Raw genomic sequence first — 142,907 nt, 5'->3', positions numbered from 1 at the left:
AATATTTTTTCTGGTTTTCCTCCTCTAAAAGCCCTGGGTTTTTTTTAGGACCAGCTAAAAGTTTTGCAGCTTTTTTTTGCAAAGGGAACAGCCCTGTTTTTTAAAGGATCAGCTAAAAGTTTTGCAGCTTTTTTTGCAAAGGGAAAAGCCCTGTTTTTCTGAGGATCAACTAAAAGTTTTGCAGCTTTTTTTGCAAAGGGGGAAAAGCAAAGCTCCTTTTGCAAAGGGGGAAAAGCAAAGAGGAAAAGCCCCGTTTTAATGGGGTTCAACTCACATTTCTGCAGCTTCTAAAGCTAAACTGTAGCCTTTTCTACAGTTTCCAGACAGATAATCTAATCAGCCAGTCACATGTCGCTGGGGAAACAAATAACCTCCCTCTGCAGCACATTCAACAATGGAGGCCTGGGCAAGTGGGTGGGGCTGAAAGGGAGCCAGGACTCTTATCTCTCTCCTGATCTCTTGCTGATCAGTTGCCGAGCGGGGTCCTTTCAACACTCCCTTTTCTCTTTGTAAAAGAAAAAGCATGATTCTCTTTTGGCCCCTGGGCAATTAGGCTCCAGGGACCACCATTCGCTCCATAATACGCACAGATATTTCCCCTTACTTTTTAGGAGGGAAAAAGTGCGTCTCATGGAGCGAAAAATACGGTACTTTTGAAACACCTTGCAAATCCTATTTTGTGTTACTGAGTGGCCAATCGCGTACTTCATCTCTTAATCGTAGGACTCCCATAGCCGCAGGGCACGTCTTCCTCCCTCAGGGAGAGCAGGCCCACCAATGTTAGCTGCTAGCCAGGCAGTTGAATGGAACTTCCATGTTCCAGAGCAGTATACCACTGAATAGTAAAAGGACACGTGTGGTGCTGTGGTCTAAACCCCTGAGCCTCTTGGGCTTGCCGATCGGAAGGTCAGCGGTTCGAATCCCCGCGGCGGGGTGAGCTCCCGTTGCTCTGTCCCAGCTCCTGCCAACCGAGAAATTCGAAAGCACACCAGTGCAAGTAGATAAACAGGTATCACTGCGGCGGGAAGGTAAACGGCGTTTCCATGCGCTCTGGTTTCCGTCACGGTGTCCCGTTGTGCCAGAAGCGGTTTAGTCCTGCCGGCCACATGACCCAGAAAGCTGTCTGTGGACAAACGCCGGCTCCCTCGGCCTGAAAGCAAGATGAGCGCCGCAACCCCATAGTCGCCTTTGACTGAACTTAACTGCCCAGGGATCCTTTACCTTTTTTTTACCTTTTACTACTGAATGCAAGATATTGCTGGCAAACCAGCAAGAGAGGGCTGTTGTGTTAATGTCCTGCTTGTTGGAGGACGGTCTCGGCTGTAAAAAAAAGAGAGAAAAGGATGCTGGCACAAATTGGCATTTGGCTGCACCGTTGTTGAAAGTGACCATCTCGGGCAGCAGCTACTCGCGTGTAGACAGACAGGGCATGGCAGTTTGATGGCAGAGCTGTAGGTGCCATGCACTCTCGCCTTTTTCAGACAGAGGTTGCTTTCAAAGAGAGGACGGTCCAGTTCGGTTCTTCACACTAAGGCAGCAATTTGCAAAACCTCCATGAAAATTCATCAGCGTTTTCATGCGAATTTCTTCTAATAACTACATATTTGTACGCCACTAACACACACAGTAGTGTCCAGCAGTGGTGTATGGAAGTGAGAGCTGGACCATAAAGAAGGCTGATCACCGAAGAATTGATGCTTTTGAATTATGGTGCTGGAGGAGACTCTTGAGAGTCCCATGGACTGCAAGAAGATCAAACCTCTCCATCCTGAAAGAAATAAGCCCTGAGTGCTCACTAGAAGGACAGATCCTGAAGTTGAGGCTCCAAGACTTTGGCCACCTCATGAGAAGAGAAGACTCCCTAGAAAAGACCCTGATGTTGGGAAAGATGGAGGGCACAAGGAGAAGGGGACGACAGAGGATGAGATGGTGGGACAGTGTTCTCGAAGTGGCCAACATGAGTCTGACCAAACTGCGAGAGGCAGTGGAAGACAGGAGTGCCTGGCGTGCTCTGGTCCACGGGGTCACGAAGAGTCGGGCACGACTAAACAACAACTATTTCAGACATGTGGGATAGATCCTGAAGTTTAGGCTCCAAGACTTTGGCCACCTCATGAGAAGAGAAGACTCCCTGGAAAAGACCCTGATGTTGGGAAAGATGGAGGGCACAAGGAGAAGGGGACGACAGAGGATGAGATGGTTGGACAGTGTTCTCGAAGCTACTAACATGAGTTTGGCCAAACTGCGGGAGGCAGTGGAAGACAGGAGTGCCTGGTGCGCTCTGGTCCATGGGGTCACGAAGAGTCGGACATGACTGAACGACTAAACAACAACAACAACACATTTCTGCAAGTGGTTTTCCCTAATAGAATGCTTTTGCGTGTGCTATTTTCACACTGTGCACATTTGCACGGACACTCTCTGTATGCACGCTATGCTTGCATTCCTTGGCTGGAGAACTGACCATTGCAGAATTTGGAGAAGTGTGAATCTCAACAGCATGGCTGTGTTGCATTCCTCCTATTGTTCTGGGAAGTGTGAATTGGGGAGATTTGCCCTTAAACGCTAACTGGATCAGGATTTATTTCCCTGCTCCTTCCTTCAGTCACCCTGAGAACAAACGTAGAGCCCATTTAGCTGAGCACCCTGTTCTCGCGGTGACCAGCTATATGCCTCTGGGTGACCCAAACGCAGCACTTGAGCGGGACTTAAGTTACAAGAAAAGGAGATAGTAACAATCTAATGTTAGAATATTTACAATTAGCTAAGACAACTGGAAGAATAAGAGGACAAATGAATCAAACTGGCAGGAATGGAGGATGTTTAAAGAATATTTAATGAGTAATGGTGTAAACGGAATCCTAATGGCAGATACAGACTGAACCTATACGCAAACATGATGAGATGAGAAGAAGTAATCGAGTAACAAACAGAAATAGACAACTGTACATTATACTGATATAATGATATAAAATACAGTGAGAATAAGTGGAAGTTATTTTTTAACAATTTGAACCTTTCATTTATGTTCAGTTAGTTTTGTTTGTATCAGTTCCTATCACATGTTGTAAAATGTACGGTATGCGATATATATCATAGAATCCTAGAGTTGGAAGAGACCCCAAGGGCCATCCAGTCCAACCCCCTGCCAAGCAGGAAACACCATCACAGCATTCCTGACAGATGGCTGTCAAGCTTCCGCTTCAAGACCTCCAAAGAAGGAGACTCCACCACACTCCTTGGCAGCAAATTCCACTGTCAAACAGCTCTTCCTGTCAGGAAGTTCTTCCTAATGTTTAGGTGGAATCTTCTTTCTTGTAGTTTGAATCCATTGCCCCGTGTCCGCTTATCTGGAGCAGCAGAAAACAACCTTTCACCCTCCTCTATATGACATCCTTTGATATATTTGAACATGGCTATCATATCACCCCTTAACCTTCTCTTCTCCAGGCTAAACATACCCAGCTCCCTAAGCCGTTCCTCCTAAGGCATCGTTTCCAGGCCTTGGACCATTTTGGTTGCCCTCCTCTGGACACGTTCCAGCTTGTCCGTATCCTTCTTGAACTGTGGTGCCCAGAACTGGACACAGTATTCCAGGTGAGGTCTGACCAGAGCGGAGTACAGTGGTCCTATTACTTCCCTTGATCTAGATGCTATACTCCTATTGATGCAGCCCAGAATTGCATTGGCTTTTTTAGCTGCTGCATCACACTGTTGACTCATGTCAAGCTTATGGTCTACCAAGACTCCTTATTGAAAACTCATATATGTTTTCAATAATTTTTAATCAATAAAGAATTTATTACCAAAAAAGAAAGCTAAACATCAGGAAGAACTTTCTGACAGTAAGAGCTGTTTGACTGTGGAACGGTCTCCCTCCGGAAGTTGTGGACTCTCCTCCCTCGGAGGTTTTTAAGCAGAGGTTGGGTGGCTATCCTCTTTAGCGGAGATTCCTGCATCACAGGGGGGTTGGACTAGATGACCCTTGGGGGTCCCTTCCAGCTGTAAGATTCTAGTCGGGTCTCTTGGTTTGTACTCCAGGAGCTTTCGCGCCTCGTAGCAACAGCAGCGGTGATAAGACAAGGGTGGAAGGAAACACGGAAGCGTTTTTGGCAACGACACCCTCCTCCTTTTTGCGAGGGCCGCCAAGAACACTTCACCAATTATTGGCCGGCGGATTGAAGATAAATCCTCATTTCCTGATGGCTTCCATCCCCTCTGCTTTGCCAAGACAAACTTGGGAGTGGGGATCTTTCACTCTCTCCGAATCTCTCCTGCCCCCCCGGTCCCCAACTGGGTCACTTCGGAGATTCCTCCTCCCTACGTTTGTCCCCCAACCCAAGTTTGCTGACGGGGAGAAATGTCACCAAATGACCCGCCGAAAAAACAAGTGGCGCTTTTTCCATTGTCTTGTTTTTGAGAGCTGGATATGATTCAGAGCGCAGTACCGGGGGGCGGGGGGAGGGGGGAATACAGCCATAATAATCTCTGTGTCGGAACAAAGAGCAGCATGTGTTTTCTAAGCTGCACAAAGATGCGTGTGTCTCTTTTGACGGTGTACACAGTGGAAGTTGAGCCCAAGGCGTGTTGGGGCCGGGGACAGAAATTCTCGTCCTGTTAAGAGTCTCAGAATTGCTTCACTGGATCAAAGCAAAGTTTGTCCCATCATCCTGCCTCCGCCAGATGCCCCTAGGAAGTTTGCAAGTGTGGCCCACTCTTGTTTATAAGTCGTTGTTGATTCCCCAGCTTCTGGTATTGAGAGGCAGATTATTTTTAGACAGCGGAGGCTCAACAAGGCTGTCGTAGTTAAACTAGGCACGGGAGCGAAATCAAAGTGTGGTGTAGTGGTTAAGAGTGGTAGACTCGTAATCTGGTGAACCGTGTTCGCGTCTCCGCTCCTCCACCTGCAGCTGCTGGGTGACCTTGGGCTAGTCACGCTTCTTTGAAGTCTCTCAGCCCCACTCACCTCACAGAGTGTTTGTTGTGCGCAGGACTGGTGCTAGGGTTTCTTGCGCCCTAGGCGAACCACCTTCTGGCACCCCCCCCCCCGCCAAAGCCTGCTTTAGCGGGAGGTGGGGGGTGGTGGAGAGGCAAGCAGCAGTTTCTACGCTGTAGCAGAGAAGCTGCTGCTCGCCCGTCCTGCCCCCCACCCCCCACCAAAGCCTGCTTTAGCAGGAGCCGGGGGTGGTGTAGGGGGCAAGCAGCACCTCTCCGCTACAGCGGAGAAGCTGCTGCTTAGCCCGTCCCGCCCCAGCCTGGCCAGCGCCCCCTCCATTTTGGCGCCCTAGGCAATTGCCTGGTTCGCCTAAATGGACGTGCTGGCCCTGGTTGTGGGGGAGAAAGGGAAAGGAGAATGTTAGCCACTTTGAGACTCCTTAGGGTGGTGATAAAGCGGGATATCAAATCCAAACGCCGCCTCCTCCTTTTCTTTCTTTCTTTCTTTCTTTCTTTCTTTCTTTCTTTCTTTCTTTCTTTCTTTCTTCTTCCTGGCACAATTGATCTTCCTCCTCCTCCTCTTCCTCTTCCTCCTCCTCCTCCTCCTCCTCCTCCTCTTCTTCTTCTTCTTCTTCTTCTTCTTCTTCTTCTTCTTCTTCCAATTTGGTTTGCATTTCAAAGGAGAACTTACGTTTGTGCTTTCCAAAACACATCGCAAACTGAAACCCAACCCATTCTTCAAATTTCACACTTCCGCAGATTCCATGGGGAAGTTCTTCCCCAGGCAAGTATTATGTACCAAAAAGAGGGGTATATCAGTACAGATTGGTATGAAAACTGTCCGATTCACCCATCCCTAAGTTAAGTTTTTTAAAAGGTAAAGGACCCCAGACGGTTAAGTCCAGTCAAAGGCGACTCTGGGGTTGCGGCGCTCATCTTGCTTTCATGCCGAGGGAGCCGGCGTTTGTCCACAGACAGCTTTCGGAGTCATGTGGCCGGCATGACTAAACCGTTTCTGGCGCAACGGGACACAGTGATGGAAACCAGAGCACACGGAAACACCATTTACCTTCCCGCCGCAGCGGTACCTATTTATCTACTTGCACTGGCGTGCTTTCGAACTGCTTGGTTGGCAGGAGCTGGGACAGACAGCTTTCCAAGTCATGTGGCCAGCAGAACTATACCGCTTCAGGGGCAATGAGACACCGCTCCCTGGGAACCTTCTGGGGGCCGCATGCCGACGGCGGACGGGGCCAAATAAGCGGACGGGGCCAAACCAACACCTGCCCACCCTCGCTGGCTTCCAACGGTAGCGCAGGTTAGTCCCACCGGAGGCCCTCTGAGCATGAACAGAGGGCCTTCCTTTTCTCTGATCAGGGGGAAATTCCGTTGCTCCGAATTCTAGATCAGACACTGCGGCTCCCGCAAAGATCCTGAGAACCGTCACCGGGTTGGGGGGAGGGTAATGAAACCCCTCCAATAACAACTGTTTCCACTTACATGCTCATTCTGTGTGTATGTTGAAATTGAAAGAATAAGCTTGTTTTGCTTTCATGCAAGAGATTCTCTCTTCCCCCCCCCCCCCGAAAAAAAGCACGGCTTGTTTTTGCAAAGACTCCTTTAAGCCTCCTAATCCGGGCCTTCCCTAAACATCTTGACAATGTCTCTTTAACAGACAGCCCAGTCGGAGGGGGGTAAATTGCAAAAACAGACCCTCGTCTCCCTTCGCTCCTTCCGCCAGCCTCCAACGCCAAAGGCAGGCTGCTGTTTGGCTGGAATAGCCCTCCATAAAGTTTTATGGGTTTTAAATAAAAAAAAGTGTTGGGGGGGGGGAGAAGAGAGAGGGGCTAAGCGCGCGCACACACACACACACACACACACACACCCGCCGCCTTTGCCGTCTCCGTCTTGCTGCATCGTTGCACATGCAAGCGAACTGCGGAGCAACCCCATTGGGATTTGACATCTGCAGCACACGTGGGGCAAAAAGGGCAAGGATCCGGCAGCGGCAAGGTGCAGTTCTACTGCTGCACGGATTCCTTCAGCTCCTAGGCAGGATCCGCCTTCGCAGAGAGCAGCCCTTCCTTGCAAGGGCTGTCAGAGCACACATCTCTATCGGATAGGGCTGGGGTGGGGTGGGGTGAGGAATCTGATCCCCTGTGTTTTTCTGTTATAAAAATTAGGTTCAACCCCAGAAGGGAGTCCACGAACCCCAGGGGAGAGCCTTAGTAGGGCTCCCCTCCTCTCGGGAGCACTTATGAATAAATAGAGACGATAATGGTAAAACATTAGACATTACAAAATTTCCCAATTCAGGGTTGCCTCCAGATACCGAATTTTGCCCGTAGATCTCAGGGCAGTTCGCAACATAAAAATGCAAAGGTAAAGGGACCCCTGACCGTTAAGGTCTAGTCGCGGACGACTCTGGGGTTGCGGCGCTCATCTCGCTTTATTGGCTGAGGGAGCCAGCATACAGCTTCCGGGTCATGTGGCCAGCATGATTAAGCTGCTTCTGGTGAACCAGAGCAGCGCACGGAAATGCCGTTTACCTTCCCGCCGGAGCGGTACCTATTTATCTACTTGCACTTTGACGTGCTTTCGAACTGCTAGGTTGGCAGGAGCCGGGACCGAGCAACGGGAGCTCACCCCGTCATTGCGGGGATTCGAACCGCCGACCTTCTGATCGGCAAGCCCTAGGCTCTGTGGTTTAGACCACAGCGCCACCCGCGTCCCTACTGTATATATAAAAGAACACAAAACAGGCATATGTTAGTCTAAGTAACAGGGAAACGTTGGGGGAAATCGCTTTGAAAACCTGCGTACATTAGTCAGACCTTCAAACCAAAACAAAAAAAATTCAGTTTCTTCGTCAGCCAACAGGGGAAGTCCCCCACAGAGAGGATTGCAGCAGCCTAGTCAACTGAGGAGCTGCTGTAGATGTTTCAACAGCTGGTGCAGAAACGGCTCCTAGGCCTCTGAAGATGCTTGGGCCGTGGGGGACAAGGATGGATCTGGAAGTATTCCCAACCCATGCACTTGCTTTGTCAAAAAAGTAGAGTGTTCCCCGACACAGAAGAATTGGCTGGCCAGTTTCCCGGACCGGGAAAATGTTCCCCGCCCCCCAAGCCTCTGTCCTGCCATAAACTTCAGGGTCAAATCTGATTCAGATGTTTTTATTTTGTAAGATTCACACGCCACATGGTTGCAATAAAACTTCAAAGCGGTCCGCGAGAAAAGACTAAAACGATAACAAAACGATAACATTATCAGTAAAAAAAAAAAGTTAAAACCTTTTAACCCCAATTAAAATCTACTGTAATCTAAAGACCAAACACATGCCAACACCCGACATTCGAACACATATCTGGATAGACTTTCCTGAGCTATAATGTTTTTAGCAAGCGCCAAAAAGGATGCAGTGAAAGGGCCACCCTGCTGTCAATAGGCAGGGAGTTCCACACTTTCCACAAGTATTACGCAGCACCCGTTACTGGGTCGGTTCCACAGGCTGAAGCCGTCGCGTGGGCACGTATGGGTTAAGGTGATTTCGCAGGTAATCTGCTTTCAAACGGAGCAGCAGAAACCAAGCTTGCTCCGTGCTCCAACTCTTGAGATATCTGAAGATGGCTCTCATATCTCCTCTCAGTCTCCTCATTTCCAGGCTAAACATTGTTGTTGTTGTTTAGTCATTTAGTCGAGTCCGACTCTTTGTGACCCCATGGACCAGAGCACGCCAGGCACTCCTGTCTTCCACTGCCTCCCGCAGTTTGGTCAGACTCATGCTAGTTGCTTCGAGAACACTGTCCCACCATCTCTGTCGTCCCCTTCTCCTTGTGCCCTCCATCTTTCCCAACATCAGGGTCTTTTCTAGGGAATCTTCTCTTCTCATGAGGTGGCCAAAGTACTGGAGCCTCAGCTTCAGGATCTGTCCTTCCAGTGAGCACCCAGGGCTGATTTCCTTCAGCATGGAGAGGTTTGATCTTCTTGCAGTCCATGGGACTCTCAAGAGTCTCCTCCAGCACCATAATTCAAAAGCATCAATTCTTCGGCGATCAGCCTTCTTTATGGTCCAGCTCTCACTTCCGTACATCACTACTGGGAAAACCATAGCTTTAACTATACGGACCTTTGTCGGCAAGGTGATGTCTCTGCTTTTTAAGATGCTGTCTAGGTTTGTCATTGCTTTCCTCCCTAGAAGCAGGCGTCTTCTAACTTCGTGACTGCTGTCACCATCTGCAGTGATCATGGAACCCAAGAAAGTGAAATCTCTCACTGCCTCCATTTCTTCCCCTTCTGTTTGCCAGGGGGTGATGGGACCGGTGGCCATGACCTTAGTTTTTTTGATGTTGAGCTTCAGACCATATTTTGCGCTCTCCTCTTTCACCCTCATTAAGAAGTTCTTAAATTCCTCCTCGCTTTCTGCCATCAAGGTTTTGTCATCACAATATACCCAGCTCTAATCCTCTTTTCAAATCCCATCTAACCGCTGGCCATCATTGCCTCCTGGGGGGGAGCAAATTCCATCACTTAAATACGTGCTGCATTTTATCCACCCTGAATCTTCCAACCCTTTGCAGGATTAGCCTTTGCACACTCGACGCTGCCTTGACCAAATTGGGTAGCGCTTATCAGCCACAGAATCGCCTTGCGAAAAGTTGAAGGAGCCCATATTTGGCTGTTTCTCTCTGTCCCCAATTCCTGTCACCTCTCGGGAGATTTTGCACAATAACAATCTCAGCTTCGCTGTGTTTTGGCACTGACAGTTTGCTAAGCGGGCACTGTGTCTTGCCGCAGAGCTGGGAGAGTCACACAACGCCTAATATGTTGTAAAAGGCCATTAAAAAACAAAGGGGGAAAAAGGACTGGGTTTCCTAGAAGTGCCTGTTTCTGCCAGAAAATGCTTGATTCAGGCCCGCTCTCCTGTTCTGTCCGGTTCATTCCACCAAATTGCAAACAGATCCTGCAAAACAAAGTGCTGTGTTTAAAGCTCTGTTTGTGATAGGTTTCATTTAGGGATGAAAGGAGGCCCGCTGATTCCTTGGCGTTCGTCACAATCTGCGCTTCTTCCTTTCCACTGCGGTTCGGGTGCTGCTAAGACTTATTCTGTTTGTCTCGCTATCCGCTATTGCCGAAACAGACGCAATGAACTATGGTGCATTTCGCTGAAAGGGAAATGTCAAAAGCGTTGCAGAAAATAGTGTAATCCTTTACGTAATTTTTGTGGACAACAACAAATGCTGCTCGCGTTTTCTTGCCCAATTTCCGTTCCTGACACTGGGTGAGCAGGTGAATCGCAGCAAATTTCTGCTGCCAATTCCATTTCAAGAGGCATGGAGTCCATTTGTCACCACTACTCCCTTCCAGACTTCGCAGCCCTATCCTCATGGGACAAGGACAAAATTCGCGACTGGATTCTTGTTAGGGACGCTGCCCTTGATCAAGAACTATCTAATGCGGCCAGACTCTCCACGTGGTTCCCTCGCGTGAAGGCAGTTAGATCTCTGGCCCACTATCTGAGTGATCTGATGGATCCTACACTGAGAAGGGCCTTTACACTCATTCCCACAGCATTCCTACAGGGTGTATTTTCCAATACCCCTCTGGATCTTCGACTCTGCCCATGCAACAATGGAAAGATAGAGGACTTTATTCACTTCTTCCTCTACTGCCCACTATATGCCTCAATAAGATCCAGGCTTCTCCCTCTAATCCCGCCGACTATCCAGGGACGATGACCGCATGAAATATCTACTGGCGGATGCCAACCCCTTGGTTTCACGTGGAGTGGCCACCTACATATTACAGGCCCTGAAACTCAGGACCACCTTTTTGGCTAACTTCCCTTAGCCTTAGTCTCATGTATATTCCCAACGTGGACACTGTCGTCACGCCCGCTAGTGCTTTTTATTTTATTTGTTTTAACCTGTACGATTTTACTTCCAATTGTTTTAACTGTATCTGTTGTATTCTCTGCATAATTGTGTCAGGCTACTGCCTGGTCTTTTACTATGTGCTACGGCCATAGGGCTAATGCAATAAATAAATTGAATTGAATGAGTGATCTGGTATCCCTAAGTAGTACAGTGGTACCTCTGGTTGTGTTCTGCTCTTGTTACGGACTTTCAGCTTACGAACACGGCAAACCCGGAAGTGTTTGCTTCTGGGTTCGCCACACGCGCATGCACAGAAGCGATCTGCGCACTTCGCACATGTACAAAAGCGATCTGTGCACTTTGTGCATGCGCAGAAGCACTCAATCGTGCCACACACATGCGCAGAAGAGGTGCTATAGTTGCAGACTTTTCAGGGTGCGAATGGCACCCCAAAATGGATTAAGCCCGCAATGAGAGGTACCACTGTTCATCTGTTTTGCATGTCACAAGATTCCTGTGCTGATTCACCAGTGTGGTGTAGTGGTTAAGAGCGGTAGACTCGTAATCTGGGGAACCGGGTTCGCTTCCCCGCTCCTCCACATGCAGCTGCTGGGTGACCTTGGGCTAGTCACACTTCTCTGAAGTCTCTCAGCCCCACTCACCTCACAGAGTGTTTGTTGTGGGGAGAGGAAGGGAAAGGAGAATGTGAGCCGCTTTGAGACTCCTTCGGGTAGTGATAAAGCGGGATATCAAATCCAAACTCTTCTTCTTCTTCTTCTTCATACCTGCAACCGGTCTTCCACAGAGACGCTCCATTGTGAAGTTCCTAAGCAGGGCAGGAGGGGTGTCCGGGGATGGGAATTCATGCAATCCACAATTTTAATATAAACTGACTTAATTCGCATTTCCTGAACTCAAATGTGAGCCAAAATCCAGCTATCCTGCACATGATCATTCTCCAATCTGGAAATGGGGGGAAACGGAGTCGCATTTTGGAAGCGAGAACAAGGCATTCTGAACTCCAGAACTCAGGAGAGAGATTTAATAGAATCATAGAATTCTGAAGTTGGAAGGGACCCCAGAGGGTCATCTAGTCCAACCCCCTGCAATGCAGGAATTTCAGCTAAAGCACCCATGACAGATGGCCACCCAACCTCTGCTGGAAAACCTCCAAGGAAGGAGAGGCCGTGATCTGAGCACTCGATGGTTCAAAGGCAATGAATCATCGCACAACAGCCCTTGGATCTTTGGGCACCAATTCTGTTCCTCCCAACTGATGTCTCCATCCTTGCAAGCTGACGTCACAATTTCAACAGCCGGGAACGGATGATTTAGTCTGCGTCTAGACATGAAGAAGAAGGGTGCATCTCAAAGTTCACAAATATCCATCAGCGGTTGCTGTAAAAGAAATGTCTGCTTTGGATTCCGTGAGACAGTTTGGCAAAAGTTTTGTGGCCTGCGGGCAAGGCTTCCTTTTTGTCCTCCTCAAATCTATACGGAGAGCCCAGCAGGGACAGATTAAAATGGGTACATCTGATGGCAAAACAAAATAAAAAATAAAAAAATTCCCTTCAGTAGCACCTTAGAGACCAACGAAGTTTGTTCTTGGTATGAGCTTTCGTGTGCATGCACACTTCTTCAGATACACCGAAACAGAAGTCACCAGACCCTTAAATATAGTGAGCGAGTGGGGAGGGGTATTACTCAGAGGGTGGTGGGAATGGGTGATCAGCTGATAGGTGTGGAAAACCTGTTGACGACTGTTAACGACTGCAATTGGTCTTACAGGAAAAGGCAAGGGGTGAGATGGCTAAAGATAGCTTTGTCATGTATAATGAGATAAGAATCCAATGTCTCTATTCAGACCAGGTATCTGAAGAAGTGTGCATGCAGACGAAAGCTCATACCAAGAACAAACTCAGTTGGTCTCTAAGGTGCTACTGGAAAGAATTTTCTATTTTGTTTCGTCTATTCAGACTAGGTCTCTCCGTGGTTTTAAGTTTGGTAATGAGTTGCAATTCAGCCACTTCTCTTTCCAGTCTATTTCTGAAATTCCTTTGTATTAAGACAGCTTACTTTGAGATCTTGTATAGAACGTCCTGGGAGACTGAAGTGTTCTCCTACTGGTTTCTCTGTCTTGTGATTCCTGATATCAGATTTATGTCCATTTATCCTTTGGCATAGGGTTTGGCCTGTTTGCCCAATATAGAGAGCTGAAGGGCACTGTTGGCATTTGATTGCATACACAATGTTAGAAGATGAGCAATTAAATAGTCTCGAGATGGTATGTTTGATGTTGTTGGGGCCAGTAATGGTGTTGTCCGGGTTTATGTGGCAGCAAAGTTGGCATCTGGGTTTATTGCAGGCTCTGGTACCAGTGTCCATGTTGGGTCCTGTTGTCGTATTATTGTGGGTGAGGAGTGGGTGAGCATCTGATGGCCTGCATCTTGTTTGCTTCCCCCTTGCCCAACAAACGGTGTTCAAAGATAAACCTGTTTAAAAAAATAATAATAATACAGACTTTTATCATAAGATAAACCATTCTTGGAGCCATTGAGAGACCTTGTCTCATTCTCTTCCTCCTTTCTCCACACTTGAGGGGAAGTGTGTAGAACAGGTCTCGGTGTTTCAGTTTCTGGGAATGGAGCTGAGAGATTACCTAACCTGGGGAGAAAACTGCTGAGACCTGATGAAGAGAGCACAGCAGAGGTTATATTTTCTGTGAATCCTCCGGAAAAATAATCTCTCAAAGGACCTGTTGATAACATTTTACCGTTGTACTGTTGAGAGCGTATTAACTTATAGTCTCTGTGTGTGGTTTGGGAGTTCCACGGTCAGGGAAAGAACAATGCTGTCCAGGGTTGTAAAGACTGCGGAGAGAAAAATTGGGTGCCCTCTTCCCACCTTGGATCAAATCTATGCCTCCAGGTGCCAGAAGAAAGCTGCAGGGATAGTGTGGGATAGTGTGCACCCCGGAAATGATCTCTTTCAGCTTCTGCCTTCTGGAAGAAGGTTGTTGTTGTTGTTGTTGTTCAGTCGTTCAGTCGTGTCCGACTCTTCGTGACCCCATGGACCAGAGCACGCCAGGCACCCCTATCCTCCACTGCCTCTTGCAGTTTGGCCAAACTCATGTTAGTAGCTTCGAGAACACTGTCCAACCATCTCATCCTCGGTCGCCCCCTTCTCCTTGTGCCCTCCATCTTTCCCAACATCAGGGTCTTTTCCAGGGAGTCTTCTCTTCTCATGAGGTGGCCAAAGTACTGGAGCCTCAACTTCAGGATCTGTCCCTCTAGTGAGCACTCAGAGCTGATTTCTTTAAGGATGGATAGGTTTGATCTTCTTGCAGTCCATGGGACTCTCAAGAGTCTCCTCCAGCAACAGAATTCAAAAGCATCAATTCTTCTGCGACCAGCCTTCTTTATGGTCCAGCTCTCACTTCCGTACATTACTACTGGGAAAACCATAGCTTTAATTATACGGACCTTTGTCGGCAAGGTGATGTCTTTGCTTTTTAAGATGCTGTCTAGGTTTGTCATTGCTTTTCTCCCAAGAAGCAGGCGTCTTCTAATGTTGTGACTGCTGTCACCATCTGCTGTGATCATGGAACCCAAGAAAGTGAACTCTCTCACTGCTAGCCGCCTGAGAAACAGTTTCTATCCAAAAGCGATTTTGGTTTTAAACGCAGTGTAAGGCAGTCTCTAAGGGAGTATCTGTATAGTCATACCCTGGGCTGCGCACGCCCCGTGTTGCGTACGTTCAGGTTGCGTACTCCGCTAACCCGGAAGTGCAGCACGGAGCGCTGACGCTTCTGCGCACATCCGTGCGGTCCGCACATGCACATAAGCGTTCCGTTACAGGTAGGTAGCCGTGTTGGTCTGCCACAGTCAAAAGAAAATAAAATAAAAAATTCCTTAGCACCTTAGAGACCAACTAAGCTTGTTCTTGGTATGAGCTTTCGTGTGCGTGCACACTTCTTCAGTTCATGCATGTGCATAAGCATTCTGTGCAGATCCTGCATGCGCAGAGGCGCGATATCGCCCGGGTTGCGTACTGCTCGGGGTGCGAACGGCACCCTGGAACGAATTGAGTGCGCAACCCGAGGTACCACTATATTTAGTTTGTGGGGCACCAGAGTTTTTAGGGGGCTAATCAGGTGTAGATTTTTCAATTTTGTTTTTCTGTATTGGACAATGACGATGAAGATTATCGTATCGTATCGTATCGTATCGTATCGTATCGTATCGTATCGTATTTCCAGGCATTTTCCCCAGACAGGGACTCAAGGCACATTAGAGCTACAATTTTCATTCATTCCCTTTATCTGTCGAAGGTTTTCTACAAGATCCCTTCGCTCACACTTTCTTTTCTTTACAATGATCCTGCAAGGTCGGTGAGGCAGAGAGGTTTCAATTGGCTCAAGGGGACCAATGTCAATGTGAATAGACATCTATGGGGGGAGATGAAACGCAGGAGAAGCTTCCTGATGGAGAATAGGATGTCCCTATTTTCACAGGTTGGGAAAGATGGAGGGCACAAGGAGAAGGGGACGACAGAGGATGAGATGGTTGGACAGTGTTCTCGAAGCGACTGGCATGAGTTTGGACAAACTGCGGGAGGCAGTGGAAGACAGGAGTGCCTGGTGTGCTCTGGTCCATGGGGTCACAAAGAGTCGGACACGACTGAACAACTGAACAACAACAACAACATTTTCACAGGAGAAACATTGGAGAGGATGGAATAGGACGTCCCTATTTTCATCGGAGAAATGTTGGAGGGGATGGAATAGGGTGTCCCTATTTTTACTGGAGAAATGTTGGAGGGGATGGAATAGGACGTCCCTATTTTCATCGGAGAAATGTTGGGGGGCGTGGAATAGGACGTCCCAATTTTCCTCTGAGTAATGCTGCTGGGTATGTAGAAAAATTAAGAAACAGATTCACCTGTAGCTACTCAAGGCTTTGAGATGGCTCCACCAATTTTCCAGGTTGCTGCTGGAGAACTCCTTGCACCCCCCCCCCACCAAATCTGGGGAGCCCTGGAAGGAGCAGAAACAGAGTGGCCTTCTCCAGCAAGTCAGCACAAGGGCTGGGTGCTGATTTAATTTGGAGAGGAGTCACGAGATCCTGCCATAGGGCGCAAGCTGGGCGTGCCGCGCCGAACGGGCTCACCATGGGGTGGGGGGGAAATGACGTCACTTGGGGAGTGGTGTGTGTGTGTGTCAGAGGCACGAGAAACACTGGCTCTTTTCTCCTTTCAGTTCCCAAATGCTTTCGCATCTTTCATTTCATCCCCCCACCCCCCTCTTGGGCAATAATTAAGTTGGCACACGGAGATCTTCGCCCGCCTTGTCTTTGGGGCATATTTTAATCATCAGAATAATTGCTGCTTATCATTTGATGGGAGAGATTGACGGGCCTCGGGCAAATGGCGTGTGTGCATGCGCGCGTGTGTGCAATGTTTGGTTGGCAACAGGAAGTGCCTCAACTGCATCAACACCGTCGGCAACAAGAACATTAATTTCTGGCAAGGATATCTCCCCAGCAGAGAAAGCAGCTTCCCTGTCTCTGCTTTTGCCAGTCGCTCCGTAAACTTCTGGTTGTTTTGCTCAAGATCATTTACCTTTAGACCGCGTGAAAGGAGGCAATAAGCACTGCCCGTTTCCACGTCTCCGTGGGGACCTGTGACCCGCCAGGTGTTGGTGAAATTCAGCTCCCATCAATCTCAGCCAGCCTGTTGTCAGGGCGGGACAGCAATAACTCACAAGGTGCCAGTGAAGTTAACTATTCACCAAAACGAAAACAGAGCAGGGCCTAGCGAGCATGCCAACTCTTCCCAGTGGGTCTTGCCCCAGTGAGGCAGTTGCAAGGACTGGAGGCCTTCCCACGGCTCCCTGAGTCTCCTCCTCTGCCGTGTCCCTCCCAAGCAATCTGAGACTCCGACGCCTCGTCTGTCTCTGCGCCGCCCTCTTCGTACCACTGCAGGAGACCAGGGCAGAGACAGCAGGCTGCAGCAGGACGGTGAGATTCCCTGATCATCTCTGTTGTTGTTCAGTCGTTTAGTCGTGTCCGACTCTTCGTGACCCCATGGACCAGAGCACGCCAGGCACGCCTATCTTTCACTGCCTCCCGCAGTTTGGCCAAACTCATGCTAGCCGCTTCAAGAACACTGTCCAACCATCTCGTCCTCTGTCGTCCCCTTCTCCTTGCGCCCTCCATCTTTCCCAACATCAGGGTCTTTTCCAGGGAGTCTTCTCTTCTCATGAGGTGGCCACAGTCTTGGAGCCTCAGCTTCAGGATCTGCCCTTCCAGTGAGCACTCAGGGCTGGTTTCTTTAAGGATAGATAAGTTTGATCTTCTTGCAGTCCATGGGACTCTCAAGAGTCTCCTCCAGCACCATCATTCAAAAGCATCCATTCTTCGGCGATCAGCCTTCTTTATGGTCCAGCTCTCACTTCCATACATTACTCCTGGGAAAACCGTAGCTTTAACTATACAGACCTTTGTCTGCAAGGTGATGTCTCTGCTTTTTAAGACTTGTCTCTAGACAGCTGCAAATAAGACATTTTAAGTGTGTTGTAAAGCGCAATATACAAATGCGACACTAGATGGCGGCAGTGCGCTATGCAGAATTCAGCGTCTTTTTCAAAACGGTTTTTTTTTTAAAGCATTTTCACAGCATTTATTATATGTGTGTAGATTCCGCCTCTGTCTCTTGGTCTCCATTCTCTCCAGCCTCTGCTTCTGCTTCTGCCTCTCAACCTGCACTGCTCTCTGGCACAGAATCTCCCTGATCACTAAACCCTGTTGCCTCTTCAGCTTCCGACACCTCCTCTTCCCGTTGTGTTCCCTCTCCTCCCTCTGACCACTCATTGCCATCCCACCACCAGTCCCCCTGCCCCTGCCCCTTCTTCCCTTGGGGGGGTCCCCCAGCTGGTACCGCCCACCACTTCATATATATATATTTAAATTTTCTGCTTTACAATTTAAAATACTCATTTAAACATCCTTAAATGCGCTGCCTGCAACGGTGCAGGAAGATAGTCCAACCAGAGCCTATGCAGCCACTCACTTGCTGTAATCAATAAATTTGTGGCCTAAATTCTGCCAAAAACCAAACCAAAATTTGAGTCTTGCCTGAATTTATTTAAGGGGGAGGTTAAAGGTCTAAACATGCAATTTTGTAAATATAATCTGGCTGGAGAAACACATTGCAAAATCCCCCCCCCCCAATATATTTCATTAAAGTCACAGGTGGGTAGCCGTGTTGGTCTGCCATAGTCAAAACAAAATCGAAAATTCTTTCTAGTAGCACCTTAGAGACCAACTGAGTTTGTTCCTGGTATGAGCTTTCGTGTGCATGCACACTTCTTCAGATGGACACTGGTACCAGAGCCTGCAATAAACCCAGATGCCAACTTTGCTGCCACATAAACCCGGACAACACCATTACTGGCCCCAACAACATCAAACATACCATCTCAGGACTATTTAATTGCTCATCTTCCAACATTGTGTATGCAATCAAATGCCAACAGTGCCCTTCAGCTCTCTATATTGGACAAACAGGCCAAACCCTACGCCAAAGGATAAATGGACATAAATCTGATATCAGGAATCACAAGACAGAGAAACCAGTAGGAGAACACTTCAATCTCCCAGGACATTCTATAAAAGATCTCAAAGTAGCTGTCTTAATACAAAGAAATTTCAGAAATAGACTGGAAAGAGAAGTGGCTGAATTACAACTAATCACCAAACTTAAAACCACGGAGAAACCTGGTCTGAACAAAGACATTGGATTCTTATCTCATTATACATAACAAAGCTATCTTTAGCCATCTCACCACTTGCCTTTCCCTGCAAGACTAATTACAGCCGTTAAGAGTCGTCAACAGGTTTTCCACACCTATCAGCTGATCACCCATTCCCACCACCCTTCTGAGCAATACCCCTCCCCACTCCCTCACTATATTTAAGGATCTGGTGACTTCTGTTTCAGTGTATCTGAAGAAGTGTGCATGCACACGAAAGCTCATACCAGGAACAAACTCAGTTGGTCTCTAAGGTGCTACTAGAAAGAATTTTCGATATTTCATTAAAGTTTGAAATAAAGGTTTATATTAAATATCCAATATTTTTTATTGGAGTTGATAGAAACTAATCTAAATGAAAACACAAACCCAAAGGAGGGGAGAAAAGAAAAGGAAGGGAAGGGATTAAGAGAGAGAGAGAGAGAGAGAACTTCTGACTCATCATCTGCCAGCTATATAGAGATGCCCCCCCCCAAAAAAATATCCACTCCAAGATAACACCCAACAATTCCACTTTCTAGAAACCACACTGGAAAATTCGAAGAAGTTCGGATTTTCATGGATGGCTGAATTTGGATCCAGGAAGCGAGAATTTAGGTGGAAACACCTTTAAATGAGAACTGGAAATAATTTCTTCCCCTTCCCTGGTAGGGTGATAACTAACTTAAGATTTGGTGGGAAGCAAAGTCTGCTCGCCAATACGAACCATTTTTGTAACTTTCGGTCCCAGAGTCTCTGCTTAACATCAGGAGTTGCTTTTCGAGCCCAAGCAAATGCAATGAGGGATCTGCTGTGTTGACATTTTTATTAGCGAATTTTAACCGAGAGCAAGCACGGTTATGAGTTACCGATCTGGAACCTGGCAGCGAGCCTAAGGCAGTGAATCATACAGAGAAACAACGGTCAGCGTTCTCCGCTCACACAAGATGCATTCGTTGTTTTTAACTGACTGGTTTCTTGCGGGACAGTTTTGCAATGTGCTTTACACATCTCATCCCCATTCCTTTTTGTGTGTGTGTGCGGCAACCCTGGGCGGCGGTTTGTCACACAACCCATTATACAGATGAGGGAGACTGAGGTCGAGAGCCTCAACAAGAGCCCCGAGAAATTCTATGCCTGAGAAAAAAAAATCTGTAAAGCAGAATCTCAGGATGAGCGAAACCTGATCTGAGGAAGTGAAGCTTACATCATCCCAAGTGTTTTTGGACTGTTCAGGTCTGCAGGACTTTGGGTTGCTTTTTGCCACAACAGACTAACACCTGCCCACTCTGGGGAGGAACTTCCTGTCGACTCTTCGGTGTTTACTTACTAGCTGGTGAAATGGAGAGCTAGCTGGGGATTGAGATCACACACTCCCTACTTGCGGTTTTGGGAAGCATCTATTACATTTTGTTGATTTTATGAGTTTTTCTTACCTTGTTTGCCAGCAGATGAGACTCCCAGAGTTGCTTATGTAAGATCAATAAGAAACAAAAGAAATATTAAAAAAAAAAAAACGCAGCGTCCTTTCTGTTGGGGATAATCAGACTGAAATTCCCAGGTGTCCTCCCCCCAAAAAGGGGTTATTTATGTATGCCACTACTGCGGCCCGTGTTTTGTTAGCCTACTTGCACTTCGTGCTTTCGAATTGCTAGTTGGGCAGGAGCAGGGACCGAGCAACAGGAGCTCAGCCCGTCATTGCGGGGATTCGAACCGCCGACCTTCTGATCGGCAAGCCCTAGGCTCTGTGGTTTAACCCACCACGCCACCCACATCCCTTCCAAGCAGCATATCCCGGTGTAAAACTCTCTCCCGAACAGAGATACTAAACTCAAGGCTAAATCGACTAATCACACATGCACGCAAAAAATTATGTAATTGCATCTGCAAATCCCTGCTTAGAAAACTGTATATGGCAGCATGAGATTTCCTGTGACAGCATACAATTAAATCCAGAAAGTTTGCTTAGAAAGTTTGTCTGAGTTTTGCTTTGTTTCAGTCTGTTCTGTTATGGTTTTAAGGTAAAGGTAAAGGGACCGCTGACCATTAGGTCCAGTCGTGTCCAACTCTGGGGTTGCGGCGCTCATCTCACTTTATTGGCTGAGGGAGCCGGCATACAGCTTCCGGGTCATATGGCCAGCATGACTAAGCCGCTTCTGGCAAACCAGAGCAGTGCATGGAAATGTCGTTTACCTTCCCGCCAGAGTGGTACCTATTTATCTACTTGCACTTTGACGTGCTTTTGAACTGCAAGGTTGGCAGGAGCAGGGACCGAGCAACGGGAGCTCACCCCGTCCTTGCGGGGATTCGAACCGCCGACCTTCCGATCGGCAAGCCCTAGGCCCAGTGGTTTAGACCACAGCGCCACCCGCGTCCCTTATGAATTTGTCTAACCCTCATTTAAAACCATCCAAGTCAGTGGCCATCACTTGTGGGCTAGAGAGAGTTCCAGAGTTTGGCTTATGGGCCCACCTGGGTGGGGAAGGTGGAAGAAGTGCAGGGAATGACCCTTTCTAGTTTATCCTTGAATGGCCAAATGTCCCGGTCTCCAGGCTCCCTGATTGGTTGTAACCACCCTGGATCAATGGGATTGGGAGGGGAGGCACATTTTTCGGCGGAGGAGAAGCACACACACACACACACACACACACACCGCCATGTGCGCCTCTTTCGAATGCTATTTCAGGGGGTCTTGTTGGGGCAGGGATACCAGGACCCCGGGGCCGGTGTAATAAAGACTGTCGTTTTTGCCTGTTTTGCAGAGTTTCAATGTTCTGACTTGGTCTAAGATGAAGGTATGGAAGCTTGCAGCTATAGCCTCGATGCTCTTCAGTTCCATGTTGTCCGTTTTGGTTTGTAGAGACTTGTTCACCAGGAGCCGGGAGCACACCCTCTTCTCCTCGTCGCTGTTTTCCAGATCCTCGCCGTCGTCGTCCTCGCTCGCCGAAGGCCACAGGAGGCACCCAAGGGCTCTGGGACGCCGCGGATCGCTGATCTCCCAGTGTAAGCTTGTGTGCTCAGCCCTTCCTTCCCCCAATGGAAAATGAGTTGGCTTGTTTGGGAGGGGGCACTAGTGCTTGTGAGATAGAGCCGGGTGTGAACCTAAAGTGGTAAAGGTACGCCTGACCGTTAGGTCCAGTCGTGGACGATTCTGGGGATGCGGCGCTCATCTCGCTCTATAGGCCGAGGGAGCCGGAGTTTGTCTGCAGACAGCTTCTGGGTCACGCTGTTTACCTTCCCGCTGGAGCGGTTCCTATTTATCTACTTGCACTTTGACATGCTTTTGAACTGCTAGGTGGGCAGGAGCAGGGACCGAGCAACGGGAGCTCACCCCGTCATTGCAGGGATTCGAACTGCCGACCTTCTGTTCGGCAAGCCCTAGGCTCAGTGGTTTAGACCACAGCGCCACCTGCGTCCCTTCCAAGCAGCATATCCTGGTGTAAAACTCTCTCCCGAACAGAGATACTAAACTCAAGGCTAAATCGACTAATCACACATGCACGCAAAAATTTATGTAATTACACACATGCACACAAAATTTATGTAATTGCGTCTGCAAATCCCTGCTTAGAAAACTGTATATGGTAGCACGAGATTTCCTGTGACAGCATACAATTAAATCCAGACCCGTCCTACCAAGCTGGGATGGGATGGGGAGATTAGGTGAATTTGGGGGCTGTTTGACTGGGAAATGGTTGCTTCTGAGATTGGTTACATTTGGCTCCCCACCCCCCCACCCCCCACCTACTTAAAAAATGGATTTAATTGCAGGTTTCTCTATGGATTAGAATTCTTTCAAAGGCAGCTGATTGGGGTGGATTTGTGTATATGATTAGATCAGGCTTTTTGCGGTTATCGGAGGCCTCCAAATTCCAGTTGCTGGGGAGCAAAGGAATGGGGGCGACTTTGATGGGGGGGGTACCAGGCTGATCTCCGTCGGAAGCACGATACTAAGGCGAGACGGAGTGCTGGCAGCCCAGTTCTGGGTGCCTCCTTTTAAGAAGGGCATGGGCATGCGGGAGGAAGAAACCAAATTTCAGGCATTAGGAAGAACTTCCTGACAGTTAAGAGCTGTCGGACAGTGGGATTTGCTGCCAAGGAGTGTGGTGGAGTCTCCTTCTTTGGAGGTCTTTAAGCGGAGGAATCTGTCAGGAATGCTTGGATGGTGTTTCCTGCTTGGCATGGGGTTGGACTGGATGGCCCTTGGGGTCTCTTCCAACTCTAGGATTCTATGATTCTGTGCCCCACTTGGCAAAAACCTTCTATCATTATTACCTAATTTTCTGTCGTTTCTTCTTAAAATTCCAGACAGCACATTGTTCGAGAGCTACACGGAGGGAGAAATCCGCCACCTCATCTCCACGCTGATCGAGAGGTACAGCCAGTCCATGAACTCGGGGGGCCACGAACTGCCGCTCTTCGCCAAAGCCGGCAACCGGATGAAGCGCGCCAAGGCCCGCCACAAGCCCTGCTCCCTCAAGGAGCTTGAGGTGACTGTCAGCGAGCTGGGCCTCGGCTACAAGTCGGACGAGACGGTCCTCTTCCGCTACTGCAGCGGCACGTGCGACTCGGCCGTGCGCAACTACGACCTGTCCCTGAAGAACGTGAGGAGCATGCGGAAGATCAAGAAGGAGAAGGTGAGAGCCCGCCCGTGCTGCCGCCCCCTGTCGTACGACGACGACGTCTCCTTCTTGGACGCGGGGAACCGCTACTACACGGTGAACGAGGTGTCGGCCAAAGAGTGCGGCTGCGTGTGATGGAGCAAAGGAAGGAGGGAGAGGAGCCCGGCTGCGCACCCAGAGGTGCCCAGAGGCTGCCGGCGTGTGGGTGGTTGTCCGAAGGTGGAAGAGGATGTGAGGAGAAGACCGACAGGGCATCCCCACCTGGAGCAGCCAAGGAGACAACTGGATTTTAAGTCTACCCAAGAGGCCAAGGGAAACCAGCGTCTCGTTGAGGGCCTCCTCAACTGGTGGTGGAGCCAGGGAGCCCCTGCGGCCTCGGCCTCTTGATGCCGGCAGCGCAAGGAATCCTGTCAAAGGCCTCACCGGAACAGCCCGTTGTGCTGTCATGATGGAGAAGCTGATACACTCTCGACGCAGCCGGCTGGAGGAACGGTGTCCCAAGCTTGCAGCGCGTCGGAAACAAGAGAGATCTCTTGCTTTGTGGTCTTCTGGAGGGGCCACAGTGCCTAGGAGCAGCCCCGTGGGCGATGCCCGCTTCGCCCGAGCTGGAGATCTTTACGGGAATGGTTCCACACGGGGGCCGTGTGCCAGGGGCCGTTCCTGCCCATGAATCCTGTGGCCGAAGAAGGGTCGAGAGATTGAGGAGTGCTCCTCCTGTACTGCAGGAGTGCCATCTTGCCGCCATCTTAAAAGTACACACACAGTTATAACAGTGCTGTGTGAAATGTATGTTTGTATATATACATGTAGACATAGGTTTAACGTATCAACAAATGTGTACAGAAAAGGCTGCCATTCATTTCCAGGCATTGCATCAAATTCTTAACGGAGTCGATCGGAATCGGCGCTGTCCGGGGATTCAGAAACCGAAGAGCTCAAATCTTCCACATTAAACATTGAAGGGACATTGGAGAAGGCTACAGTTTGGCGGGTTTCAATTCCTGGCACTTCCAGTTATGTCTGAAATCACGGAGAGCATCTTCCAGCAGGTTGGGCCAACGTGGAGCTCTGTGGACCTGACTCAGTTTAAGGCGCTTGCGCTGTTGTTCCAATCTGCTGAGAACCATGAGGACTAGGTGCTTCAATTAATTTAATGGGAAAGTGGCATAGTTGCATGAAGGCGGTCGAAAGTTCAATCTCTGGCACCTCGAGGTAGTTTGGGGAAGGGCGCCCCTGCCTGTGGAGAACTGTTGGTGGTTTACTGTAGAGAGAATTATAGAATGGTCGAGTTGGAAGGGACCCCGGGGGTCATCTAGTCCAACCCCCTGCAATGCAGGAACCTCAACACGCAGTCGTCGTCCCCATCCCGTTTGAAAGCACACCAGACCCTGCTCGTGTGCTAGCTGTTTTATTAGGACACGATCCTCAGATCACCCACTCCTGAGAAATGGACCAGGTTGGGTCTCCAGCTGTTTTTTGGACTACAACTCCCATCATCCCTAGCTAGCAGGACCAGTGGTCAGGGATGATGGGAATTGTAGTCCAAAAACAGCTGGAAAGAGACCCAAGTTTGGGAAATCCTGGACGAGGCAATGTGCGATCTCCTAAAGCTCTGGCCAAGGCAGCTTCCTAATTGTCTCCGGACTGGTATACACTTTGTGAGGGACCATAATTTTGGAAGCAGGACGTCCTGAGTTCAAATCTCTGGAACTGCCTGCTTTCCAGAGGTATCAGGTTCCAGGTTCCATTTTCGCCTGAGAACTGCGGGAGCCGCAGCCAATCAGAGGAGAGCAGCCTTCCCCCAAACATGTGCCCTCCAGACACCGCAGAACTAGAACTCCAATCTGTCCCCGCCAGCTTAGCCAAGGGTCAGGGATGATGGGCGCTGCAGTCCTATAATAATAATAATAATAATAATAATAATAATAATAATAATAATAATAATAATATTTATTATTTATACCCCACCCATCTGGCTGGATTTCCCCAGCCACTCTGGGCAGCTTCCAACAAAAATCAGATACAAAAATATCACACATTAAAAACTTCCCTGAAAAGGGCTGCCTTCAGATATTTTCTGAATGTCAGGTAGTTGTTTATTCCCTTGACATCTGATGGGAGGCCGTTCCACAAGGCGGGCGCCACCACCGAGAAGGCCCTGTGCCTGGTTCCCTGTAGCTTTGCTTCTCGCAGTGAGGGAACCGCCAGAAGGCCCTCGGCGCTGGATCTCAGTGTCCGGGCTGAATGATGGGGGTGGAGACGCTCCTTCAGGTATACAGGACCGAGGCCTATAACATCTGGACAAGGTTACAGTACACAATAATCCACTAAATGAATCAATTAACTGGCTTGCCGTTTAGGCAACTCTCTCTGTTCTGTCAAATACAGCGGTACCTCGACTTACGAATTACTCGACATACGAATTTTTCAACTTACGAATGGACACCCGTTGGCGGTTTTAGATGGGTTTTACTCGACTTAACGAATTTTAGATGGGGTTTACTCGACTTACGGATTTTTCGTTTCCAACGCATTCCTATGGGGAAATCGCTTTTTTCGACTTAGAAATTTTTTCGACCTACGGATGTGCATTCGGAACAGATTAAATTTGTAAGTTGAGGTACCACTGTAATGGAAATCGTGACAGTCAAAACAAGTTTTAATTTGCAGTGTCGCTGTGCTTTCCAAAGCGAGGCTGATGGCTTCTCTATGGAAGAAGGAACTAGATATTCAGCCGCAAGAGGCGTTTGCTTCTGACCGGTGAGGAGGGGGAGATAAATTTGATTCAGTTACCATTTAATAGCAAATTAACAACAACAACAACAACAACAACAACAACAACAACAACAACAGTTTATTATTTACACCCAGCCACGCTTGGAGGCTCCCAACAGAATATTAAAAACACGATAAAACATCAAACATTGAAAACCTCCCTAAACAGGGCTGCCTTCAGACGTCTTCTAAAAGTCCGATAGTTGCTTATTTCCTTGACATCTGGCAGGAGGGCATTCCACAGGGCAGGCGCCACCACCGAGAAGGCCCCGTGCCTGGTTCCCTGTCACCTCACTTCTCGCAGGGAGGGAACCGACAGAAGGCCCTCGGAGCTGGACCTCAGTGTCCGGGCTGAACGATGGGAGTGGAGACGCTCCTTCAGGTATACTGGATTCACACATCCCCGAAACGATGTGGGAGCCAAAACAGCCATCCTTTGACATTTGAACTTCTCCGAATTTTGCAATGAAATTCTCCAGCCAAGTAAATTGCAAATGAATATACATATTCTAGGGTTAAATGTGCATACAAATGCATATGATGTACAAAAAATCCATTGCATGAGGTGCATATATTTTTTTGGGGGGGGGTATCAAATTCGTAATCAAATGCTCACGAATTTTCATGAGGACATTTCCCCCAAGGAAAATTGCAAAGTAATGCAATGCGGAAATGTGATGGAACCGAAGTTAAGATTGGGGAAATGATAATCAGAAACCGGGAGATAGATGTCCAAACATACTTCTGGCATGGCGGGAACCAAATTGGCAGATGGGAGGGGCTTAGCCCTCCTGCCACGCAAAACCTTTTCCTGAACGTGCTTGGCATGCTTTCTCTGGCTATATTCCCCTCCAGTCTTGACTCAGAGACCAGATCCAAACTCAATAAGGGGGGAGTGGCTGCAGGGAGAAGAGGGTTTAGGGGGCTGAGAGGCAGGAAAACAACTCCTCGAATCTGCGACACCTGCCAAATATCCCCTCCACCAACAACTTAAAAAGGCAAAGGGTAAAGGGACCCTTGACAATTAGGTCCAGTCGTTGAAATATCCAGGCATAGGCAAGCTCGGCCCTCCAGATGTTTTGGGACTACAACTCCCATCATCGCTAGCCAACAGGACCAGTGGTCAGGGATGATGGGAGCTGCAGTCCAGAAACATCTGGAGCGCCGAGTCTGCCTATGCCTGCACTTGGCTGACTGTCTCGCAAAAGCTCATACAAACTTAGTTGGTCTCTAAGGTGCTACTGGAAGGATTTTTTATTTTATTTTTCTGTTTTGTTTTGAAAATGCAACGTGGTTCTTTTAAAATAAGATTCGGAAGTCATGCAAAACACAAGTGGGTGAGAAGATTAAAGACTGTGGGGGCAGGGCATAGTCATCCTGGCTAGTAACCATGGATTGTCCTCTCCTCCAGGAATTTGTCTAGGTAAAGGTAAAGGGTAAAGCGACCCCTGACCATTAGGTGCAGTCGCGGATGACTCTGGGGTTGCGGTGCTCATCTTGCTTTACCGGCCGAGGGAGCCGGTGTACAGCTTCTGGGTCATGTGCCCAGCAGGACTAAGCCGCTTCTGGCGAACCAGAGCAGCGCACGGAAACGCCATTTACCTTCCCGCCGGAGTGGTACCTATTTATCTACTTGCGCTTTGACATGCTTTCGAACTGCTAGGTTGGCAGGAGCTGGGACCGAGCAACGGGAGCTCACCCCGTCATTGCGGGGATTCGAACCGCCGACCTTCTGATTGGCAAGCCCTAGGCTGTGTGGTTTAACCCACGGCGCCACCCGCGTCCCAGCCCACCAACAACTTGGATGGCTTTAAGATTAAGCAAATTCACAGGGGAGATGACTCTCACTGGCTACTAAACTGCATCTGCAGTTGGAGGGAGCCATGCTTCAAAACACGGACATTACGTAGGGGAAACGATCAGATCCCAAACATGCCAAGCCACTCACGGAGGGTGGTGTGAGAAGCAGCAGCCATGCACACCTAGATCCCAGCCTCGCCTTTGCTGGCAAGGCTGGGATTCAGCCAGTTCCAGCAGCCCTAGACCAGGGGTCAGCAACCTTTTTCAGCCGGGGGCCGGTCCACCGTCCCTCAGACCTTGCGGGGGGCCAGACTATATTTGGCAAAAAAAAAAAAAATGAACGAATTCCTCTGCCCCACAAATAACCCAGAGATGCATTGTAAATAAAAGCACGCATTCTACTCATGTAAAAACACGCTGATTCCTGGACCGGATTAAGAAGGCGATTGGGCCGGATCCGGCCCCCGGGCTTTAGGTCGCCTAGCCCTGCCCTAGACACTCGGGCCAGATTCATATGCAAGTCAGTGAGGAATTGTTGCTTGTGTGCAAGGCAATGCCTCTCTCGTCATAAATAGGAACCTTTGTTCTGTTTCGTGGCGTGTGTTTTGTCCTAGTTGGACAAGCGGGCAGCTCCCCTGATCCGTAGGGCTTGCTTGCATTCCACGTTCTTTGCTCATGCCTGCGAAGGGCAGCAGAACTATATGGTTAGTCCTTCTGCTTAGCATTTCCTTGGCCCGGGAAGGCGGCCAAGAAAGAGTGGAGGGGGGGGGAGAGAGAGAGAGAGAGAGAGAGAGAGAGAGAGAGAGAGAGAGAGAGAGAGAAATGCTCTTTCGGGAGACAAATGAAGTTGGCTTGGCCAAGGCAGAAGTCCGAGGGCTCATTTATATCCTTCCAGAGTAAACAACGGTGACATTGCTGCTATTGCAGAGCTCTTTGTCCATGCTGCTCTGAAAACCAGTTTGGAAATAAGAGAGTCCTTGCTCAAAGCTATAAGGGCCGTCAATTGCAGCCGAATCTCATGGCATTTGTGGATGCGGTGGCCGGGTGATGGAAACTTCCTCAGTCTGGGGTTAGGGGGGCAGGGGAGAGATTCGATTAGGTCTGCATTTTAAAGGCAGCCTTTAGCCCACACGGGTTGCGGGTGGTGCTGTGGTCTAAACCACAGAGCCTAGGGCTTGCCGATCAGAAGGTCGGCGGTTCGAATCCCCGCAATGACGGGGTGAGCTCCCGTTGCTCGGTCCCTGCTCCTGCCAACCTAGCAGTTCGAAAGCACGTCAAAGTGCAAGTAGATAAATAGGTACCGCTCCGGCGGGAAGGTAAACGGCGTTTCCATGCGCTCCTCTGGTTCGCCAGAAGCGGCTTAGTCCTGCTGGCCTCATGACCCGGAAGCTGTACGCCGGCTCCCTCGGCCAGTAAAGCGAGATGAGCGCCGCAACCCCAGAGTCCACGACTGGACCTAATGGTCAGGGGTCCCTTTACCTTTACCTGTACCAAACCAAATCACCGGTTCATCTAGCTCAGATTCTGTCCGTGTGTGTTTGGTCTTGAACCTGGGAGCTTTTGCAATTGCTCTCCCAGTGTGCTTCGACCCTTCCTGTAGCTGTTTTCCAGGCAACTTCTCCTCCTCCTCCATTCTTTCTGCACCAGTTTAGCTCAGGGGACCTCTCTTTCTCCCTCCCTCTCCCTGAGTTCCTCTCCATCCGCCTCTCCATTCATCCTGCCAGGAGGACATTTCCCGGCCGACAGCAGTTTTTTCTTAAAGATGCCCCTTTCTCACAATATCTTCCTTTCCCCAGGACCGTGCTTCTACGTGAAAACGGACCATTTCCGCCGTGTAAAATTTCCAAAGGTTTGGCGGGAGCGAGATCCGAGGCAGATAGAAAAAACATCTGTATGCGAAAACGCTCCCTTTTATTTATTCTTGCCATCTTTCCTCCGCCCGCCCCCCGTTCTATTCTGTTTTGTTTTGCTAATCGTCGTCCAGGAAAGGCCTTCATTCAATAAGAGCCCTGGCACTGATGTTTGGGGAGAGAGTAGCCGTGTTTTCCAGGTTCCCGTCTTTTCTTTGGCTTGGCTAGCCCCAGAGTCGTCCAGATGACATCAACTCACGGAGCGCTTCCATTGTTGGTCAACGAGAGGTCCAAACCACAGGCCAGGATTGCATCCACGAATGGGATGACTCTCCAGGAAAATGTTCTTGAGAAGGGCCAATTTGGAGAAAATATTCGGGGTCGGGGGTGTGTGTTTTGCCTCCCCACTTCCCCACCAGCTTCTTTCCCCACCCATCCCTTCCCCACCTGGTTCTGGAGATGGTATCAAAGATTCTTCTCCCCTCTGGATCCCCTTATCTTGGGGGTTCCGCCACTAGTTATCTCCCTGCCATGCGCTCTATGTGGGGCTACCTTTGAAGGTGACCTGGAAACTGCAACTGATCCAGAATGCGGCAGCTAGACTGGGAACTGGGAGCGGCCGCCGGGACCACATAACACCGGTCCTGAAAGACCTACATTGGCTCCCAGGTCGTTTCAGAGCAGAATTCAAAGTGTTGGTGTTGACCTTGAAAGCCTTAAACAGCTCAGTATACCTGAAGGAGCGTCTCCACTCCCCATCGTTCAGCCCGGACACTGAGGTCCAGCTCCGAGGGCCTTCTGGCGGTTCCCTCCCTGCGAGAAGTGAGGTTAGAGGGCCTTCTCGGTGGTGGCGCCTCCCGTCAGATGTCAAGGAAATAAACAACAACTATCTGACTTTTAGAAGACGTATTTTAGAAGGCAGCCCTGTTTAGGGAAGCTTTTGATGTTTGATGCCTTATTGTGGTTTTTAATATTCTGCTGGGAGCCGCCCAGAGTGGCTGATGGGCGGGTATAAATATATTATTATTATTATTATTATTATTATTATTATTATTATTATTATTTTGTCTTGCTGGCTGCCATAAAATATTTGAGCCCCTCACTTGATGGGCATTGCCATTCAAGTTTTATTAAATTCCCACAAAATTCACATAAAATTCAAATACATAACAATTTATTTTTCTTTGCTCTATCAACTTCCCTTCCTATTTCCCATGGTATTTTTTAAAAAGACAATATCATTGTATTCCCTCTTCTATATCTTTCGTTCAACTTGGCACCCCTGCTGGCGACATTCCAACTCCCGAAACATTCCCTTTCGGCCCCAGACCCGCAGCTGTCTCATAGCTAGCCGCCACCAGCCATGAAAAGCCATCGACGACTGCTTGTGCTCATTGAGAAACTTCTTAACGTGGAAAAGAAAGGGCTGCTGTTGCGACGTATTATTTCCCTGCGATCTAAAGATGCGCTGGGGGAAGGACTGTTGTTCAGTGTCAGAGCACGTGGTCTCCACTTAGTGTCGGGGAAAGCGAAACTCTGGAGAGCTGCTGCCGGCCAGTGTAGACAATATTGAGCTAGATGGACCTGGCGTAAGCCAAAGACCTGTGTTCCTAGGGAGCTTTGAGGGTCTCCCAAACCGGGTGTCAACACCGCCCATTGATTTATCTTGAGAAGTTGATGCAATTCCACTGTATAATATGCTGAGCTCTATTTATTCAAAGTAACTTATGATATTTATTTAGGTACCCTAAAAATATATCCTACCTATCGCATTGAAGGCACCTCCGTCTTATTACCCTCCCTCTACTAATTTATTGTGCAAAACGATGCCAAACTTTGCTTGCCTTTCAGGTATGTGTTTTCAATTGCCATTTATTTGTCGGCTGAAAGCATACGAGTCCTTGGAGGAAGAAGCGAACGCCTTAAAAACGGAACACGATGTTGGCATGGGGGGGGAAATATTAAAAAAGAGGAATAACAGAACAAAAGCAATTGGTGTGGTGTGTTGTTTCTGCATCAGGGCAAAGATACAATGGGTGGCATTCCATAAGGGTAGAGTCGTTGAAGTTCATAGAGAAGAACTGAGGTTCGTTAATTTCAGTGGGTCTACATTGAGTAAGGGACGCGGGTGGCGCTGTGGGTTAAACCACAGAGCCTAGGGCTTGCTGATCAGAAGGTCGGCGGTTTGAATCCCCGCGATGGGGTGAGCTCCCATTGCTCAGTTCCAGCTCCTGCCCACCTAGCAGTTCGAAAGCACGTCAAAGTGCAAGTAGATAAATAGGTCCCGCTCCGGAGCGAAGGTAAACGGCGTTTCCGTGCGCTGCTCTGGTTCGCCAGAAGCGGCTTAGTCATGCTGGCCACATGACCTGGAAGCTGGACGCCGGCTCCCCTGGCCAGTAAAGCAAGATGAGTGCCGCAACATCAGAGTCGTTCACGACTGGACCTAATGGTTAGGGGTCCCTTTGCCTTTTATCTATAACCGGCATATCATTTGCATGTGCATCCTTCTTAAATTGTGCTGCCCAGAACTGGGCACAGTATTCCAGGTGTGGCCTGACCAAGGCAGAAGAGAGCAGTACTCTTACTTCCCTTGATCTGGATTAAGTAGAAACGGTTCAAACTTCTGCCCCCAAACAAACTCAATTCGGTCAGTCCTGGGAATTACTTCCAGGCGTTAGTTCAGAGGGTTGTTTTTTTAAAAAACTAATTCGGGGAACTTTGTTCAGGCAAACCGCATGAACTGCAGGCAGCGTTCAGAACTGGCAACAGCTCAAGTCACACACACACACTGTGAGCTACAGAACCACAAAGATTTTCAAACCTTAAGGACTAGACGCTTGCCTTCCAATATTAATTGTGAATGTCATGGGGCCAGGGAAGTGGACCCCCTGGAAAAGGTGTCCTTCCTTCCTTCCTTCCTTCCTTCCTTCCTTCCTTCCTTCCTTCCTTCCTCCATCCTCCCCCTCTCCAGAAAACAAAGTGCCTTTAGACAGCCTTGAAGATTTATAGAGTTTAGGGGAATGGAAAAATGTTCCGTTTATGTTACCGCGCCTTGTGCCACCCAGATTTCTGACAGCGGCATGAGCAGAAGGGGAGCCAGGCCCTCTCTCCCACATCCAAAGCCACGCTCTGTAAATATTTTATTAAGCATCTTTGGAGTCTCATAAATCTCATTTCCTTAAAACAGGAAAGTGCTGCTAGCTCGGCCACAGCAATAACAAGAAGAGGGGCTTTTGGGTGGGCCGGGGGGGGGGGGGAGCTAGAGATTGGCAATGGCCATCTTGGAAGGCGATGTCTGGAGAGTCTGGCTCGTGGAAGACACTTTGGGGAGAAGAAGGGATGGAGGAGGTGGAAAAACTGCACAGGGCAGTGGGGCAGCCAACATGATCGATGGTTTGGCGCAGCTGCCCTACATGGAAGAGCCCAGGGGGGTTAGGAGAAATGTGACTTTGGGGAGAGGTTTATAAAATGATGCCTGGGGTGGATAAACAGGAGAGAGAGAGAGAGAGAGAGAGAGAGAGAGAGAGAGAGAGAGAGAGAGAGAGAGATTTTCTCCGACTTTCGTAAGACTAGAACTCGGGTCGCCTCCATGGAGCTGATGGGCAGGAGATTAGCTAATGGCACACAATTGAGAGCATGGAATCTACCCCTGTTAAGATCCCGGTTGTGGCCACAGACTTGTTTTTTTATCTTTTTTTTTTTTGACAAAGTAATAATCATAAATTATTACTTTGTCAAAAAAAAGTATGATTATTGCTTGACAAAGTAATAATCATAAATAAAGGGACGTGGGTGGCGCTGTGGGTTAAAGCACAGAGCCTAGGGCTTGCTGATCAGAAGGTCGGTGGTTCGAATCCCCGTGACGGGGTGAGCTCCCGTTGTTCGGTCCCTGCTCCTGCCAACCTAGCAGTTCAAAAGCACGTCAAAAGTGCAAGTAGATAAATAGGTACCGCTCCAGCGGGAAGGTAAATGGTGTTTCCGTGCACTGCTCTGGTTCGCCAGAAGCGGCTTTGTCATGCTGGCTACATGACCCGGAAGCTGTACGCCCGGCTCCCTCGGCCATTAAAGCGAGATGAGCGCCGCAACCCCAGAGTCGGACACAACTAGACCTAATGGTCAGGAGTCCCTTTACCTTTACCTAATAATCATAAATAAATAAGAATACAAATGTGCACCCCACACCCCCGAGACCGTTCCATTGTAACTTTCCAGCCTCCCCAAATTTCAACACCTCTTGCGATGGTTTGACGACCCCTTTCCGTTTCAACTGTACAAATTCAACAAACACCTTCCATTTCTTCCGCATATTCCCCGTCTTACCTTAAGAGCACATGTTAATTTATCATTAATAGCTTTATCACACACCCAGATTATTCCATTTCATATTCTGTTTGCCCATTCCCCTTCCTAGCTATAATAATTCGTGCAGCTGTCAATAAATTTGTGAGCAAGTCCTTCCTGTTGTTGTTGTTGTTCAGTCGTTCTTCATGACAGGGGCGTACCCAGGATCAAAACTGGGGGGGGGGGGGGTTAAGAAGATTATATATAATTATAGCAGTGCTTTATTACGGTAGTTATTACAATTATTTGCTTGAATTTTTTTAAAAAATTTTATTCTAGTTACATGTCTTATACTAATATCATTTTTCTTTGGTTTGAAGAAAACTTGTTCAAAACTTTCGTTTCAATCCAGTCCTGATTTTCCTCAGCCGCACAGAATAAATCTGCTCCCTTCGCAATGGCCTGCTCTCTCGCGCTGCTTTCTGCAAGAGGCTGTGCGTGCATGTGTGCTAATGAGCTGGCGAGAACAGCTTTTTTTTCCCCTTTTCTGAAAAGAATAATTAAGTTTTAATATAGTGCCAGATTCCACTGTGAATCTGGTTGTGCTTATGAGAGAAGGACAATATCTCTGAAACACATCCAGGAAACGTCACCCGAGCAGTCTTGAAATCATACGTGAATTTTTATACAATTGCATATGCCCTAACCAGGGACAGGCATGGAAATGGCCAAAATTCGCATTTTCATCAGGAATGGAGGACACACAAATGAATATGAGCAGTATTTGCTCTTTTTTTAAAAAAGTCCGCAAACATTATGTACATAACTACTTTGTTTTCCACCTTGTTTTTGAGGTTTTCCTTCCACTAAATCATAGAATTTGTTAGAGTTGGAAGGAATCCTGAGGATCGTCTCGTCCAGCTCCCTGCAGCGCAGGATTATTATTATTATTATTATTATTATTATTATTATTATTATTATTATTATTATTTGTATCCCACATTTTCCCCTAGCAGAGATTCAAGGTGGTTTACAGAGTATCATAGAATCATAGAATCCTAGAGTTGGAAGAGACCCCCAAGGGCCATCCAGTCCAACCCCCTGCCAAGCAGGAAACACCATCAAAGCATTCCTGACAGATGGCTGTCAAGCCTCCGCTGAAAGACCTCCAAAGAAGGAGACTCCACCACACTCCTTGGTAGCAAATCCCACTGCCGAACAGCTCTCACTGTCAGGAAGTTCTTCCTAATGTTTAGGTGGAATCTTCTTTCTTGTAGTTTGAATCCATTGCCCCGTGTCCGCTTCTCTGGAGCAGCAGAAAACAACCTTTCTCCCTCCTCTAGATGACATCCTTTTATATATTTGAACATGGCTATCATATCACCCCTTAACCTTCTCTTCTCCAGGCTAAACATACGCAGCTCCCTAAGCCGTTCCTCATAAGGCATCGTTTCCAGGCCTTGGACCATTTTGGTTGCCCTCCTCTGGACACGTTCCAGCTTGTCAGTATCCTTCTTGAACTGTGGTACCCAGAACTGGACACAGTATTCCAGGTGAGGTCTGACCAGAGCGGAATACAGTGGTACTATTACTTCCCTTGATCTAGACGCTATACTCCTATTGATGCAGCCTAGAATTGCATTGGCTTTTTTAGCTGCTGCATCACACGGTTGACTCATGTCAAGTTTGTGGTCTACCAAGGCTCCTAGATCCTTTTCACATGTACTGCTCTCAAGCCAGGTGTAAATCTGGATTGTTTTGAATGTTGAAAGTTTTGCATTAAATGCAACATACAGCTGTCCCATACAGGGATCGAACCTGCAACCTGGCTCTAACCAGCAGCTCCACAGTCTAACCACGTGAGCTACACTGAAGTTAATTACATAATCAATTGCATTCATTTTGGCCATAGCGAAGATGGACAATGTAGGCGTTTGCAGAAGCCGAACTGCAGCTGAACCGAAACAGCCCTGATTGCAACAAACCCAGGGCTGCACGGAAGTTTACATCCCTCTCTGCAATCTTGTTGCGAACATTTGAGAAGAAGGCTTTTTAAAGCTAGTGGGGGATTACTTCTGAGTAAATAGACTTCTTGTGTATGCTGGGGTTCTTTTTTGCCGTTCTGTTTCGCGCACACAAACAAACACGCTCTGCTTTTCCACTGCGGGAAAGGTACACAATTCGTTTCCATTCCTGAGTAAATGAACATATTCCAAAGTATTGTCAGTTTTTTTTAAAAAAAAAAAAAGAGACGAAAGAGAGAAACAATTTGTAGAGGAGCCAGACAAACTCGGCAACTGCTCGGAGTTTTTGCCATGCGTGAGAACGGTGTGTACATCCACTAAAACAGCCCTACTAGAAAAACTAACCAGTAACCTGAAACTGACACGGGGACAAACAGACGAAAACACCTTTACCCCAGTATGGTTCCCCTTCATCACACACACAGCCCAACAAGACAAACACAAAAATCTACCGGCAGCATACACATCAATATGGCTAACCTGATCCAAAACACCAGCCAACCCCACTCACACAAGAAACCAAAGATCACCACGTTGTTGTTGTTGTTCAGTTGTTCAGTCATGTCCGACTCTTCGTGACCCCATGGACCAGAGCACGCCAGGCACGCCTATCCTTCACTGCCTCTCGCAGTTTGGCCAAACTCATGTTGGTAGCTTCGAGAACACTGTCCAACCATCTCATCCTCTGTCGTCCCCTTCTCCTTGCGCCCTCCATCTTTCCCAACATCAGGGTCTTTTCCAGGTAGTCTTCTCTTCTCATGAGGTGGCCAAAGTACTGGAGCCTCAACTTCAGGATCTGTCCTTCTAGTGAGCACTCAGGGCTGATTTCTTTAAGAATGGATAGGTTTGATCTTCTTGCGGTCCATGGGACTCTCAAGAGTCTCCTCCAGAACCATAATTCAAAAGCATCAATTCTTCAGCGATCAGCCTTCTTTATGGTCCAGCTCTCACTTCCGTACATTACTACTGGATCACCACAGCCAACCACAAATGAACAATCACACCCCACGCCAACTCCGACCTCTCTCACCGCCAAAGGAGCACAAGCGAACAACAGAGAACCTACACAAACAACGCTGACACCAAACCCTACTCATATTAAGTAAAACAGAAACATTGTCACCCCACCCCACCTATCTCCCCATCCCACCCACCTCTCTCCCCCTTTTCTTCCTAACGTCTCAACAACAAAAACTGATTTGTAAAAATGTTACATGGAAAAAATACGAGAGAGACATTGCACACACCTTTGTAAATCAAGAAAATCTTTAATAAAAATCTTTAAAACAACACTCGATGAATCCCCTATAAGGCGGTAGAGAGGGACGTGGGAACAGGAATAAAATTTGTGAACAGATTTTCCTTCCAAGCTGGCTTGGGGTGATTCGCGAAACCTTGCTGACAGCTTCTGGAGAAAGATGGGTATGACTGGGTCATTAAGGTTGCACCGCAAAGGGGACGGGGCGTGGGTGCCCCGAGCCATTTTTACAAAGTGACGGAGGGGATTGTTTTAATTATCGCCCGGCAGTCTCCCATGAGGTCACCACTGCTACAGCTGATCCGCATTACCAGACCCACCATGTTCCCATGAGAGCTCTCCTGCCGCGAAGGTCGCTGTGGTTCTGGCAGGGTCGGTGCAAAATATCTCGGCACTGGGAATCCCTAGTGGGGTGCCAGTGGCCTTCAGGTGCCGTTGTGGGGCTCCAGAAAGCGTCAGACCCAGCCAGGTGAAGCGGGAGATAACCAGAGCGTGCGCCACTCTGGCGAGACAGTCTGCGGGCAGGGAGGGTCTCATCCTGCGTACCAGATGGAGCTGGTAGACAGCCGTCCTGGGCACAGAATTGACCTGCGCCTCCATGGAGAGCTGTGAGTCCAAAATGACTCCCAGGCTGCGCACCTGGTCCTTCAGGAGCACAGTTAGCCCATTCAGGACCAGGGAGTCCTCCACACCTGCCCGCCCTCCTGTCCTCCCAAAACAGTACTTCTGTCTTGTCAGGATTCAACCTCAATCTGTTGAGCTTCTTAGCTGCGATCAACAGGGTGTTTGTACATAACACAGCAGGAGACATCACCAGGAATTTTTTTCCAGCAGCACCTTAGAGACCAACTGAGTTTGTTCTTGGTATGAGCTTTCGTGTGCATGCACACTTCTTCAGATACACTGAAACAGAAGTCACCAGATCCTTAAATATAGTGAGGGAGTGGGGAGGGGTATTACTCAGAAGGGTGGTGGGAATGGGTGATCAGCTGATAGGTGTGGAAAACCTGTTGACGACTCTTAACGGCTGCAATTAGTCTTGCAGGGAAAGGCAAGGGGTGAGAAGGCTAAAGATAGCTTTGTCATGTATAATGAGATAAGAATCCAATGTCTTTGTTCAGACCAGGTTTCTCCATGGTTTTAAGTTTGGTGATAGTTGCAATTCAGCCACTTCTCTTTCCAGTCTATTGTCTTAATACAAAGAAATTTCAGATAATACCCCTCCCCACTCCCTCACTATATTTAAGGATCTGGTGACTTCTGTTTCAGTATACCTGAAGAAGTGTGCATGCACACGAAAGCTCACACCAAGAACAAACTCGGTTGGTCTCTAAGGTGCTACTGGAAAGAATTTTCTATTTTGTTTTGACTATGGCAGACCAACACGGCTACCCACCTGAAACATCACCAGGAATGTTTGCCATTGGCCTCTGCCTGAGATGCTGGGAAGCTGTTGCCAGATGGTGCCTAGAAAACTGACCTCGATGGGCTGCTGGGCAGCAATCCTCTCTTGCTGTGATTTGGGTCAGTTTCTCTCCGACCTGCTTAAGCTTAGAGCGGACTCTTAGAGCCAGTGTGGTGTAGTGGTTAAGAGCGGTAGACTCGTAATCTGGTGAACCGGGTTCGCGTCTCCTCTCTTCCACATGCAGCTGCTGGGTGACCTTGGGCTAGTCACACTTCTCTGAAGTCTCTCAGCCCCACTCACCTCACAGAGTGTTTGTTGTGGGAGGAGGAAGGGAAAGGAGAATGCTAGCCGCTTTGGGACTCCTTCGGGTAGTGATAAAGCCGGATATCAAATCCAAACTCCTCCTCCTCCTCCTCCTCTTCTTCAATACTTCTTTAAAAGCCAGGTTCTTGCTCCAACGAGCTCAGTATTTTCTACACCAGAGGCTCTCAATACCAGAGCCAGTCTGGTGTAGTGGTTAAGAGCGGTAGACTTGTAATCTGGGGAACCGGGTTCGCTTCCCCGCTCCTCCACATGCAGCTGCTGGGTGACCTTGGGCTAGTCACACTTCTCTGAAGTCTCTCAGCCCCACTCACCTCACAAGAGTGTTTGTTGTGGGGGTGGAAGGGAAAGGAGAATGTGAGCCGCTTTGAGACTCCTTCGGGTAGCGGAAAAGCGGGATATCAAATCCAAACTCTTCCTCTTCTTCTTCTTCTTTGCAAGCCCTGAGCCAACAGAGGAAGGAAACTTTCGATAGGGGAGATTGCAGAGACTTGTGCAACTGAGAAGCCGCTCCAAAAGACACATTAGATTTTGGCAGGCTGCGATGTTGTGTTCTGGAAAAGGTGTCCAAGGCAGGGCCGCCTCTGCTCTGCCAATATCCTCGGGGCAAGACTGTTCCGCTTGCTCCTCTTCCCCCGAGTGTGAAGAGACGACACTGCCATGGGTGACCTGTCTTTACCCCATTGTGCCATTGACGCCTGGGATGCGGGTGGCTCTGTGGTCCAAACCACAGAGCCTAGGGCTTGCCGATCAGAAAGTCGGTGGTTCGAATCCCCACGACGGGGTGAGCTCCCGTTGTTCGGTCCCTGCTCATGCCAACCTTACAGTTCGAAAGCACGAAGTGCAAGTAGATAAATAGGTACCACTCGGGCGGGAAGGTAAACGGCGTTTCTGTGCACTGCTCTGGTTCGCCAGAAGCGGCTTAGTCATGCTGGCCACATGACCTGGAAGCTGCACGCCGGCTCCCTCGGCCAGTAAAGCAAGATGAGAGCCGCAACCCCAGAGTCGGACACGACTAGACCTAACGGTCAGGCGTCCCTTTACCTTTTTCCATTGATGGCTACTAAGACAGATCCTGAAGCTGAGGCTCCGGTACTTTGGCCACCTCATGAGAAGAGAAGGCTCCCTGGAAAAGACCCTGATGTTGGGAAAGATGGAGGGCACAAGGAGAAGGGGACGACAGAGGATGAGATGGTGGACAGTGTTCTCGAAGCGACTGGCATGAGTTTGGCCAAACTGCGAGAGGCAGTGAAGGATAGGCGTGCCTGGCATGCTCTGGTCCATGGGGTCACGAAAAGTCGGACACGACTGAACGACTGAACAACAAGGCATATCACCAGTTTGCTCCTTTCTATATATAGGGTGCCTACATTCTGCTATTTATAATTATTAGTAGTTTGCATCATATATTCACACCTATTATTATTTCATGTTATAGTAAGTTCTTACAGACTAGATTATGAGTCCTTGTAAATTGTGTTTTTAAAGGAACTTTTGACATTGCCAAATGCCAATGTGTTTGCACCACTTTAGCTAATGGGGACTCCCGCTGCCGCCGCACCGCCAGGGCACAATTTCTGTTCTTATCCTGAAGCAAAGTTCTTAACCTGAAGCGTTATTTCTGGGTTAGCGGAGTCTGTAACCTGAAGCGTACTTAACCTGAGGTACTGCTGTAAATTCAACAGTGTAAATAAGTTTTGATGGATGCAATGATAGAATACTGAATGGTTTAGTTCATGGGTAGGCAAACTAAGGCCCGTGAGCTGGATCCGGCCCAACCGCCTTCTAAATCCGGCCCGTGGACAGTCCGGGAATCAGCATGTTTTCACATGAGTAGAATGTGTTCTTTTATTTAAAATGCATCTCTGGGTTATTTGTGGGGCCTGCCTGGTGTTTTTACACGAGTAGAATGTGTGCTTTTATTTAAAATGCATCTCTGGGTTATTTGTGGGGCCTGCCTTGTGTTTTTACATGAGTAGAATGTGTGCTTTTATTTAAAATGCATCTCTGGGTTATTTGTGGGGCCTGCCTGGTGTTTTTACACGAGTAGAATGTGTGCTTTTATTTAAAATGCATCTCTGGGTTATTTGTGGGGCCTGCCTGGTGTTTTTACATGAGTAGAATGTGTGCTTTTATTTAAAATGCATCTCTGGGTTATTTGTGGGGCAGAGGAATGCGTTCATATATTCACCCACCCCCCGGGAAAAAATATATAGTCCAGCCCCCCACAAGGTCTGAGGGACAGTGGGCCGGCCCCCTGCTGAAAAGGTTTGCTGACCCCTGGAATGGAGGGTCAGGCGTAACCCTGAATAAATGGCAAGCCTGCCTTCAAAATGCGCTGTGGGCCTGTTTTTTTTTTTTTAGGGTTTGCCTTGCTGTGACGCTGGGTATGTTTCCGGGGCGAGGGACTTGCTTTTGCCTGCCCCAAATGTGGAGCAATCAGGAGGCTTGCCAAAAACAAGTCAGCCGTGGGGAGGGAAAGGGTATTTCCCCCGACACTCTTGATGTGTGTGCATTTACGGGTTTCCTTTTGACAAATTGGGAGGGAGTGGCTGAAAAAAGCCGCAACAGACAGAGACGAGGAAGCAGATAAGAGCCGCTTTGTACGTTCGTGCCTAAAACACATTAGCCCAGTTTCCTGTTTCCAAGAGAGGACAGCCTCTGGGTAGCTCACAAACAGGCCATTGAAGTGATAGACTTTCCTCTCTTTCTTTTTGGCCGCCCTTAAACAGGTGGCTCATCATGGTTTCCAGTCCTTGGTAGATTTCTGCTCCATAAACACCAGGCCAAAGTTTCAGAATCCCAGTGTACTGGAAGAAGCAAAGATCACCAGAGTGGAAGCAATGATTCTTCAACATCAACTTCGTTGGACTGGCCATGTTGTTTGGTTGCCTGGTTGTCGTCTTCCAAAGCAACTCTTCTATTCCGAACTTAAAAATGGAAAACGTGATGGTGGTGGTCCACAAAAGAGGTTCAAAGACTCTCTCAAGGCAATTTTTAAAAAAAATGTAGTATAAACACCGACAACTGGGAAACACTGGCCTGCGAGCGCTCCAATGGGAGAACAGCCTTGACCAAAGCTGTCATGGGCGTTGAAACAAAATAAAAAAATTCCTTCCAGTAGCACCTTAGAGACCAACGAAGTTTGTTCTTGGTACGAGCTTTTGTATGGGCTTTGAAGACGCTCAAACTCAGGACGCAAGGGGGAAAACTGCTAAGAGGAAGGCACACTTGGCAAACCCACACCGGGGTCAACTCCCACCCAGAAACCAATGTCCCCAATGTGGAAGGACGTGTGGATCCAGAATTGGCCTCCACACAGTCACTTACGGACTCACCGTTAAGACAATCTTACTTGGCTACGAATGATAGAAGAAGAAGAAGAAGAAGAAGAAGAAGAAGAAGAAGAAGAAGAGGAGGAGGAGGAGGAGGAGGAGGAGGGAGGAGGAGGAGGAGGAAGAAGAAGAAGAAGAAGAAGAAGAAGAAGAGGAGAAGGAGGAGGAGGAGGAGGAGGAGGAGGAGGAAGAAGAAGAAGAAGAAGAAGAAGAAGAAGAAGAAGAAGAAGAAGAGAGAGGAGGAGGAGGATGAGGAGGAGGAGGAGGAGGAGGAGAGAGGAAGAAGAAGAAGAAGAAGAAGAAGAAGAAAGAAGAAGAAGGAAGAAGAAGGAAGAAGAGAGGAAAGAAAGAAGAGGAGAAGGGAGGAAGGAGTAGGAGGGAGGAGGAGGGAGGAGGAGGGAGGAGGAGGAAGAAAGAAGAAGAAGAAGAAGAAGAAGAAGAGGAGAGAAGGAGGAGGGAGGAGGAGGAAGAAGAAGAAGAAGAGGAGGAGGAGGAGGAGGAGGAGGAGGAGGAAGGAAGAAGAAGAAGAAAAGAAGAAGAAGAAGAAGAAAGAAGAAGAAGAAGAAGAAGAAGAAGAAGAAAAAGAAGACCATTCCACTGGGAAAACTGCCAGCGCTTTGAACGGTGCCACACTGAATGTGAAGAGAGCTTCCATCTCTCGAATCCAGCTCCTGCTCACCCTTCTTTTCCCATTGACCCCATTGCCCCTGCCTGCAGCCAAGGCCAACAGGGAGACAGCAAGCAGAAGGGAAATCTCATCCCCCTTGTGATAGTTTTCTCAGCTGCCAGCGAGGAATCCTGATTTGCACGCTTTGTGGGGTCGCTGCCTTGAGCTGCTCCTGGCAGATCAGCCTGGCTCAGCTCCAACAAGCAATGAGGCTAAATCCTGCACATTCCCAAACTCTTGGGAGCGGGGTGGCGCGGTGGGTCAGAGCATCCGGTTGTTGACCAAAAGATTGGTGGTTCGAGCCCACCCAGGGAACTTCTGCGGGCAGGATTCCTGCATGGCATATTGCACCGATCCTGGTGGCTACCGATTAGTTTCTGGGCCCAATTCGACACGGGTGATCCTTGCCTCTTCCAGTACACTGGCATTAGTTTGCCTGTCTTCCCAAGTGATGTGTAAAAATTTCCGGAGACACTGTTGATGGAAATCTTCAAGGAGTTGGAGATGGCGTTTGTAAGTGGCCCATGTTTGACAAGCATGCCGTATGGTTTGGTAGTACAATAGTTTTGCAAACGAACATTTTGGTTTCCCTGCGAATGTCCCGGTCCTCAAACACTGCATTTCAATTGGGAGAATCCTGCACTCTCAAGAGTTCAGGCGATGCTGGATTTCGGCATCAATGTCAGCCCTTGTGGAAAGATAACTGCCCAGGTAGGAGAAGTCACTTTCCAACGTTACACCATTGAGTTGGATTTGTGGCGCTGCAGAGGGTTTGTTTTGCTGATGATTGGCTGGCAGGCAGGCACCTTAAACGACAGGGACGATATGACTTGGGAAACCAAAAGTTACATTGGTTAGATTCACACAATTTAGTTTTGCTTGTTAAGGAAAATGTGTGCAAAATCGTGTAGAAATCATTTAAAATTATTGCAAAGTGCTTGCACTTAGATTCATTGTTGTTGTTGTTGTTGTTGTTAATTACCTGAGATGTTCAGAAGGTAAAATGGTAATACTTTGGTTTTCCGAAAGCAATTGATGACTTTCGTCAAGCGACCAAGCTGAATGTTGCCCAGCAACAAACCTAATAGCAGACTTGTATTGTTCAGTCGTTCAGTCGTGTCCGACTCTTTGTGACCCCATGGACCAGAGCACGCCAGGCACCCCTATCCTTCACTGCCTCCCACAGTTTGGCCAAACTCATGCCAGTCGCTTTGAGAACACTGGCCAACCATCTCATCCTCTGTCGTCTCCTTCTCCTTGTGCCCTCCATCTTTCCCAACATCAGGGTCTTTTCCAGGGAGTCTTCTCTTCTCACGAGGTGGCCCAAGTATTGGAGCCTCAACTTCAGGATCTGCCCTTCCAGTGAGCACTCAGGGCTGATTTCTTTGAGAATGGATAGGTTTGATCTTCTCGTAGTCCATGGGACTCTCAAGAGTCTCCTCCAGCACCAGAATTCAAAAGCATCAATTCTTCGGCAATCGACCTTCTTGATGGTCCAGCTCTCACTTCCGTACATTACTACTGGGAAAACCATAGCTTTAACTATACAGACCTTTGTCGGCAAGGTGATGCACAAACCTAATAGCAGACTTGTATTCCTCGCATCCAAAAACGGATTTTGAAGAGCCCTCACTGAAGAAATCTGCAAAATGTAAGTTTCGCCCGTCCCCCCATAAATGACACACCCTACTGGCGCCCCCCAGTTTTGCTGGACTCCAAGCTCCAGTTAGACCCAGCCAGGTCAGGGGGACTGAAGCCTTGCAAGATCTGAGTGGCCGAAAACTCTCCACTTCGGTTTTCTGCTCCAGAGGAGCCGCCTTGTCGCTTGGACATCGTGGAGAGTTTGGGTTTGGAGGGGGAGCGTTTTACAAGGTTTGGAGTCCTCGCCCGTCTGCTTCTTGGGTTGCCTCCAGTCCTGACTTCGGGGATTCGTCTTGAGACTACAGTGGTCAAAACAGAACAAAAACCAGCTACTACACGTACACAGAGGCTGGCTCGAGGACTTCCTGGGCCAAATTTCCATTCTAATAAAACACGACACCCAGTGTGATAATCGCTTAGCAAAACCTTTATTGGATGCCTGTTCCCTTCACAAACTGCAGGGCAAGGGCTGTTTACTGGTGCTGCAAAAATGAAGAGGAGACATTTCTAGCCAAGTCTTGGGACCAGACTTAGGCACCCCAGCTGACCCCAGCTTGCTAGCAGGGTTTATTTTGGGAAGTGTAATTGCACAATGAAATGAAGAATGCCTGTATGTACGTTGCTGAAAGGGTTTAACATTGGAAATTTCCATTAAAGCATGCTGAATCTCTAATCTCTAGCTGGGTTGATAAGGAACTGTTGGTGTTCTCTGCTGGCCTTCACGTGAGTGTTTAACCTTAGACCATGCGATTAAGGTATTCAATTGCAAATCTCCATCTTGAAGGGAGTTGCCTGTTAGTCTTTCTCAGGACGCAACAGAAACAACAACAGATGTGATAATCTCTCCAGGAGCTGCATAGCCTGAGGCTGGATGCAGGCTAATGCAAGCTATGGGAGAGAAGAGATTTGAATTTTACTCTGATCATAATTATATTACATATATTTAAGAAGAAGTACATGTGCTTGGATATTATGGAATTGTCTGGATGTATCATTGATGTTTTTGTACCTGTTTTGAAGAAGTTCTGGCTACTAAAGCTTTGAATCATATTTATTGGGTCTGAATGTTTTTTATTCCAAAAGGATTCCGTTTTCTGCATCCAATGCTTCATGCTGTGCAATATTAATATCTGTAGTATATGTAGCTCGCTTCCCGGATCCGTAGAAGTTAAGATCAGTACATGCCATTTGGAAGAAGGTGTCAAAAGGGGACTACATCACCTTTAGCAACAAGTAGGAGGAGGAGGAGGAGGAGGAGGAGGAGAAGAAGCAAGAAGACGAAGAAGAAGAAGAGAAAGAAGAAGAGAAGAAGAAGGAAGAAAAAAGAAGAGAAGAAGAAGAACAGAAGAAAGAAAGAGATGGTAGAAGAGGAGGAGGAGGAAGTTTGGATTGGATATCCCTCTTTATCACTACCCGAAGGAATCTCAAAGCGGCTCAATTTCTCTTTCCTCTCCCCACAAACAAACACTCTGTGAGGTGAGTGGGCTGAGAGACTTCAAAGAAGTGTGACTAGCCCAAGGTCACCAGCGCTGCATGCGGAGGAGCGGGGAAGCGAACCCAGTTCACAGATTACAAGTCTACGCTCTTAACCCTACACACCACTGGCTCTCTAGAGCAGGTGTTTTTCAACCTTTTGGGCAAAGGCACACTTGTTCATGAAAAAAATCACGAGGCACACCACCATTAGAAAATGTTAAAAAAATTAACTCTGTGCCTATATGACTATATATAAATTAAGTTCAATTTTTCCGCGGCAACCAGGCAACATCTCGCGGCACACTAGTGGCCGCGGAACAGTGGTTGAAAAACATGCTCTAGAGGAAAGAAGAGGAAGAAGGAAGAGGAAGAGGAAGAGGAAGAAGAAGAAGACGAAGAAGAAGAAGAAGAAGAAAGAAGAGAAGAAGAAGAAGAAGAAGAGGAAAGAGGAAAAAAAAGAAGAGGAAGAGGAAAGAGGAGATGAAGGAAAGAAGGAAAGAAGAAGAAGACGAAGAAGAAGAGAAGGAAGACGAAGAAAGAGTAGTTTGGATTTGGATATCCTGCTTATGACTACCCGAAGGAGTCTCAAAGCGGCTAACATTTCATCCTTTCCCTTCTCCCCACAACAAACACTCTGTGAGGTGAGTGGGGCTGAAAAGACTTCAAAGAAGTGTGACTGGCCCAAGGTCACCCAGCAGCTGCATGTGGAGGAGCGGAGACGCGAACCCGGTCACCAGATTATGAGTCTACGCTCTTAACCGCTACACCACACTGGGAAAATGTTGTCTGTTCGGGAGAGGTATTTAGCTTAGCAAAAAATGTCTTTGACATGCGAAACACCCCAGGTGCTGAGAAAGGGCTGAGAAAGGCCCCATCTAAATCCCCAGAGAGCGGTTGACAGTCAGTGGAATTAAATCTAAGCTACATTGATTCATTCAGGATGTATTAAGAGCGAGCTTGGCTAATTTCCTGTTTTTGAAACAACGGACCAAAATCTCAGCCACCCTTCCGAATTCACACTTCTCTGAACGTTGCAATGCGGTCCCCCGCCAAGAATTGTGCATGAAAATGCATTTACTAGTCAAATTGTGCAAGTGAAAATAACATGAGCATGTTATTCTCTTCTCTTCTCTCCTCCTCCTGTTGCTCAGTCCTTGCTTCTGCCAAAGCCACTTCCGCCCATGGGCAGGGGTGGCGTTGTGGGCATCACGACCGAACAACGCGCGCAGCCCTGCGCGATTGGCTGGATTCCCCCTGCTTCTCCCGAAGGCCAACCAATCTGGTCGGCTGAGGGGAGGGGCCAGCAACCCTTTAACTGGGAGACGGCGGGAATCCTTCCCCCTCTCCTTCGTGGCCCCCAGCTGCATCGGTTCTCCGCCCACCCACCCTTTAGCTATTGACCTTGCTATGGACTCCAGTTGGTCGCCCCAGTTGGCTGGGGGGCCTGGTAGGACTTTTTCCCATTTGGGCTAGCCAAATCGGGTTTTTTCACAATTCGTCACAACTTTTGGTTTGGCGGTTAGGCATTGGATAACATCAATAGAGGTAAAAAAAAGGGGGGTAGCGCCATCACCTGCCCTCATTGGAAGGGTATTCCGTTAAAGGTTTCCAGGGGCGTGGTCCCGTCCAAAGCCTAGGGAGGTTAGGGCCTAAGGCACGCCCCAACGGTGACCACAGGGGCAGCTCAACTTGATAAGCGTCAGGTGGGCTGCCCTTGGTGGTTAACCCTTCACGGACCTCCAACACCAGGGTTGGGGTCACATATAGTGGTTAGGATCCAATGCCTAAGCCAATACCACTCAACATCCGTAACCAATAAAGTTGTGGCCTTTACGCCCATTAATTCAATACCATGTCTCAAGTGTCATTATTCAGTTGGGAGGGAGGGACATTGCCACGCAACCTAGCAGCTCAAAAGCACGTCAAAGTGCAAGTAGATAAATACAGGTAGGTACCGCTCCGGCGGGAAGGTAAAGGGTGTTTCCGTGCGCTGCTCTGGTTCGCCAGAAGCGGCTTAGTCATGCTGGCCACATGACCCGGAAGCTGTACGTCGGCTCCCTCGGCCAAATAAAGCGAGATGAGCGCCGCAACCCCAGAGTTGTCCACGAATGGACCTAATGGTCAGGGGTCCCTTTACCTTTACCAGGGGGTTTTGACTGACAGACTCAGGAAAAGCCTGCGATGTCTTGTCGTTGTTCACAGAAAAACACCCCTTTGATGTGCTTATCCTCCTGCTTTGTTCGTCATTTGACTATCGCAACGATCCAGAACTTCGGCGAATAATACATCTGGCCTCAAAACCTTCGCGAGCCAGCAAACATACTATAAATTACAGCAACATGCTTAAAGAGAAATGCGGGTTTTCCGTTGCAAAGTTTTATAGACTTGCTCCAACCTCAGCTGGGAGCTGGAAGTTGGAATCCTGCGTTTCTCCTTTCCCAGCAATGTTTTCGGAGACACGCAAATACACATAGCGCGCACACACAGACACACAGACACAAACACACGGTGGTAAATCTTAAGATCGCTTTGATAGATTTGTAATCACTCCATTAGTGGCTCGTTTGGGAACAGTTCAAGGAAGAGCTTTTTTTTATAATCCGTATCAAATAACTCCAAAATAAGGAAGCCATATTCTCAGGATAGCAAAGTGGAATTTTCTCCTTTCACAAGGTCCAAGCTGTCTATCCTATTAATTTGTATTACTAAAGCATTGTTGTTGTGTTGTTGTGTGTTGTGTTGTTGTTGTTGTGTTGTTGTTGTTACCTTGTCCATCTGGCTGGGTTTCCCCAGCCACTATGGGCGGCTTCCAGCAAAATATTAAAATATTGTAATTCATCAAATATTAAAAGCTTCCCTAAACAGGGGTGCCTTCAGGTGTCTTCTAAAAGTCAGAGAGTTGTTTATTCCTTTGACATCTGATGGAATGACATTCCACAGGGCGGGCGCCACCACGAGAAGGCCCTCTGCCTGGTTCCCTGTATCTGCGCTTCTCACAGGGAGGGAACCGTCAGAAGGCCATCGGAGCTGGACCTCAGTGTCCGGGCTGGACGATGGGGGTGGAGACGCTCCCTCAGGTATACTGGGCCTCGGCCATTTAGGGCTTTCAAGGTCAGTACCAACACTTTGAATTGTGCTCAGAAACGTCCTGGGAGCCAATGGAGGCCTTTCACGACTGGTGTTAAGTGGTCTCGGTGGCCGCTCCCGGTCCGCATTTGTGCTATACCTTCCTGAGTTCCACGTTTTAAAAAATTCTGTATTTAGTTTTGTAGCTGCAAACAGAAAAAAGTATAATAGGGGGGAACAGGCTGTGGAGGAATACCCACGGAAACGGGGAATCTCTGAGAAAATTCTTGATCTGCCTGTTCTTGGCTGGTCTCTCAGCCTTTTCCGAATCTCCCCCCCCCCAAGTCCAGGTGCTCGTGCCACCTTCCCCGGGAAATTGGAGAGCGATGAGGAATGCGCCATAAACCGAGAAAAGGGTGATACATCTTCTTGACTGCATCTTTCAAGGCGGACTCTGTGCATGGCGGGAAGTGGGGGGGGGGAGAGATGGACCGCCCCACAGCAGCTAACCACCCCACAGATGCAGGGGGCCTCTTTGTTGCTGTTGTTAGTAATATTGTCAAGTGGATTTAGTGCCAGCTTAGCAGGGGGTGGGGGCAGCGGACCTCCGCCGTCTCCCCAGATGCAGCCGGGAAAACCGGCTCGTTCTCAAATTGCAGCTGTACAATCCGAGCACCCACCCTCCAGAAGAAGAAGAAGAAGAGTTTGGATTTGATATCCGCTTTATCACTACCCAAAGGAGTCTCAAAGCGGCTCACATTCTCCTTTTCCCTTCCTCCCCACAACAAACACTCTGTGAGGTGAGTGGGGCTGAGAGACTTCAGAGAAGTGTGACTAGCCCAAGGTCACCCAGCAGCTGCATGTGGAAGAACGGGGAATCGAACCCGGTTCACCAGATTACAAGTCTACCGCTCTTAACCACTACACCAGCTTGCGTCCGACTTCAAAACCGGCAAGAGGAGGACAAGGGCTCCCTTCTCCCTTGCCCTTTGGCTCCCTCTTCCATGACGAACCATAAAAAAGAGGCCGTGGAAGTCTGAAAAATTCATTTTGATTGGCACTAGGGCATGGAAAAATTGCTCCATAAATAGCAGAGCTCTTGGAAGGGAAGCTACAGGTTTTTTTTTCTTTCGTTTCTTCTTTTTCGTTTAAAGCTGCGGCAAATTAGCCCGCCTGTTTACACGTCCTCTAATGAGACGGAAGCTTGGTTTTCCAGACCTCGGGTCCCAAAGTGCTGAGGATTTCATGCAGGCCTCAGAACTGCTTTCTGAGGCGGGAATCTGCGGTAGGGCTCCAAAACGTAGACACGTTGGGACACAGTCGAGCAACAACCAGAAATTCAGTTTCCGCCACACACACACACACACACACACCACACACACACACCAGCCCCTGGATTGCATGAGTGATGCAGGCAGGTAAGCACACCAGGTGAGGAGGTCCTGAGGGGTCTTCAGCAAACCCAGAATTTTCAAGGAGGGGGCTGGACTCCCCCCAAATCCTGTGGCCCTGCTCCGCCTCCCTGCAATGGGGGGGGGGTGCGGGGGCAAGTCAGCGCCCTTGCATGCAGGGCTGAGAAGTTGACTAGCTGTATTTACTCACCTCGGATACGCTGATGATACAAGCTTGATGGCAGAAAGTGAGGAGGAATTAAAGAAGCTTTTAATGAGGGTGAAAGAGCAGAGCACAAAATATGGTCTGAAGCTCAACATCAAAAAGACTAAGATCATGGCCACTGGTCCCAACACCTCCTGGCAAATAGAAGGGGAAGAAAATGGAGGCAGGGGAGAGATTTTACTTTCTTGGGTTCCATGATCACTGCAGATGGTGACAGCAGTCACGAAATTAGAAGACGCCTGCTTCTTGGGAGGAAAGCAATGACAAACCTAGACAGCATCTCAAAAAGCAAAGACATCACCTTGCCGACAAAGGTCCGTATAGTTAAAGCTATGGTTTTCCAGTAGTGATGTATGGAAGTGAGAGCTGGACCGTAAAGAAGGCTGTTCGCCAAAGAATGGATGCTTTTGAATTCTGGTTTTAGAGGAGACTCTTGAGAGTCCCAAGACTGCAAGAAGATCAAATTTATCCATCCTTAAAGAAATCAGCCCTGAGTGCTCACTGGAAGGACAGATCCTGAAGCTGAGGCTCCAATACTTTGGCCACTCATGAGAAGAGAAGACTCCCTGGAAAAGACCCTGATGTTGGGAAAGATGGAGAGCACAAGGAGAAGGGGGCGACAGAGGATGAGATGGTTGGACAGTGTTCTCGAAAGCTACCAACATGAGTTTGGCCAAACTGCGGGAGGCAGTGGAAGACAGGAGTGCCTGGCATGCTCTGGTCCATGGGGTCACGGAGAGTCGGACACGACTGAACGACTGAACAACAACAACAAAATTTATTCACTGGTCACATTAGAGACCACCTTTATCATCCAAGGATCTCAAGGTGGTGGACTTTGTTCTCCTCCTCCCTGTTCCGTCCTCGCGACAACCCTCCGAGGAAGGCTGTGATTGGCCCGAGGTCACCCAGCGAGCTTCATGGCCGAGAGGGGATTCAAACCCAGGTCTCCCAGGTCCAACACTCTCACAGTTATGCCACAGCCTAGACCATGGGTAGGCAAACTGAAGCCCGAGGGCCGGATCCGGCCCAATCGCCTTCTCAATCTGGCTCACGGACGGTCCGGGAGTCAGCGTGTTTTAACATGAATAGAATGTGTGCTTTTATTTAAAATGCACCTCTGGGTTATTTGCGGGGCCTGCCTGGTTTTTACATGAGTGGAATGTGTCCTTTTATTTAAAATGCATCTCTGGGTTACTTGTGGGGCATAGGAATTCGTTCATATATATTTCCCCCCCAAAATATAGTCCAGTCCGAGGGACAGTGGACCGGTCCCCTGCTGAAAATGTTTGCTGACCCCTGGTCTAGAGGGTGGTGGGCATAGGAGTCACCTCCTAGGGGTGGAGATCCCTTCAGCCCCCCCATAAAATATTTGAGGGGGCTGCCCCCCCATAAAAAGTTGGTGGGAACTGCCATTCAAATGACACACCTGCACCTTGTCTTCTGATCAATTATGAAGGGAAGGGTTTACCTGACACCCCTGCCCCACAATATTTTATTGAAGTTGGCACCCCCAGTGATGGGTAACAAGCAGGGGCTCTGAACATGGGATGGGGGTGGCGCTGTGGTCTAAACCGCTGAGCCTTAAGGCTCGGTGATCGGAAGGTCGGCGGTTTGAATCCCCGTGACGGAGCGAGCTCCCACTGCTCTGTCCCTCCTTCCCACCTAGCAGTTCGAAAGCACACCAGCGCAAGTAGATAAGTAGGTATCACTGCGGCGGGATGGTAAACAGCATTTCCATGCTTTCTGGTTTCCACCACGGTGTCCCTTTGAGCCAGAAGCGGTTTAGTCCTGCTGGCCGCATGACCCAAAAAGCTGCCTGCGGACAAAACCGGCTCCCTCGGCCTGAAAGCGAGATGAACGTCGCAACCCCATAGTCGCCTTTGACTGGACTTAACCGCCATGGGGTCCTCGTCCTTTACCTTTTGCACATTCTCAAGAACGCTCTTCTTATTCATATTGGCTCGCAGACAGAAGGATGGGAAGTCACAACGTAAGAAAGTGAAATGAACAATGGAAGGTTCTGATTGGAAAAAACTAAAAATTCTTTGAGGAGGACTCTGGCCAAGCCATGCCTCCTCTCCTCAAGCCACACCCCTCGACAGCGTTGCTCCGCCCCCACTTTGAGTGCCACCGTCTGCCTGGAATCTGCCTCCGAACTGCGATAATTGTTTCTTGCCTTACATGTTGCATTTGCAGAAGTTCTCTCCAGCTTTCTCAGGGCACACTCTGCCTGCTTTTCAGAGTCGCGCCCGTCACTCTGCCCAGTTTTGCCAGGGGCCTTGCCCCCACCACCACCACCACCAAGCAGCCCCTGGGAAGTTGCCCCCCAAGGAATGTGGGGCCTCCCACCCAAGCTGGGAGGTAAAAAACAAAACAAAAAACTTCCATTGCCTGGAAGCGTAACCATGTCCCCCCCCCCTGCTTCCAGCCTCTTCCTTTTGCTCATCTGCAAACATCTGCAGCCTGAATCATAAATTAATCTGACTAAAACACAGTTAATAGACTTGCGGAGACCCCCAGATTCTGATCTTGACGGATTAGAGTGAGAGGAAGGATCCGAGGGCGCTTTTCTCAGCCCTTTGCTCAATAGGGCAACTCCGAGGAAAAAGTCTGCAAAGCTGCACATTCTGAGTCGGTTAACGAGTTCCAGATTTTTTTGTTGGAGGGGGGGGGCGCTTGTCAGCTGCTTTGCATTATTTATAGATCCCTTGCGGTCATCGTGAAATGATGGGGGGGGAGAGAGAGGAGTAGGGGTCTCATCACTCCGGACTCAAGGCAGCCTGCCCTCGGGGATACGTTACAAGTTTCGTTCACAATTTTTCAAACAACGCCCCCCCCTCCCTCCCTGAGTATTCTGTTTCCAGTATTCTGAAGTAAGAAGCAATTAGGCTCCGTCCCTTGCTTAAGGAAGGGTTGTAGATTTTACAATGCTGGGGGGGGAGGGAGGTGGGCAGGGGTTGCCAGGAGCCCGAGGCCGATTAACACCCCTTTTGCAAAAGAATTTTTTAAAAAAAATCCTGGCTGACGGGAGAGGTCGTGTACAAATTCACAGCGTGAGGTTTGAAATCTGAAGCGCCGAGGTGACCCTCTAGCGTCTCTGCACGGCGGTTGTGACATGATTTGTGGAGAAGGGTACATTTCTTTATTTGGTTTTGTCATCACTGATGAAGTCAGGGGAGAGGGGTTGCAATGGCAGCCGGCATCCATCCCTTCTCCGGCGATTCCCGGCTCTACACTGGCCTAAATGGGTTTCAGTGTCAGCCATACTGCTCAGAAATAGAATCGCTATTGTTGGAAGGGTCCCAAGAGTCATCTAGTCCAACCCCCTGCAATGCAGGAATCTCAACGGAAGCATGCGTGGCAGATGGCCGTCCGGATAACGCCAGCCAAGTGTTCATTCATGCATTCCTTTCTTTCTTTCTCCGTTTGTTCAGCGCGCTTTATGTTCCGCCAGAGAGCATCTGCAGAACAGCTTGCCTGTCGTGAAAACAAACACAGTCCCTACCTTTCAGGCTTACAAACACGCAAAGGTGCGGCACAAAAGGAAAAAGGATTGGGGAGGGAAGAGGAAAGCAAGCAAACTCGGGCGCCGCATTCTTAACATTGCAGGGGTCTCGTTGAGATTTTTGCTGACCAAAACCTGAATGGATTTAATTCAGAACAGTCATGTATTGCTGGCTGGTTGCAGCAGCCAAAAACCTACATTTTTCTGGTATGGGATTGACCAGTCAGTCGTGTTTTCCTTGAGCCATAAGTCTGTTGACCCATCGTGTTGTTGCATTAATCCACCTGAAAACCCCATGCAAGAAGACTGCATTTAAATTTACAAAAGAAGAGCTTGCTGGATCAGACCCTCCAAGTCCAGTATCGTGTTCTCACTCGGCGGACAAGCTCCCGATCCTGCGAACACTTTGTCTTCATTTTTAACAGATCAATTTCCTGTTACAGAAAGCCGGTTTGAACGCAATCATCACGTAGGGGTAGGGGCGGCGATCCTAAAATTTAAAAAGGGGAAATGGAGAGGGTGAGGGGTCAAATCCGATTCCACCCCTCCCACCCCACTCCACTTTCCATTCCACTTTTCTTCCTTAAGAAGAATTTTCCCATCCGCCAACCCATCAAGAGATCTGGTTACTTCTGAACGATGCTTGGGGAGGGGGTTGGCTTTGTGGTCAACAGATACCTCCGACTTGGGTGTTGCCATGGCGATAAATAACTGCGGTCCCATCTTTCCTTCCTCACTGCCCCTTCCCCCGCCCCACTTGCCAGAGTAATCCCATTGTCCGCAGATCTTCCTGCAAGGCAGTTCTCACACTGCAAGAAGGCAGATGGCCGTGAAGTCCGCCCTCCTTGATTTCCTCACCTGGGTGATGCATTTTATGGCTCTTGGCACAAGTACAAGGAACAGGCCCGGTGCTCCGTGGGGCTTGGTTACAGCCTGAATGAAATATTTCGGTAGGGAGGGAAAGCAGGGGAAAAGGGAGGTGGTGGTGGAAGGAAATGGGCTAAAATAGGCACCAGGCCCAGCTTGGGCTGTTGGTTTAGACCAGGGGTGGCCAACTCCCAAGAGACTGTGATCTACTTGCAGAGTTAAAAGAAGAAGAAGAAGAAGAAGAGTTTGGATTTGATATCCCACTTTATCACTACCCGAAGGAGTCTCAAAGCGGCTCACATTCTCCTTTTCCCTTCCTCCCCCACAACAAACACTCTGCGAGGCGAGTGGGGCTGAGAGACTTCAGAGAAGTGGGACTAGCCCAAGGTCACCCAGCAGCTGCATGTGGAGGAGCGGAGACGCAACCCGGTTCCCCAGATTACGAGTCTACCGCTCTTAACCACTACACCACACTGGCTCTCAAAAAAAAACTGGCAGTGATCTACCCCCCTTTTGGGGGGTTTCAGGTCAAAGTTGTTAAGCTTTTTTGGGGAGGAGGAAGGCCCGTTTTTAAGGCTTTCAGATCAAAGTTGTTGTTGACCTTTTTTTAGGGAGGGAAGCCCCATTTTGGGGGGGTTGCAGGGCAAAAAAAAATAATGAGATGTTTTTTAGGGAATCCAAAGTTGTTGAGCTTCTTTGGGGGGAGCCAGTGATCTACCACAGGCGTCCAGTGATCTACGGTAGATCACGATCTACCTGTTGGACGTGCCTGGTTTAGACCATGCATAGGCAAACTCAGCCCTCCAGATGTTTTGGGACTACAAACTCCCATGATCCCTAGCTAACAGGACCAGTGGTCGGGGATGATGGGAATTGTAGTCCCAAAACATCTGGAGGGCTGAGTTTGCCTATGCCTGGTTTAGACCTGCATGACAGCACTTACAGGTGAAACTTGACAAATTAGAATATCGTGGGAAAAGTCCATTTATGTAAGCACTTGTTTCCATTAGCTACTGGAGTTAATATATGAGATAGACTCATGACCTGCAAAGCGAGATACGTCAAGCCTTTGCTTGTTATAATTGTGATGGTTATGGCGTACAGCTGATGAAAACCCCAAAGTTGAGATTGTTAATTTGGGGTTCTCATCAGCTGTACGCCATAATCATCACAATTATAACAAGCAAAGGCTTGACGCATCTCGCTTTGCATGTCGTGAGTCTATCTCATAGATTAGTTTCACCTTTTAAGTTGAATTTCTGAGAGAAATGAACCTTTCCACGAAATTCTAATTTTTCGTTATTTCCCTCAGGGCCGCCCGGGGTTCGGGGGGACTCCGCTGGCCACGCAAATCATTTCTAGGTGACGTGACCGTGGTTTATTGTATATGCAGTGCCTGATGGTTTAGGGTTATTTCTTGCTTTGCTTTTCGTTCCCTTCGTGAATGATGCCATGGCCTTTGGCTAGTGCAATAAAGTTGTTGGTGATGATGGTGTCCAGTCAAAGGCGACTATGGGGTTGCGGCGCTCATCTCGCTTTTCAGGCCGAGGGAGCCGCCGTTTGGTCTGCAGACAGCTTTTCCGGGTCATGTGGCCAGCAGGACTTAACCGCCTCTGGCGCAATGGGGTACCGCTGACAGAAACCAGAGCGCACGGAAATGCCGTGTACCTTCCCACCAGAGCGGTACCTATTTATCTACTTGCACTTTGACGTGCTTTCGAACTGCTAGGTTGGCAGGAGCAGGGACCGAGCAACGGGAGCTCACCCCGTCATTGTGGGGATCCGAACCGCCGACCTTCTGATCAGCAAAGCCCTAGGCTCTGTGTTTAACCCAGGGACCGGTGCTAGGGCTTCTTGCACCCTAGGCGAGACCACCTTCTGGTGCCCCACACCCCCCCCCCATGCCAAAGCCTGCTTAGTGGGAGCCGGGGTGGTGGTGTAGGGGGCAGCAGTACCTCTCCGCTACAGCGGAGAAGCTGCTGCTAGCCCGCCCCGCCCCCCCCGCCCAAGCCTGGCCAGCACCCCCCTCCATTTCGGCGCCCTAGGCAATTGCCTAGTTCGCCTTTATGGACGCGCCGGCCCTGGTTTAACCCATAGCACCACCCGCCTCCCTGATAACGGACTTAGGGGAACTTAGGGGACCGTAAATCCATTGGACTGTAAAAAACAAGCCCAATATTTTTTTCCCTACAACGCACCCCAGCTGGCTGCAAAGAAGTACTTGACAACGGAATCACTTTGTGGTATCCTCTTTATTTTCAGTTCACACAAAATGCTTTTTTTGGGGGGGTGGGGGTGCAGCAGGTAAGAGGAAAACAGATTTGACATTGCATACGTTTCCAGAGCTGATCTACGCGTTTGGAAAAAGCACACAAGAATAGCCGTGCGCCGGACCGTAGCACTTCAGAAAGGAGAAGTCACTGTGCAAAGCGGGAGCAGGGAACCTGTGGTCCAACAGATATTCTGGATTACATCTTATGGGCCACGTTGGCTGGGGACGTTGGGGACTGGAGTCCCGCAGCCTCTCCCCGGAGGGCCGCAGGTTTCCCGAGGCCTGGTGTAAGGAAGAAGAAAAACAGCTCCCTGCCTTGGAAATCCAGCCGCTCAGAGAGGAGGCGAGATTGTGGTCTCCTTCCTTGCTTTGGAAAAAGCAGTTTGAGCACGGATCGGGGACATCTATTACGGAATGCTACGGGTGTGCTTTTTTTCTGAACAGGCAGATCGCTCCCCTCGACAATAAGCAGACCGTTAAAACAACGAACTTCGTGACACCGGAGAGCTTTCGTTACGGCAAACGTTTGGGGCTGTGGATCCAAACCCCATCATTCCTGCCCACGGGGGCCTGAGTTGATGGTCCGGATAGGTCCCTGTTCCGTTGCCGCTGCCGCTGCCTCTCCCTCGAGGAGGGAGTTTTGGGTCACAGCAACTGGTAAAACCAAGAAACCCTTGACGGCTGGACCCTTTGTACCCCGGAAAGAGAAGGAGAGGTGGCAGCAGCAATGGGGCAGGGAGGAGGGTTAGGGGAAGAGGAGCCCCACAGCACCTGCCAGAGCCCACTGGCTAGACCATCCTTCTCTTAGAGGAGGCGGTAGCAGCAGCTGTGAGCGGCTTTTAGCTCTGAATCTGATGCCCTGCCACTCAGGAGCCGCCATGTATGTAGGTTATACAGGGAGCTCAGAGCTGCAATCACACAAGCCTGTTTCCCACCCACCCCACCCAAACTTTTCGGTGCTCCAAAGTGTGGCGCTAAATTGTTGGGAAGAAAAAAAAACGCAGGGAGAAGAACGAATAGACGCTCCCATTTCCCAAACAGGACGTCTCCTAAGAGATCGCGTTAAAAGGGTGCGGCAAATTTTTTCAACTGGATGCACGGGCTTGTATCCAGCGCTGGTCATATCCAGAGTCAACCCCCCATGAAATGAAATTCATTTCAGCGGCGGGTTCGTTCTGAGTAGAGCTGCGTTGGAGACATGCGGCCGGCATCCTTTGAACAGGAGGAAGGGGGCACAAATACCAGCCGTTCTGCTGCCACTTCAATGATTCGTTTTGTTCGAGAAGGAGGGAAATTTAAAGGACGGGAGATTTCCCTGTCTTTGGGCTCATCCGCATTTGCCTTTGACACTTTCCCCCGGGGAAACCCAAACTTTTCTGCTGAATCCGATTTATTGATTTATTGATGAAGGGCAGCCGGGATAAGCAGAGAACCGCTTCGACCTGTGCTTTCTAGACATGGCACAAACGCTGGTCTGGGTGAGCTCTTGGTCATTCACCCCCCCTACATATAATATACCATTGCATAAAAAACCAAAATTAATCTTAAAATGATAGATACAATCACAGGTAAAACACAAACATGGAATTGCATTGAAGTTATTTAAGAGTACGGCTGAAGGGCATTGCTTTATGGGATAGAACACAAACATCGCTTTGCGAAGAGAAACATTTCGAACGAATAATTAAACAGGTTCAGAGGTGGGAGATTGGGGGTGGGGGGAGGAAGACGACAACAACAAACAACAACAACAACAACACAAGCAATCTATTTATCGCCACGATGATTTCTTTTGCACTAGGAAAATAACATTAAAAGAAAAGAAAGGAAAACCTCATTTTTTTGCTTGAAGTCATGAATAAATCAGACTTATAAGGCAACTAGGTAAAATGAAATTATCCTAAACTTCTAAAAATATATATATATGCGTGCATATACTTTCTAAAAATATATATATATATGCATGCACATACACACAAACATTCTCTAAAAAAAATAACACATTTTATGGTCATATAATGCAGATACTATGGTTATAATGCAAATAACTATGGTTAAACAATGCAAAGGTTGCTAAAAACTTTCTAAACGTCAACACACAGATCTGGCAGAACCTTGTCACCACTTCTAGTCCATTGAAATCGAACCCGCTCAACAAGTTTAGCTCTGGCTAAATTGTATCTCGCTGATTTCAACAGAACTCAAATGACAACAAACTTCTACCAGATGCGGCCTGGGGTTTATTTAGGAACATCTAACTTGCAAACAATTAATGGGAACATGCACAAATTTAAAAAGAAGAGGAATTCGATGAAAAGTAGTGGGACGTTTCTTAGCGCCGAGTTTTTTCTTGGGGTGGGGGTGGGGGGCTAATAAGAGCATGGACCTCGCACTTATTTTTGAAAAACCGCATCTTTCAATTTATTGCTTGCACCAGGAACAATTAAATGCAGCGTTTTGTCGGTTGGCACGAAGACGCTGGTGCGACCTCCTGGAATACCTGGAAAGAGAACGGCAAATATATATATATATGTCATTCTTACGGCCGGCACGAGTTCTGACACTTTTAGCGAAGTGAAAGAAGCACACCAGCCTAAGATTGAGACCTTTATTGGGAGCAACAAAAGCCAGTCAAGATGGCAGGGGGGTCGTGGAAGAAGGGAGAATAATAATTGATAAATGCACAAGGGCCAGGCTGGCGTCGGGTGACAGCCACACAATATGTTCATGCTGAATGCATAGTTCCTTTTCAACCAGTTGATCCGATTTACATCCTATGCCCTTTTAAAATGTGGTTTTTTTGCGGGGGTGTGTGTGTTATTGGCTTGTTGTTTTGTTTTTATTAGGCATTTTGTGGTTTTGTATCTTGGTTTTAGGGACGCGGGTGGTGCTGTGGTCTAAACCACAGAGCCCTAGGGCCTGCCGAGCTCCCGTTGCTCGGTCCCTGCTCCTGCCAACCTAGCAGTTCGAAAGCACATCAAGTGCAAGTAGATAAATAGGTACCACACCGGCGGGAAGGTAAACGGCGTTTCCGTGCTCTGCTCTGGTTCGCCAGAAGGGGCTTAGTCATGCTGGTCACATGACCCGGAAAACTTTCTGCGGAAGTGGAGAAACGCCGGCTGCCTCAGCCTGTAAAACGAGATGAGCACCGCAACCCCAGAGTAGTTCGCAACTGGACTTAATTGTCAGGGGTCCCTTTAGCTTTACCTATCTTGATTTTGTTCTGTGAACCACCCTGAGACCTCCGGGTATAGAGCAGTATATAAATTCAATAAATAAATAAAAGAAGAGGAAGAAGAAGAGGAGGAGTTTGGATTTGATACCCCACTTTATCACTACCCGAAGGAGTCTCAAAGCGGCTCACATTCTCCTTTCCCTTCCTCCCCCACAACAAACCCTCTGTGAGGTGAGTGGGGCTGAGAGACTTCAGAGAAGTGTGACTAGCCCAAGGTCACCCAGCAGCTGCATATGGAGGAGCGGGGAAGCGAACCCGGTTCCCCAGATTACGAGTCTACCACTCTTAACCACTACACCACACTTGACAGAACTACCACCCCCCGGAATTCTTCAGGGGAAGCTATGCGCTTTAAGTCTAAGATGTGGAAATGGCCTCGATTACGTGACGGAGACTCTAGGCTGAATAAGTCCCTCCCTCCCAAGTGCCGCAGGTACCATGTTACCTGCTCTCAGGTGGGTGCCATAGCCGTTCTAAGAGAACGAGTGAGATGCTCATGCCGAGTTCCGACACCTTTTTAGGAAAATAGCACTGCGTGTTACCCACCTAGGGTTGTAGCAAACACTGCGGTGGGTTGTGCAAGATAATGGAATATCTCTACTTCTATCCTCCTCTATCCCCTATCTTTCTCCTCTGCTGGAGAAAGGAGATTAGAACATGGGTAGGCAACCTAAGGCCCGGGGGCCAGATCTGGCCCAATCAACTTCTCTGGAAGCCAGTGTGGTGTAGTGGTTAAGAGGGGTAGACTCATAAACTGGGGAACCAGCTTCGCTTCCCCGCTCCTCCACATGCAGCTGCTGGGTGACCTTGGGCTAGTCACAATTCTTTGAAGTCTCCCAGCCCCACTCACCTCACAGAGTGTTTGTTGTGGGGGAGGAAGGGAAAGGAGAATGTGAGCCGTTTGAGACTCCTTCGGGTAGTGATAAAGCGGGGTATCAAATCCAAACTCTTCTTCTTCTTCTCCTCAATCCAGCCCGTGGATGGTCTGGGAATCTGCGTGTTTTACATGAGTAGAAAGACCCTGATGTTGGGAAAGATGGAGGGCACAAGGAGAAGGGGACGACAGAGGATGAGATGGTTGGACAGTGTTCTTGAAGCTACTAACATGAGTTTGGCCAAACTGCGAGAGGCAGTGAAGGATAGGGGTGCCTGGCGTGCTCTGGTCCATGGCGTCACGAAGAGTAGGACACGACTGAACGACTGAACAACAACAACAGAATGTGTCCTTTTATTTAAAATGCATCTCTGTGCTATTTATGGGGCATAGGAATTCGTTCATTGCCCCCCCCAAAAAAATATATATATATAGTCCGGCCTCCCACAAGGTCTGAGGGACAGTGGACTGAAAAAGTTTGCTGACCGCTGCTCTAAACTGAAGCCGATTCCAAAGGAGGAGAACTGAAACCAACTGCAGCTCACTCGCATCTCAGCCCACAGGCTAGACAGGAAGGTTCGTTAACATCCCTGTGGCAGTGCTGCCATCTTGCGGGGAGAATGCACAATAAACAATGCCGAGTTTACGTATAAGCTAAACAAGCTATAGCTTAGGGCCCCACTCTCTTGGGGGGCCCAAAAACTGGATGTACATTTCCAAAACATAAGATAGAATCATAGAGTTGGAAGAGACCACAAGGTCTCTTCCAACTCTATGATAAAAAAAACAAATAATATAAAACCTACATACAGCAACAGTGTTTTGTGTTGTGTAGGCTCCTATGATGTAAGCCATGGCCCCCGCCTGCTAGCCTGCTCCCTCAAATATCCCTGGTTTGCTCCTTTCTATATATAGGGTTCCTAAATTCTGCATGGACTGGTTGCATGGAAACATGTGCCAATGCCTTGAGATACCTATTAGGTCCATAAATGACCATCTAGCATATATTCAACACAAAAAACAGTGACAATTTGTTGTTGACAAAGGACAGCTGGACATATAAAGGGCCCCATTACCTTCAGTAGCTTAGGGCAGTGTTTTTCAACCACTGTTCCGCGGCACACTAGTGTGCCGTGAGATGTTGCCTGGTGTTCCGTGGGGAAAATTGAAAAATTCGAAAGATTTGTGTTTATTTGATTCCTATTCAAGAGAATTACTTTATATATAGTCAATATAGGCACAGAGTTAATTTTTTTAACATTTTCTAATGGTGGTGTGCCTCCTGATTTTTTTCATGAAACAAGTGTGCCTTTGCCCAAAAAAGGTTGAAAAACACTGGCTTAGGGACTCATCAAACCTAAATCCAGCCCTGACAATAAATATCAACAGAGAGAGAGGGGGTCTTCGTCCCCCCTTGCTAACAATAATGGTATCCCTTGAACCACATGCTATTTTATTTTATTTCAAGAATTATTATTATTTTACTCTGCCCTTGTTTCCTCCTCTAAAAACGAGGTGCACCCTATGGTCCAGTGCGAAAACGAGGTGCACCCTATGGAGCGAAAAATACGGTAATTCTTTTGGGCACTGAAGAACTAATTCACACACGCCCTACCTGATTCATTTAGTCATCACTGTGGTTCTGGATCCTTGGCTTCCGGCTCTTCCGATGTTTTGTCCTGATCTGGAGCGGGTTCCGGCTGATCCGGGGCTTCCAGCTGGTCTGGAATCGGCGGCTGTTCCGAGACTTCCGGTTGGCCAGGAGCTTCCAGCTTATCCAAGGCTTCCAACTGGCCGAAAACATCTGGCTGATCCAAGGCTTCCAATTGGCGAAGCTCTTCCAGCTGTTCCATGACACCCTGGGACGTACCAAACAATAATTCCATGGAGGGAATCATCGCCTCTTCCGGGGCGGGCGGCAGGACCACCTCTGGCCGGACCGGCAAGACTTTTTTCTCGTAGCAGTCTAGCCTCATTTCCACCATGTCTCGGATTAAGTCTGCAAGGAAAGTTGTGCCGCGTTAGAAATTGTAAATGTTAGCACCCTCCCAAATGCTCAGGAATTAATAGGCCCAAGTCTGTTATGGTAGTTGATTTCGGCGCGGGCAGGACCGGCACTAGGGCTTCTTGCGCCCTAGGCGAACCACCTTCTGGCGCCCCCCGCCCGCCCCAACAAAGCCTGCTTTAGTGGGAGGTGGGGGTGGTGGAGAGGCAAGCAGCAGTTTCTCCACTGTAGCGGAGAAGCTGCTGCTCGCCCGCCCGGCCCGCCCCGCAAGCACCTGCCCGCCCGTGGGGGCGGGGGGAGGCCGCCGGCGGGGCTGCACGGCTCCCCCCTCTCGCTGCGCTCGAAGATGGGGCTGGGCGGCCAGCTCGCAGCCCGCCCGGGAGAGCAGCATGGGCGGCAGCGGCTGTGCCGCCGGCGCGCGAGTGCCCGTCCGCCCGCCCACCCACCCGTGGGGGCGGGTTGGGGAGGGGGCGGCCGGTATGCCGGCGGGCTCGCGGGGGCGCCCCTGGGGGGCCCCGCGCCACCAGCCCCAATGGATGAGACGGGACAGGCTAGCCCGTCCCGCCCAAGCCTGGCCAGCGCCCCCTCCATTTTGGCTCCCTAGGCAATTGCCTAGTTCGCCTAAATGGACGCGCCGGCCCTGGGCGCGGGTATCAGGCTCAGATCAGCAATCGCAGCTGGGTGAACTAAACAGGGAGTGTAGACACCGGCCTAAGGGCGCCACGCCTTTTGGGAGCCCCGCGACAACAGATCGAAATGAATATTGTACGTTTTGTGTAATAAAATTGGTTCACTGAAATTGTGGGCTGGTAAAATAAAAACACATATTATTAGATAATTTGTGAGGGGCCCCACAACTTGCAACTGAGGGCGCTGCTTTCTGGCGGTGGCTACCAAGGTTGCAGTTGCCAGAGAATGAACCGAGGAACTTAGCTTTTATTTTGAAAAATATATAATTTTGCATCGCCGTTTTGTAAGAAAACAACAGACATCGAACCTTATTTACAAATGAACCCACCCACCCCACTCCCCGCATAATTTAACTTACTGTCGGCTATTGTTCTGCCGAGAACCCGGTTTTCCATGATCTCTTCTATCTCCGACATCATCCCCGGGAAGAAGCCTGTCTCGATGTCTGTGAAATACAAGGAGAAGTTTTAAAAATTATTACCCAAATGGAGAAGTACTGGAACTTTGCACTTATGCAGATCGTCGTTTGGTGGAGCAGCTGAGGTTGGAAACAGAAAGAGCTCACCCACTCTGTGGTGCGACAAGGGTGACAGACCTGAGCGTTTCTCTTGACCAGGGATGGAGGAGAAGAAGAGGAAGAAGAGGAAGAGGAGGAGGAGGAGGAGGAGGAGGAGGAGGAGGAGGAGTTTGGATTTAATATCCAGTTTTATCACTACCCGAAGGAGTCTCAAAGCGGCTCACATTCTCCTTTCCCTTCCTTCCCCACAACAAACACTTTGTGAGGTGAGTGGGGCTGAGAGACTTCAGAGAAGTGTGACTAGCCCAAGGTCACCCAGCAGCTGCATGTGGAGGAGCGGGGATGCGAACCCAGTTCACCAGATTACGAGTCCACCGCTCTTAACCACTACACCACACTGGCTCTCTGGATGGAGAGACTTTGGCCCACCTGTGGGAACCATATTATGCCTCCCATCATCTCAGGCAGCAGCTGGTCGGAGCTGGAGCCTAGCAACCAATTGGGGGACTTTGGGCTTTCAAATTTCAGTGTGGCGCTGTGGTCTAAACCACTGAGCCTCTTGGGCTTGCCGATCGGAAGATCGGCAGTTCGAATCCTTGCGATGAGGTGAGCTCCCGTTGCTCTGTCTCAGTTTCTGCCAACCTAGCAGTTCAAAAGCACGCCGGTGCAAGTAGATAAATAGGTACCACTGCGGCGGGAAGGTAAACGGCGTTTCCGTGCACTCTGGTTTCCATCATGGTGTCCCATTGCACCAGAAGTGGTTTAGTCCTGCTGGCCGCATGACCCGGAAAGCTGTGTGCAGGCAAACACCGGCTCCCTCGGCCTGAAAGCGAGATGAGCACCGCAACCCCACAGTCGCCTTTGACTCGACTTAACCATCCAGGGGACCTTTACCTGGTCCCCTGTGTGACACCATAATTTGACACCCTCTGCCTCTCGCCTTACATTCTATGTAATAGTTGTGGCGCCCCTGCAGCGGGCAAACCAGTTGCGTTCCCCTCTGCAGCAGCATCTGGGATAGCTCAGTTGTCAGAGCATGAGACTCCTAATCTCAGAGCCGTGGGTTTGAGCCCCACGTTGGGCAAAAGATTCCTGCATTGCAGGGGGTTGGACTGGATGACCCCACGGGGTCTCTTCCAACTCTACAATTCTTTGATTCTATGATCTGGAGGCCCGCTGCAACTGATCCACCAGCCATGGACTCTCCTTAATAGGAAGCTCTTATTAGGGCTTCCTGTTCTCGCCGAAACTTTCCTGGCCAATGGTAGTCTTTTCTGAGGACAGCCAAATCTATCCATTCCGGTTCTTTGTGTTCCTTAAGTTTTTATCAGCCACATGTTTTCTAAAAAAAGGCATGCATGAACATTCTTGTGTATTTCCACGCACATTTCTCCTATTAAAGGCATTCTTGTGTTTATTCCATTTACTTGACAGAATTTGCATGCCACTAAATTGCAAAAAAACAACAACCCAACAACATCTAAGCACATCCAGCGGTACACGGTTGTGCCCAATAGCCTCATCTTTGCAAGCTGTTTCCCCTGGTTTTGTACGTTGTGTTCTGCAAGATAAGCATTTTTGTGTCAACGTTTTCCGCTGAGGTCATGTAGGGCTTTCAAGGTCAGCACCAACCCTTTGAATTGTGCTCCGAAACATCCTGGGAGCTAATGTAGGTCTTTCAGGACCGGTGTTATGTGGTCTCGGCGGCCGCTCCCAGTCCCCAGTCTAGCTGGTAATGTTTAGGGAAGTTTTTAATCTGTGATATTTTAATGTACAGTGGTGCCCCGCTAGACGAAAAACTCGCTAGACGAAGGCATTCGTCTAGCGGAAGGCTGCCCCGCTAGACGAAAAAGTCTATGGGGCTGCCTCGCAAGACGAAAAATTGTTGTCTTTTTTTTCGTTTTGCGGAGCGCGGCTGTCATTGCCGCTCCGCAAGACGAAAAACCCGCTAGACGAAAATTTTCGCGGAATGAATTAATTTCGTCTAGCGGGGCACCACTGTATTTAAATATTTGTTGGAAGCCGCCCAGAGTGGCTGGGGGGACCCGACCAGATGGGCAGGGTACAAATAAAATAATAATAATAATAATAATAATAATAATAATAATAATAATAATAATAATTACAGTGATACCTCAACTTACGAATTACTCGACATATGAATTTTTCGACTTACAAATGAAAAAAGTGCCCGCAGGCCTACAAATTTTTCGACATCCGTTGGCGGTTTTAGATGGGGTTTACTCGACTTATGAATTTCAGATGGGGTTTACTCGACTTACGAATTTTTCTGAATTTTTCGTTTCCAATGCATTCCTATGGGGAAATCGCTTTTTTCCACTTACGAATTTTTCGACCTACGGATGTGCATTCGGAACGGATTAAATTCGTAAGTCGAGGTACCACTGTATTATTATATATTGCTTGCTGTTTACAATAAAATCTTCTCACTCACTTGCGTTTGCGTTGCCTCTGAATCTCATTTAAAAGAAGCACCTTGCATTGGGGCAAGACAGGTGCCTTTTCTGGGGAGCCTAAAAGCAGGATGGGAGACCCCACCCCACCCCAATGCACAGCAAGCCACACACCTCTCTCCACCGGGTCGTAGAAGTATCCACTCTGCCGAAGGCTGCCAAAGACGGAAGGAATGAGGTCCGACAGGTATCGCTGAGCAAACGCCCGAGCCGCGATCTTCTCCGAGGTTTCTTTCTCCTTCTGAAGGAATTCCAGCTGCTGCTTTTTACGACGCTCCTGCCGGAGAGAGGAAAAACAGCCGGTCGGAAACTTCTGTGTTTTGTTTTGGGTCTTTTTTTTACATTTCCCAAGCCATTTCAGCAGACTTTGAATCGGACCCGGTAGCCGGCGGCCAACGAAAGAGGTTTAAAGACTCTCTCGAGGCAAATCTTAAAAAAAAAATGTACAGGTGAAACTCGAAAAATTAGAATATCGTGGGAAGGTTCATTTCTTTCAGTAATTCGGCTTAAAAGGTGAAACTAATATATGAGGTGCCGCAAAGCATTGTGGGGGGACGCAAAACGCTCGCTGTGACTTGAAGGGGTGTGGGCGGATGGTACCCCAGGTCCTGGTGGACTGAGTAAAGCAAGCACAGCTTGAGGCTCTAGGTGGAGGTGCCAAATGTCACCCCTTGAAGATGGCACCCTTTGTGCCCCCTGAGAGGGCAGTGCCCTGGTGAAATGTGCCAGGCTGCTGGGTGGAGCCCTGGCTGGGCAGAGCTGTGCTTCTGTGGCTCTTCCCAGCAGGAAGGAAAAAGCAAAGTGTGGAGGGAAGGGAGGGGGGGGAGAATTTATAAGATTTAATTTTATAATGATTTGTTGCAATGAATTTGGAATCAGGCAATGAAAACTCAGAAATACAGTGAATGCAGAGGGTAAGATAACATGATGAATAAGATGTGTAAGTTGAATAATTATTTTGTAAAAGAATTATTTTTTAAAAAAAATGCGAGAATGAGGAAAAATCAACGTGGAACTAATTGGCAATTACTGTGAATAAGGGTTAATTTGGAAATCAACGGGAGGGGAATCGGGGAAGTCCGAAATGGTTAAGATGATATGTGCAAAATGAGTGATTAAATTCGGAAAGAATTGTCGAATACCCCTGTGAGAGTGGGGGCTGTTTTGTACGCTCCTCTTGGTGAGAGAAAGGGGAGTTTGAAAAAAATTAATCCTGTATTGTAATTTGGATTTAATTGGGGGAAAAAACTTCAATAAATATTATTTTCAAAAAAAGGAAAAAAAAGGAAAAGCAAAGTGTGTGTAAGCCAGCTGCTGCACTGAGCAACTTATGAGTTGTGGGGTGGGCATGCTGAGAGTCACCCACCCCTCCCCTGGAACCCGTGGCGAACCGCCCCCTGCCCCCCCTAGCAACACCCCTGGTCAGAGATGCATCAGAGGAGGGAGGGGAGGGGAGGGGGCAGAGGCCAATGTTGCCCTTGGCACCCCTGACCATCCTTCAAGGCGCCCCAGGGTGCCACGGCACCAGGCCCAAACAGAGGGGGGGTCATATGGGCCACTTGGCCCGGGCCTCCGATTCCAAAGGGGGCCTCGGTCAGCATATTCACAATCGCTAACCATTATTTAAATGTAAATACTTAAAATAATCCTTTTCCCTATGTATTTTTAAAAAGCACTATTATTTATATACTTATTTATAAGACTTCGGAGATCCCCAGAGTAAAAAAAGGGGGGCACATTATCTACCTGGCCTGGGCCTCTGCCTGGCTCTGCAAGGGCCTGCACGGCACACTGCTTGGAAACCAGTTCTTCCTTCCCCTCCCCGCCCAGTTAGCCGCGCCGGTCTCTGCACCTTCTCCTCTCTGTGCCGCCGCTCCTGCTCTTCAAGTCGCTGGACCTCGGCGAGTTCCGCACAGCGCAGCTCGTGGTACGCGTACTGATGCGCCCGCAGGTCGGCGAGTTCCTCCTCCTCCATGACTTCCAGCAACGCCTGCTCGATGGTCTTGCCGACCAACACCTCCAGCATCGGCCTGACTTCGATATCAAAATCGAAAAGCTGGGGGGGGGGGAGGGCAAAACAAATTGGAGAAATCAGAGGCGGGCTGGCATTTTGCATAAGGGAATGTCTTCAGAAATGATTTCCTTTAAAGCGTAAATTTGCACATCGAGGACAAACTCCCCCGCCGCAGTGGTACCTATTTATCTACTGGCACTGGTGTGCTTTCTTTTTTTCTTTCTTTTTTTATAAGAAATTTATTAAATTTTCCAATAAAACAGACAATACAAAATACAATAAAACAACTACAAACTACAAAAATACAAAAAATCTAACTATCTTTATCATATTCATCACATTATATTGGGACCTCCTCACATCCTCTCTTCTGCGTTCATTTTTGATCTTCTTTAGTAACTTTGTAACATTGTGAAATCTTCTTTCTCACCTCACATAATTCTAACTACTTCTTATATCCTATTTTAAACTAACTTCTAGCAATACTGAAGCCTTAAATGTGTGCTTTCAAACTGCGAGGTTGGCAGGAACTGGGACAGAGCAACGGGAACTCACTCCCTCGTGGGGATTCGAACCGCCGACCTTCCGATTGGCAAGCCCAAGAGGCTCAGGGGTTTAGACCACAGCGCCACCCGCGTCCCTAGCAGCATTGGACGAGACGTTGGACACTGTCTGGATCCAACCCCGCAGGAAATTCGGCACGGCAGAGGAAAGAGCCTCTGTCCAAAGTCCCGCCTAGACCACAGTTCTGGCAGCCTGAAACTCTCTTTCCAGGCATGCCTCTGAAGGGGTTCGACTAAATGACCGCTGGGGGGACCCCTGCCGACTCTATGGTTCTCACGTACATCTCCTTCCCAGATCTGGGTGGCCACATCTCTGCCGGTCTTCGCGGGGATGAACAGAGGCGTTGCCGGCCTGTCCAGAAACGCGTCCGTTTGGCATTCCATGTCCACTTCGATGATACGATCCGCAAGTTCTTCCAGATACAGTTCTGAAACGGCATTTGGGGCGATTTATATAGGGGCAGTTTTGCAGTTCTCCCGACCCCAATCTCCCGCACGGAGGACAACCAGGCTGGAAATGGGACCCCTGAGCTCGTTCTGAAAAAGGAACCATTTTTTGGTCAACGTCTCCAAAAGGGAACTAATTCCTGTTCCCGTTCAGCTCATTTCCCATTCAGTTCCCAGTTCAAATGATCCCCGGCCATTCCCCACAGCCACCCCGGCGTTTGAAATGTCTCAGGCCTCTGTATTACCCCTCCCCACCCTCTCACTATATATAAGAGTCTGGTGACTTCAGTTTCAGTTTGCAGGCGAAACTCGAAAAATTAGAATATCGTGGAAAAGTCCATTTAGGTAAGCAATTGTTTTCATTAGCTACTGGAGTTTAATATGTGAGATAGACTCATGGCATGCAAAGCGAGATATGTCAAGCCTTTGCTTGTTATAATTGTGATGATTGTGGCGCGCAGCTGATGAAAACCCCAAAGTTGAAATTGTGAATTTGGGGTTCTCATCAGCCGGACGCCATAACCATCACAATTATAACAAATAAAGGCTTGACACATATCTCGCTTTGCATGTCATGAGTCTATCTCATATATCAGTTTCACCTTTTAAGTTGAATTACTGAAAGAAACGAACCTTTCCACGATATCCTAATTTTTCGAGTTTCACCTGTATCTGAAGAAGTGTGCATGCACACGAAAGCTCATACCAAGAACAAACTTAGTTGGTCTCTATGGTGGTACTGGGAGGAATTTTTTTTATTTTTTTATTTGGTTTTGACTATGGCAAACCATAAAGCTATGGTTAAAGCTATGGTTTTCCCAGTAGTAATGTACGGAAGTGAGAGCTGGACCATAAAGAAGGCTGATTGCCGAAGAATTGATGCTTTTGAATTATGGTGCTGGAGGAGACTCTTGAGAGTCCCATGGACTGCAAGAAGATCAAACCTATCCATTCTCAAAGAAATCGGCCCTGAGTGCTCACTGGAAGGACAGATCCTGAAGTTGAGGCTCCAGTACTTTGGCCACCTCATGAGAAGAGAAGACTTCCTGGGAAAGACCCTGATGTTGGGAAAGATGGAGGGCACAAGGAGAAGGGGACGACAGAGGATGAGATGGTTGGACAGTGTTCTCAAAGCTACTAACATGAGTTTGGCCAAACTGTGGGAGGCAGTGAAGGATAGGCGTGCCTGGCGTGCTCTGGTCCATGGGGTCATGAAGAGTCGGACACGACTGAACGACTGAACAACAACAATGGCAGACCAACACGGCTACCCACCTGTTGCAAAACAAGGTTCCGCTGTATGTAGTGTAAAACCGAATTTTAAAAAGATTAATTTTTTAAAATAAATTTTAAGGTTAGGAAATGAGAAACCGAAATCAGCAGATTTTTTTCTCCACCGCCCCCTTCCTGGTGCATTACCTGTCTGAACGTCGACATGCCTCCTGCCTTCTAAAGGATCTGGCGTTCTCGTCCGAAGTTGATCCCTAGCTCTCCTCCTGGCCAACGCTTTCCGTTGGGCTTCACGTTGCCTTTGAAGCTCCAGAGGATCGGGTTCGCTGCTCTGGTGGGACGGACGGATGGAGATAAAGCGGTTCTTGCGGTGTCCTTAAACTTATTTATTATATTTGCATACTGCCCTATAAACCCACAGCTACTAAGGGCGGCTGACAACATGAAATCGCGAAATGCATCATGAAAACAAAAACAGGAACGACCCAATCAATGATTTTGAGGACATGGTTTAAGTCTGGCTGGATATGTTGAATATGCCCTCATCATGTAATGAAGAAGAAGAAGAGTTTTGGATTTGATACCCCGCTTTATCGCTACCCGAAGGAGTCTCGAAGCGGCTCACATTCTCCTTCCCCTTCCTCCCCCACAGCAAACACCCTGTGAGGTGAGTGGGGCTGAGAGACTTCAGAGAAGTGTGACTAGCCCAAGGTCACCCAGCAGCTGCATGTGGAGGAGAGGAGACGCGAACCCGGTTCCCCAGATTACGAGTCTACTGCTCTTAACCACTACACCACACTGGCTCGTTTAAACATATATTTTTTACATTGTTTTTTACATTGTTTTTATAAATGCAAATATATTGTTTTATGCTGGTCTGTGAGCGAATAAAGTAAAGTAATAATCATAGGAACGACCCAATAATAATTGTCCCCCCCCCACACATTTAAAAGGGCACCAGATGTGGAATTAAAAGAGAGAAAGAACGAGAGAGAGAGAGAAAAGAGAGAGAGGAGAGAGAGACCCAACACTTACAGTATTTTAAAAGGGCATTGGATGCCCATCAGCAAAAGGAACGTTTTTTGCCTGGTCCCTAAAGGTGTATAATGAAGGCGCCAGGCAAACCTCCCTGGGGAGAGCATTCCCACAGACGGGGAGCCACTGCAGAGAAGGCCCCGTTCTCCGATTGCCACCCTCAGACCTCTGGCGGAGGAGACACACAAAGAAAGGCCTCAGAAGGTGATGTCAGTGTCCAGGTCAGTTTATACGGAGAGAGGCTGTCCTTGAGGTATTTGCCGGTGCTATTTTTTTTTTAGAAAAAGAGGTGCCGGAACTCACCACAAACACATTGTTCCTTTTGCCTGGAATGTGCAATTGAAATAGATGCAGGTAGATAGATATGTCAAAGAGAAGGAAAACTCACCCATGGTAGGATGTGAAGAGCATAGGTATTTCCCCGAACGACTCGCCTCTCGTACATGAGGTTGGCATAGTGATAGGCCTCCTCCTCCCTGGGAGAACATAAAGAGGGACAGGCTTCGAAATCAGCGTTTAGCATAAATTAGCAACGGAGCATAAGCGAGCAGGGTGTCACTGTCCCCATTCCTGCTGCTAAATCTGCGAGATACGTGAGAATAAATAAGCTCTCCTTAATTTGCAAGTTTACAAGCCTGTCAGAGGTATTTGTGCCCAGTGGGATTTTGTGATTTAAAAAAAAAAAAATTCTTACAGAGTTCTGGGCCTTTTAGAAGACACCTGAAGGCAGCCCTGTTTAGGGAAGCTTTTAATGTTTGGTTGATTATTGTTAATATTTTAAATATTTTTTAAATATTGCATTTTAAATAATCCTATTTATTCAGTTTTACAAACATACAATATATTTACAATTTATTACTTGTTGAACATTTTGTATTTTGGCCACCTTAGGCCAGGACTTCCCTCAAGCCTTCCATATGGTTTCCAAATATTTTCCCTCTTTGTTTTTATATTTATTCCATATATTATTGCTTTGATATTCATAACTAACATAATCTTTGCTTATTTCATCACACAACAATATTTATTCTTTACTACAAAGCCTCTTGCAATCCTACTAACGTATTTGCTTGTGTATTTTCCCTCAAATAATTTGCAAATTTTCTCCAATCCCCAATAAATTTCTGATCTCGCTGTTCTATAACTCTCCCTGTCATTTTTAAATATTTTTAAATATTGTATTTTAATATTTTAATATTGTGTTGGGGTATAAATAATTTATTATTACTATTATTATTATTTTATAGTAATAATAATACAGGTGCCATGGTATTACTTAACTGAAACAAATGTGTTCTTTTAAAATGTGAGCTAAAAATGACACGAAATGTGCTTTTGTACCCCGCTCCCAGTGTAAATGGGAAGCACAGAGTTCGAGAGCTAACACAGAGAACGTTCTTATTACTCTTTCTGTGTGGTTTTAAAATGAACTGGGAATTGTTTGTTTCTAACTCTGCAAGAAGAGAAGAATCACACATTGGATTTCTATTTGTTTTGTAGAAGGAGAAGCAGCTTTAATTTTTTTTAATTTTTAAAAACACTCTACTTTTAAGCTGAGGTCGGCTGGCCATCTGTCGTGGATACTTTAGCTGAGACCCCTGCATTGCAGGGGGTCAGACTAGAGGACCTTTGGGGGTCCCCTTCCAACTCTACCATTGTATGATTTCTTTGCAAACCAGCTGGGCAGCCGTAGACATTTAAAAACAACAACCAAAATAACAACAACAGCAGCAAGCTCGTTCTTTGCACCTCTTTCTTTCTTTCCAGCGCTTTCTTAAATTTATAAAAAAATTATCCAGAAAGAGAGAGGGGAAAAAACATTACGAGATCAAGACAATTCCCAACTGAAAAACATCAGAAACAAACAAACAAAGGCACTTCCCTTTTCTAACAAAAGCGGAGCATTTAAATCCGACAAAAAGCAAAAGCAAAAATGTAACAATCCCATATATTGGGAGTGTTTGGGTTGTCTGAAGTATTTAAAAAAGCAGTGATGCTACACCAGCCTCCTGCAAACATTTGTCTGTGTTGTTTACTTCCTCTGGCTAGTCTTAAGTTCATGTGCAATTATTATTATTATTATTATTATTATTATTATTATTATTAATAACCCACTCATCTGGCTGGGTTTCCCCAGCCACTCCGGGCAGCTCCCAACAGAATATTAAACCACGATAAAACATCAAACATTAACAACAACAATAATAATTAATTATTATTATTATTATTATTATTATTATTATTATTATTATTATTATTATTATTATTATTCTCTGGGAAGCTTCCAGCAAAATATTAAAATACAATGATTCATCAAATATTAAAAGCTTCCCTAAACAGGGCTGCCTTCAGATGCCTTCTAAAAGTCAGATATAGTTGTTTATTTCCTTGACATCTGATGGGAGGGCGTTCCACAGGGTGGGCGCCACCACCGAGAAGGCCCTCCGCCTGGTGATCTCGTAGGTAAGCCGGTCCCAGGTTGCTGAAGGCATTAAATCCTTTCTTTTTCTTTTATTCGACCATCAGTCAGAAAAAAAAATACATTTGTACAGAATTAAAAACCCCCGAAGGAACTTTGAAGAGGAAAAAAAAAAAGGAAAAACATAACCCACAATGGAATGGAGCTAAACAGATAGCCCCATATCGATACAATCAATAAAAATCTTAAAAGCTAAAAAAAGAAATTTAGCCACCCGGGAGGCTGTATTTCTAGCGACATTGTCCAGCAAGTATAAAACCTGTCTTTCTCTGGATAGAAAGCTAAATTGACGTAAAAGTGGAGCTATAAGGTTTTGCCTGAGTTCTGCATAGAGAGGACAAGGCTTTTAAATCAGGCATCCCCAAACTTCGCCCCCTCCAAATGTTTTGGGACTACAATTCCCATCGTCCCTGACCTGTAAGGTGCTGTCACGCAGGTCTAAACCAGGCATAGGCAAACTGCGGCCCTCCAGATGTTTTGGGACTACAGTTCCCATCATCCCTGACCACTGGGTCCTGTTAGCTAAGGATCATGGGAGTTGTAGTCCCAAAACACCTGGAGGGCCGCAGTTTGGGGACGCCTGCTTTAAATGCTAACAGGCGCGCCTCGAACCTGGCAGGCACCTGAACATTATGCGCTGGCAAGGCCTCAGCCGGCATTCTGCCCCGGCCGCAGCTTCTGGGCCGAGTGCGAGGGATGCCCCGCAGGGAGCGCATTGCAGTAGTCTCATCGCGGATGTCGGTTCGACTCTTTCGGGCCGTTCCCGGTCCATCCCTGGAGCCTAAAGGTACTCACGTCTCGTTGGCATCGATGGAGGTCCGGTACCTCTGCCTGCCCGGCAACGCCCTGGGACGGTTGCTGTACGAATAGGTGGCCGAGGGTCCCGCCGTGCCGTCCCGGCTGACGATCACCGACGTGGAGGCCATGCCGGCTCGGAGAAGCCTCTGGCTCTGAGAGGCCTGGGCTGGGAGGAGCAGCAGCAGCGGCAGGCTCCTCGGCAACCGTCGCCAGGCGACACGGACTCCGTTCCCTGGCAACCGTCGCCAGGGTAAACTGATCCCGGCCACCTGACCCAGCCAGGACTGGCATCCCTCCAAGGGAGCGTTAACTGCAGGGAGCTTAGAGATCACGAAAGGGATGGTTTTTTTTGGGGGGGGGAACTAGAGTATCTGGGGCTATGGGGCTCAGAGGAAGACAAAATGGGCAACTAAATGGCTGCAGTTGCGAGTCTGGCTGTCAGCACACTGTCTGCACACCAACCGGCGACGGCTACAGAAAGGAGGTGCTGGGATTTTTTTGCCTGCGAAGCAAAGTTACTTTTGTTGTTGTTTCTTAATAGGGTACGACACAAGTTTGTGGTTTTTACGCTGCAAACCGCCCTGTGGCCGTCGAGTGGGAGGCGGTATGTAAATTTAATAAATTATTATTATTATTATTATTATTATTATTATTATTATTATTATTATTCGTACCCAAACCGTTTGACTGAGTTGGCCCAGCCACTCTGGGCAGCTTCCAACAGAATTTAAAAGAACCTCTGAACTTTTGAGATTTTATATATATATATATATATATATATATATATATATATATATATATATATATATATTACGCCTTTCATTGGAATAGCTATTCATTCACTCTTTTCTCCTTCATATGCCACAGCTGTACAGATACGAATCTAATAATGCGTGACCAAAATAGTTTGTCTGATGAAAAATATTTCCATTTATATCTGGAAAACGACATTATCTTCTAAGCTTTTGGTTTTTCGGCACCTGTGATTACATTTCCGCTTCTTTTATTACGTTCCATATTATGACTGGTGTTTAACGCTTCTCCCCTAAACAGTGGCGTCGCTAGGGGGGGAGGTGGGGGTGAACCGCCCCGGGTTCCAGGGGAAGGGGGTGACACTTGGCGGCCCCCCCCGCCACTACCCAAGCCGAGCCCCACCACCCGGCACCCCGTCCAGGCCAGCGCTGCTGCCCCCGGCGACCTTGCGAGGCGCAGATATTATTTTAAAAGTAAATTCTGTTTGTAATAATTGTTTGGATACACTATATTTTTAATATGCTAGTTGTTTTTTTGTTTTTTTATTAAAGATTTTCTTGGTTTACAAAAGCGTGCGTAACGTCTCTCGTATTTTTCCATAAAACATTTTTACAGGTCAATTTTAGTTGTGATAATTTTATGCCCATTAAAATAGTCCATAGTTATATTTTATGTTTCTAAAGTAACAGAATGACTTTCAATCTGGAAAAGAAAAAAAAGAAGTGCTGATGTAGCATTTTTTTCCAAAAATTTCCTTCCCCCCCCCCCCCTAATGGAAAAAACCCAGGGAGTTTTCCGAGCTTCAAAATTTCCGGAAATTTTACATCTCTAATCATGAAGATTCGGACACGACTAAAGGACAAAATAATTGTCACAGGTTGCCTCAACTTTTCAACCTTTTGCCACATGAAGACTTGACTGTATGCAAACAGATCTGCCTTAACCCCTCTTGAAAACCAGTCCTCGGCCGTATCAAAACGCTTACAGAACGTCCAGCCTTTTATTTTATTTACGACCTGTCAGGGAACTATCCCCGGTTCAGCGCAAAGAGGTGGGAGGGCTCTTGGGATGTTACAGAGAGCCCCGAACTCACCTGACTAGCAGCACCTCCTCCAGCGGGAGAAACGGTGACATCTCCGGTGAGAAAGGGCAGGCAACCAGGAGCCAGGAGAGTAGGGGCTCTGGAAACGCTGGGGAGACCCTGCACCAGGGGCGGAGGAAGGCTCCGTGCTGCCCGGGGCGGCAGCTCGGAGGAGGCACCCCCTGGCGGCGGGGCGGCCTGACGTTGCGTCGTGACGCCACGACGCAACGTCAGGACGGAGTGCGCACGCGCAAAACGTCGTGCATGCATGCTCCGTTGCTGGCCCCCCCCCCCCGCCGCTTCTGCGGCGACATTGCGAGACCACCACTCGCGTCTGCGCCAGCTCTGCTGCTTCGTGCAGCAGGGGCGGGGCAGCCCCATAGCGGTGCCAGCAGGTGGGCCCCGCACGAGCCTCAGGGCGGAGTGGCCTCGCTCCGTGGCTTGCTCGGGGGCCACTGGCAGGGCAGGGTGGGGCAGCCCAAGTGTCACCCTGTGGGATGTAAACACAGAGCAGCCAAACCCAACACTGCTAGAGTGGACATGAAGGTAACTCAGTCCTCCAGGCTTAACTTTCTGTTTACCTGGACTGAGTTACAGGAACCAGAAGTAGGTGTGGTCTTACCTGGGAACAAGATCCCAAAGATCACTCTCCATTTTGCCTCGTCTTTTGAACAAGCAGGATGCTCTCTCTCAGCCTGCAGCTGAGAGAAGCAGAGGTGAAGCCTGTTCTCCTATGGAATCAGCTTCACCACATGTAAATATATTTATCTAAGCTTATCTGCCTCTTTGAGCCTGTACTGTAACTCATGGATGACTGTAAGTAAACTCTTTTATATCTTATAATCATTACTGTATTGTGTCTTTGCTTTTAAGAGGGAACAAGGGGAATATACCAGGAATATATATTTCTTATAGAGGCTTTAGCAAGCCTATGCAACCGTTTTCTGCTATGTTTTAAAAAGGGAATGAAACTCTGCTAAGTTTGGAGCTTGCTCACACAAGCTGGGATGATATACATAAAATGATATATACTCATCCACACTCCTAAACATTCCCACACACACACCCCTCCCCTAGAACCAGGGGCGGCCCACCATCCGCCCCCCCCCTTGCGACGCCGCGGCCCTGCACTCCCATCAATCAGTGGGAGAGGAGGGAGGCACGCCATCTCCATCGCCCGAACCGCACAGAGGAGTGAAACGCAAAGAGGGGAGGCGGAGACTGGGGGGTGCCGAAATTCTTACGTTGGGGTCGCAAACCAGAAGGGGCCACTCCCGGATTCTGTGAGCGATGGATACAGACATGGAACTTATACCTCTGTGCTGGGGTGGGGGCGGCCATGACGAGCACGACAGGAAAGTGGGCGGCGAAGGAGGAGGAGGAGGACGGCGAGGGAGAGGTGGCTTACGAAGGTGGGAGAAGCCGGGCTTCCTTTGCCACATCATGGCGGGGAGTAGACCCCCGGGGTCAGCGCGCGGCTCCCCCCAGGAAGAACGGAGAGGGTCGTAGACTCAGGCATCCCCCAACTCGGCCCTCCAGCTCTTTTGGGACTACAGTTCCCATCATCCCTGACCACTGGTCCTGGTAGCTAGGGATGATGGGAGTTGTAGTCCCAAAACAGCTACACTGGAGGGTTCCCCCAAACATGGCTCTCCAGCTGTTTGGTTTTTTGGGGGGCTACAATTCCCAGCCACCTTATGAGAAGAGAAGACTCCCTGGAAAAGACCCTGATGTTGGGAAAGATGGAGGGCACAAGGAGAAGGGGACAACAGAGGATGAGATGGTGGGACAGTGTTCTCGAAACAACTAACATGAGTTTGGCCAAACTGCGAGAGGCAGTGAAGGACAGGTGTGCCTGGCGTGCTCTGGTCCATGGGGTCACATAGAGTCGGACACGACTGAATGACTGAACAACAACAATTCCCAGCATCCCTAACCACTGGTCCTGCTAGCTAGGGATGATGGGAGTTGTAGTACTAAAACAGCTAGACTGCAGGGTTTCCCCAAACTAGGCTTCTCCAGCTGGTTTTTTGGGGGGCCCTACAATTCCCAGCATCCCTAACCACTGGTCCTGCTAGCTAGGGATGATGGGAGTTGTAGTCCGAAAGCCGCTGGAGACCCGAGTTTGGGAGTGCCTGCCGTAGACCATGTCTTCCTTTCAGTACAGCTGCCCTTGTTAATCTTATTTGGCGGCTGTTATCCCCGGAGCTTCTTCTGTGTCCCCCACCCCCCTTGACTCCAATCGCTTCCATTTCCCTGCGAGATATCTGCTAGGACGATAATAATAATAATAATAATAATAATAATAATAATAATAATCCTTCCAGTAGCACCTTAGAGACCAACTAAGTTTGTTCTTGGTATGAGCTTTCGTGAGCATGCACGCTTCTTCAGATATCTGGTACTGGTATCTGAAGAAGTGTGCATGCACATGAAAGCTCATACCAAGAACAAACTTAGTTGGTCTCTAAGGTGCTACTGTTGTCTTCGTCCATGGAGCTTTCTTGGCAGGGATACTGGAGTGGCTTGCCAGTTCCTTCTCCAGGTGGATCACATTTAGTCTAAACTCTCCGCTATGACCTGTCCATCTTGGGTGGCCCTGCATGGCATAGCTCATAGCTTCCTTCAGTTATTCATTCAAGCCCCTTCACCATGATCCACCTCATGAGAAGGGAAGACTCCCTGGAAAAGACCCTGATGTTGGGAAAGATGGAGGGCACAAGGAGAAGGGGACGGCAGAGGATGAGATGGTTGGACAGTGTTCTCGAAGCTACCAACATGAGTCTGACCAAACTGCGGGAGGCAGTGGAGGATAGGCGTGCCTGGCGTGCTCTGGTCCATGGGGTCACGAAGAGTCGGACACGTCTGAACGACTGAACAAAGGTGCTACTGGAAGGCGAGATGTGTGTGTGTGTGTGTGTGTGTGTGTGTGTACATGCCGTAGTTGGCTTACCAACACGGCTACGCACCTGCTAGGAGGAAAGCAGGAGTTGGTGAAGCAAACCTTTGTTTTTAGCAAATGATGCCATTTGGTTTAAAAACACACACACACACACACACACACAACGAGGGGGGGGGGGAAACACCACCACGCCATCCTTCCTCCTGGCTTTTCCTGGAACGGATGCTCCACATCTCTCAATTAAAACGGATGAGGCTGAACACCTCCTCTTCCTCCTCCTCCCCACCCACGTATCTCGCTGCTCCCCCATCCCCGCCGGCACACAAAAGCAAAGCAATTAGGCCGGCTTTAAGTGGGTTTAAGCTTTCCGCAGATTGCCACCGGGGTGCGGCGTTGGGAATCAAAGCAAATATATATATATAATAATACCTTGCAGAGCAACGTCGCGCGGAAGCAAAGTCACGCGCGGCTAAGGTGGAGGCGCACAGCCGGAGGCATCGATTTTTATCCGGGGAGAGGGAGGGAGGGTGGCGGGGATGGGGGGGAAGAAGAAGAAGCAAGGCTGACGAAGGCCAGGTTGGCTTCATCGGGGTATACCGCGCACATGCAGCCGGCTCGTCCTCCGAAGCGCCTGCTTTTCGGGGCTTAGGCGTTTGTTTGGCACCCGAAAGACAGGCTCCGCGCGCAAAAGCGAGGATGCGCCGCTGGGATTTGGACAGAACGGCCTGAGCATCGAAGGCGGATGCGGTAAGTAGAGAATTTGCTTCTCTGGGAATGACGGCATGGCGGTGGCTGTGTGCGAATGCTCCCCGCCCCCCCCCCCTTACCCAGCACAATGATGGAGGCAGGAAAGCTGTGAGGTTACATGATGCTGTGTGTTGGGGTATGGGGAGGTCTGCAGCTTTGCAGCGGAGCATCTTCGTGGAACTGTCTGAACGGAGACCCTGAGATGTCGCTGGGATGGTTGGGGGGGGGGAACGGGTTGGCAGAGGATGCATTCTAGAGAGACGCAGAAGATGGGTAACGTGGCACCTGGTTTTACAGCGTTAAGCGAGCTGTCAAGCTCCGGGTAAAAGAACGGTTTATAAATCGGCTCGGCTTTCTGTCCAGGGAGACAAGATAGCCCGGAAGAAAAGCGAATGAAGGCTCAAAGGGATTCAAGGCCGTATTCTGCTAAGCGACCATGCTGAGCATTTAAGATGGCCCATTTTGGGGCATCTTAAATTAAATTAAATTAAATTACATTAGAAGACGCCTGCTTCTTGGGAGAAAAGCAACGACAAACCTAGACAGCATCTTAAAAAGCAGAGACATCACCTTGCCGACAAAGGTCCGTATAGTTAAAGCTATGGTTTTCCCAGTAGTGATGTACGGAAGTGAGAGCTGGACAATAAAGAAGGCTGATCACCGAAGAATTGATGCTTTTGAATTCTGGTGCTGGAGGAGACTCTTGAGAGTCCCATGGACTGCAAGAAGATCAAACCTATCCATCCTTAAAGAAATCAGCCCTGAGTGCTCACTGGAAGGACAGATCCTGAAGTTGAGGCTCCAGTACTTTGGCCACCTCATGAGAAGAGAAGACTCCCTAGAAAAGACCCTGATGTTGGGAAAGATGGAGGGCACAAGGAGAAGGGGACGACAGAGGATGAGGTGGTTGGACAGTGTTCTCGAAGCGACTAGCATGAGTTTGGCCAAAGTGCGAGAGGCAGTGAAGGATAGGCGTGCCTGGCGTGCTCTGGTCCATGGGGTCACGAAGAGTCGGACTCGACTGAACAACAAAATTTTGGGGCATTCGAAGGCAGCCTTCATGCTCAGCCTTGTTGCTTCATTCTCTGCCATCTCTGAGTAACGCCAGTGATCTGCTGCTCAAGCATAGCAGCTTTCTCTAGAGACAGAGAGCCCTTCCAGGCTGGTGCGGTCTGCAACATGTCTTTGGCACGAGAATCATAATGTATTAGTGGTGGGCTGGTTCTGCTTCTGGGATGCTGCCCTGATGCTACCAAAAAACCGCTGCTTTCTGGAGGGGCTGTAGCGCGCCCAAGGTGGCACGTGAATAAACCCAAGCGTATGTGCTGAGAAAAAGGTGTGGGGTTTCAGCAGAAGGTTGCAGGGCGCACTAAACCGGCTGCAAACAAAGGAGTGTGGCTGCCCCCAAAAACCTTTGAAAGAGCAAACAGTATTGAAAATGGGATGCCCCAATAACATCAGGATTGCTAAACATCATCGGTGTTCAAAATAAAGGATGTCTGGAGGACCCCCGAAGATTCTAGTCCTCATGATCTTTAACAAAGGGCCTTTGTTTAAACAGGCATAGCTGTCAACTTTCCCCTTTTCTTACGAGGAATCCTATTTGGAATAAGGGAATTTCCCTTTAAAAAGGGGGGAAAGTTGACAGCTATGAACACAGGAAGCTGCCAGACCATCTAACTAAGTATTGCTACACAAAAAAAAAAGGTAAAGGTAAAGGACCCCGGACGGTTAAGTCCAGTCGAAGGCGAGTATGGGGTTGCGGCACTCATCTCGCTTTCAGGCTGAGGGAGCCGGCGTTTGTCCGCAGACAGCTTTCCGGGTCATGTGGCCAGCAAGACTAAACCGCTTCTGGCGCATGACGGAAACCAGAGCGCACAGAAACACCATTTACCTTCCCGCCGCAGCGGTACCTATTTATCTATTTGCGCTGGCGTGCTTTTGAATTGCTAGGTTGGCAGGAGCTGGGACACAGCAAACATTATAAACTTCCCTAAACAGGGTTGCCTTCTAAAAGTCAGGTAGTTGTTTATCTCCTTAACATCTGATGGGAGGGCGCCACCACTGAGAAGGCCCTGTGCCTGATTTCCTGTAACCTCGCTTCTCACAAGTGAGGGAACTGCCAGAAGGCCCTCAGAGCTGGACCTCAGTGTTTGGGATGGACGATGGGAGTGGATATGCTCCTTCGGGTATACTGGGCCATTTAGGGCTTTCAAGGTCAGCACCAACACTTTGAATTGTGCTCCAAAACGTCCTGGGAGCCAATGTAGGTCTTTCAGATCCAGTGTTATATGGTCTCGGCGGCCGCTCCCAGGCACCGGACTAGCTGCCGCATTCTGGATTAGTTGCAGTTTCCGGGTCACCTTCAAAGGCAACCCCACGTAGAGCGCATGGCAGTAGTCCAAGCGGGAGATAACCAGAGCATGCACCACTCTGGCCCGACAGTCTGCGGGCAGGGAGGGTCTCATCCTGCGCACCAGATGGAGCTGGGAGACAGCCGCCCTGGACACAGAATTGACCTGCGCCTCCATGGAGAGCTGTGAGTCCAAAATTACTCCCAGGCTGCGCACCAGGTCCTTCAGGTGCACGGTTACCCCATTCAGGACCAGGGGGTCCCCCACACTTTTGCCTGCCTTATACCGAATCCAACCTTAGGTCTATCTAGTTCAGTATTGCCTGCACCGACTGACAGCATCTCTCCAGGAAACCTCTGAGATTTGTGTGGCTGCAATGCAGGATACTGAGCAAAGTTCACCACCACAATATTAGGTTTTTAAAAATATGTATTGACTTGCATTCTTTGTTGTTCTGTTGTGTGTCGCTTTGAGCATATAGGAAAGGGAAAACGGTATACAAATCTAATAAATGATAAACTTACGATTCCAAACGTTGCCTGTGAAGGAATGCATCCGCAGGCTAAAGTAAATGGTTCCCCTCTCTATTGTTTTCCCCCGCCCCCCAAAAATATAATAAAATATTTGCATCTTCTTTTGCAGACTGAGCTCAACAGCAAGTTAGCTTTGCTGTGCTTCCGAATCCTTTATCCAAAGCAGCATGGGGACTACTGAGGCCACCCTACGTATGGAAAACGTGGATGTGAAAGAAGAATGGCAGGATGAAGACTTCCCCAGGTTGGTTCCTGCAGCTGTTTGTTATTTTTAATTCATTTAAGACGCTTTAAGCAGCTCAAGCCTTCCCCGTGCAAAAACATGCAAAAGTAGCCGTTGTTATACTCAAAATTTGGGGGGTTGGCTTTTGCAGCCCAAATCCCCCCTCGAGGGATGTCCCCATGGGCGGGGCAGGGTGGCAGCTGCCCCCCCCCCCAGAAGCAAAAAAATAAAATAAATGGTTATCGGCAGCCTAAAAGGAAAAAAAAAGCTCAAGACTGGTTTTCTCCCCCTCCCAAAATCTCAGTAACTATTGAGCTCTTGCCCTCTTGCCGAGGCACAGTTGGCCACTGTGTGTGTGTGTGTGTTGCGCTGGCTGTTTCCCCCTCCCTCATGCCGACAAAGAGCTGGCGTTCCTATCAGAGACCGGATCCTAGCCTGCACCCTGCTTGGTCAAATGGGGATGCAGGCTGAGACTTGGGCAGTGTCAGGGGGCGAATTCATCGTTGCCGGGATTCATCGTTGCAAGGGAGCTTGGCAAACTGAGTTCCCTTGCATGGTGAGTAGTTCCTTTGCGAGGACTGAGGATCCTGGAAAACTGAGTTTTTCAGCCATTTGGGGCTTTCTGTTTGGGGGGGGGGAGTTTTCCTGTTTTTTGAAGCTGTTTTTGTTTTTTGAAGCTGTTTTTGTTTTTGAAGCTGAACGACCATGGCTTGCCCCCCCCCCCAGTTTTGATCCTGGGTACGCCCTTGGATGTCCCCTAAGTCTGTGATCGGTCAGAGAACGGGTGGATGGGGGCAGGATCCGGTGAAAACAAAGCAGATATTTATTTTTCTCTCGCGACAGAGTTCCTCTGCGCTTTGCAAGGAGGTGACAACCCAGAACAAAAGTGCATCAGAACTTTTAAAGGCTTTAGAAATTCCCCAAGCCCTTAACCTAAGACCACCCAAAAATTATCACACAAGGGTCACAGAGCGAGGTGGGTCTACAACAGAAATATGAGAGCGCGGCTTGCCTGTCAAGATACCTGATACTTTGTGCTGGAGGTGCAATAGTGAAATTGGGTCATATAAGCATATGTGGTGGACATGTCCTGTTATAAGCACTTATTGGAATGATATATATGAAGAGCTCAAAAAATTGATAAAATGTACATTTATAAAAAGACCAGAAATGTTCCCATTAAGTATTTTGCCAGAAGAAATTGAAAAAACAAAAAGAGTATTATGTATGTATGGCACAACAGCAGCAAGAATGCTAGTGGCTAGAAACTGGAAAAATAAGGCTGTGCCAACAATAGCAGGCTGGCAAAACTTAATGTTAGAATATTTGCAATTAGCCAAAACAACGGGTAAAATAAGAAGACAGATGATGCAGGAAGTATGGAAAGAATGGAGGATATTTAAGGAATACTTATTACAGTGTTTTTCAACCTTTTTTGGGCAAAGGCACACTTGTTTCATGAAAAAAATCACGAGGCACACCACCATTAGAAAATGTTAAAAAATTTAACTCTGTGCCTATATTGACTATATATAAAGTAATTTTTCAATTTTTCCCACGGCACACCAGGCAACATCTCGCGGCACACCAGTGTGCCGCGGAACAGTGGTTGAAAAACACTGACTTATTAGATAGTGGTATAAATGGAATCCTAACAGCAGACTTAGATAGAACCTTTGAACAAGCAAATAGAAAGTGAAAGAAGAAAAATATGAATAATAAAAGGAAATTATAGCTGTACGTTAAGTCATTATAATATGACGAAATGCAGAGAGGATAATTGGAGGTTTGAGAAGGTGTTAGTACAAGTGTGGATAGTTGTTATGTATGTAAGCATTTATGTTTGATGTAAAAGTATGTAAGTAGTTATGTGTGAAGATGTGAATATATGTGATGTGTGTGTTTATTTGTATGATTTGTATGATTTTAAACAATAAAGGGACAGATATGAAAGATACCTGATAATGTTTGCTGATCCTTGGCTTCCGAAAAACGTTTGAAAACTGGAACACTTACTTCCGGGTTTTCAGTGTTTGGGAACCAAGGCATTTGAGAACCAAGACGTTTGAGACTCAAGGCACCACAGTACTATGCCATTCATCTTGCTGCCCGCTGTTTAACGGAAATTATATTAGTACGTACGTCGAAAACGACGTAGAAAATAGCGCCATCGTTTCTGTAGCCTCGTTGGCCCATGTTTCACATGATTTCCATTCCTGATCTCAGGTGGACATGAAAATCGCGGGATTTTCCCAGCCCCGTTTCCAGAGGGGTTTCCCAATGTCCCTCACCAAAGCTACAGGGAACCAGGCAGAGGGCCTTCTCGGTGATGGCGCCCGCCCTTCAGATGTCAAAGAGATAGACAACTACCAGACATTTAGAGGACATCTGAAGGCAGCCCTGTTTAGGGAAGTTTTTAATCTGTGATATTTTAAATGTCCTCATGAGAAGAGAAGACTCCCTAGAAAAGACCCTGATGTTGGGAAAGATGGAGGGCACAAGGAGAAGGGGACGGCAGAGGATGAGATGGTTGGACGGTGTCCTCGAAGCTACTAACATGAGTTTGGCCAAACTGCGAGAGGCAGTGAAGGATAGGCGCGCCTGGCGTGCTCTGGTCCATGGGGTCACGAAGAGGCGGACACAACTGAACGACTGAACAACAACAAAATTTTAAATGTATTTTAATATTTGATGGAAGCTGCCCAGAGTGGCTGGGGAGACCCAGCCAGATGGACGGGGTACAAAAAATTATTATTATTATTGCATGCACGCACACTGGGCACAACTCAGACGAAGGGAAGATACAGGAAGTTCATGAAATGTCCTAAAATGAAATGGGTTCGGCGAGGGAGCATGGACATCGACAGCTGTAATCTAACACGGCCCAGGGGAGTAAAGACATCATTTTGCATGGAGCATGCTTCTTACTGAGATCCTATTGATGGCCACAGTGATTCTGTCTTCCTAAAACAGTAGTCTCCCTGTCTAGTGCCAGCTGCCAAGGCAAGAGTCGCTGCAGCAGATGGAACCAACAAGCCATGCCATCTCCCGTCTTCCTTTAAACACCATCATTAGCTTAGTGCTCTGTCTATGAAAGGCACAGCTGCAGAAGGGGCTAAGAAATGCCCTTTTTTAAGTCACTGGTACACGTGGTACACAGGGACGCAGGTGGCGCTGTGGGTTAAACCCCTGAGCCTCTCGGGCTTGCCGATCAGAAGGTTGGAGGTTCGAATCCCCGCGATGGAGTGAGCTCCCGTTGCTCGGTCCCAGCTCCTGCCCACCTAGCAGTTCGAAAGCACGTCAAAGTGCAAGCAGATAAATAGGTACCGCTCCGGCGGGAAGGTAAAGGGCGTTTCCTTGCGCTGCTCTGGTTTCGACAGAAGCGGCTTAGTCCTGTTGGCCACATGACCTGGAAGCTGACCGCCGGCTCCCTTGGCCTATAGAGCGAGATGAGAGCCTCAACCCCAGAGTCGTCTGCGACTGGACCTAATGGTCAGGGGTCCCTTTACCTTTACCTTTAAAACAAAATAAAATAAAAAATTCTTTCCAGTAGCACCTTAGAGACCAACTAAGTTTGTTCTTGGTATGAGCTTTCGTGTGCATGCACACTTCTTCAGATACACTGAAACAGAAGTCACCAGACCCTTATATATAGTGAGGGAGTGGGGAGGGGTATTACTCAGAAGGGTGGTGGGAATGGGTGATCAGCTGATAGGTGTGGAAAACCTGTTGACGACTCTAAACGGCTGCAATTAGTCTTGCAGGGAAAGGCAAGGGGTGAGATGGCTAAAGATAGCTTTGTCATGTATAATGAGATAAGAATCCAATGTCTTTGTTCAGACCAGGTTTCTCCATGGTTTTAAGTTTGGTGATTAGTTGCAATTCAGCAAATTCTCTTTCCAGTCTATTTCTGAAATTTCTTTGTATCAATACAGCTGCTTTGAGATGTTTTATAGAATGTCCTGGGAGATTGAAGTGTTCTCCTAGTGGTTTCTCTGTCTTGTGATTCCTGATATCAGATTTATGTCCATTTATCCTTTGGCGTAGGGTTTGGCCTGTTTGTCCAATATAGAGAGCTGAAGGAAAGGGGTCAGGTGTAAGCAATAATTTTAGTATTGTATAAGGTTAAAACTGGAATGATTTTATGTACTCCTGTGAGGGGGAGGGGGTTGGATATTTTGATCCCCTCAGTGGGAGAGGGGGGAGTATGAAAAGTTTAACCATGTAATGATTTGTGCTTTTAATTGGAAAATCTTATAAATTTTTAATAATTAAAAAAAGGAATCTCGTCCAGCTTGATCTGGGAATGCCGGGGATTGAACCAGGAACCTCCTGAATGCAGAGCTGATGATTTACCATGGAGATGTGGTCCTTCTTAAAGGGGGTTGGAGTGGATGACCCTTGGGGTCCCTCCCAGCTCCAAAATTCTATGATTCTATAATAAGCCATGTGGTCAGACATTTTTAACGGCCGGATTGATGCCGGGGAAAGGCAGGAGCAAAAACAGAAAGGAGCTTGTCTAATTGCGTCAGCGCCTTTGCGAACGTATGCGCTCATGCGCTTAGCAGATACTAATCCATCTGGGCGCACGGGTCCCAAGTGGCCGGTATGGCGAGAGAGGGAACCCGGGTGAGGCAAACCGAGCCATTTGCCGAAAGCAGGGATAAATGAATACGTCTCTAACAACGGGGTGGGTTGGGGGAGAGGACATGCAAAGGAGATGTGCAGAATTACATGTTCCTGGCTCTGGAGCGCGAGAACGAGCTGAGGCATACAGATGTGGAAAGATCCCTCTCTCCCCCCACCCACCCCAAAAAGAGGGTTAAGTGTCTGCCTTGGCTGCTTGAGAGATGCCGGCCTCCCTACCTATTAACAAGCCCGAGTGATGCTCACGAAGGCTGGGATGCAGGGAGCATGCTCAGTGAGTCGCTCCCGGCAAGATTAAAGGAGGCAGGCACCATAACAGCAGCAGAGAGGGAAGTAGCATCATATGATCAGCGCAGCCCGAAATGGTGACACATGACCGGCTGGGTCGATTCAAGAAAGTCCAGAGGAGGAGAGAGGGGAGGAGAGGAAGAATTGGCATGAGCTCAGGCCTGAGAGAAGCGGCGAAGCTTTTCGAGACTTGAAACTGGGACTTATCGCACTCAAGAGCTGCGCTCGTCTTAGGAGGTAAGGTTAAAGAAGAAGCCTTTCTTTCCATCCTCGGCATCCATTTATAGCCTCGGCTGCCTCTTAATCTCCCTTTACATATACTGTGCAGAGCCAATACAGATGCACGTATTGATGCTTGCGGCTTGGATGCTAAAAGCGTAGAGGTCAGAGCTGCTAAATTTGCCCCTCTCCATAACCTGCTTGTGAGTTGTCACCTGTGCTTCCCCCCTGTGTTGTCGCAGAGGTGGGGTAAAAGAAAAAATCGCTGTTTTTTGCTTTAAAAATGATCGTGCCTTTGAAAACAAGCATATTTCGTAACACACGACCGCTGGTTTAGGAAGGGGTGGGGGGGTGGGATTATGCTGTAATCCACATACAGTAATTGCATCATTTATTTTGCTTCCGCCAGCTTTATGCTGAGGCCTGGCGGAAGAAGGGCAGGATAGGTGCTGCGCTTTATGGTTTTGACCATGGGTAGGCAAACTAAGGCCCGGGGGCCAGATCCGGCCCAATCGCCTTCTCGATCCGGCCTGCGGACGGTCCGGGAATCAGCGTGTTTTTACATGAGTAGAATGTGTGCTTTTATTTAAAATGCATCTCTGGGTTATTTGTGGGGCCTGCCTGGTGTTTTTACAGGAGTAGAATGTGTGCTTTTATTTAAAATGCATCTCTGGGTTATTTGTGGGGCCTGCCTGGTGTTTTTACAGGAGTAGAATGTGTGCTTGTATTTAAAATGAATCTCTGGGTTATTTGTGGGGCCTGCCTGGTGTTTTTACATGAGTAGAATGTGTGCTTTTATTTAAAATGCATCTCTGGGTTATTTGTGGGGCCTGCCTGGTGTTTTTACATGAGTAGAATGTGTGTTTTATTTAAAATGCACCTCTGGGTTATTTGTGGGGCCTGCCTGGTGTTTTTACATGAGTCGAATGCGTGCTTTTATTTAAAATGCATCTCTGGGTTATTTGTGGGGCATAGGAATTCGTTCATTTTTTCTTCTTCTTCAAAATATAGTCCAGCCCCTCCCTCACAGGGTCTGAGGGACAGTGGACTGGCCCCCTGCTGAAAAAATTGCTGACCCTTGGCTTTAACTCTATTTGGAACCGTTTTGGCTTCATCTTTTAAAAATCTCCAGTGCTCAGAATGTGAACTAGTTTGGTTAACAAAGTTTCGCTGAATCCCCCCCCCTACCCCCAATAATTGCCAAGTGGATGAAATGTGAATTAAGTTTATTTGGGCATAAAACCTTGAACAATTTCGAGTTAGGAGTTCATTTTCTACCATGTGTGTGTATGGGTTGGTTTTTTTTAACCCATTAGGCTCCAAATGTTGTTGGATTCTCAACTCTCATCAGCCCCTGAAGCCAGCATGACCAATGGTTAGGGATGATAGGAGCTCATCAGTTTTGTGTTTACTGTATCCGTTAAGATACGTCTGGGATTTCCAAGACATAGCCGGCATTCTGCCCTTGTTGTAAACAGTGTCCGGGCGAAAATTGCTGAAATGTCCGGGGAAATCTGTACGTATGGCAGCCCATGTCAGAAAGTGTCGATTTTGGCAAAATTCATTAAAAATAGCTCACAAACTTCTTCTTCTTTTTAGATTTTGCCAAAAAAAAAAAGTCCAACAACTTTGTGTCCAGATTTTTACTTTTTGAAGTATGGCTGTAAGGTGCGCCAATGATGGGGGTGGGTGGGTTTGTTCTTATTAATTATTATATAATTGTTTATTGTCTTTGATTCTCTCCACACACCCCTTCTTTTTTCGTGAAATTTGCAGATAAAAATATTAATTTCGGAAAAGGGAGTTGGAGCCCGGCACCACCTGAAAGTTAATATATGTGTGTTATCTGGTGTTCACCCGAGTTAGGAAGAGAGCAGAGAGAATTGTAGCAGATCCTTTACATCCCGGTCATCATCAGCTTGATTCACTTCCATCCGGACGTCGCTACAGGACTTCATATACAAATTCGGCCAGGCACAAGAATAGTTTCCCCCCCTTGTGCCATTAAATTGTTAAATTCGTAGTTGTATAGCTGAAGGGGAGGTAAAATATGGGTGGGGTTTCTTTGCTTCTTTGTATTGTGAGAGGAACAAGTGTCTGTATGTTTACATTGCAATGTAGCCGAAACAAATTCCAAGTATGTTGGAAAATGTACTTGGCCAATAATAATAATAATAATAATAATAATAATAATATTCCTATTCCTTCACAAGCATTTGTTAATTGAAAAAGGAAAGAAAGCATAAGGCTGACCTGGAAATACTTTTTATTTTATTTTTTCAAAAGAATTTATTGGTATTTCCACACAAAACAACAAATAAAAAGCATACAATCAACATAAAATACAAACACACCACAAAATAACAATGAAATAAAACAAATACATACATTTCACCCAACAGGAACACACCAATATAATTATTTTAGCCTTGTTTCAAATCTTACTTCCTCACGTTCTCTCTTCTGCGTTCAGTTCGAATTTACTTTAGTAACTTTGTAACTATTTTAACACTCATTAACAATTATTCTTAATCCTCAACTAACATCTTATCTTATCTCCTTCAACTTATTCATAACCATAATAACTAATATAAAAATCACAATCTTAACTTCTTATATACTATTTTAACCTAACATTGTATAGCTATCGCCTATTATGTTCACTGATTTAACTTCAAATGTCCAACTTTTCACGTTGTTTCAAATATTCTTTAAATTTCTTCCACTCTTTGGAAATACTTTTTAAACTTCTCTCTCTCTCTCTCTCTCCTTCCCCCATCATCCAACCTATAGACCTCTCCCTGAAGAGGCAGGGATGCAGTCACTGGGTAGCGCAGTTGAAGACGCCCTCTGTAAGTATGGGTTCATGTGGGGCCCTACTGCTCTCTCGCCTTCTCAACACAACAGGTTGGAACAAATGAGATATACCGCATTTTTGGCTCCATAAGACGCACTCCTAAAAAGTAAGGGGGGAATATCTGTGCGTCTTATGGAGCGAATGGTGGTCCCTGGAGCCGAATTGCCCAGGGGCCAAAAGAGGATCATGTTTTTTATTTTACAAATTGAAAAGGGGGTGTTGAAAGGACCCCGCTCAGCAGCTGATCAGCAAGAGATCGGGAGAGAGATAAGAGTCCCAGCTCCCATTCAGCCCCGCCCTCCTTTGTTGAATGTGCTGCAGAGGGAGGTTGTTTGTTTCCCCAGCGACATGGGACTGGCTGATTAGATTATCTGTCTGGAAACTGTAGAAAAGGCTCCCTTTCCTTTAGAAGCTGCAGAAATGTGAGTTGAAGCCCATAAAAACGGGGCTTTTCCTCTTTGCTTTCCCCCCTTTGCAAAAGGAGCTTTGCTTGTCCCCCTTTGCAAAAAAAAGCTGCAAAACTTTTAGCTGATCCTCAAAAAAACAGGGCTTTTCCCTTTGCAAAAAAAGCTGCAAAACTTTTAGTTGATCCTCAAAAAAACAGGTCTTTTCCCTTTGCAAAAAAAGCTGCAAAACTTGGCCAATAATAAATTGTTCCTATTCCTGTTCCTATACAAATAATACAAAAACAGAAGAAAATACAAAGGGGAAATTACAAGTATACAAACATAATAACCAGGTTAGTTAGAAGTCACTTTATTCATTTTCTTTCTTTCTTCGGTATTATTTTTTCCTTCTTTTTTCTTTTCCTTTTTTAAAGAGAATATAATGTTTTATATTTTCGATTGCAGTTTAGGGGCAAGAAAAATGAATTTCATGCTCACGGGGGTCTGCATTGGAGGTGGTGGACCAAGAACGAGACTTTGGGGTTGCAATGGGTAGCTCTGTTAAAATGTTGATTGCGCTGTACAAGTTACGTACTTATGAACTGGCTCTCTCTCTCTCCCCCCCCTTTTCCAAATATAAATCCGCAGCTCCTCCGAACACGTTAAATTTTAGTAATGGGGCTCATCACAAGCGGAAGACGCTCGTCGCCCCGGAAATCAACATTTCCTTGGACCAGAGTGAAGGCTCTCTCCTGTCAGACGATTTCCTGGACACCCCGGACGACTTGGACATCAATGTCGATGACATAGAAACGCCCGACGAGACCGATTCCCTTGAGTTCCTCGGGAACGGGAACGAACTGGAATGGGAGGGTAAGTAAAGGGGAATTAAAAAACAACAACACCCTCCACAATATTTTATGCATTTTCATATGGCTTTGAGATGATAGATGAGGACAAGGAGGAGCTGAAAAAGTTGCCTCCCCTCATGCAGATAGGTGGAATATCACCTACAGACCCCACCCCACCCTATTAGTACCCGCTATAGTCCTAAAGCAGAGACACCACTTTGCCGACAAAGGTCCGTGTAGTTAAAGCTGTGGTTTTCCCAGTAGTGATGTATGGAAGTGAGAGCTGGACCATAAAGAAAGCTGATCGCCGAAGAATGGATGCTTTTGAATTCTGGTGCTGGAGGAGACTCTTAAGAGTCCCATGGACTGCAAGAAGATCAAACTTATCCATTCTTAAAGAAATCAGCCCTGAGTGCTCACTGGAAGGACAGATCCTGAAGTTGAGGCTCCAGTACTTTGGCCTCCTCAGGAGAAGAGAAGACTCCCTGGAGAAGACCCTGATGTTGGGAAAGATGGAGGGCACAAGGAGAAGGGGACGACAGAGGATGAGATGGTTGGACAGTGTTCTCGAAGCTACTAACATGAGTTTGGCCAAACTGCGAGAGGCAGTGAAGGATAGGCGTGCCTGGCGTGCTCTGGTCCATGGGGTCACGAAGAATCGGACACGAATGAATGACTGAAAAACAACAACATAGTCCTAAAGCAGAGACACCACTTTGCCGTCAAAGGTCCGTATAGTTAAAGCTATGGTTTTCCCAGTAGTGATGTATGGAAGTGAGAGCTGGACCATAAAGAACGCTGATCGCCGAAGAATGGATGCTTTTGAATTATGGTGCTGGAGGAGACTCTTGAGAGTCCCATGGACTGCAAGAAGATCAAACCTCTCCATTCTGAAGGAAACCAGCCCTGAGTGCTCACTGGAAGGACAGATCCTGAAGTTGAGGCTCCAGTACTTTGGCCACCTCATGGGAAGAGAATACTCCCTGGAAAAGACCCTGATGTTGGGAAAGATGGAGGGCACAAGGAGAAGGGGACGACAGAGGACGAGATGGTGGGACAGTGTTCTAGAAGCTACTAACATGAGTCTGACCAAAGTGCGGGAGGCAGTGGAAGATAGGAGTGCCTGGCATGCTCTGGTCCATGGGGTCATGAAGAGTCGAACACGACTGAACAACAACCAATAGTCCTAAGCACCTGTAGTGATGGGGAAGAAATTTGGTTATTTCTGTACTTAAAAGGCAATCGTCCCTGCAGGCTTTCAGAGCTTTCTCCCCTCTGCAGAAGTGGGGAGAATATTAGGGTTGTGGAATTTCACCACAAGATGTGGAGATGGCCACAGGTTGTTTTTCTTTTCCTTTATTTTGCAAAATTTATATTTTATATAATAGCAGAAGAACATCAGAGTACTTGACCCAAAAAAAAAGTTGAAGCAATGAAATGATCATAAAAAAATCTAAAACATACAGGAAGCTGAAACCGCAGTAAAATAGATCGAAGCAAACCAAACCTACGAGTTTTCTAAAGACCTGGGGGGGGGGGCTGGTCTTAAATAAGAGCGTCTTCAGCAGGTACCGAAAAGAATAGAGTGAAGTCACCTAATTTGGAATCAATAGGCAGGGAGTTCCGACATTTCAGCGAAGCTATTGAGTTCTTACAAGATGCAGAACGGGTATTCGGTGGCCCTTGGGGAAATGCCAATTCCTTTTTTTTTTCAAATAAATTTTTATTATTTTCCAAATATATCAAATTACAGCCAATTCAACATCTAACATAAATTACATCAACCATTTCTCTGCCGAGCTACGACTCCCCTCCCTCTTGTCAGCAGCTTTTCTAGTCCATCCTGATCGCGCAGTTTTACCGCTTCCATATTAAACTATGTCAAAGGTTTATTCCAATCCTACTAGTGTTTTTAAACTTCCTCGGTTCAATCTTAAGTACTCCACAAATTTACTCCAATCTCTTCGAAACCTCGAGTCATCCTGGTTTCTGACCCTGCCGGTCAGTTTTGCAAGTTCAGCATATTCCACCATCTTCATCTGCCACTCATCAATCGTTGGTAATTCCTGTAACTTCCACTTTTGGGCAAACAGTATTCTTGCTGCAGTTGTCGCATACATGAACAATTTTTTGTCCTTCTTGGCTATTTCTTCTCCCATCAAACCCAACAAAAAGGCCTCAGGCTTTTTTGGAAAAGTATATTTAAACATCTTCTTAAGTTCATTATAAATTAAGGGGAAATGCCAATTCCAATGATCGAAGCGGTCAAGCAGGCACATGTGGGAACCAGGCAGAGGGCCTTCTCGGTGGTGGCTCCTGCCCTGTGGAACGTCCTTCCACAGTGGGGACATAGGTTTCTGGGAGGGAGTCGATCCCGGTGTGGGTTTACCAAGTGTGTCTTCCTCTTAGCATGTTTCTCCCTTGTGTCCTGAGTTTGAGGGTCTTCAAAGCCCATACGAAAGCTCATACCAAGAACGAACTTCGTTGGTCTCTAAGGTGCTACTGGACAATTTTATTTTTTATATGTCTCTTAATACTCGTCTCCCAAACACTTTCCATACAGTCGAGTCTTGCTAGGGATGGTCTTTGTGAATTCTCCCCTCAGACGACACCCCTGTGGCCACAGCCAAAAACATGCCTGGAGACAGCGCGGACTTATTTGGAGATGGAGCCGTGGAAGGGGCCAGTGCCACAAACGGCCGCCTGTGGAGAACGGTCATCATTGGGGAGCAGGAACATCGAATTGACCTGCAGATGATCAAACCATACATGAAAGTGGTGACACACGGAGGTGAGGAGTCTGGGGGTGGGGGGAGGAAGGATTTGTGTAGTTGGGTGTGAAGATGGGTCAGTTAAGATGTGACAATATTGATTTGATGGATGGATGGCGGTTAACAGATTGAGGTTGAACCCTGACAGGGAAGAAGTACTGTTTCTGGGGGACAGGGGGCTGGCAGGTGTTGGGGACCAGTGTGGTGTAGTGGTTAAGAGCGGTGGACTTGTAATCTGGTGAACCGGGTTCGCGTCTCCGCTCCTCCACATGCAGCTGCTGGGTGACCTTGGGCTAGTCACACTTCTCTGAAGTCTCTCAGCCCCACTCACCTCACTGAGTGTTTGTTGTGGGGGAGGAAGGGAAAGGAGAATGTTAGCCACTTTGAGACTCCTTCGGGTAGTGATAAAGCGGGATATCAAATCCAAACTCTTCTTCTTCTTCCCTGGTCCTGAATGGGGTAACTGTGCCCCTGAAGGACCAGGTGCGCAGCCTGGGAGTCAGTTTGGACTCACAGCTGTCAGTGGAGGCGCAGGTTAATTCTGTGCCCTGGTCGGCTGTCTACCAGCTCCATCTGGTACGCAGGATGAGACCCTTCCTGCCCGCAGACTGTCTCGCCAGAGTGGTGCATGCTCTGGTTATCTCCCGTTTGGACTACTGCCATGCGCTCTACGTGGGGCTACCTTTGAAGGTGACCCGGAAACTACAACTAATCCAGAATGCGGCAGCTAGACTGGTAACTGGGAGTGGCTGCCAAGACCACATAGGTGCGCCCTATGGAGCGAAAAATACAGTACATACCCACAAAGCGGTATATAAATGCTCAGGACAAAGAAAAATAAACTCCAGTTGCCAGCCCATTCCACCTCCAGCTCAGCTCCCCAACCCATTGGTGATGCCCTGAGCCCGGCCGTGGCCGGGGAGCGGAGGGGCTAAAAAATATATATTATTATTAATTTAAAATTTTTCGTTTCCTGTCTGTTTCTCTCTCAGGTTATTACGGCGAAGGACTCAACGCCATCATCGTCTTCGCTGCCTGCTACCTGCCGGACAGCAGCTTGCCAGATTATCATTACATCATGGAGAACCTTTTCTTGTGAGTGACTTTTTCTTGCCTTCTGCTTGGAACGGAGGAGGGGAAACTTGCTTTTCAGCTCCGTTTGGATTAATTTCCCTCGCACCTCCTTTGCTTGGCCAGATGGATGTGTTAAAATCTGGAAGGGTGGCGGTGCCGGGGGGGCATTTTGGAAATTGCCCTCATTACATTCTATTCCGCTCTGGTCAGACCTCAGCTGGAATACTGTGTCCAGTTCTGGGCACCACAGTTCAAGAAGGATACGGACAAGCTGGAACGTGTCCAGAGGAGGGCAACCAAAATGGTCCAAGGCCTGGAAACGATGCCTTAGGAGGAACGGCTTAGGGATCTGGGTATGTTTAGCCTGGAGAAGAGAAGGGTAAGGGGGGATAGGATAGCCATGTTCAAATATATCAAAGGATGTCATATAGAGGAGGGAGAAAGGTTGTTTTCTGCTGCTCCAGAGAAGCGGACACGGGGCAATGGATTCAAACTGCAAGAAAGAAGATTCCACCTAAACATTAGGAAGAACTTCCTGACAGTAAGATCTGTTCGGCAGTGGGATTTGCTACCAAGGAGTGTGGTGGAGTCTCCTTCTTTGGAGGTCTTTAAGCGGAGGCTTGACAGCCGTCCGTCAGGAATGCTTTGATGGTGTTTCCTGCTTGGCAGGGGGTTGGACTGGATGGCCCTGGTGGTCTCTTCCAACTCTAGGATTCTAGAGCTATGCAAAAGCCATCACCTGGCTACAGCTGGCGATTTCACCAATCCGCACCCCAACATCATCATCATCATCATCATCATCATCATTATTATTATTATTATTATTATTTATTCATCCTTTTCAAATTTATACATTCCACTAATTTTACAATCATTTTTAACATTTCGAAACTCGACTTCCTTCCCCCTCTTTCGGCGGTTCCTTAAATCAATTTTGCATCTCCAAATTAACTTAATTTACTCATTTGTTCGTCTACTTTAAATATACACTCTTATAAAACTGCAGGTGATTATTACCATAATCCTGCCAATGTTTTCATCTGTTTACAATTTTATCTGCAAATATTCAGTAAACCATTTCCATTCTTTTATAAAAAGTTTGCTATCTCGATTTCTTATTTTCTCCGGTAAATTTCGCCATTTCTGCATATTCCGTAAGATTTTGTATCCATTCATCCTTTGCTGGGACTTCTGCTTCTTTCTGTTTTCGGGCGAGTAACATTCTTGCCACAGTAGTGGCATACATTACTAAGTTTCTATGCAGTTTGGGGGGGGGGAGCCACTGAGCCTAGGGCTTGCTGATCAGAAGGTTGGTGGTTCGAATCCCCGTGACGGTGTGAGCTCCCGTTGCTCAGTCCCAGCTCCCAGATGAATCGTATTTTAATATTTTTCTGGAAGCTGCCCAGAGTGGCTGGGGAAACCCAGCCAGATGGGCGGGGTATAAATTATTATTATTAATAATAATTATCTGCTTCTGGTTTTATAACAGGTATGTGATAAGCAGCTTGGAGTTGCTAGTGGCAGAGGATTATATGATTGTATACATGAACGGTGCCACACCACGCCGGAGAATGCCAGGGATCGGCTGGTTGAAAAAATGCTACCAAATGATAGACAGAAGGTGAGGTTTGTGGATTGGGCCCATGACAATGGGCCATGTTTTGCTGTGGATGAAGATGACCGTTTACATATGTGTGTTTGTGTGTGTGTCGATTTATTTATTTCATAAGATTTATACACCACTAGTCTGTAAAAAAACAACAACCAGACAAACCTAATAATATTTTTTTTTTTATTTTGTCTGGACATACTGTAATGGAAGAGGTAAAGGGTTTGGGTTATCATAAAAGATGCGAGAGGAAAGGATTAATAATAGTAACAACAACAATAACAACAACAATTTATTATTTGTACCCCAGCCATCTGGCTGGGTTTCCCCAGCCACTCTGGGCGGCTTCCAACAGATATTAGGATACATTAAAATGTCACAGATTAAAAACTTCCTTCAAAGCGGTTTACAAAAAAACACATACATTGTAACAACTGAATTCTAGTAATATATGGAGATTCAAGATTCCCAATCCCTCATGCAGATGTAAACTCTTTACCAGAGTCTTCTACTGTCCTGAGTGGAAACCCAGGCAGATGGGCGTGGTAATAATAATAATAATAATAATAATAATAATAATAATAATAATAATAATAATAATAATAATATTGATTGATTGATTTCTACCATGCCCATGATTTATTTCCCCAGCCACTCTGGGCGGCTTCCTACAAAATATTAAAAATGCAATAAAACATCAGACATTTAAAACTTCCCTAAACAGGGCTGCTTTCAGATGTCTTCTAAAAGCCAGATAGTTGATTATCTCCTTGACATCTGATGGGAGGGCGTTCCACAGGGCGGGTGCCACCACCGAGAAGGCCCTCTGCCTGGTTCCCTGTAACCTCGCTTCTCGCAGGGAGGGAACCGCCAGAAGGCCCTCGGAGCTGGACCTCAGTGTCCGGGTTCAATGGTGGGAGTGGAGACGCTCCTTCAGGTCTACTGGGCCATTTAGGACTTTCAAGGTCAGCACCAACACTTTGAATTGTGCTCGGAAATGTCCTGGGTATTTCAGGACCGGTGTTATGTGGTCTCGGCGGCCGCTCCCAGTTCCCAGTGTAGCTGCCTCATTCTGGATTAGTTGCAGTTTCTGGGTCACCTTCAAAGGCAGCCCCACGTAGAGCACAGGGCAGTAGTCCAAGCGGGAGATAACCAGAGCATGCACCACTCTGGCGAGACAGTCTGCGGGCAGGGAGGATCTCAGCCTGCATGATAATAATAATAATAATAATAATAATAATAATAATAATAATAAGAAGAAGAAGAAGAAGAAGAAGAAGAAGAAGAAGAAGAAGAAGTGACCTAGGGTGCACAGGCCCAATTTTACTTCTTGCCCTAGAACTTTGAAACCATTCCTGCTGATGGCAGTAGGATTTCTCGCAAGGAAAGTGGTTTCAGGTTTTCAGCCTCTCATTTAAACACTGCCAGAATTGCTAGATATTCATTTATGCTGTTTGTTTAAACAAACCGTCACTCTGCCACCTTCCATTGCTCTGCCAGCTGGTTTATGTTTTTGCTTAAGTTTCATTAATACTTTCTTTTATTTTTCGTTTTTTCCGTGTTTTTTTCTGTGTTTTGCAATGTATGCCCTCCTTGCTGAAGTCTAATAAATAAATCTGAGGGTTAAAAAAAAGGAAAAACAGTAAAATTGAGGGGAGGGGAAATCACAACCATTCTTTTAAACAAGGTTTTCCAAACTTGGTTTTCCAGCTTTTTTGGGGACTACATCATCCCTAGCTAGCTTCGACAGTGGACAGCCAGCAAGACAAGGGATTCACGGCAGAGAGAACGCATAGCTCGTGTTTGTCTAGGACAGGCATAGGCAAACTCAGCCCTCCAGATGTTTTGGGGCTACAACTCCCATCATCCCTAGCTAATAGGACCAGTGGTCAGGGATGATGGGATTTGTAGTCCAAAAACAGCTGGTGACCAGGTTTGGGAAACGCTGATTTAAAACTTATTGAAAGGGTTCAAATATTACTTCCAAAAGATATGCAGGAGAAATCGCATATATATATATATATATATATATATATATATATATATATATATATATATATATATATAGCATATGGTAGCCAATGATGTTGGACTCCAAGTCCCATCATTCCTGACCATTGATCATACTGGCAGGGGCTGATGGGAGCTGGGAGTCCAGCAACATCTGGCAAACTCTTGTTTTTGTGGGATGTAGAAAGGACAGGAGCAGTCAAACTAGAGTAGACATTGCTAGAGTAGACATAAAGGTCGTCTCAGTCCTCCAGCCGGAACTTCCTGCCTTGCTGGACTGAGACAAAACTTCCTTGTATGTAACTTGGGATGGGTGCGGCCTCTCCTTGAAGAACCACATTTTGTCTCTTCAGTCTTCTCTCTCTCATTGCCATCTTAACAGCAGCATTACTAAGATGCACCCTTGGATCTAGGCCAAGAGAAGAAAAGGGGGCTTTCTCCCATAAGGAGATAGTCACCACATGTATAGGCTACTGTTTAGTAACTTTTAAGTCTGCCTCTGGGATCCTTTGTGTGAACAGATGATTTCTTGTGAGTAAACATTCTATACTTGTCTTATTAAAAGAGGGATTAAAAAGGGGAAGACACCAGGATAATATTTCTAATGACTCTTGCGAGTCTATGCAAGCTATCCGCTGTGTGTGTGTGCTAAAAAGGGAATGTTAACTCTGCAGATATTATAGAACTTGTAAACACAGGTTGGGACAGGATATCTTAAACAATATATCCTCCCCCACATCCCTTAACATTCCCACAGTTTTTACACAATAAAATGGAAAGCATCCAGAATTAAATTGGTATTGTGTTTATGTCTGAAGGTTTGTATCTGGCGCAGAACTAATGCACGACCAAAGGCAACTGCTCAGATCTGTTCTTATACCTCCCTGCCTTCTGATTTCTTTTACAGGTTGCGGAAGAACCTGAAAGCACTGATAATCGTTCACCCGTCGTGGTTCATTCGAACGGTCCTGGCTATATCGAGGCCGTTCATCAGGTATGAGCAGCCGAGAGGATAGCTGCCTTGAAGCCGGTTAAACATGCCTGGCACCATTCTGGGTGTTTTGGACTACAACTCCCATCAAGCCCCAGCCAGCACCATGGGAGTTGTAGTCCAAAAACATCTTTCACTAAATTTAGCCCTCCCCTCACGCTCCAAAGACCGCTGAGAGAAGCCCCAGCATGAAAAACTCGAGTCAACAAGTGGCTTCTGGGGGGGGGGGGACACCATATTTTTCGCTCCATAAGACGCACTTTTTTCCTCCTAAAAAGTAAGGGGAAATATCTGTGCATCTTATGGAGCGAATGGTAGTCCCTGGAGCTGAATTGCCCAGTGGCCAAAAGAGGATCGTGCTTTTTATTTTACAAAGAGAAAAGGGGGTGTTGAAAGGACCCCGCTCAGCAGCTGATCAGCAAGAGATCGGGAGAGAAATAAGAGTCCCCAGCTCCCTTTGTCCGCCCCCTTGCCCAGGCCTCCATTGTTGAACGTGCTGCAGAGGGAGGTTGTTTGTTTCCCCAGCGACATGGGACTGGCTGATTAGATTATCTGTCTGGAAACTGTAGAAAAGGCTCCCTTTCCTCTAGAAGCTGCAGAAATGTTAGTTGAACCCCATAAAAACGGGGCTTTTCCTCTTTGCTTTTCCCCCTTTGCAAAAAAGCTGCAAAACTTTTAGCTGATCCTCAAAAAACAGGCCTTTTTCTTCTCCCTGCAAATGACCCCCGTTCTGAATTTCACTCTCCATGAAAGCAGTTTAACACTGCCACCCCCCAAGTGGTTAACTTTCAAGGGGGTCCAGAGTTAATTGCAACACCCTGCGAAGGCCACACTGTCAGGCTTCGGGGAATCGGCTTCCGCCCCCGTGGCAGTAAACAAAAGATCAAACGAAAGAACGTTTTACCAGTTAGAATCTTTAATAATCGCAGTGCAAGAACAAAGAACACATCTCCTAGAAATGGCGGTGCTCCCAATTAAGGATTCCACCCCTTGACACCCCTATTAATCTACGTCACTCCTACGTCTTGTAATCTGAGCTTATACCCTCTGTGCTTTCTGATCTGCCACTTTCTGAGCTCTCCGTGACTTTGGAGAAGGGGGATGAATGCTATCCAGAGACTGTGAATCTGTTAACCCTCTCTCTCTCTCCCAGTGTTTCTTCTAGCTGTTCCCCACCCAGTATTCCCCAGCTTCTGCCTTCTGAACTATGCCCCTCTGCAAACCACTGTTCCAAATCTATACTGTCCTCCTGCTCCGGGGAAGATTCAGGATCCGGATCAGGGGGAGAGGGTGGCTCCCACCGTTCCTCCTCAGTGCAGCCCTCCTCAGCGTGGTCCCTGACACACACTAAGCTAGATTTTAGAAAAAGAAAAATGTGTGGCGGTGGGAGAAGCTGTGCCTAACATGCGGAAATACTCTTTCCTAGTGTGAAATTCATCAATAAAATCCAGTACGTTCACACCTTGGAGGAACTATCACAGAGCATCCCCATGGAACATGTCCAGATTCCGGACTGTATCCTACAGTAAGTACTGAGCGATACCTTGAAACAGTGTTGTCTTCCTGCACTGCCTTTCCTTCTATTCTGTGATTCATATACAATAAAGGGTGGTAAGAGGGGCCTGGACTGGAGTATGTGACATGTAGTTCTACTCTTATTGATCCAAAGCAGCACTCCAGCGTAGAGTTAAAACTGAAACACGTTGCAGGATTCACACACAAAAAAATAGACCAGAGGCAATTGTATTTCACCCAGCAGAGCTTTGCTGCTACTGAAGTCAAATGAGCATTAACGGTCACAAATCAAATACATTCAGGATTAGCACCGTCCATAAGAAATCCAGTTGCGGCAGACTTAACTTACAACTTACAGTAACTTATAAGACCAAACCTTAACACCATACAGTCGTGCCTTGGTTTTCAAACAGCTTAGCTCTCAAACGTTTTGGCTCCCGGACGCCGCAAACCCGGAAGTGACTGTTCTGGTTTGCAAACTATTTTTGGAAGCCGAACGTCCGACGGGGCTTCCGCGGCTTCCAATTGGCTGCAGGAGATTTCTGCAGGAACTTTCGGCCTGCCTATGAGGCAAGGTGAGGCGGATTGGGGCCTAAGGAGCACTCTGTGCATCTTCACCATGTCGTCTGCTGTCACGGACTGGGTGGATGCCGAAGTTATTTTGAAAATGTTTTTCCATTCATTATATATCGTTTCCCAGTAAGCTTTAACCTTACTGCGGGATCACCACATAGGATAAAAAAACCTTCTTTCTCTTTACATTTCCAGCACGTTTGATTTAGATTTACCGGTATGCATTTTTGCCAGTGTGGTGTAGTGGTTAAGAGCAGTAGACTCGTAATCTGGTGAACCAGGTTCGCATCCCCGCTCCTCCACATGCAGCTGCTGGGTGACCTTGGGCTAGTCACACTTCTCTGAAGTCTCTCAGCCCCACTCACCTCACAGAGTGTTTGTTGTGGGGGAGGAAGGGAAAGGAGAATGTTAGCCGCTTTGAGACTCCTTCGGGTAGTGATAAAGCGGGGTATCAATCCAAACTCTTCTCTTCTTCTTCAGTTTACTTGGTGCTAAACCATAATGTGCTGTAAAATTTTATATCCGTACTCCATAATTTAAGTTGTGTTAAACCACAGAGCCTAGGGCTTGCCGATCAGAAGGTCGGCAGTTTGAATCCCCGCAATGACGGGGTGAGCTCCTGTTGCTTGGTCCCTGCTCCTGCCCACCTAGCAGTTTGAAAGCACGTCAAAGTGCAAGTAGATAAATAGGTACCGCTCCGGCGGGAAGGTAAACGGCATTTCCATGCGCTGCTCTGGTTTGCCAGAAGCGGTTTAATCATGCTGGCCACATGACCCGGAAGCTGTACGCCGGCTCCCTCAACCAATAAAGCGAGATGAGCGCCGCAACCCCAGAGTCGTCCGCGACTGGACCCAACAGTGAGGGGTCCCTTTACCTTTACTATGTCAGATTAAACACCGGGCAGCGAGACAGATAACGCAGCGCTCCACACAAACCGAATTGCAGCAGAACGGGAAAAGCGTCGATTGCGACAAACTCAGATCGCAGGCTTCATACGTCCCCAACAGGTTTTTTTTTCCCCTTGGCAATATTTTCATTTGCAATTTGTCGTTGATTGGGAATTTGTTCCTATGGTTGGGTTTTAAGCCAGTCGTGAACCGTGGTTTTTTTCACAGTTCTAAACACTTTGTTTCAGGTATGAAGAAGAGCGGAACAGAGCAAGAAAAGAAAGGTAGGTTTTTCCCCTTTTGTGCATGCTAGGAAAGAGGCATACAGGGGCTTTTGGGTGTTCAGACCTTTTAACTACCCCCTAGAAACGCATTCAGACATGACTCAGATATTTGGTTTGGTTGTGGGCAGAATTTATTTATTTATTTATTTTTAAGATAATATTTATTAAATTTTCCAACGTAACAAAAATAAAACACACAACAACAAAACACCTACAATAACAATAACTAAAAATACAACAGAAATTTAAAAATTATCATTTCTATATAAAATTATCTGATTTTTCCTCACATCTTGGTGGGACTTCCTCCTATCTCCTCCTTCCTTCTGCGTCCCTTACGGATGCCTTTTTCGTAACTTCCAAAATCTATATAATTCTAATCTAATTTCCAACACAACTTATTCAATAATATCTCTTATCTCTTATCTTGATTTAATTCCTTATCTAATTCGATAAATCTATCTCTTTTCCTATCTTATCATCCTATATCACTCACAACTAACTTTTACTATACTATACAGCCTATTTTATCCTCAAAATATATCTAATTTTCAATCTTACAATGCTCTTTTAAATACAATTTAAATTTTCCCCATTCTTTTCTCCACCGCGTCATCTCTCTGGTCACGGATTTTCCCGGTCATTTCTGCCAGCTCCATGTAGTCCATCATTTTCATCTGCCATTCTTCTATCGTTGGTAATTCTTCTGTCTTCCGGTTTTGGGCAGAATTTAAGTCACAACTTTATTGATAGCGAGTGGTTGCATAGGCTCTGGTTTGACTAGCTCCCTGCACCCTTGCAAGGCAGCGCTGACCCAGAGCTCTATCGTAGGTCAGCCAAGGGTGAACACCAGGGACAGATGAAATGCAGCCATCCATGAAAATCCAAACTTCTTCAAATTTTCCAGTGTGGTTTCTAGAAAGTGGAATTGTTGGGTTTTATCTTGGAGTGGATGTTTTTTTTTGGGGGGGGGGGGATGGCAGATGACGAGTCAGTTCTCTCTCTCTCTATCTCTTCCCTTTCTTTTCTCCCCTCCTTTTGGGTTTGTGTTTTTATTTAGATTAGTTTCTATTACCTCCAATAAAAAATATTGGATATTTAATATTAACCTTTATTTCAAACTTTAATGAAATATATTGGGGGGGGGGGGGATTTTGCAATGTGTTTCTCCAGCCAGATAATATTTACAAAATCGCGTGTTTAGACTTTTAACCTGTCCCTTAAATAAATTCAAGCAAGACTCAAATTTTGGTTTGGTTTTTGGCAGAATTTAGGCCACGACTTTATTGATTACAGCAAGTGAGTGGTTGCATAGGCTCTGGTTCGACTAGCTCCCTGTACCGTTGCAGGCAACACTGACCCAGGGCACCAGCCTAGGTCAGCCTAGGGTGAAAACCTGGAACAGCGGAAAGCCGGGGTCAGGCTAGTCCACCACCCAGATGTCCCCCTGGACTCGGGCACGGGCACAACCCCTCTCAGGGTTGACCAAACCATTGAGTCCCTGGATTCCTTTACCGGAATACACTGGCGTAGGAAGGGCGGGGCGTAGGGGGCGGGGCACCCCGGGCAGCGCAATCCAGGTAGGGTTCCATCTTGCCTGCCCCCCACCCCCGCTGTGTGCCCTGCCCCCAGAATGCGCAATGTGCCCCCCACCTGCTTCCCGCCCCCGGTGCCGGAGCATGAAGCTCTGCCACTGCCGGAAAACCTTTCGCATAGGGATGGCTAGAGCGTCCCGCCACCCCTATCACCTGAACCAGAGCCTATCCGCAACTTACAAGTTGTGACGATTTGCTACGCGGCAGGCGAAACCCAAATGGCAACAGCTTTTAGATAGATGTTTGTTCGGCATTTGCGCCCATCATACAATACAATACAAAACAAGCAGTCAATCAAAAATCAGATAAAATCAAATAAAACAACGACCCAATACAGGCCGCGGATATAATAGCATGACTCACAGGGATCAATATTTTCACTTCGATAAAACATCTAAAAAAGAATTAAGGTTAAAATTTAGGCACCCAAAACTAAAACCAATGTCTAATTCTATTTTTGAAAAAACCTATCTAATTATCAATAATCGGCTAACATCCCATTTCGTCTCTTATACGAAATAACGGCTGTTGGGAATCTAGCAACCTGTAGAGTTATATAAGGGTCCACATCTTGGAGAACCCAAGCAAGACGTAGGTCAACTGGCTTATCAGCAATGGATTGAATTATCGGATTTAATATACTGGCACGTATCGATCTGTACATAGGGCAATTGAACATTACATGCTGTAGAGATTCAGCTGATTTGTTTTCAACAACAGCCAAGTGGGGGAAATTCCTGCCGTGCCCCTGTCCCAACGACAGACGACACACGGCGGCATAGCAAGGTCAAGGTGGGCGGGCACTCCAATGCACTGGCCCAAAGAGGAAGCTCAGGGACAGGTGCATGGGCTTAAATAGGTCATTCGATCCATTTGGCTAGCGTCCCATTGGTCAGATTACACACAGCATCGAGGGACCCACCAATAGGGTGTTGCGGCTGTCCAAACCATCCCACCCACAACACAGGGTTTGGTTGCCAGGACACACTGCAACACGTGCCCCCGATTTATCACACGGTTGCCCAGGGTATATTGTCATCTTACATTGCCCCTTTAGGCAAAACTGGCTATTTCAAAATGCCATTTATCCCTGACAGGGTAGAAGAGAAACAAGACATAACTGTGAGAGAGAGGTAAGTCACTTTCCGTGTTATTGTGGATGCATTATATCAGAGGGGATTTGCAAAAATCTGTATATTGGGCAAAATTGCATACAGACATGTCTATTAGGATCACCACTCCCCACCCCTAAAATGCTGGTGAATTTTCAGGAGGATTTGTTTTTTAAACGGATGGGGGTGGCGCTGTGGGTTGAACCGCAGAGCCTAGGGCTTGCCGATCAGAAGGTCGGCGGTTCGAATCCCCGCAATGACGGGGTGAGCTCCCGTTGCTCGGTCCCAGCTCCTGCCCACTTAGCAGTTCGAAAGCACGTCAAAGTGCAAGTAGATAAATAGGTACCACTCCAGCGGGAAGGTAAACGGCGTTTCCGTGCGCTGCTCTGGTTTCGCCAGAAGCGGCTTAGTCATGCTGGCCACATGACCCAGACGCTGTACGCCAATTCCCTCGGCTAATAAAGTGAGATGAGCGCCGCAACCCCAGAGTCGTCCGCGACTGGACCTAATGGTCAGGGGTCCCTTTACCTTGGTTTTTTAAAACACACATACACACAAAGTAATATGGAAATGTAGCGAGATGAACTTTAGATGAAAAACGGAGAGAAACCATCATTTCAGCCAGGCAACAGGGAGGAAAGTATTTCTGCTATTCGAAATGATTCATTAAGTGAGTATTCGCATTGCAAGTTGATGATTTGCATTGATTCTTAGGGGGGGGGATCTTTTTTAAATAATATGCTTTTTTATTGAACTTCCAGTTTTTATAAATTAACTTCAGATCGAATGCTTACATTGTTTCATGTACTGACTTCCCTCCACAGTGTCCAAACCCTTTTCAACCACATTTTATATCAGACTTTTAACTGCTGCAGAAATCTGTCTAATGCGATTACTTTATCATTTTTATTCCGCTGTTCTTATCTCGAATCCTGCCCACGATTGACTGTAGTGTTTCTTCAAAGAGTCTTAAGGAGAAATTTCTAATGTATTCCTGACCACAGAGTTTTACCTGCCCCCCGCCCCCATTTAATAATAATAATAATAATAATAATAATAATAATAATTTATTTATACCCCGCTCATCTGGCTGGGTCTCCCCAGCCACTCTGGGCGGCTTCCAACAAATATCAAAATACAATACAAAGTCACAGATTAAACATCCTACTCACAACCTTTAATTTCAATGGGTCTACTCAGAGTAGGATGAACATTGGATACATTTTTTGCCAGAAGACGAGCTGCATCAGAATGGAGCCAAGGCTGCATGCAACAAATATGGGGCGGAACAGAAATTGATGCCTTCTTACATCCCTAGTGCAATTAAAAAAAAAACAAAACACATTTCTCCTTGAGATACTGCAGACATTCCTTATTTTAAACCAACTCAACCTATTAAGAGTCCCCTAGAACAGGTTTACTAATCCACTTGTAATATTCTGCCTCTTCAGATGCAGAACTACGAGGTTTAACAAGCATACACCGTTTTCTAAATTCATTTACTATTTTGTCTTTCTTCCAAAACAGGCCTACATTGCCAGCAGAGGATCAGGAAACAAGGTAGGGGTTTGTTTTATTTATTTCAATTTATTTCAATAGTTTATCAATTGATGTGTGCAATTTGTATGTTAACCTCAGGGCCTCCAGACATCCTTTTTATTGTGTGACACTCTGTGCTCATGATGCTGTCGAATCCCCGCGACGGAGTGAGCTCCCGTTGCTCTGTCCCAACTCCTGCCAACCTAGCAGTTTGAAAGCATGCCAGTGCAAGTAGATAAACAGGTACCTCTCTGGCGGGAAGGTAAATGGTGTTTCCGTGTGCTCTGGCTTCCGTCATGGTGTCCTGTTGTGCCACAAGGGGTTTCGTCCTGCTGGCCACACGACCCAAAAAGCTGTCTGTGGACAAACGCCGGCTCCCTTGGCCTTGAAGCGAGATGAGCGCCACAACCCCATAGTCACCTTTGACTGGACTTAACCGTCCAGGGGTCTGGAGTGGCCCTTGATATTTGGCAATCAGCGGTCTCTTAAGTATTCACTGGACCTGTTTTTCTCTCTCTCCTTCCTCCCTTCTCCCACCATTTAGCATGTCCTGAATCAAAGCAAGAACACATAGACCTAAAGAACGACCCAGAACGATGTATTACCCATTGTGAAATGACCTTCCTGGTGTTAAGACCACACGACCATCCTCAGTTCCATCCAACCAAGGAAACCAGCCTTTCCATCTTTGCCCAAAAGGTATTTTATTGCACGCAAGAGATCCACCGAACGAACAGCACTTTCCAGCGAAGGCTCTGAGTGGCAGACCCATCGCCGAGAGATACGAGCACCTTCCATCTTTAAAAAGCAACAACGCTGGGATATAGTACAAAATCCAGCCTAAAATGGAGAACTCCGGTTTATACGTGGCAAGGCTCCTCCGTTTGGTTGCTGCAGGTCAGCATAGCGACATCGGGATGGAAAAGCACACATCCATTCTTAATTTCTTGCCGGGCACATTTGAAAGGAAACTGTTGCTCTGCGCATTCGTTGGGTCAGAAAGAACTGCGAAAGGAAACTTTCGTCCCCTTCTGAATGAAGTTTGTGCATGCCTGTTCCAGTATAGATACAGAGCAGCTACCTGTTTATTGCCTCATCTGTTTCCCAAATCGCACCCCTGGCACTATTTATTTATTTTTTTACCACTTGAGCTCATGTGCAGGTCTTTTTTATTTCTCGCATCCTCCCTCCTGAATGGTTCTGTCCCTGAATCTTGGGCACTGGGTATCGCAAGTGTGGTAACGATGCCCATTCATACACTAGTCAGTGTGATGTGGTGGTGGGATCTGCACGGTTTTAGTCAGTTTCAGGACACGGGACAATCACCTCCCCCCCGAATTCTGCCTCCAAACATCTGACAAAAGATGCAAGCACATGAAAACACAGTCCGCATCTCCTCAAGCAAGGAGAAGGTGGGAACTTGAGTCAGATGGTCAGATTAGAAAGTGCACACATTTAGAACAGGAAAATGAATACGCAACTTAAAAACACTTTTTCTGAAGCCACATATGTATACCCATCTTCCGCCCTTCCCATGAACATGGGAGCGGCTCCCATTTTATCCCAGAAGCAAAAAACACACACACACACAAAAACCCAGCAAGACATTTAGGTTAGGTTGAAAAGATCACAGCCGAGTAGAAATTTGAACCCGGGTCTGTGTGCTTAGAATCACGCGATCCGCTTCCCTCGCAGGACAGGAAGGCAATTCGCTCGCGCAAAATCCTGGGATCAGGAGAAAAGGTACTGCATGCGCGCCCGTGCGCACAGATTTAATCTATGCACTCAAATGTGACCCAGTCCTTTCGACCCAAGAAAGAACAGAAGACCTTGAAGTCCACATTCGGATAGTTGCTATTTTGGTTGTCCATACAGTTCCACGCCAGAGGGCAGCAGTGGCAGAATTACATGTGCAAGCTGGATTTTCCGGGGAGCTTCCAATTGCCAGCATTACAGAAGGCTTCCTTTGCTTTTGGGGGGGTCTGCAGAGGAGCGTGGAACAGCTGGCTTGCTCGTTTTTTTCTTCACATTTGATACATAACACCTAACTCTGAACAAAGGACTGGTCTGCGGTCTGCTTCGTTTGCAAAAGAAAGGAGTCTTGCCCCTATCTGCAGAAGCTTTGGGAATGTTGTCTTTGCGTAGCAGAATGCGTGACTTCCTGAACACTTCAATCACACCTCTCTACTGACAATGGAAGTAGAATCCGCATCCCATAGCACCCTATGGGGTCACCTTACGAGCAGACGCGTTCACAACCTCATTGATCAAGTATCTGGGAAATGTACGGTTCACAATCATTTCTAAAAACTTGAATCTCTCGCGCACGGAGCATTTATAAAAGCAAAAAAGAGCTGCAAAGACACCTATTGGTTTGGATATGAAATAGTCTCAACTGGATTTTTTGAAAGCGAATTTTAAGCTGTTTTCTGCGGGGAGGGAGGGGGAGAGAACATGAGTTCTGTTAGCTGACACGCATATATATCAGGATATGCTGGGGACTGCACCGAGGAGTGTTTACTTGCTCGTCCACCATTCTACAAAGAGAAACGTGGAACATATTGGAAGTCTCCAAAGAGACTCGTTCAGGACCACAGATTTGCACATCCTTCTCCGGAAACAAATGGGGTGACAATAATCTTTGCCGGTTTCTCTATGCTTGGTTTTAAAAGGATGGTGTTTGCCTTGTAATCTGGGGCACCAGAGGGGAGAATATGGGACTGCTTGGTTTTAAAGCAGGGGTGCGTAATCTGTGGCTTTGCAGATGTTGGGACTACGTATCCCATCATCCTTGACCATTGCTCAAGTTGACTAAAGCTGTTGGGATTTGCGGTACGACATCATCTGGAGGGTCAAGTGTTCCCCTATCCCTGGGTTATTGCCATTATAAGAATAACACTGCTAAAGAGGAGGAAATGTGAAACGAGAAAGATTTGGGGAAATGGCCTTAATCACTTCTATTATCATAGTTCCAGTTACAGGTGGGTAGCCGTGTTGGTCTGCCATAGTTGAAACAAAGTAGAAAATTCTTTCCAGTAGCACCTTAGAGACCAACTGAGTTTGTTCTTGGTATGAGCTTTCGTGTGCATGCAGTAGGAGAACACTTCAATCTCCCAGGACATTCTATAAAAGATCTCAAAGTAGCTGTCTTAATACAAAGACATTTCAGAAATAGACTGGAAAGAGAAGTGGCTGAATTGCAACTAATCACCAAACTTAAAACCATGGAGAAACCTGGTCTGAACAAAGACATTGGATTCTTATCTCATTATACATAACAAAGCTATCTTTAGCCATCTCACCCCTTGCCTTTCCCTGCAGGACTAATTGCAGCCGTTAAGAGTCGCCAACAGGTTTTCCTCACCTATCAACTGATCACCCATTCCCACCACCCTTCTGAGTAATACCCCTCCCCACTCCCTCACTATATTTAAGGATCTGGTGACTTCTGTTTCAGTGTATCTGAAGAAGTGTGCATGCACACGAACGCTCATACCAAGAGCAAACTCAGTTGGTCTCTAAGGTGCTACTGGAAAGGATTTTCTACTTTGTTTCTATTATCATAGTCTGTCATGGTTAAACTTATTGAACCAAACCTGTATCTGAAATCTCTAAGGATAATCTATCAGTGGCTTTCACAGGTTTTATTTCTCCATCGGCTTTAGGAACGCGACAACGCTCCCAAGTACGCTGGCCTCACATGTGAGGGTAAGCCAAACTATAACTTACCATGAATGAACAAGCTTGCTTGTGCCCAGAGAAAAAATTGTGCCTGCTTCACTCCTCCTGAGACCAACGGTTGATGTTCCATGGTTTCTCTCGCTCCCCAAAAAGACCTAAGTTCTAACCAAAGTTTGGTCTTGGTTAGCACTCATGCTTTATTTGGGGGACTCAGATTTAACACGGCATCAGGACTTGGGGAGGAGCACAGCGGGTGTGATTTCTGTCTGGGCACCAGGGCCAAAGTTTGGTTTGCTGTTGCGTGTGCTGACCTTGAAACCCTAAACGGCCTAGGCCCAGTCTACCTGAAGGAGCGTCTCCACCCCCATCGTTCAGCCCGGACACTGAGGTCCAGCTCCGAGGGCCTTCTGGCGGTTCCCTCCCTGCGAGAAGCAAAGTTGCAAGGAACAAGGCAGAGGGCCTTCTCGGTGGTGGCGCCCGCCCTGTGGAATGCCCTCCCATCAGATGTCAAGGAGATAAGTAACTGTTGTAGTTTTAGAAGACAGCCCTGTATTGGGAAGTCTTTTTAATGCCTTAAAGGTAAAGATAAAGGGACCCCTGACCATTAGGTCCAGTCGTGTCCAACTCTGGGGTTGCGGCGCTCATCTCGCTTTACTGGCCGAGGGAGCCGGCGTACAGCTTCCGGGTCATGTGGCCACCATGACTAAGCCGCTTCTGGCAAACCAGAGCAGCGCACAGAAACGCTGTTTACCTTCCCGCTGGAGCGGTACCCATTTATCTACTTGCACTTTGACGTGCTTTCGAACTGATAGGTGGGCAGGAGCTGGGACTGAGCAACGGAAGCTCACCCCGTCATTGCGGGGATTCGAACCGCCGACCTTCTGATCGGCAAGCCCTAGGCTCTGTGGTTTAGACCACAGCGCCACCCGCGTCCCTTGAACAAGTAGAAGTGCAATGGTACAAATCCATTACTGAAAAATGTAAAAAAGGAATATAGATCTAATAATGGAGAATAATAATGGGCATTTGATTAAAGAAGCACTTTCACACAGTAAAGTGTTTTGCCTCAATCAAACTGGAATGGAGATAAAATATTTTATTTAAGCACTCAACAATCTGAGTAACGTGTTTAAGGAATAGGAAACAGTTGTTTCATGCTTTCTGTTCCTCCTAAAACTATATCAGAAATATATCTAAACAAAATAAAATAAAAAATTCCTTCCAGTAGCACCTTAGAGACCAACTATGTTTGTTCTTGGTATGAGCTTTCGTTAAGAAGTGTGCATGCACTCGAAAGCTCATACCAAGAACAAACTTAGTTGGTGTCTAAGGTGCTGCTGGAAGGAATTTTTTATTTTATTTTGTTTTGACTATGGCAGACCAACACGGCTACCTACCTGTAACTAGAAATATATCTGTTTGCGATGGAGAGATAAAATCTTCCTTTCTTTTTTTTTTTAGCAATACCACGATGCGGATAAATTAAGGTGGTTATAAAACGGGTGGCTTTTTGAACCACAAGATGTGTTGCTGTGTCACACAGTGGCGAGATCGTGACAGTGTTAGCCGATTTGCAAAGGTCGAAATCCAAATATGATATATAAACACTAGGATTTCATAATGTTTGATGCCCCCCTCCCTGGCAGAAAGCTGTGCAACCGATTTCTTCCCATTCATTCCTTACTTTTACAAACCACCTTTCCTTCCAAAGGGCAAAAACTGGCATGTGCAACTCCCCTCTTCTTCTCTCACTTCCTTCCTCAAAACAACCCTGAGAGGAAGGTTTCTGCTGCTGTACCATAAAATGGAAAACGGTGTACGATTTTAGAGCATACCTCAGTACAATTCCTAACCTCTCGTTCCTTCCTCTTGCCTCAGAGACTTTTGCTCACAGGTGTGATGTATATGTCAGAGGAGAGAGAGAGAGAAAAAAAAATCAATGTTCGACATTTACAAATGTAAATACATGTGTGTGTGGTTTTTTTTTGTATATTCCTTGTAATAGAGCATGCCACTATCAAAGTGAAGCTTCCCGTTCATCGAGACCGGGTGCAAAACAGCACACACCTACAGTTTCCCTGTGTTGAAAAGTGGAGCTCCGCCGTCCGAAAACATTCTTGTAAAACTGCGAGGACGTAGTAAGTCCTCCACCCCCTGTCCTAGTGTGTTTCGTATTTAGGTGGCTTAACTCTAGGAAATACAGTTTGTTGTTAACGGCGTGTGGCGACGGTCATTTTCCTTGCCGAGAAAACCTGTGGATATTTCATTAAAAAACGCCGAGTCTTCAACAAGAAATACGTCTGTTCTTTTTGAAGTCGTAAAAAATTGTTTTCTTTAAAAAAAGATCTGCCGTACTTCCCTAGGTAGAATATGAAAAAAAGGCAACACGTGGACCAAATAATGTAGGGCAAAATGTTTCTATATATTGTCAAATAATATTCAGCGAAGACAGCATTCCGGATAAGTACACTGTTTCGGTAGATCTTCTTCAGTTCATAACTATAAAGAATAGCAAAACAGAATATATACATCTAATCAATCATAGAAAGGATCATATACAAAAAAATAATACTCAGCATCAACTAGAGTCCAAAATAATATTCAGAAAAATAAAAACATAGTCAGAAAAATATTATATTGTTAAGAGAAATAAAAAGCATGCCTTAATATACATGCTCCTTGCGTGGAGTAGTGGTCATGGCCATAGGTAACCACTACTACCTGAACATGGAAAGCACAGAGCCTAATATACACAAAACCAACCACAGGTGATATCTAGTCAAACTATAGGGCAGAAAGACATTTAAAGAGACAGACCTCACAATTACTCTTCGCAATAAACAAATTAAATAAAACAATTCAGAGGCAGCAGGAGTTTTCGGAGCAGCCTTTACCAAAAACCAGGAAGGCAAGATGCGACGGAAAATTCCAGTGACCTGGAATAGACTGGGAGCAGGGGGCCCGTAGCTGTCAAGTTTCGGATTCGAAAATAAGGGATCAGCACCCTCACCTGTCCCAGGGACAGTCTACGGTTCTCAGGGACAGTCCACGCCGCGGTAACCCCCCCCCCAGGCTACAATTTAATTTACACCAGGAAAGAGCTCCCAGGAAAGAGAAATCAGGGCAGAGAAAAGAAAGCACTTATTCACGCAGCACACGGTTAACCTCTGGAACTCGCTGCCACAGGGAGCAGCGACGGCCACCAACTTGGATGGGTTTAAAAAGGATTAGGCAAATTCGTGCAGGAGGAGAGGACCACTGATGGCTTCTGGCCAGGTTGGCTCTGCTCTGCCTCCAGTTAGGGGCAGCAATGCTTAATCTGAGCACTTGTGTGCCGAGAAACATTCGTCTATTTTATCTTCTTCTTCTTTATATATCTGTCTGTCTGTCTGTTATTAGGTATTTATATTCCACCTTTTTTCTCCAAGGAGCTCCCTGGTCCTAGTCCTCATTTAATCCCCACAACAGTCCTGTGAGGTAGGCAGGCAGGCAGGCAGGGCTGAGAAATGCAGGAACCCAAGGAGTCCCCAGACTCCAACTCTCCTTCCTGGAAATAAGGGAAATTTAAGGGATATCAACAATAAGGGATAGCAGCAGGAAACGGCTTGGAAGAAGGGTTGTTGTTCAGTCGTTCAGTCGTGTCCGACTCTTCGTGACCCCATGGACCAGAGCACACCAGGCACCCCTATCCTTCACTGCCTCCCGCAGTTTGGCCAAACTCATGCTAGTCGCTTCGAGAACACTGTCCAACCATCTCGTCCTCTGTCGTCCCCTTCTCCTTGTGCCCTCCATCTTTCCCAACACCAGGGTCTTTTCTAGGGAGCCTTCTCTTCTCATGAGGTGGCCAAAATACTGGAGCCTCAACTTCAGGATCTGTCCTTCTAGTGAGCACTCAGGGCTGATTTCTTTGAGAATGGATAGGTCTGATCTTCTTGCAGTCCATGGGACTCTCAAGAGTCTCCTCCAGCACCATAATTCAAAAGCATCAATTCTTCGGCGATCAGCCTTCTTTATGGTCCAGCTCTCACTTCCGTACATTACTACTGGGAAAACCATAGCTTTAACTATACGGACCTTATAAGAGAAGAAGGGAAGAAGGGAGTTTCCCGCAAAAAAGGGAGAGACTTGGCAGCTATGGGGGGCACGCAAACCATTTGTCCATTTTTCTCCGGCTGGCAGCAGGCAGGAGAGTCTTGCTCACCTCCACAGAGGTGGAACCTGAGCTCTTCCGCTGAGCTTCAGTCCTTGTCATCTGAGAGACAGGTGTCTTTCATAGACTCACCCAGAGGTGATGGAGGCTTTTTTTTACAACGCCTTGTTGTTGTTGTTTTTTAAAAACGTTATTTCAAGTGTTTTAGCTGACCTCCTATCATATTTAGTTTCTGCCCTAGATGGTGAGCCCAGGAGGGAACGTGATTTGTTCCTGGCAGTGACTCCCTCACTCATATGAACCTCCTGACTCCGAGGAACGTGACAGGCGAGTGTGCCGGATAAACTTTGCCGCATACCATTGTCACTAAACTATGACTTATAAGTGTACCGAAAGAGGATTAGCAGCTGCTTTTATGAGAAACACCAAATGTGCAGGTGGAAAGAGACAAGAAGTCCTTGGTGAAATGCGCAGGCTCTGGGCGCCCATTGCTGTGTTTTCCGCAAGCACTGACTGAAAATGCGCCAATATTTCTTTCCGGGCTGGGGTGGGAAGAAAAAGAGTCGTGGCCGCTCCGTACCGCTGTTTTATCGTAGCTGGATGCTGCGATATATCCTTGACACCGTAATAGCACATGGTGGCTCAGTTTGGTTAGAGCATGGTTGCTGGTGATGCCAAGGTTGCAGGTTCAATCCCCGTAAGGGACAGCTGCATATATAGTGGTGCCTTGGTTCTCAAATGCCTTGGTACTCAAACAACTTGGAACCCAAACACTGCAAACCTGGAAGTAAGTGTTCCGGTCTGCGAACTTTTTTCGGAAGCCGAACGTGCTCGGTTTTGAGTGTTACGCTTCCGATTTGAGTGCCACGCTTCCATTTTGAGTGTTACGCTGAGGTCTGTCTGTTTTTGCTATTTGTTTTGCGTTTTTGTTTTTGCGACTCTGTTTTTGTGACCGTGTGGAACCCAGTTCAGCTATTATAGAATCACAGAATCCTAGAGTTGGAAGAGACCCCAAGGACCATCCAGTCCAACCCCCTGCCAAGCAGGAAGCATCATCAAAGCATTCCTGACAGATGGCTGTCAGGCCTCCGCTTAAAGACCTCCAAAGAAGGAGACTCCACCACACTCCTTGGCAGCAAATCCCACTGTCAAACAGCTTTTGCTGTCAGGAAGTTCTTCCTAATTTAGGTGGAATCTTCTTTCTTGTAGTTTGAATCCATTGCCCCGTGTCCGCTTCTCTGGAGCAGCAGAAAACAACCTTTCTCCCTCATCTATATGACATCCTTTTATAGATTTGAACATGGCTATCATATCCCCCCTTAAGCTTCTCTTCTCCAGGCTAAACATACCCAGTTCCCTAGGCCACTCCTCATAAGGCATCGTTTCCAGGCCTTGGACCATTTTGGTTGCCCTCCTCTGGACACGTTCCAGCTTGTCCATATCCTTCTGGAACTGTGGTGCCCAGAACTGGATACAGTATTCCAGGTGAGGTAGAATGTGCCCTTTTATTTAAAATGCATCTCTGGGTTCTTTGTGGGGCATAGGAATTCGTTTCCCCCCCAAAAAAAAATATAGTCCGGCCCCCCACAAGGTCTGAGGGACAGTGGACCGGCCCCCTGCTGAAAAATTTTGCTGACCCCTATAACTATAATCTGTTACTGGAACCTGAGATAGTTCCGTAGGTAGAGCATGAGACTTCATTTCAGGGTTGGGGGTTTGAGCCCCACACGGGGCGAAAGATTACTGCATTGCAAAGGGTTGGACTAGATTACTCTCAGGGTCCCTTTCCAGTTCTACAATTCTATTACAGTATTCTAATAAAAATGATGTGAGGAATAAAAACAGAGGCAACTTGATTGCAGGATGCTAGGGGTTGTACGATGTATCTTGGAACGCATCTGTTTAAACAGAAATCATTTTATGGCCATTATTCGAGGCAATTACAGAGCATTCCGAACCCCTGATCCGTGCTGCTGGAGAAGGTATGGCTCTGGCGGACGTCTCCTTCCGCTGTGCGCTGCCAAGCATCACAAGGAACCTGCCAAAAGCAGAGCGCATACTACCAAGCGTTAGTGCCAGGTGCATTCACAAGGCTCCAAAATGGGCCGTCGCGGAGGCAGAATGGGAAAAGACAATAAATCGGCTTCATCCAAAGCCACCCATTTCCTCATGGGGGGGGGGGCGAACCGGATTCCATCTGCTGCACCCAGGGCCGGATTTAGGTTCGATGAGACCCTAAGCTACTGAAGGTAATGGGGCCCTTTATATGCCCAGCTGTCCTTTGTCAAGAACAAATTGCCACTGTTTTTTTGTGTTGAATGTACAGTATGCTAGATGGTCATTTATGGACCTAATAGGTATCTAAAGCCATTTGCACATGGTGCCATGCAACCAGTCCATGCAGAATGTAGGCACCCTATATATAGAAAGGAGCAAACCAGGGATATTTGAGGGAGCAGGCTAGCAGGCGGAGGCCATGACTTACATCATAGGAGCCTACACAACACACCCCTTGCCTTTTCCTTTAAGACCAATTGCAGTCGTTAGCAGTCGTCAACAGGTTTTCCACACCTATCAGCCACTCCCCCATTCCCACCACCCTTCTGAGTAATACCCCTCCCCACTCTCTCCCTATATATAAGGGTCTGGTGACTTCTGTTTCAGTGTATCTGAAGAAGTGTCATACCAAGAACAAACTTAGTTGGTCACTAAGGTGCTACTGGAAGGAATTTTTTTTTTAATTTTTTTTTTACTATGGCAGACCAACACAGCTACCTACCTGTTACACAAAACACTATTGCTGTATGTAGGCTTTCTTTTTTTCGTTTTTTATCTTTTATTTTGGAAATGTACATCCAGTTTTTTCTTCCTTTTTAGGGGGGCCCCCCAAGATAGTAGGGCCCTAAGCTACCTGCACCAGTTTGTCGCTTCCACGGCCGGAAATTGGAGGTTTTCTGCTTCCACCCCAAGTGGCATCAGCTAGCAGGGTTGTAGATATGGCATTGAATCTGCCACTTTGCACCACCCAAGTCTCAGCTTGGTTTGCTTTGCACTGGGCCAGTAAATTGCTTAGCAGCCTCGCACACAGGCATTTAGAGAAAATGTGCAAAAGCTGTAGATGTTTGGGCCTTCAGCTGTTTCAGCGGCAGATTCTCATTTGCGGAATGCCCTGCCTTGTGAGATACATCTGGCTCCTTCAATACTGGCTCCCATGAGAAATTTGAAAACATTCCTTTTTTTACTCAGGCATTTGATAGCTGTTCCTGACACTCGGAGCAACTGTTTTAAGAATGTCTATATCTGTTTTGAGCATGGGTCGGCATGCTAGCCCATGGGCCGGATGCAGCCCACAAAGACCGTTTTACCGGTCCACGAGCCGCCCCTGAACCGAGCCTCCCGCTTGGCGATTCCCCTGCGCGCTGCGCTAAACCGGCACAGCACAGTGCGGGGATCCGCTGAGTGGCGCCGGAAATCGCATGTGCGCATGCGCAGATAGCAAAAATCGTGTCTGTGCACGTCCAGATGCTGAAAATCACTTCTGCGCAGGTGCGATTTTCAGCGTCTGGGCATGCACAGAAGCGATTTCCGGTATCTGCGCATGGCCAGTCCGGCCCATGAATGATCTGGCCCATGCTGACCCCTGGTTTTCAGAATATATATATACCACTGTATTTTGAATCTATATCCTGCCCTTCCTCCCGGAGCAGCAAACACATCAATAATTATATTGATTATTGATGTGTTTGCTGCTCCGGGAGGAACAGCAGGATATAGATTCAAAATACAGTGGTACCTCGATTTAAGAACAGCTTAGTTTATGGACAACTTGGATTAAGAACGCTGCAAACCCGGAAGTAGCTGTTTTGGTTTGCGAACTTTGCCTTGGAAGCAGAACATTCTTATTGAGTCCCCCGCTGCTATGGTAAAGGAACGCTTTGGTTTAAGAACGGACTTCCGGAACGGATTAATTTCGTAAACCAAAGTACCACTGTATAAATAAACCAAGTTAATGGACTATGCTGAAATGGCAGAATTAACTGGAAAGCTTAGAAATCAAGATGCCAATAATTTTTAAAAAGAATCGGAAATGTTTATCATGTATTTGCAAAAGTATTGCAAGCAGGTTAATACACTGGCGGGATTTTAAAAATCACTTGTAAGTTTAGAAATACTGTAGTAAAGGAAATCTGGGGTAAAAAATAATAATTTGGAGTAGAAATGATATGCAGTTAAAAAGAAAATTTAAGGAACCAGGGGTGGGGTGGGGAGGAAAGTCACGGGGTTCAGAGAATCCCATTCTATGGATTTGACATTGATTTTGTGTACCAATCAATCACTTTATTTCAGCTTTAAGCTCGTATAAAACAGAACTAAGACAAATACACACACATTGATTTTGTGTACAACTTCCTTTCTTTGTGGTTGGTATTGTATTTGTTGTTGAGTGTTTTTTTGTTGTTGAAAACTTCATAAAAATATTATTAAAAAGAAGATTTAAATAAATAAGCCCTATGATTAAAGGTCTACGTGGATTAGATAATTAATTGATTAATAAGGAAGCCTTATCAATAGGAGGAGTAATAATAATAATTTTTAATTTATATCCAGTCCATCTGGCTGGGTTTCTCTGGGCGGCTTGCAACAAAGCGTCAAACATTTTAAAAAAAACAAGATATCCTATACAAGCAACGTATAAACCAACAAATCAGTGAAAAGCAGTGACAACAGCAACAATAAACAGTTCGCAGTTATACCCAAATCAAAGTAACCGCCATGAAGAAAGGAAATGCACTTGTGGTGCGGGGCAGCAGGAAACATTAGAACATGTCTTCTTCTACTGCAAGTATTTTACGGACGTCCGAGCAAGGTTTATCCAACCCATTTTAGATAAGTCCCCTGGGCTTTCAGAACAGCATAATATCTCATTGCTATTACAGGAGGAAAGCCCAGAAATCACTTACGCTGTCGCCAGATTCTGTGCAGCCTTGATAGATATACGTCGAAAGATGGTCCGTGATGTAAATCAACTTTAAATAGTGGCCTAAAATATGGTTGGATCTATATTTTAGTAGCCTATCTCATAGAACCGATACCCGAGTCTAAATTTTATTAGTTATATCTATGTTTAATCAATGATTTTAAGGACATGGTTTAAGTCGGGCTGGATATGTTGAATATGCCCTCATCCTGTAATGAGTACCCGTTTAAACATATATTTTTTACATTGTTTTTACATTGTTTTTATAAATGCAAATATCTTGTTTTATGCTGGTCTGTGGCTGAATAAAGTACATTCATTCATTCATTCATTCATTCAAGTAACCGCCAACCCCAACTGAACATTTAACCGACACCAAAACCGACAAAAATGAAACAAGAGGAACCAAAATTGGGGAGGCAAAACACTGCTGTACTTCTAGGAAACGCAAGGGGGGAATTCTGCCATAGAACCCTGAAAGGATAAGAGAAGAGAAGAGAAGAGGGGAAGTAAATGACATTTCTGTGTCCCCGTTACTAATTTTAGGCAAAGGAGAGGCAGCCACCAGCAGCTATTTATAACAAAGCGACAGGGGCAAGTGAGAAGTGACTGGGGAGATGTGGAAAGTGCCTGACAGGTGCAGGGCAAGTGCGCATGACGTGTGCGCCTTGGCTCAACTGTGCGCCCCTTGTGCTCCGGATAGATATTTGTGCTTTTCCACCAGGCTGGGGAGGGGGAAGGGGAGAGGGAAGGGGCGAGGCCATTGCTGCAGTGCTGTATAAATTACAGGCACACACGCCTTTCCCCCCTGAATGAAATAGCTGAGCAGAGCAAAGCGCAGCAGGATTTAGGGCAGGAGATCTCCAGCTGCTTTTTCTCCGGGTTCCCCACCCCCCTACTCTTCTGCATTCCCGCCTAAAGAAGAAGAAGAAGAAAGAAAAACTAGGAAGAAGATGAAGTACATCATAGGAATTGGAGGGTAGGTTGTTGCTGCATCCCTCTTTGCGTTTGTGTTTTGTACTTTTGCATGCTCCGGGATTCGGAATGCGCCAATGCGCTTTACACCTTGGACAAAAGGCAAGTTTGCAAACAGAAGTTGGGCTCAAGAAGCCCATGAAAACCTCCAGGCTCTGTAATAATCATCATCATCATTATTTTCCCAAAAAATGTAATTTTGGACAGATGTAGTGATGTTTTCAAAAGTATTGCCCGTTCTTTCTCAGCGTCTGTAGGTTTAGGTCTGAAACGATGAGATGGAGAGCCATCTCACCATGGCTTAGAAAAAGGGATTTGGTAGCCTCAAAGAGGGAATAGCCAATTAAAAGGCACAACAACTTTTAACTTTTATTCTAGTATTTCATAAATCCCCAAAGCATCACTTGTAATCATAGCTGGGGGGGGGGGGGGGAGAAGGCACCTGATGTAACCTGCAGGAAAAGAAAGAAAACTATCGAAAGAATTCCTGTTGCAATGTGCGCGGAATGAAATTGCGGGGAGAGACATCTGTCCATGTCCTTCCCTAAATTTGCTTTCGCATGAGTATTTTGGATAGATCTGGAGCCTGGCCAAGACACCGAGATATTAATCCCCCCCACACCTCCATTAATAGAGCTGTGTGGCAACAATCCAGGCAGCGCCGGCAACCCTAAAACTTTCGTAACAGCATTTAGAAAACCTTGCAGAGCAATAGTAGTAATGATATATACTGCCCTATTCTGCATGCCAATAATAATTTCATTACAGTGCATGATAGAGAAGTAACGCTTTGTATTAATCGGGGTGCTTTCGAGCTTTTAGGTAGCTAAAGCCTATGGGATGTAGGAGGCCCCGCTTTAAAATCCCCTCCGCTCTGGCAAACCTTAAGAATCCCAGAGTTGCAAGGGACCCGGAGGGTCATCCAGTCCAACCCGCTACAATGTAGGAATCGAACCCGCGGCCCTTGTGCCCCCTGTCTCCCTCTCAGCCCAGCCTGCCTCGCAGGGCTGTTGCAAGGATAAAAACAGTTTGGTGGGGGACCCCCAACCCCAGGCCCCTTGGTGGGAAAGGCAAGATATAAAATATAATGATTATTATTATTTTTAATGGATTTACACAAGGCTTCAAGGTGCTCCCAGGAAGTGTGTTGCTACAGGTGCTTGCTTTCCTAATTTACCACATTTCCCCCAGAAATGATAAAAATCTGGATTGAATTAGGGATGCAACTTGGCATTTTGAGATACTAATGATACTAATGGGGAGGGCGAGGACAAACTTGCAGACAGGAAAGTGCACCAATTCCACATTAAAGAGGAAGCTCTCCCCCCCCCGTCAAAATGTTTATTTTTTTGGGGGGGGAGACGTGCTTTTAAAAAAATAACAGCCATTTCCTTCTGTTTCAAAGCCAAGCCAAAAATGCTTTCAGAGCCTGCAAGACCCCCTTTGCCCAGTCATAGGTTGAGCTTCCTTAAACCAATTATTACCGTGCAATGCCTATTATTATTATTATTATTATTATTATTATTATTATTATTATTCATTGAATTTCTATGCCACCCTATACCCGGAGGTCTCAGGGCGGTTCACGGGAAAGATCCAACATAAAAACCACAATATATATAATCAAAATAACAACAACAACCCAATAACATGCTAAATATTTTATAGCATGGTATTACTTCAATTTGAGTTCCTTTTAATTTACAGCATTAGTTTTAGGAGGGCGTATGGGCAAAAAAAAAAGAGTAGCCATGAGTCCCTTGCCTCCAGGATCTTACAAAAGGTTTTTGTTAGTGAGGGTAGCAAACCCACCGCCAGATCTTAAGTTATTATAATTTATTATTATAATAAATTCTTGTTATTATGGGAACCCTGCTACGGTGGGAACTGTCTTGAGCCAAAAAAAAGCAGAGTATCTAGTTACTAGTGGTTTACTCCGGAGTAAATGGATAGGGAGCTGTAGCCTCTTGAAGTTGCAAAGGCAAAAAAGCAGAGAGGTCTCTGCCCTGAACAGTTTACAATCAGGAATACTAAGAGTTCATAATGCCAGGAAAAATTGGCACAAACTCAAACTTGCTTCCCCGCTCCTCTACCCCTGTAGGATATTTTCTTTCTAATCTCTCACTAGTTTTCTCATTAAGTTTCCTCAAAAGACTCAGGTTGCTTGTTTGTTGTGAGCAGAGAATCCATCCCTTTTCCCCATTTCCAGTCGTTTCAGATTAGATTTTTATTGCAATCACTGGTGCATTTTAAACACGAATATACCCTTTTAATTTTATCTGTGCATAGCTGTTATTTTTTATGACTGGCTTTTTTCCATGTTTTCAGAGGTTTCTTGTTTTTGCTTTAATAATAATAAAGATCTGTAAGCCACCTTGAAGTCTCATCAGGAAAAAGGCAAGACAGAAATAACATTATTAGTACTGGTGTTCCATAAATGTCCAGTGGACATCCTTGATGGGTGAAAAATCTTTTTCTATCTCATTTTTAAAAAAATGTAATTCTCCCCCCCCCCAAAAAAAGTGAGTAAACCCATTAAGCCTGTTTATAGCCTTTAATTTCAAAGTGAATACCAGTATAAATAAATACCACTGGGTATAAGTGAATATATAGAGACAGCTCATAGGTTGGTGGGCTTTTTAAAATAAAAAATACATATTTCTTTTCTTCTGTTTTATTTACTGATCCATACTAATCGATACAGTATTTAGTAAACATGGAAAATAAAATAAATGAGGGCGGGGATAGGGGAAGAGAGAGAGAGCTACAAATCATTTCGCTCTCTTTGAAGCAGCTATATAGATATCTCTACTTCTTCCCGCCCAGCCGCCCGCCATATTAATTAACTGACGCGGCGGGGGGAGCTTTTATAACCTCCGCTCCCCGCCGCGCGCGCGAGGGCAATCGCCCTGAACCGAAGTCCGTTAATACTGGCGGGAGCCACGCCAGCCAATGGGGGGACGAGCTTCGAACACGCCATTTCCCGAGGCTCCTCCCACCCCTTTTACCTTATTTGGGAAAGACTGCAATGAATCCCTGAGGCGCCTCAGGAAAAAAATTATATATATCGCGCCCGCTGAGGGGGAATAATAATATATTGTTTTACATGAGAGTAAACCCCGCTCAAGTGCAGTGGGGCTTACTCCTGAATAAATGTCTTTTTTAAAAAAGAAGAATTTCTCTGTTCCATTGAGAGGTTTATTTGTGTAAAAATATTTCTTAAATCACCCTCCTCCTCACAGGCTAGTTAAGGGAGAACCCCCTTAACTAGATCCATTCAGGTCAATGGGTCTTCTATTGAGTAGAGCTTGGCTGAGTACAAACATGGCGAATGGGACTCAGGCATTTTTAAATAGGCACAACAATCTTCTAAACAGAATAAAAAAAATCCTTCCAGTAGCACCTTAGAGGGACGACGCAGTGGAGAAAGAATGGAAGAAATATAAAGAATACTTAAAAATTCATGTTAAGATTAGTATTTAAGAAAAGAGCAGGCAGACTAATAGGCTACAGATTTGAAATTACCGGTAATATAAGGAATAGAAGCAGATAGAAGTTGTGATAAGGAAAGTAGATTTAGATAAAGATTAGATAGAGAAGATGAATTTTAAAATGTTAAGAATTTACTAAGGGTGATACTCAGTGAACACAGTGTTATGTATTTTGTTTTCAGTGTTTGTAGGTATGTTTTTGTTTGAAAACCAAATAAAAATCTTTATATAAAAGAGACCAACCCAGCAATCTTCTAGGTTTCCATTGATTTTTTTAATATGGGCCCTGCTTTACTCTTGAGCAACAAAGGTTCTGGGGGGGCAATATGTTCAAAGACCGCAAGCATAACGAATTCATGATAAAAAAAATGTAATTCCTAACTGACAGTGATAATAATAATAATAATAATTTCATTATTTATACCCCACCCATCTGGCTGGGCTTCCCCAGGCACTCTGGGCGGCTTCCAACAAAATATTAAAATCCAATAATCCATCAAACATTCAAAGCTTCCCTAATTTTTTGGGAGGGGTGGGGGACTTTAAATAGAGCAGCCAAAGTTGTTGGGTTTTATTTTTAGGGATTCAAAAGTTGGGAAATCACGGGTAAAATTAAACCTGACATTTTTAGTGAAAGCCGTCTGCCTTGAATAGCTTCACAAGAGGCAGAAATCCAACAGGTGCAGGTCTCCTCAATACTGAGGAGAAGTTCTGCATTTTAATACTTTGTTGCCTCGTGCAAATATTTCAAAAACCCCACAGTGAGCAAGGGAAAAAAAAGATGGGTTGGCCTCTTATGTGCATCTTTGTCCAAGCTTGGGGGAAAACTTCCGCCTGTTGAATTTCTGCCTCCCATTTATGTGAAGACCCTGCGAATTTCTGCTGAAAGCCTTATAGGAATTCCTGCCATATGTAAAAGAATTGCTTTCTAGGGGATAAGGGAATTTCCGGAGGGCGGGGAGATGGCACACCAAACTTCATTCCTAATCAGAAAGATCGCTTTTTAAAAGTACGTAATGGGCTGTGTTTCCACTAAAGTCTACTCTTGAGTAGGGCTAACAGCCCACAATCTGAAAAGATGGCTCTTTTTCAATCTGTGAAATTGTGGGTGGAGGAGTGAGATAATAATAATAATAATAATAATAATAATAATAATAATAATAATAATAATAATAATAATAATAATAAATTACTATTTATCATTTATGCCCCTGCCCATCTGACTGGGTTTCTCTGGGCAGCTCCCAACAGAATATTAAAAAACACGATAAAACATTAAAAACTCCCCTAAACAGGGCTGCCTTCAGATGTCTTTCAATCTCATTTATTTAGATGTGAGCATGTGTCTTAACAGGCAGGTTTCGCTTCCCTTTAATACTTAACCGTGCTTGGATTTATGAACGATTGCAGAAAGGCTCGTTCTGATTTCGGCTAATAGTCAGGAAAGTCTTAGTTGGTCTTCTTGGACATGGAATGTTGCAATCAATTATTTCTTAATTTGGGGCTCAAAAAATAGGGATTGTTTTATACATGGGGGGGCGTCTTATACACGGAAAAATACGAGATATGCACACCCACACCGTGCATTTAAAGTGGATGGCTCCCCCACAAAGAAAACTGGGAGCTATGCTCAAAGGCCAAAGGCTTCCTATGCTCGTTGAATTTGCACCCTTGCTCTGTTAGCCATTCTGACATTGTCCCCACCCCACCCCAATTCTGCTTCATGTTTTCTTAATCTAGGGTGACCAATGGTGGCAAAACCACTTTGACCAAAAGACTTACCCAAGCGCTCCCAAACTGTTGCGTTGTCCACCAAGATGACTTCTTCAAGGTAAGCATCTCACCCCCTTTGGTTTAATGTTGTTTTTTCAAACAAACAAACACGTATTTGATGTGATTTAATGCATAGTGCAGCAACTAAAACTGGTAAGCATTGCTCTGTCGGTACAAAAAAAAACAAAAAACCAACTTGTCCGGGGAGGGCAGACCTTAAAAGCATAGACGCTCATAATCAGGCACTTATTTTTGGTCTGGGCCACAACTTTAGGGCTCATATATATTGTATTTTTCCGTGTTTATTTCCCCCCAAATTGTTTAAGTTTAAAATTGGGGGTCGTCTTATACACAGAATGTTGCAATTAATTATTTCTTAATTTTGGGCTCAAAAAATAGGTGTCGTCTTATACATGGGGGCGTCTTATACACTGAAAATTATTATATGTGTACATCCACACCGTGCATTTAAAGTGCATGTCTCCCCCACAAAGAAAAACTGGGAACTAGTTTGTGACCGGCAAAGATAACTGGGAGAAGGAAACTACAGTTCCCACAATTCCTTGCAGGGGAACCATCCCCTTAACGGCATGGTATGGTGGTGACCGCATGCAGCGCAGTTCCTAACTGTGTCTACTCAGAAGCAATTGCTGCTGAATCCAAGGGGGCTTCTTCCTCAAATAGGTTAGGAACATAGCCATTTTTACTGTTTTTACTCCAGGTTAGGTAACCTGGGATAGCGACCGCACCCTTGTTTTTGGGATAACCGCTGACGCGGGTTCAGATCCCCCACTTCTCCCATACCATACCCATTGAAACTACAGTCGCACCTTGGAAGTTGAGCGGAATCCGTTCCGGAAGTCCGTTCGACTTCCAAAATGTTCGGAAAGAGAACTGCGGTTTCTGATTGGCTGCAGCCAATCAGAAGCCCCGTCGGACATTCGGCTCCCCAAAAACATTCGCAAACCAGAACATTCACTTCCGGGTTTGCAGTGTTTGGGAGCCAAAACGTCTGAGTTCCAGGGCGTTCGGGATCCAAGGTACGACTGTATTCCATTCATTTTAATCTTTCTATTGCGAATGTAATGTAGTGGTTCAAAGGTGTTACCTGGCAATGGTCTGTGGGATATGCTACCAACAGCGTTTTTCAATTTTTTTAACTGTCAAGGACGGTTGCATGCATGCCACACGTTGAAAGCACATAAGGTGTGTGTGTGGTCCACCCCCCCCCCCCAATAATTCTGGTCGCTGAAGATAGTTGAGAGTGCTGGGAACTGAAGCTCGGCGAGGAGTAGAAATGTAGATCTGCAAGGAGTAAACTGCAGTTCCCGCGATTCTTGCATAGTGTGAAGGTGTCTTTCTAGAAACTCCTGGTGTTGCAAAGTTGTGTTCTTGGGGGCATAGCTTCGCACTCGGGTCATGTGGGGCCAAACGGCAGATTGGGCCTCCCCGCTGCCCTGTGTGAATCGGGGGGTGAACCGTAGAACGCACCCAGCTTTTCCATATGATTGATGGCGACAAGCCAGGGATGGATAGTGATGGGTTCAGGGAAAGAAAGTCTATACCAGCCATAGAATCACAGAATTGTGGGGTCACCTACAAGGGTTGCCATCTTGTCCAACCCCCTGCAATGCAGGAATAACAGATCTTCTTGCTGAAGGGACACCCCCCCCCCGGGTTTGCCCAAACGCCTAAACCAATATTGCACATTTTTATAAGTAGGTACCTGCCAGCTATGTAAACTGAATGCCCTACAGGTATCCACACATGTATACAGACAAACAGGCATATGCTTTGATAATAAAAAAAACAAACAAACAGCAGAACTGATTTTCTATTGCAGCTGTCCTCTTGTATATTGTGCCAATTTAATCTCGCATCACAAAATATTTGATTCTGAAGAGCAGGCCGGCATTGGAACTTTTAAGTGGCTCCAGAGGACAGTTCTTCCCTCCACAGAAAAGTACCAGTAGTTTAACCCCCCCCCACCCCAAATTAGCCTTTGTAGCTAATTAAAAATATATACTTTTTGGGGGGTCCCCCTTCCACCACCAGAGAAATGCAATTTATGCCCTTTGTGGCTTTTTTTCCCTTTTGGGAAAGCCATAACTCATTGGTAGAGCAAAGGGTCCCAGGTTCGATCTGTGGCATACATCCCTGCCTGAAATCCTGGAGACTACACTGAGCAAGGAACACTGATATATGTTCCTGTGTATGCCAACTCTAAGCAAGTTACATTAAACCCAAATCATTTGTGTGTTGTTCTTTCCTTTAACCAAAATTATTATTGCTCCTTAGAAATGTCCTTTAATCTTGTAAAACTTGAATTGCAGTTACACACACACACACTACTCAGCTGTTAAAAAAAATTCACCTGTGTACTTGTTTGGGGGTGTTGTTTTATTTCAAAAACGTAGCTTAACCTAGCAAAATTAATTTGCTACAGAGGCTTCTTCAACCTCGGCCCTCCAGATGTTTTGAGACTACGATTCCCATCATCCCTGACCACTGGTCCTGCTAGCTAGGGATCATGGGAGTTGTAGGCCAAAAACATCTGGAGGGCCAAGGTTGAGGAAGCCTGGTTTAGAAAGTCTCCCCCCCCCCATCTTTCCCACCCCATTTCCTCTCTACACCACATTCACCACATGATTATTTACTCCCAAGATTTTCCCAGAATGCCAGTTCAGATATGAGAGAACGAGCAGTTTCATATCTGTACCGGGCCTGGAGATCACATGTGCGTAGCTTACCTTGTGCATATGACACTGACATGCTTGTGTGCACAAGTCAATGCACATGTCTGTGTGACCAGTGGTGGCTGGTGCAATCCGGCAGGAGTGGGAAACATTTGACCTCCTTAGATGTTGTTAGGCTACAACCCCCACCAGCCTTGACAAGTGTCAGCAAACTTTTTCAACAGGGGGCCGGTCCACTGTCCCTCAGACCTTGTGGGAGGCCGGACTATATATTTGGGGGGGGGGGGGGTTGAACGAATTCCTATGCCCCACAAATAACCCAGAGATGCATTTTAAACAATAGAATAGAATAGAATAATAATTTATTGGCCAAGTACATTTTTCAATATACTCGGAATTTGCTTTGGCTACATTACAATGTAAAATACATTATACAAACAATAGTAATTTACATTTAATTTTGTAATTTAACTAAATTACAAAAGGACACATTCTACTCATGTAAAAACACGTTGATTCCCAGACCGTCCGCGGGCCGGATTTAGGAGGCGATGGATAAGATCCGGCCCCCGGACCTTAGTTTGCCTTCCCCTGGCCTTGACTATTGGCCATGCTGTCTGCGGTTGGTTGGAGATGCTAAACATCTGGAGGGCCTGAGGTTCACCACCCCTGAATTAGGTCAAATGGGGCACTGCCCCTCCAACTTTAGTTACCCCTTACCTATTGGCTTACTTACTTACCTGCTGTGGGTGATCCCAGGTGTCCTCATGTAGGCGAGCTGGAAACTGCAAACAGGGAAAAAATAGCAAAAAAATGGAGAGCAGCTAGCTTGGGCCAAGGATGGATCGGTGGGGCTGGGGGTTGTGTTGGTATTGTCGTTTGTTCTGCAGCACAGCTGTGTTTTTTTTTTGCTAAGTCAGCACTATGCCTCCGTTGTGTTTGTGTGTGTATATATATTTTGCAGTAGTGTCCAGGTTGTGATCGGATCGTAGATAAAACTGATCACCCTGCGTTTGCAGCAATCTTTTATTGGTCACTATATTTCAGCCACAAGATCAAATACAAGTCGGGGAAGACGGCTTTAAACAATGGGATGGTAAGAGCGGTGTTCGCTATAGGATGCAGTAATGTATATTTTCCTAAGTATATATTTTTTATCACTATAATATTATTAAATAAAGACTTAACAGTAAAATTTACACCATTCTATAAATACACATTTAATTTATACACTTTCACACTCTTGAGTTTTTGGTCTTTATTTTTTTACTGACTTTTGTGTGTGTGTGTGTGCATATATTATATATATTTCCTACCTAGTGTTGGCTTCCTTGGATATGGATGCAATGGTGAACACTGTGCATGCATGGATTGAGAATCCCGTGAAGTTTGCCCGATCCCATGGAGTGAGTGTTTCCTACAGATCAAAGCTGCCCAGTTCTGATGATACCCATATACTGATTGTTGAAGGTTTCCTGCTTTACAACTACAGGTAAGATATCTTTGCTTTCTTTGTAGTAAAAAAAAAAAAAGGTAAAGGACCCGTGACAATTAAGTCCAGTCACAAACAACTCTGGGGTTGCGGCACTCATCTCGCTTTCAAGCCAAGGGAGCTGATGTTTGTCCGCTTCCCCAGACAGTTTTTCCGGGTCATGTGGCCAGCAGGACTAAGCCGCTTCTGGCGAAACCAGAGCAGCGCACAGAAATGCTGTTTACCTTCCCGCCGGAGCGGTACCTATTTATCTGCTTGCACTGGCGTGCTTTCGAACTGCCAGGTTTGCAGGAGCTCGGACCAAGCAACGGGAGCTCACCTCATCACGGGGATTCGAACCACCGACTTTCCAATTGGCAAGCCCAAGAGGCTCAGTGGTTTAGACCACAGCGCCACCCACGTCCACTTTAAAGTATGCATTTGGTTGGTGCCTGTCCTATTGACCCCTGCTGCTGGGCTTTGGATAAGAGCTTCATCTGCAGATATATCACCTGCTCTGTGTATAACACTTGATTGTCTCCGCCAGTCAATAATAATAATAATAAATTTATTATTTATACCCCGCCCATCTGGCTGGGTTTCCCCAGCCATTCTGGGTGGCTCCCAATGGAATATTAAAAACACGATAAAACATCAAACATTAAAAACTACCCAATACAGGGCTGCCTTCCGATGTCTTCTAAAAGTCAGATAGCTGTTTATTTCCTTGACATGTGATGGGAGGGCATTCCACAGGGCAGGTGCCACCACCGAAAAGGCCCTCTGCCTGGTTCCCTGCAACCTCACTTCTCGCAGGGAGGGAACCGCCAGAAGGCCTTCAGAGCTGGACCTCAGTACACGACTTAAAGATTTTTGAAAGAGGGCCACGTTCAGACCTGCCCTAACTATAGACAATGCTGAACTAGAGACTAATGGAGTGATTCTGTATGAGGCAGATTCCTACGTTCTGTGCCGGTGCCCATTTCAATCTTACCCCAAAAACGGCCTGTTGCAAGAGACCCTAGAAATCGTTGATGATGATTATGATGATTTTATTATTTATTAAATTTCTACGCCGCCATCCGAAGATCGCAGGGTGGCTTACAATACGAAAACGCAAAAATACACAACGTAATAACAAACGAAAAACAATAACCCCCGCCCTACCCATAGTATTATTATTCACCACAAACAACTACTGTATATGACTTTATGCAACCATGTGGTTTAGGAAAGATCACTTCTCAAGTAATTTGGTACCTTGATTTTTCTCACCTGCAGGCCACTGATTGACTTGTTCGACAAACGCTATTATCTAGCAGTCCCATACAGTGAATGCAAGTGGAGGAGGAGGTAAGAACAGCTCCTCGGCTTTAATCTTGCGACGCTGAAATTTCATGTCGTATTCACCTCATTCCTATGACATAACTGCAAGTTGTAGAATTGGAAAACTTCCAAGCTCCACGTCGGGCTAAAAAACTTCCTGCATTGCAGAGGATTGGACGAGATAACTCTTATGGTCCCTTCCAACGCTATGATTCTATGATTCAAAAGTCACACTTCTCTGAATTTTGCAGTTCAGCTCTCCAGACCAGTACGATATACAAAAATGCATGTGCTAGGGCAAATAATATACAAAAATTGCATTAAGGGAAATCATCTTGCAAAATTGTATAGGTTAGGCACAGTTGCACGCAAAAATATGTAGATTAGGAGAAATCAACACTAAAATGCTGATGAATTTTCACAAGGGCTTTAAAAAAAAATCCAAACTGAGCAGAACTGAAGACTGGGGGGGGGGGGTGAGAAATTGAGAGAAATCATCCAACCCTAGTAATTGCTGATGTCACAGAAGTGCTTACCGACACACCTGATGTGGGAATTCAGTTGTTGTTTAGTCGATTAGTCGTGTCCGACTCTTCGTGACCCCATGGACCAGAGCACGCCAGGCACTCCTGTCTTCCGCAGTACACAACACCAAAGATAGTGACTTTTTTGTGTTGGAGTGGAAGTCAACATTACATTGAATATACTGATAACAAACCAGGGTGTAAACTCAAAGGTCTCAGACAGATGACTTCAGACCTGAGGCTCATCTGGACTTTGGTGCTGTGTTCCTAGGCACAGATACGGGCCGAGCTTTTCTCTTTTTTTGCCCCAGCGCTTTCCTTGAGGAAAACCAGAGTTTTACTGCTGAATCGGAGCAAAAGGCTTGGGTTTCTGCAGATTGCCGTTTGCTCTGATTCAGCAGTAAAGCTTGGGTCCTCCTGGGGAAAGTGCCGGGACAATACAAGCAATCGCTTGGACACAGAGCTTTCAAGGACGGGTCTGCATCTGGAAAGCATGATGCAAAGGGAAATCTGGATTTTACATGATGATTTGTCAATCAGTTTGGAGGGTGAGGGAGAAAGCACTTCAGCAGCTACAAGTGTGCTTTGCTACATTGGTATGCTTTCTTCTACTAAGCCAGACCATTGGTCCATCCACCTCCTGGGGATGCTCAGGATTGAACCCACGGCCTTCTGCATGCAAAGCAGATGTCCTCCCGCCCAGCCCTTCCCCAGGTGAAACAGCTGCACAGAAGCTGTTAGTCCTGGAGCACGGTATAGATTAACAAATTCCTTTGTTGTTTGCAGTACACGTAAATATACAGTCCCGGACCCCCCAGGTCTCTTCGATGGCCACGTATGGCCAATGTACCTTAAGCACAGGAAGGAAATGGAGGCTAACGAGGTGGATGTTGGTAAGAGACAACTTGCAGTAGCTTGACTCTGGCTTTGAAAGCACTCTTGGAGCGCCGTGCAAGTGTTTTGCGTGTGATAATTTTTTTAAAAAAAAAATGTGATGTGCTTAGAGCAGAGCTTTCCAAACCTCTCATGTTGGTGACACCCTTTTAAAGACATTTCACGACAAAGTAATTCAGCTTTACTAGCAAACCAGAGGTCAAACTAACCCCTTTCCAACCCTGGGAGGAGCACGGGGGGTGTTCACACAACACACCTACACACTGCGGACGACACACTAAATGTGCTGCGGCGCACAGTTTGGAAAGCTCTGGGTGGGGAATCTTTGGCCCTCCCGTTGTTGCTAAACATCCCATCAACCCCAGAAATGGCCAACAGTCAAGTCTAAATGGGAGTTGTAGTCCAACATGGGGCTTATCCACACCTCCACTTTCCCCTGGGAAAACCCGTGGTTTAGTGCTGAATCGGAACAAAAGGCAGTCAGTTTTTCCATGGATTGCTGTTTGTTCTGATTTAGCACCGAAGAGTGTGTTTTCTAGGAGGGGAAGTGGCTGGGCAAAAGCAAAACCGCTCAGATCCATGCCTAGAAAATGCTGGGTAAGTGGAGAACTGCCCGGAGCCATGTTTTCTAGGCACGGGATGAGCAGAGGTGTGTACAGTCCATCCAGAGGGCTAGAGGTTCCCCACTCCTGAGCTAGGTGATAAAAATTGTTTCCTTTATGTTTGCTCAATTTATATCCTGCCCTTCTTTCCAAAGGCATTTTGAACGCACCAGTAATATTGTTAAAAATAGTTAAAACAACCAGATTCTCTCAGCCCATAATTTCAGGGTTGCTTATTTTGTATGTTTGCTAATATCCCTTAATAAATTTATTTTTTAAGTTTGGTTATAGATTTTAAAAAACCCCACCTCTGTCTCCTTTGTCACCTTGTGAGGGTGTTAGCCCTAAGAACCAACCAGATAGTACTTTGAATAAGTAAATATCATTTCCCACAACACTGCACCGTTGAGCCGCCCTTTTATAAGCACTTGTGCCAGCTCCAGATCTGCGGGGATCCTTCTCCCTCATTGAGTCTACCTCCTCAATCAAATTACCACCTGCTTGCTCCCAAAAATCCACTGAGCCAGCAGGGCAGTGGTGTTCGCCTCCTCTTTATTTTGGCCAGAGCGAGAGTGATCAATAAGCAAGTAAGCCCCACTGGATTCAATGGATCACACTCACCTGCTAGGCAACTTTGCAGCCTTATAGATTTTGGGAGCCTGACTCTAGCGGGCTAGATCTCTTAAGCCCACGCAAAACTGCCGTGTCGATTTATTTACTGGCATCCCCGCATGTGAAATTCACAACTGTCTGTTCTTCTTTTCAGTTTATCTGGATGGGCTGAAGTCCAGAGACGATCTTTACATGGAAGTCTTTAAAGAAATACAGAACAAGCTTTTGAATCACTCATAGGTGAATATAACTCCTGGATGAAAGGGGAGGAGGTAGAGGGGATGTCGTATTTTCTAGCTTGCCCTTTGTATCTTCCTCATAATGCTTTGGGTACTAATTACCTTATGTTTGCTTTTCAGGATCTGTGGGAAGTTGAAAGATCTATGTACAAATCTGATGTAGATACTATTTTGGATATTTACCGAAACATATTAAGTGACTTCCTTGGTACTGCCCTTTGGAAAATAACTTTATGTATATAATTGAAAAATTAAGGTAGTTTATTTACAACTCAACCATGGGCAGTTGTTGTTTTTTATTTACTTATTTTATATTCCGTTGGCTTAAACGTGTATGTTTTAAAAAACACATTTTTATAATGGAACACTTCAGTGAAGTCTGTAAAATACCACTGGTTTTACGTCTGTAGCTTTGTGTCAGTAATAAGCTTCTGTTTAACTGCTTGTGCAAGAACACACGGCATACTCAATAAAGAAACATTTGAACACTGGGTCTCTCGTTTTGCTTTACTGGACATCGCCAGGGCAGGACAAAAATTCACAGAAGGTCTCAGATTCAATCTTCGGCATCTCTAGAAAGGACTAGGGACAACAAATGCCTAAAATCTTAGACAGCCGCAGTGTAGACAAACCTGAGCAAGGCAGCCGGGAGTTCAACGGGAGAAGCTGTGGGGAGGCAGGCGAAAATGGGGTCTCCTTCCAGTACGGGGGGGGGAGAGACGGAGAGGAGGCAGCCGGGAGTTCAACGGGAGAAGCTGTGGGGAGGCAGGCGAAAATGGGGTCTCCTTCCAGTACGGGGGGGGGGAGACGGAGAGGAGGCAGGCGGGAGTTCAACAGGAGAAGCTGTGGGGAGGCAAGCGAAAACGGGGTCTCCTTCCAGTACGGGGGGGGGGAGACGGAGAGGAGGCAGGCGGGAGTTCAACAGGAGAAGCTGTGGGGAGGCAAGCGAAAACGGGGTCTCCTTCCAGTACGGGGGGAGAAGACGGAGAGGAGGCAGCCGGGAGTTCAACGGGAGAAGCTGTGGGGAGGCAGGCAAAAACAGGGTCTCCTTCCAGTATGGGGGGACGGGAAGATATTCGAGGGAAATGTCTGAAAGAAGGGGGAGGGGAGAGAAAGGGCCCCTCCCTCAGGAACACCCCCCCCCCGACTCTGAATCCGGCAGAGAAGATGGGCTGCATCCACTTAACCACTCTGAGCCACAGCAACACATGGCCGGGTACAGCTAGTAAAAAAATAAGGAATAGGACATCCCTATTTTCAGAAATATTGCAGTGTGTGGTCTCCTGATTGATGGTACACACTGGTGCTGGGGGGTTCCCCCCCACCCCACCCCTTGCTGGAATGAATAGCAAATAGCAAGACAATCGCGTGCTCTTAAGGCAACCTTTCCGTAAGGTCCAGCGCCCCTCGGGCAGTAGCATGGGGGGCTGAGTCACGGCACTCAGCAGGGAATGAGCGCCAGGGAATCTGATACGCCTCTTCCCCCCCCCCCAGTGGTACTGACTGACCTTTTATAAGCGCACGCATTTGGAAGAGGGCTTGGAAATCCCAACCATGTGCTAAAGGGAAGTTGTCAGCTGCCAGGGGATCAGAAGACGAAGAAGTTTGGATTGAACACCAATAAAAGACCAAATTTTTAGTAAGGATTGGGGGGAAATTATAACTTATCCTAAAGACAGTTCGAAATCGTTAGTAGGGATGGAATGGCACTTGTAGTTTAAGGTTGATTCTGGACATACTTCCAGTTACAGGTAGGTAGCCGTGTTGGTCTGCCATAGTCAAAACAAAATAAAATAAAAAATTCCTTCCAGTAGCACCTTAGAGACCAACTAAGTTTGTTCTTGGTATGAGCTTTCGTGTATCTGAAGAAGTGTGCATGCACACGAAAGCTCATACCAAGAACAAACTTAGTTGGTCTCTAAGGTGCTACTGGAAGGAATTTTTTTTTTTTTTTTGTCTGGACATACTGTAATGGAAGAGGTAAAGGGTTTGGGTTATCATAAAAGATGCGAGAGGAAAGGATTAGTAATAATAATAATAATAATAACAATAATAATAAAAATAATTTATTTATACCCCGCCCATCTGGCTGGGTTTCCCAGAACATTCAGCGGCTTCCAACAGAACATTAAAATCCAATAATCTATTAAACATTAAAAGCCTCCCTAAATAGGTGCCACAAAGGGGAAGGATGGAAGTCCAGGAGATTCCTTGGGATCTTGTTTTTTTATTATTTTATTATTATTATTTTATTATATTATAATTTATGTTTGATACATCTCTGATAAATGTTCCAGTTGGGGGGAAAAAATCACACAAATAAATTTAAAAACGAAAAGAGCGACAGGAACTTATGCCCGTTTGGCCCCACCGTGAAACCCACCCAGGTGCAGAACTCGTGCTTTACACGCCCAGCATGGGATATTTTCCAGGGTGATCGAAACGTGATCTTGAGGCGACGTGAAACCGTGTTGTGCAAAGGAGATGTGAGCAGGTGGGAAGACTGGCCGGCTGCCTCCTCACTTCGAGGGATTAGTCTTCTCTGGGGGTGGGTGGACAGATAAGAGGTTATACGAGGTCTCCAGACCTCTGGAACATCCCCACTGCAAATTCTGCAAAGGGTGGGACGGGTGGGGTGGGGGGGAACCAACCCTTCGCCTTCAGCAGTTTGGCTCGGAGAGATCCCTGACCCGCTGCCAACTCCCCAGGCCTTTAACCAAAGTTGGGAAGGAGGTCGGCGGGACGAGATTCCTGCTATTAATAGAGGCCGGATTTATCTCTCCTTATAATGTGCAGTCTTGCAGGAGTGGCCAGATAGATAGATAATACTTTATTCAGCTATAAGCCCACAAGGTAAAACAAATCAGCAAATAAAATAGCATTTTACATTCTAAAATATCAACTAAAATATTTCATCGCATAATCTCCTTCGCATTACTTACAATCTCTAGATGTACCGTATTATGGCCTTAAAGATAAAGATGGGGCATGGCGTTTACTAGATTTTTAATAGTCATGCAGCATTCCATGAAGTCTTTTATATGAAAGAACTGAAATCAGGAATCTGGCAAACTGTAATGTTCTATAAGAGTCTATGTCCTGGAGTAGATAAGCTAGATGCAATTCAGGTGGTTTAGCAACTTTTTCCAGAATGATTGAACTCAGAATCCTTGATTGGGGAACAGTGTATAAAGGGCAATTTAACAAGATATGGTAAAGGGATTCTATTGATTTGTTATCACATGCGCATAAAACAGAGGTTTTACCATTAGAAAATCTATTGCTCAGAACATTTGAGGGGAACACATTAAATCTGGCTCTAAGCAGGAGTGACATGAAACACACTCGACAGAGGGCAAGCGGGGTGGGGTGGGGGGTACTCAGAGATATTAGGTATATTAAAATGCCAAGAGAACCAGTTTCTCCCTCTTTCTCCCCACCCTCTCCAAAACACACCAAATATTTGTTTATTTGTGTGTTCTTTTAATTCTTTGAATAACAACCAAACAGCATACAATCAACCCACCCGGAATAAAATAACAATAAAAAATTGTCCAGTAGAACCTTATAGACCAAGGGTCAACCATGGGCTGGTCCACCATCCCTCAGACCACGTGGTGGGCCGGACTATATTTTGAGGGGGGGGGGGAATGAACGAATTCCTATGCCCCACAAATAACCCAGAGATGCGTTTTAAATAAAAGGACACATTCTACTCATGTGAAAACACCAGGCAGGCCCCGCAAATAAGCCAGAGAGGCATTTTAAATAAAAGGACACATTCTACTCATGTAAAAACATGCTAATTCCTGGACCGTCCGTGGGCCGGGTTGAGAAGGTGACTGGGCCGCATACGGCCCACGGGCCTTAGGTTGCCCACCCCAGTTATAGACCAACTAAGTTTGTTCTGGTACAAGTTTTCGTGTGCATGCACACTTCTTCAGATGCTACTGGACAATATTATTATTATTATAATCAATCACATCTTGTTGTTGATGATATTTAGTCGTTTAGTCATGTCCGACTCTTCGTGATCCCATGGACCGGAGCATGCCAGGCATGCCTATCCTTCACTGCCTCTCGCAGTTTGGCCAAACTCATGCTAGTTGCTTCGAGAACACTGTCCAACCATCTCATCCTCTGTTGTCCCCTTCTCCTTGTGCCCTCCATCTTTCCCAACATCCAGAGAGTCTTCTCTTCTCATGAGGTGGCCAAAGTCTTGGAGCCTCAGCTTCAGGATCTGTCCTTCCCGTGAGCACTCAGGGCTGATTTCCTTCAGAATGGATAGGTTTGATCTTCTTGCAGTCCATGGGACTCTCAAGTGTCTCCTCCAGCATCATAATTCAAAAGCATCCATTCTTCGGCGATCAGCCTTCTTTATGGTCCAGCTCTCACTTCCGTACATCACTACTGGGGAAACCATAGCTTTAACTATACAGACCTTTGTTGGTAAGGTGATGTCTCTGCTTTTTAAGATGCTGTCTAGGTTTGTCATCGTTTTTCTCCCAAGAAGCAGGCGTCTTTTAATTTTGTGACTGCTGTCACCATCTGCAGTAATCATGGAGCCCAAGAAAGTAAAATCTCTCACTGCCTCCATTTCTTCACCTTCTATTTGCCAGGAGGTGATGGGATCAGTGGCCATGATTTTAGGAATTGTAGGAATCTCTAAAGATGGATATTCCAGTGGAGCAGAACAGGCTTTTTAGGTATGCAACGATAGCCGTGTGGATGTTATTAGCCAAGAGATGGAAAGAAGACCAAGTCCCTACCAGAGAAAAATGGAAAACCAAGCCGTTGGATTATGCCAAAATGGCAAAACTGACCAGAAAGCTCAGGAACCAAGAAGACCAAACCTTCAATGAAGAATGGGCGAAATTTATAACGTATCTAGGAGACCACTGTAAGCAGATGAGAACATTAGCAGGATTGCAATAACTACTGTAATGTAGCAAATATTATGGACAGAATGGAGTAATATAAAATATGGGTTATGAAATAATATGCAGTTGAAAAGATTGACAATAGGACCCATGGAGGGGAAGGTGGGAAGTCCAGAGATTCGGAGAAATCTCTAAAGATGGATATGTATTTTGTACTGTATTGTTATAATTCTATATTTGTAAAACGAAATAAAAATTATTTTTAAAAAAGGACCAACTTGGATTGCTTTGCTCAGCTTTGTCTACACTGCGGCTCCCTAAGATTTTAGGCAATAAGAGAAGACTCCCTGGGAAAGACCCTGATGTTGGGAAAGATGGAGGGCACAAGGTGAAGGGGACGACAGAGGACGAGATGGTTGGACAGTGTTCTCGAAGCGACTAGCATGAGTTTGGCCAAACTGCGAGAGGCAGTGAAGGATAGGCGTGCCTGGCGGGCTCTGGTCCATGGGGTCACGAAGAGTCGGACACGACTGAACGACTCAACAACAACAACAACAACAACAACAACAACAACAACAACAACAACAACAACAACAACAACATGTCCCTAGTCTTTTCTAGAGATGCCGAAAATTGAATCTGGGACCTTCTGTGAATTTTTGTCCTGCCATGACGATGTTCAGTAAAGCAAAACGAGACACCCAATGTTCAAATGTTTCTTTACTGAGTATGCCATGTGTGTGTTTTTGCACAGGCAAATAAAAATTATTTCCAAAAAAACAAATAAAGCAGTTGCACATAAAAAAAACAATTGGGGGGGGGGATGAGGATGAGATGGTTGGACAGTGTTCTCGAAGCGACTGGCATGAGTTTGGCCAAACTGCGGGAGGCAGTGGAGTATAGGGGTGCCTGGCGTGCTCTGGTCCATGGGGTCACGAAGAGTCGGACACGACTGAACGACTGAACAACAACAACAACAAAGCAGGGGAATTAAAAATGCACAAACAATTCCAAACAACAGCACAGGGGGTTGGACTAGATGATGCTCAGGGTCCCTTTTTTCCAACTCTG

General features: G+C 46.8%; 4 protein-coding genes and 1 long non-coding RNA gene across 5 annotated transcripts; 4 read left to right on the top strand and 1 right to left on the bottom strand.

The window, feature by feature from the left end:
• The first annotated feature begins 21,335 nt into the window (after nucleotides 1–21,335).
• Nucleotides 21,336–23,372, top strand: NRTN (neurturin). The gene is made up of 2 exons (XM_033136558.1): nucleotides 21,336–21,600; nucleotides 22,906–23,372. Exons 1-2 carry the CDS (start codon nucleotides 21,387–21,389, stop codon nucleotides 23,352–23,354), a joined length of 663 nt encoding a protein of 220 aa, XP_032992449.1. The 5' UTR covers nucleotides 21,336–21,386; the 3' UTR covers nucleotides 23,355–23,372.
• A 39,742-nt stretch (nucleotides 23,373–63,114) lies between these two features.
• Nucleotides 63,115–75,871, bottom strand: LOC117039454 (radial spoke head protein 3 homolog B-like). The gene is made up of 8 exons (XM_033136566.1): nucleotides 75,741–75,871; nucleotides 72,855–72,942; nucleotides 71,621–71,762; nucleotides 70,037–70,182; nucleotides 69,030–69,233; nucleotides 67,292–67,454; nucleotides 64,545–64,631; nucleotides 63,115–63,490 (listed from the first exon to the last, which is right to left on the bottom strand). Exons 1-8 carry the CDS (start codon nucleotides 75,869–75,871, stop codon nucleotides 63,123–63,125), a joined length of 1,329 nt encoding a protein of 442 aa, XP_032992457.1. The 3' UTR covers nucleotides 63,115–63,122.
• Nucleotides 75,872–84,264: 8,393 nt separating this feature from the next.
• Nucleotides 84,265–105,302, top strand: ATCAY (ATCAY kinesin light chain interacting caytaxin). The gene is made up of 9 exons (XM_033136567.1): nucleotides 84,265–84,357; nucleotides 92,284–92,342; nucleotides 93,382–93,606; nucleotides 96,190–96,375; nucleotides 97,348–97,450; nucleotides 98,919–99,050; nucleotides 101,956–102,042; nucleotides 103,466–103,564; nucleotides 105,263–105,302. The coding sequence occupies exons 1-9, from the start codon at nucleotides 84,281–84,283 to the stop codon at nucleotides 105,300–105,302; spliced, it is 1,008 nt and encodes a 335-aa protein (XP_032992458.1). The 5' UTR covers nucleotides 84,265–84,280.
• Nucleotides 105,303–107,988: 2,686 nt separating this feature from the next.
• On the top strand, nucleotides 107,989–110,242 carry LOC117039458. The gene is made up of 3 exons (XR_004425780.1): nucleotides 107,989–108,026; nucleotides 109,533–109,565; nucleotides 110,089–110,242. It is a non-coding gene; the product is annotated as an uncharacterized LOC117039458 (long non-coding RNA).
• Nucleotides 110,243–123,242: 13,000 nt separating this feature from the next.
• On the top strand, nucleotides 123,243–137,444 carry NMRK2 (nicotinamide riboside kinase 2). The gene is made up of 8 exons (XM_033136559.1): nucleotides 123,243–123,332; nucleotides 128,560–128,650; nucleotides 132,336–132,384; nucleotides 132,609–132,780; nucleotides 134,041–134,112; nucleotides 135,396–135,502; nucleotides 136,872–136,957; nucleotides 137,077–137,444. The coding sequence occupies exons 1-7, from the start codon at nucleotides 123,307–123,309 to the stop codon at nucleotides 136,955–136,957; spliced, it is 603 nt and encodes a 200-aa protein (XP_032992450.1). The 5' UTR covers nucleotides 123,243–123,306; the 3' UTR covers nucleotides 137,077–137,444.
• The last annotated feature ends 5,463 nt before the right edge of the window (nucleotides 137,445–142,907 follow it).

Source organism: Lacerta agilis, chromosome 18, assembly GCF_009819535.1.
Source record: "Lacerta agilis isolate rLacAgi1 chromosome 18, rLacAgi1.pri, whole genome shotgun sequence".
Taxonomy (NCBI): Eukaryota; Metazoa; Chordata; class Lepidosauria; order Squamata; family Lacertidae; genus Lacerta; species Lacerta agilis.
The sequence above is the reverse complement of the archived record's forward strand: the minus strand, read 5'-3'. Positions and strand labels throughout refer to the sequence as shown.

Bases quoted from the DNA above. Each gene is read 5' to 3' on its own strand.
- NRTN (XM_033136558.1), top strand. From the start codon at position 21,387: ATGAAGGTATGGAAGCTTGCAGCTATAGCCTCGATGCTCTTCAGTTCC. The intron at 21,601-22,905 runs GTAAGCTTGTGT...TTAAAATTCCAG, and splicing joins CGGATCGCTGATCTCCCAGT to ACAGCACATTGTTCGAGAGC.
- LOC117039454 (XM_033136566.1), bottom strand. From the start codon at position 75,871: ATGGCCTCCACGTCGGTGATCGTCAGCCGGGACGGCACGGCGGGACCC. The intron at 72,943-75,740 runs GTGAGTACCTTT...ATGTTCTCCCAG, and splicing joins TCCATCGATGCCAACGAGAC to GGAGGAGGAGGCCTATCACT. The intron at 67,455-69,029 runs GTGCAGAGACCG...TCTCTCCGGCAG, and splicing joins GGCGGCACAGAGAGGAGAAG to GAGCGTCGTAAAAAGCAGCA.
- ATCAY (XM_033136567.1), top strand. From the start codon at position 84,281: ATGGGGACTACTGAGGCCACCCTACGTATGGAAAACGTGGATGTGAAA. The intron at 102,043-103,465 runs GTATGAGCAGCC...ACTCTTTCCTAG, and splicing joins ATATCGAGGCCGTTCATCAG to TGTGAAATTCATCAATAAAA. The intron at 103,565-105,262 runs GTAAGTACTGAG...ACTTTGTTTCAG, and splicing joins ATTCCGGACTGTATCCTACA to GTATGAAGAAGAGCGGAACA.
- NMRK2 (XM_033136559.1), top strand. From the start codon at position 123,307: ATGAAGTACATCATAGGAATTGGAGG. The intron at 123,333-128,559 runs GTAGGTTGTTGC...TTCTTAATCTAG, and splicing joins TACATCATAGGAATTGGAGG to GGTGACCAATGGTGGCAAAA. The intron at 128,651-132,335 runs GTAAGCATCTCA...ACTATATTTCAG, and splicing joins ACCAAGATGACTTCTTCAAG to CCACAAGATCAAATACAAGT.